Genomic DNA, 121,896 nt, shown 5'->3' on the forward strand with positions numbered 1-121,896 from the left:
GAAGCGCCAGAGAACGCAGTTCATCCACCAGGTACGAATGTGCCCCAGCAGATTCCATGTTCACGTGTAGTTATGGTGCATGATTTTAAAATAATAATAATGATAATAAAACAGCAGGGAGACCTGTACAGTACAGCAAGTGGGGCAAGGAGGGAGCGGGGGGAATGAAACTGCTCACTTCATGCTATGGGCGTATACGAACACGGCATTATGAAACCCACCGTTAAGCATGATTATAATACCCCAGTAAAAAAAAATCAAGTATTCAGAGAAAAGAGATTCCAGGAAAGCTTTCTTCTGTCATGAAGAACTGGGAAAGAACCATTAACACGTGAACTGCAAGTGGTGCAATTGAAAATGAGGCAAAGAATAACTCCAGGAAAACCAAAATGTGGTCTTGGAGAAATGCACTTCCTGTCCCTGATGGTCCCACAGCTAGCAATGCGTGCACAGCCGCAGCTCAAACACTATTAACCCCAGGAGGGATCTAACACGCGCTGGGGTCAGGGACCCCACGGGGTCAAACCTTCATGTACTGCAGGCTTCTTGACACCGGCACTTGGACCTTTGGGGCCAGGTGATTCCTGCGGGGGGGCCCTCCTGTGTATTATCCGATGTTTACCAGCATCCCTGCTAGTTGCAACCAGACGCCACAGACTCCCCAAAATGTCTCCCACCATGGCGAGTCCTTCCCTGGAAGACAGAACCACCCCTGGTTTTTCATCTAACAGGAAGTGCTGTTTGACTTGTGAAAAGTTGGTAGAATGAAGGTTTCTTCAAGAGGAAACCTCCACAGCATCGCACATGCATCAGTGGAAAGAGAAGGCAAAGCATGGCCGGGTTTTATTAGACACTTTTAACACTATTGATTTTTTTAATTAAGTGCATGCACTTTCAAATTTTAAAATAGTGTTGGGGCAGAAGAGAAGATGTATTTCCGTCTAGTGTGGGAACTCACTGAAGTCTTCTTACGTGTCTCTCTTCTCAAGGGAAACCCCGTGCTGCTCTCTCACCCACTCGAGACACACGTGTGTGTTCTCCAGGTTAGAAAAGACAAATGGCTGCTGGGCAGCAACACTTTTAAAATCCTACGTGTCACCTAAGATCACTGACTGCAGCCCGGTGGCCCGCCAGCTACCTCGTGAGAGCAACCGTGGTCAAGGAGGAAGGGCGCAAGGAGGCCTCTGAACGTGGTACAGGACTGTGCATGGACCAGAGACCCCAGCCTCAGGCAGGGCAGGCAGAGCTGTGCAGGGACTTCCTCCCTGGCCACGACCCCTGCCCTTCCCCAGCCTCACACGTTCCGCTTCACTCCTTTAAGGAATCCTGCCTTCTCAGGAAAATAGTTAAGGAGGACATAATACACAAGATTAAAGGAAGTCATGATAATCTGCAAGTGACATGAAGGTTTCCTGATTCTATCAAAGAAAAACATCCAAGTGGGACAGTAATTCCTAGGTGCCCAGTGTGGTCTCTGCACAGGACGGGTAACCTCCTCTCCCCTCCCTCCCTCCCTTTTGCACACCATCCACCCTTGCCGGCCAGCCATGGCAGAGGGGCCTCGGGTTCCGGTGTCTCACCAGGCTTACGGGAGTCTGGCTGACATTGACAAGCCCGAGTTCCTGCGGGGTCAGCTTTGGGCAGTACGATTGTCAGTGCTGCAGAAGTGGCCGGCAAGGTGGTGCCCTGGGGGGCGCACGCCACGCCTGAGGACCCCAGGGTAAGATGGACCACGGAGCTCGACTGTCACTTCACGCAGAGCTTAATTAACCGAGCTGACAGGTGGGCAGGGAACAAAGCGATGATTGATGTGCATCCTGTGGCCCCGCCCCTTAGACACGTTGCCCCAGAGGAGCCGCTGCTGCACAGGGCACGCCCAGCTCCTAGTGCCAGCACCGCCTCGGTCCCCTGCACACAGAAGCTCCAGGAAGGAGCGCGCTGGCCACCCGCCAGCAGGAGCGCCCTGTGCCGCACACGCCCGACCTGAACTCACGCTGCCACGGGGCTGAGTGTCACCGTCGTCTAATTGCATCCATTTTCTAAAGCCTTCCTGAGGTCAAGCCTGGTCTCACGGCTGGGCTGCAAAAGGGGAGGACGCTGCCCTGAGGTCAGATGGGAAGCCGAGTGAAACTTCCCGCTCGAGACATCATAATTTGATGCCTTTTTTACACCAATTACGGGAAGTTCAAATAAGCAAGACCAAAGTCCACTCAAACAGAACCAGGACCTCTGAGGGAGTGAGCTGGATGGACGGAGGAGACGCGTGCAGCCTCCGCAGGGCCAAGCCCGCGTTGTTCCTGGGAGACGGCACGGCGGTGCCCGGCCACAGCGCACCCGGGACCCACCCTGGTCCACAGGACGCTGCCGGCCCAGCTCTGGCTGGGGAACCAAGGCCTGGGGTGGGAACGGTGATTCAAAAGACACGGTTAGCGCCCAAAGGCTTTGAAAGCAAGGTCTGCCATGATGCCGGAGCCGGAGAACAGCTCCCCACCTCCCGTCCAGAGGGGCTTCTCCTGAGGCTGCCGCACACAGGGAGCTGTCTCCCGTCTGCAGAACCAGATCTCATCAGGCCGCCGGGCTCTTCCTCACCCCCAAAAGCAGGTACTCACCAGGAGCAGGGGTTCCAGTTCCGTGGACCCGCAGGCCAGCCTCCCGCCCGCTGCCAGCCTCCCGCCCGCTGCTTCTCAGCATCGAGCTGGAGGGCTGCTTACTTATTCATGGGCCGCCAAGCAGCCAGGGACCGCCCGCGTCAGCTGAACAGCATGGTAATTCAATCCGCGAGTGTTCAGCACACGGCATATCTGTCACTGTGAGTCACGCAGACAGAAAGCACACGGCTCCCAGGGCCACCAGGGAAACTGGCGTGGTGGCAGTGAGCAGGTCACAGGCCAACACCTTCCTCCCTCCGTCCCTCTCCCCCCGAGGACTGCCCCACGCCACGTGGACCTGCCCTGGGTGCCTGACGGGGACGGGATGGCGTGGGGGCCTATCCTCGGGGACAAGCTGCATGCGGGAACGCCCCTTCTCCCTTGAGAGTGTGCGTCTGGAGAGAGGGTGGGCATCTGGGGACTCGGGGACATGGGCTGCAGGGACGTCCCTTGCAGCCAAGAGATCCTTGGGATTCCAGACTTCCCGTGCGTTACCAAGACATCCCTGAAGGACTTCGGGGTGAGCACTCGGGAGGGCTGACGACCTGGCCAGAAGCCTCGTGGGTGCCAGACGCTGGCGCAGGCTCCCTGCTGCCCCAGGTTTGGCGACTCGAGCGGCCGCCACGCTCACCCCGAAGCGGTGTCCGTCAGAAGGCAGGGCCTCGCTATTCTCTGTACCTCCCCTTGTCCACTTCAGCGGGACCACTAGCACCTGCAGACCATGCCGTTGAACAAGCCCTGGACCCCAGAGGCCAGCCCGGCCTGCGCTCTCCTGCTGAGGCAACACACCAGGTGGCTGAGCCCGGCTGCGCTGAGCCATAAGAAATGGAGGCGGGTGGAGGCCGGGCCTCCGGGTGGAAACCAGCCACCCACCCAGGAGGTCAGAGAGAATGGATGCGAGCTGACCTAAGAGCAGGCTTTGCGGCATGTCTGCCTGGAGAACAAGGGGAAGGAACCAGGACATTTTGGCAAAAAGGCATGTTTTTTAAAACTGAGGCGACTACGGCATCGCTGCCAGTCTCCTGGAGAGCAGCCGTGAGGACCCGCTGCAGCCCTTGCCCAGACGGGCGTGGAGCTCAGCCTCAGCGGGCCTGGCGTTTGTCTCAGCCGGGAGGGGGCGTGTGCCGCGGTAACAAGCGAGCTGCGGCTGCGGTGGCTGGGAAGGGCAGCGGTGGCCTCCCGCTCTGGCCCTGCACCGCGGATGGCTGGGAGCTCGCGCGGCCTTCCTCCTCGCTCCGGACCGGCGCTGGGTCGCTGCCAGGTGGCCAGCCTCTGCCCGTGCCCTTCGCAGGGCTGCCACCTCTGCCTGCGAAGAGGCCGGTCCTGGTGACCAGAGCCCTGGAACTCGCGCTGCTCTGGTGCCCGCGGCCTAGGGCAGGGCCAGAGCACTCCAGACGCTGCGTGTGCAGGGCCAGCGTGTGGACTCGCTCCGGAGAGACCCGTGCTCCAGGGTGGGCGCTACGCCATGCGTGAGTTCAAGATGCTGCCCCATTAAGGTGAAAGCAACGCAAATCCACACGGGAGAGAACAGTGAGGACGCCAAACGGAAGCCTCAGCCTCGCTGCCCAGAGAAGGTGCCAACAGGAGCATCAACCTCACTGTCCAGGGGAGGCGGCTCCTCAGCCTCGGCCTCGCTGCCCAGGGGAGGCCACTCCACAGCCCCAGGCCTCACTGCCCAGAGGATGCGACTCCTCAGCCTTGGCCTCGCTGCCCAGAGCAGGTGACATCAGGAGCCTCAGCCTCGCTGCCCAGGGGAGGCCACTCCACAGCCTTGGGCCTCGTTACCCAGAGCTGGCAGCTCCAGAGCAGCAGCTCCTGGCTCTGCTGGAGGAGGTGTCCTGGGACCCAACAGCGGTGATCCCGCATCTGACGGAACCTGGAGCCACCGCAGCCTGCAGGGCGCCCTGTCCCCCTGTGACCCACCCACTGCAGACCTGAGCACAGAGCCCGAGGAGGAAGGGGCACCCGACCTGCTCGGCACAGAGACAGCGTCCCTGGGGTGAATCATCATCACGGGGTCTGGCTTTGGTAAGGGGTTGAGAAGCCAGGTTTCTTGGCAGGAGATCGGAGTGACCGCGGGCTGTGAGGGCCTGACAGCACCACGCCCCTGGCGTGACGACACGGGCATCCACCTGCTACGCCCAGGCACATTTGGTGAGCGAGTCACCAGCTCACACAGAAACTCCTGCTGTCCTGCCTTCCTGGGCTCCCAGGGCCCCGAGACCAGCACAGGGAGAGCGCCCTGCTGGGCAGGCACCAGCTGGGCTGCGCGTCAGTCCCCAGGCGACCAGGGTTCCCTGCAGGGCGAGAGGGCAGATGGCGGGGCGTGTGCAACATGCAGCGATTCAGCACAAGCTCACACACATGAAAACACACACCTGACTACACACCCATACACATGATTACACGCAAGTGACTGCACATGTGTGACTGCACATGTGTGACTACACACCCATACACATGATTACACACACGTGACAATACACACCCATACACATGATTACACACACATGACAATACACACCCGACTACACACCCATACACATGATTACACACACGTGACAACACACACCTGACTACACACCCATACACATGATTACACACACGTGACAATACACACCTGACTACACACCCATACACATGATTACACGCAAGTGACTGCACATGTGTGACTGCACATGTGTGACTACACACCCATACACATGATTACACACACGTGACAATACACACCCATACACATGATTACACACACGTGACAATACACACCCGACTACACACCCATACACATGATTACACACACGTGACAACACACACCTGACTACACACCCATACACATGATTACACACACGTGACAATACACACCTGACTACACACCCATACACATGATTACACACACGTGACTGCACATGTGTGACTACACACACCCATACACACATGACTACGCTCACATGACAACACACACAACTACACACACCCATACACACAATTACACGTGTGACTACACACGTGTGACTACATGAACCCCCCCACACACATGACTACACACACCCATACACACAATTACACATGTGTGACTACACACGTGACTACATGAACCCACACACACACATGACTACACATACATGACTACACACACCCATACACATGACTACGCTCACATAACACACACAACTACACACACCCATACACACGATTACACATGCGTGACTACACACGTGTGACTACATGAACCCACACACATGACTACACATACATGACTACACACACCCACACACAATTGCACACGTATGCCTAAACACACGTGGCTACACACCATACACAGGTGATCACACACTAACCACTGCACCACAGGGCCTCCTCCCTGGGCCGCAGGAGCTCTGCGCTGGTGCAGGGGGCTTAGGAACAGGGGCGGGAATGTGGGGAGGCTAAGAGGAGGCGCTAAGCTCCAGGGAGGCCTTTCCTAAGCAGGCCCCGGGTTCGGGCTCAGAAGCCGGCGGGAGTGGCGAGAGCAGCCTCGCACCCTGGCCACGAACGTGGACTAACACTGAGCGGCCGTCCTCAGAGCGCCAGGCAGTGTGCAGTGCTCCACTCTCCCCACCCAGCCGGACGCAGCGCCCAGGGTCGAGCTGGCTCGGCACTGCGGATCCGAAGGCGGCTGTGGTCCGAGCCCCCGCCAGGCGCACACGCAGAGCCAGCCCCGTCCCCCAAGCGGCCTCCCCCTGGGAGCGAGGCCCCGGGCCGTCAGTGCGTCCGCCCGCTTTCCTCCGAGCTGGTCTGACCTGTGTTCCCACCTGGCCCTGCTCTCGGGCTTGAGGGCTTGGACTGGATTCTAAAATCCCACGTCTCCAGGGGTCTGCAGGTCCTGCCCGTGGTGGACGGCCCTGGGTGAGACACCCCCTCAGTGGCCGCCAGCCGCCCTGGGCCACCTCATGTTCTGGGGGACGGTGAGCCGGGGACGAGCAGCCGCGCGGAGCAGGTGGCAGAGTCCTGCCACCCTGGCTGGCCCCACGGGCCGGGCAGCACAGTCCTGCCGTCCAGCACCTCCAGGGCATCCACAGCGGGCATCGCAGGCAGGGACGGGCCGGCGGGAACGCCAGCAGGGCAGCCGCTGAGGCCACAGACCAGCAGCCCTCCAGGGAGCAGAGTCGTCCACCCGGAAGAGGAAGCCTGGACTCCACAGCAACCGCCTCCGTAAGCAGAGGCCCCACCTCACAGATGAGGAAACTGAGTCTTATCCACAGGGAGGGAGGAAAGTCGCTCGGCAACACTTCCTGGAGTAGAGGGCCCTGCTCCTCCTCCCTCGAACCTCAGATCTCCTGAACCCCATGGGAGACACAGGAGCGAGTCCAGGGGCACACAGCCCACAGGAGAGACTGAGGCAGCGAGTGCACACGCCAAGACCGGCCCCCCTCCGCTCGCGACAGACACTAACGAGGGGGGAGAAAGCAGGGAGCCGGGCGTGGGTTCTGGGTCGGGGACAGCTGTTAGGTGGCAAGGCCAGGGACGGCCTCGCTGAGGACATGTCCTAGAGCAGACCAGAGTGCAGAGGGGCTGGCCAAGCTGAGACAGACAAGGGAAGGAGAGAGTGCCCAGCAGCTGGCCCAGCAGGTGCAAAGGCCCTGAGACAGGGTCTTGAGTCCAAATGGCCACCTTCCCAAAGAGCCCCAGCAGACACGAGGACCCCACCTCTCACAGGCAGAAGCCAGACCCTGTTCAGCAGAATAAGGGGAAGGATGTGGCGGCTCAGATCAGGTAAGGAGGACCCCACCCTCGCACTACGACTCGGCAGGAGCCTGGAAGACAGGTGGTGGAGGACCCACCTTCCCCCTCAGACAGGTGAGGCTTCGGGGCTCGGCTTCAGTCCATCAGAGCAGCTGGGTGCCCGCGGTCAGGAGCACGCGGGGTCACCTGAGCTGCATGTGGACCGCGACTCCAGGGGGCCTGGCGCACCAGCCAGCCTGGGAAGATGGACCATTAAACGAATCGACACGAGCGGGTGGAAGAGTAACGGTGCCGCACCTCGAGGAGCTTCGGCGTAAGTGCAAGTTAATCTGCGTGTGGCACAGGCGTGGTCAGGCCCGGCCCCGGGTGTGCAGGGGTCTGGGAGGACCGATCTCCAGGGGGACCACCCATGACCTGGACCTGGCACCTGGTCATCACGCAGGGACTGACTAGTCACACACAGAGTCGGCCAAGTCCCAACGAGTCAGAAAGCCCAGCAGAGCCTGCAGCTGGAGAACACATGGCCAGGCCCTCAGGACGGAAGTCCTGTGCCAGCACTCTGCACAGGGGTGGCTCTTCTCCAGCACTGACAACCCGATGCTGGGCAGCCGATTGGCTCCATCCTAGCTGTGGTCGCAGCTCCATCCACAGGGTGGATGCAGGACCAGTGCACTGTGGATTTAGACTGGGCACAGCCAGAACTTTCCTATTGGAATTGCATGAGCACATTCATAGACCAGGGAGACTGAGGCTGCTGTGGCCACAAGAGGAGTCAGCTTTAGCCCAAAGAGAGAACAGGAGGATCAGAAGCAGAGTCCTGCTTCATGACATTAAGTTGCTGGATCAAACCATGCCTGATGCTTTCCTTATCACTGCACTCTCAAGTTAGGTGTACACACCCTTTCCATAGGTAAGTCACTTGGTGATGCATTTTCTTAGTTGAAAGTCTCATAACCAATAGAAACCTAAAACTGAGCCTGCGTGTCTTGGTCTTCCTTGCCTAATTCAATGGATTCATTAAAATTCTTTCCAATTACTAAATCACTTAGTAGTATTTTTGCCCTCCCAAGCTTTTAAAGAGAAGAAAAAGGGAAAGAAAGGGGAGGGAGAAAGCACTCAGGGTTTCACCCGAGCCCTGGAACTGAGAAGTGAGGCGACGGGGGTTTCACTTGCTCCCTCTCTGGATACTTCTGCTCCCATCCCGCCCTCGGGTTTTGCTCTCAGAGGTGCTTCCCTGGCACTGCCTGGAGCCACACCCACGCACATCTGCCGGCCAGAGTGACAGCAGGCCCTGGAGGGAGCAGGATCTTCACCCTGGGAGCTGAGCAGAGACCCTGCGTGGGCATCTCGGCCCTGACAGCCTCTCTCCCACGAGGGTCAGCACAGGGTCTCCCTGCGCCTACTCAGCACATCAAGCAGCGGCGTCCCCACGAGGGAGCAGGGCCCACCCTTCCCCAGGGTGTAGCGAGGCCAAGGAACGCCCCTCTGGCTCCTGCCACAGCAGGGCTGGGTGGCACGGAGGACCATGCCCCCTGCCCAGGCCACTGCTCCCTCCAGGCCAGAGAGCAATCGGAGCCGGCATCGTGGGACATCAGAGGAGAGAAGGAGGCAGCAGGCCTGTGGAAGCCAGAAACTGAACACAAAGGTGAGCTCAGCGGTTGGGGTGAGCCATGGGAGCCCTGTGGGGCCTGCAGGGGAGGAGGGGGCAGTGAGCCGAACAGGCCAGAGCCAGGGGCAGCTGGGTGTCCGGGGCCTGCTTCTGCCCTCGTGTGCACTGTTCTGGGGGCCAGCCTGTGCCCCCCCGCAGCAGCCGCTTCCAGCTCCAGTATTAACCTGGTCCAGGATGCACTGGACCAGCCCCCGACCCCCGGCCCCGGCTCCAGCCTGAGCCCTAAAATCCTGCAGCTCTACCTGCAACAGCCCCAGCTTGGTGCCTCATGTCCTTAGACGGGAACATCGCACAACACGTCACCGCCTGCATCCGTGGCTGCAAAAACCCCAGTGGCCAATATGGGACTCTGAGTCCCACCACCAAGCTCCTTCTCACTAGGAGCATCCTCCTGCCACAGCATTTGAACCGTATGGAATCATCTGGAAGTCCTGTGTCCAGATACCAATGCCGGCCTCCTCTGCCCGGGAAAGTGGCTCTGCCCTTCACCAACTCAGGGAACCAGAGAGGGCTTGACTTGTTTCCTCACTGATCATCGCTTTCGGAGGGCAAAGGGGAATGACAGGGGAGAGAATGTTCCCCCTCAAACAAGCAGTTGCTTCCATAATTTAAATTAGCCTGTGCCCTAGAAGATTGCTGGTGAGACGTGAGCCAGCAGAGCCTGGAGGGAAATATCAAAGAGATTTCAAGCAGCATTTTCCTGAACAAAAATTCATACGGCCTTGTTTTTTTTTTTTTTTTTTTTTTTTTTTTTTTTTTAAATAAACTGCTTTGTAAATGTCACAGGCGGGAGGCTGAGAGGAGACTGAGAAACTCTCCAGAGCCCTGAGTTCCGCAGGAGGGGCAGCCTCTGCCCAGGACCCGGGGGTCCTCTGCTGGTCCACTTTCTGCTCCCAAGGGAGGCTTTTCGGGGAGGGGGCACCGTGTGTCCCACTGAGCTGGGCAGGTTTCATTTTTGCTCTCATGGAAAGAGGCTTCTGAATGGCACCTGGGCACTGGGTCCTACCTGCAGGCCACATGCCACAGGAGGCATAGAGGGGAGACCGCGGCTAGGGGAGACGGTTGCCTAGGGCCCTGGGTGCTCAGAAGGACAGGCGGAAGGATGTCGGCATGAAAGGCAGGCTCTGGTCCGAGGAGGCTGATCCGCCACGGTCAGACTCTTCCGAGCGACAGGAAGAGGTGAGCAGCATGGGGCCCTGTGCCCCACCGCTGCCCGATCAGCCACCAACGCCATCGCCTGCTCTGCAGATGAGAAAGCCACTAGCCTCGCTGAGGTTGAGTCACCCTCACAGTCAGGGGGAGCAAGGAGAGTGGCCGGCACTCAGGCCTAGAGCTGCCCTGTCCTCCCTGTCCCAGCACCAAGTCCCCAGACAGGGAGAAAGGCACCACAGTGGACCAAGACATCCACCCGATGGAACCTGGAAGCAGTCTTGGGGCCCAGTCTTCCTTTGCATTACTCTTTCCAAAGATCAGGCCCTCTGTGACCGCCTTAACCAAGGGCTCTTGAATGACTCGTGCTTATGAATTTAACACTATGGATCTCACTCTGGACTTATCTGGAACTTAAATGCTTGCAGGATTACCACACTCTGCAGCTGCCTCACAGGGTTTAACCCAGGGGTGCTCCACCACTGAGCAACACCCCAGAGCCTTAATTTTTAATTTTGAGACAGGGCCTTGCTAAGTTGCTGGGACTGGCCTCTAACTTGTGATCCTCCTGCCTCCGCCTCCTGAATAGCTAGGATCCCAGTCATGGCCTCCGTGCCCAGATTGGATGATTGCACTTTTAAAGAAATTAGAAGCACCTGCTATTCTCCTCTCTGAGCAAAGGAAGCAAGTTCTCGCCTTCACAGTTACTAGAACTTTTGCAGATATTTTAAATGTGAATAGCATGTCTAGGAATTAAGAACAATTTATTTATAAAGTGAAACAAAGGGCTGGCCCCGAAGTAGTGTGCCGATTCTACTGTTGTTGGCTAATCCATTATTTTCTGCTTTTCCCTTCATTTATTTTTTTCCTGTGCTTCTGCTTTATTTTATTGGTCTTCTGCTTTCCAGTGTTGAATGTCTACATCAATATGTTTTTTAAATGATTCTTTTTAAAAGCAGAGAGCCTACAGCTGTGTTCCTCTGAGTATAGCTTTGACCCCATCTTAAGTATCGTTATACAGCATGAAACTCTGGCCCACCTGTTTCTGTCAATAAAGTTTTATTGGCACACGGCCATGCCCACTTGTTATCCACACTGCCTTTGTGTGCTGCCCAAGTCCAGCAGTTGCCAGGGAGACCTCATAGTCAGCAAAGCTGAACGCACTCATGTCGGCCCTTCCAGAAGGTGGCCTCCCTTGGCAGACAGGGTCCTGTTATCCTTGATTTCTAAATTGTCCCTTGGTCTTGTTTCCTCTGCCTTTCATTTTTAATAAGCTGCACCCTCTTCTTTTAAGATGCCCACTGACCAGATGGGCTGCTCTATCATCATCTTCTCGCTGGCCCGCCTTGGTCCCTGGCTCCTGGATGGCGTGACACTTCCATGGTGCAGCTGGACCCTGGTGCCCCATGGTGGGCTGGGGATGCAGGCACTGCCCTCCAGGAGCACATCCAGATGGGGAGACCTCAGGTGACAATCACACCCTAACAACCCCGGGGCTCTCAGGAAGACGGGGTGCTGGAGAGAAGAGGAAGGACAGGCTCTGGTGGGCCGGCAGAAAGGCCCTCCGTAATGCCACTTCCCTCTGCACAGGACCAGGTCCCCTAGCAAAGAAGGACCCTGGCAAGAGGTACGGGGCCAAGTGGCGAGGCCCATCCTATCTCCAGGAGGAGGTGGGCTCTGCAGGAGCCCACAATTATCAGGGGCCAGCTGTGTGCCTACCCTGCTGGGGCCAGTCCCAGCTCCTGTGGCACCAGAGGAACGGGCTGTTCCAGTCAGCTGCTTCACTGCTGTGACTAAGTGACCCGATCAGCACAATTATGGAGGAGGAAAGGTTCATACGAGGGCTCAGGGTTTCAGAGGTCTTAGTCCACAGCAGGCTGGCTCCATTCCTCAGGGCTCGAGGTGAGGCAGAACATCATGGCAGACGAGTGTGGCAGAGGGAAGCAGCTCACATCATCAGAAAGCAGAGAGAGACTCCACTCTCCAGATACAAATACCCCACAGCCACACCCAATTCCCACCTCCTCCAGCCACACCCACCTCTTCGGTTAATCCCATCAGGGGTTACTTCTCTCGCAACCAGATCGTCTCTCCTCTGAACCCTCCTGCCCTGTCTCACACATGAGCTTCTGGGGACGCCTCACATCCAAGCCACAACAGGGGCCATTTGCCCCTTTCTCCTCTCTGGGACAAAGCCAGCACATTGGTGTCCTGGTCACCATAACAAAGTGCCACAGACTAGTGACTTCAGTGGCAGAAAAGGGTTGCTCTCACGTCTAGAGACTGGAGGCCAAGGTCAGAGCACAGGCAGGGTTGTTTCTTCCAAGGCTGAGAGTCTGCCCCAAGCCTCTGCAGCATCCCTGGCATGGAGTGGACTTTCTCTTGTTTTCAAACCATCATCTCTCCATATGTGGCTGTGTCCAGGCTTCCCCTTCTACAAGGATATGGTCACCCTGGATCAGGGCCACCCTGTGACCTCATCTTAGCTTGACATCTGCAAAGACCCAATTTCCATGAGGGCCCAATTCTGCCGTGGGAACTTTAGTGTCTGTTGTGGGGACATAACAGCCAGGAAATGAAGAAGAGGTGAGCCCTGTGCACACACGGCAGCGGAGCCAGAGAGAAGGAAACTGCGTCAGGTGAGCTGGGAGTTCCGACACCTAAGCCGACGGTGTTGGGCTGAGGACAGAGAGGAAGCAGCAGTGTCGGGGACTGAGGACAGAGAGGAGCACTCCTCGTTTCATCAAAGCCAGTAACGCACACCTGTGACTTCCCAAGAGGAGGGCAGAGACCTGGCCTACAGAGAGGGACTTGCAGGGCAAGGAGAGTGACTCTAAAACTGTGTTTTTGCCCTGATGGCACCAGCTGGCTTTCTCAAAGCACACGATTTCCCGCCCCTGCGTTGCAGAAGCAGCTACCCAGTATGTTTTTTTTTTTGGAAATGTTCCTTTGAAGGCAACTGATTTCCATGGCTTTAGACACACCTGTGCCGAGAATATGTGCACTCTGAGAACAGCAGGCCCCTGGTGAGGCCACTGTTGCTTGTGCGTCTCTTCAGGAGCCAAGGGTCTGTCAGCAATGTGATGCTGAATGTCCCAAGGTGCCGAATGTCTTCCTGTCTTCTCTCTGGTCCACTTGGCCTTCCCCAAGCTTGACAAGCCTGCACTAGCTGACGGCAGATTTCCTAGCCCGAGAGATCGTCTCTGCAGCAAAAGTTAACAGGCCTCTGTGGCCAGAGCCAGCGGCAGCAGCCGGGGGAGGTCAGCCTGGGCCCTGGGGCTGGTCTTCTGATGTCCAGGGTTGGCCCGCTGGGCCCGGAGCTGTCCACCACCCCAGTGCTGACGTACTGCAGCAGGCGTCTCTGCGGCCAGGGCCTGACTGCTGTGGGCAAGGCCCAGACTTTACCATCTGCATCTGTGTACTTGCAATCAGTGCAGATGCCCCCACCCAGTTTTCCACATTTGGAGAAAAAGCTGCCGTTCCAACTATGGAGAAAGGGAACCTGCCGAACACATTTTGATAGAAGGAGACCAGAGGAATCATATTTCACTGAGTCAATTGACAAAAGGTCAAATGGCTTGATCCCGGCCATTGATGTGCTTGCTCTGAAAGCTGAGCTGCCACTTAAATATTTATGAGCGGCGCTCTGGGTACGCTTCAGGAGGACAGGGCCAGTTAAGCAGCGATAACTAAGCCGCGCTCCCAGCGAGGCCCAGCTGGGAGAGGGCTCCGGCAGGATGCAGGAGGATTCTGCTCCTGCAAGCAGCCAGCAGCTGCAGAGGCTGGCATCCAGAAAGCAGAGGAGCCGGCCTTGTCCTCAGGCGTCCCGGGTCAGGCAGAGGCACCAACAGGGGCAGGAGGGAACTGCCTGTCCAGGCCCTTGCCCTGTGGCTCTATCCCACCAACACCCAGCACAAGTGCTGCCCATGAACACTTCAGCCTCCCTCAGGGGAAGACCGCAGACCTGCACACAGCAAGGCAGGGGGAAGGAGCGGGACTGGTCCACCCAGTGCAGCCCAGAGAAGTGCAAGGCCAGCAGCATGCATGACCTCAAACTGTCTAGTGGCCACTCGAAGGGAAGTTGACAGTAACACAAAATCAACCTCATCCATGTGCGAGATTCACTCAATGCATCCAAAATATTATCATTTCGACACATAACCCAGATGAATCGTTAATGCCGTCTCCCCTCCTTCCTTCTCCAAGTCTTCAAAAGCCAGCACTCACCTCACGACCGTGCAACTCTGTCTGGAGCAGCCAGGTCTCCGTGCTCAGTGCCAGGGGAGCACTGTGCTGGGCAGGCAGGGATGAGAGGAAGAAGAGGAGGAGGACTGAGGTGGGACAGGAAGAGACTTGCCGACGGAAAGCCCGGGGGACACCGCAGCGCACCAAGGGGCCAGTCCCTGCTGGCTGGGGGTGGGAGACAAGTATGCCCCGAGAGGTTGCCTCAGACCGGCTCTAGCCTGCTCAGAGCTCACCCCCCGGAGCCCAGGGCAGCCTCCACACAGGACAGAAGGCCGCAGGAGGGTACCGGATTTGGGGTGACCACAGGACAGGGAATGGGCAGGCAGTGCTGGCCGAGGAGGAGGGGGCATGAGGAGGTCTGCCCACACCCAGGGCTCCGGGAGGCCCCTGTGGCTCTGCACCAAGGGACTTGTGGTCTCTGTGACGGTGGACGTAAGTGTGGCCACCTTGCCTCCAGGCCCACAGGTAGAAGCTGCAGTCCCACCAGGGGCTGAGGGCAGGGAGGACAGCCCTGCTGTGCCCACCACGCCCGAGTCGGCCTCTCCAGCAGGGAGGGCCTTTCCCCACCCGGTTTCCCGACTCAGCATGGAAGGCGGAGGTGCCAGGAGCAGGTGTGAGATCACATGCACCTTCAGGGTCAGTTCCACCACGTCCAGGTACGTGCCCACCACCCGCTTAGGAGACTCACAATTTTGGAAATCCCATAGTAGTTCAGACTCTGGATTTTCCTGTCTCAGAGTGGAGGACAGGAGACTGCCATTCAGTCCGTATCCAGCTGCCTCACTTCCGCTCCTGGTAAGGACTCCTGACCCTCCCTGGGGACTAAGCCATGGCTCCCCTTAGTGAGTGGCCCTGGCACTAGGGGTCAGTCAGGTGACCAGTCCTTTGCCGTTGGTGCCTCTGGTTCTCTAGGCACAGCAATGGTGCAGGGCTGGGCAGGAGAGCTAAGCTGACCAGAGCTGCCCCCAGGAGCCACAGCAGGAGGATGTGAGCATCTCACTGAGAAGCACAGAGACCAGGGATCTGTGCTCAGTACCCAAACCCAGGGCTCTCCATGTGACCCCTTTGAACAAACTGGACAATGGTGCCAACTGCAGGAAAAGCCCACCGCCTCCGTGGTCTCATGGCAGGCTCAGAGTCAGATACGGGAGGAAGCGCACTCAGCTGCACACACAACCTTCTCCGTGCTTAGCTCCAGAAAGATCAGTACCTGCCAGTCGATTCCCCTTGACGCACAAGCCCAGGCGGGGCTGGCTGCCTTTGATCATCAACAACTGGCTGAGTCATGCTGGCCAATGGAGAAGGATGGCCAACACCTGAGGCCCACATGTGGCACAGGAACCCTGATCCACGTGCACTCTTGCCCCTGTCACCGGCATGGAACGGAAAAGTCTGGAAGGCTGAGCCTGGGCTGGGCCCTCCCTCCTCCATGCTTTTTCGGTGAGCAGGTACCACGTGGAAGAGGGTCATCAGTGCTGGTTGGCAGGGCGGGACCTCAGTAGCACAGTCCACCAGCTCGGAGGGCCAGGCAGCTCCGCAGGCTCCCGCCCCACCTCACCACATGGGCGCTCCTTGCTGTGTGCCCACACTCATTCACTCCGAGGTCTGGATTCTTTCCTGGGCCACCTCCACGGAATCCCCCAAGCTCTACCTCAAAACCAGCCAGTAGGTGACCTGGCCAGATGAATCCTGGGGAGAGCCAGGCTAGAGCGTCCCCCTCCCATGAAGGGCATGCGGGGCTCACTCACCTCTGAACCTCACCTCTCCTGCTTGACCAGGCTCCCTACTGACACCTCCCAGAGCAGAGAATGGCCACACCAGACGAATGTGAGTCACCCGGGAAGTGCTTAAAAATATGGACACGCAAGCTCTTCTGCAGACTGATCGATGAGAATTCCAGGGTAAGAAAAAGCACAGGTATTTTTAAACCATACCAGGTGGCTCCAATTTGCGACCAAGTTTGGAATAGCAGCTTAAGCCAGAGGGTTCTGGGACTAGGAGGGAACTGGAGGGTTATTTCACCAGGTGTCGAGGAGGAAGGAGGGAGGGCAGGTCTGGCCAAGCCCTCCTGCTGGCCAGGCTGAGGACAGAGAGAAGCCCGCCACACTGAGGCCCTCTTGGCAGCAGACGGGCCTGTGGTGGCTGCAGATCTCCAAGCCTGGGAAACTGAACAGCAGAGCGCTGTCGGGGGAAGCGCCGCAGACAGAAAAGTCACTATCCTTCAGTAGCCTCTTCCCGCTGAGAACACGGGACCAGAGCCAAGAGCCCGGGGGCCCCGCTTATGCAGGAAGCCGAGGGTCAGGTACACGAAGGGACAACTCACAAGAAGGAATAATTCACAAAAAGAGACGATTCATAAAAAAGATATAAAAACGCCTCTGAAGACATGAAACGATGTTCGACTTCACCTATAATAAGATAAATGCAAATCAGAACAAACTGAGACGCTCTCAAATTGGCAAGAATCACCAAGTGCGGCGCACACTCTGTGGCAGGCCCTCCCACTGGGGAGAGTTTTCTGCAGTCTCGGCCAACGAACCACCCCGGCAACCCCACTGCTAGGAACTCACCCTCGAGACAACATAAGGATCATCAATGAGGTCAAAACGCACATGCATAAGGCTATTGCACTCAGACTTGTCAATAATTGCAAGATACCAGCAGCAGCCTGAATGCCCAGAGAGTAGGTGAATGACCACGGAGCCAGCAGCACCGTGGGCAGCGGGTGACTGTGATGGGGTGTGGGCTGGGGGTTCTTTCATCTATTTTTAATTGACAAAATATATTTATTGTGCACCACACATTTGAAATTTGTGCACACTGTGCAATGGCAAAGTAGAGCCAATTAACACACACATTACCTCACAGACTTCTGTGCTGAGAACACTTGAAAGCTGCTCTTTGCAATTTTCAAGGATACAATATATAGAGGGCTATAGCCACCATGTTGCACAATCCATCTCTCAACCTTCTTCCTCCCGTCTTACCAAATGGGATATTGTTAAACAAACAAAAATGAAGCACAAAATGCTATTTACAGCGTGTTACTTTATTGTCAAAAAAATAATGGAGCCGGGTGTGCTGGTGCATGCCTATAATCCCGCGGCTCGGGAGGCTGAGACAGGAGGATCACGAGTTCAAAGCCAGCCTCAGCAAAATCGAGGTGCTAAGCAACTCAGTGAGACCCTGTCTCTAAATAAAACACAAAATAGGGCTGGGGATGTGGCTCAGTGGTTGAGTGCCCCCGAGTTCAATCCTTGGTACCCAAAGTAAATAAATAAATAAGGGAAAGTAAAGGGCATGCTTTTTGCACATAAAGAACACAGAATGGGTAAACCAGAGTGAACAAGATGGGTTAGCTGCAGACGGCCAAGCGGGATGGGGTGGGAAGGACAGCAGGTGGAAAGGGCAGGAAGACAGAAGCAGGGAGAAAGGTGATATTTCTCTAGAATCATGTCCAAATTGCATGAGTTATCTCTTCCTTTTAAAAAAATTTAAAAAGGCCCCAAACCTTAGCAGCATAAAGCCATAGACATCTATCTCAGATGGTTTCTGGGGGTCAGGAGCAGCTCAGCGGAGGCCCTGGCCTGGCTCTCTCTTGAGGCTGCCGGCCCTGCGGGGGCTAAGGGTCACATTGGTGGGCTCTCTGTACCTCTGCTCCGGACGTGGCTTTCCCTGGAGAAGTGCTCAGAACATGAGCAGACCCCCAGAGGAGCCGGCCTCTTATGACCTGACCCAAGAAAAACCAGATCTTTCCTTTCCTGCGTGCTGCAGTCACACGGACCAACCTGGCAGAGTGGGAAACGGGGCTCAGAGGTGACCCTGCTTGAGGTCCAGGGTCTGAGCCTTGGAGGTCCTCTAGGGGCTGGTTCCACACTCTCAGTCAGGAGGAAAATCAACAGCGGGGGCAGAGACCTGCCTGGGCCAAGCTTCACCCAGACACATGACCACACTCAGGGGAGCCAGGGCTTCCAAGGGGCTCAGGAGAGCATCAGGGGATGATGTGCCCTGAGGCCAAAGACAAGATGGACAGATACACAGCCCCGTGAACGTGGCTTTGATCTGGGATCAGGCAGAGACAGGCAGGGGCTGCAGGAAGTGGACCAGTATCTCACTGCTAGAGAGGGAGTCAGGAATATAGCCAGGGCAGGGCTGAGGTGAGAGCTGCGGGGAAGACTGGATCTGAGGGTCCCCCACAGAGACCAGCAGATCCACAGGTCAACAGGGAAACGGAAATGGACAGGGACACACACCCCATCCTGGCTCATCAGCTGAGAGGTCCTAGAAGTAGAGACCCTGGCATAGACCCTAGAAGTAGCACACCTTGCACTCAGGGCTTGGTCTCTAAATACCATGATCACCAGAAGCAGCAGCATCAGACTCCAGGGAAGAGGCAGGAAGTACAAGGACCTCAGAAACAACCCCACCTGTCAGGGACACGGAGGAACCAGCTTTCAGGAGCCCCTCTGCTGTTGGAGCGAAGCATTGGAATAAATAATGACAGCATATTTTCCCCCAAATGAGAATCCTCTAGTCCACACCTGATCATGGAGATAAATTCATAGGTGGGGAGACCAGTTAACAGCTGTTGAAGGAAGGAAAAAGCCACTGGTCTATAGCTCTTGTAACAATCCTCGGTTCAGGCAAGCATCACCGTGGACCCCACAGCTGGAGCTAGAGGAGGACAGGTGTCTACGGTCTCCATGACACGTTTCTTAATAATTTCAGAGGGACCTGATGGTCTTAGAGTGGAGGAACTATGAACAACTCCCCAATCAGCTGATCAGTCAGCAGCCTGGGCAACCTGTCTGGTGACCACCTGGAGGTGACTGGTCTCTCAGCTGAACCGTCCTGGGGTGCAATCAAGGTGTGGAAGACGCAATTTCAGGGCAGGAGAGCGCCATGTGCCCCAAGTCCCCACCTCGCCCCAGAGCTCAAGATGCAGACATCAGTGAGGGCCAGGCCACCAGAAGTTTCCTCCAAGTGTCAGGCAGCACTGCAGGGTGCTGAGAGGACCCCAGCCCCAGCCCTCAGCCCCTCGCTACAAATGCACTGCTCCAAAGCTACGGAAATTTCCACAGATGGAGACGGAAATAAATATGTGCTCTCGGCCAGATCCAATCCTCACTACGACTCATTAAATCAATTAAGTCACTCCTTGGCAGGATTATTTATGGAAATAAGAAATCGCTTCCCATCAGCAAGTCTGAGGGTGGCTAAACGTCTGCAGCCTGGTGGGGCGAGTGGAGCTCATGCCCACGTGGCTGAGACCAGACTCACCCACCCACGGGCACCTTTAGCGTTCCAAGCCCTTTTAACCCCTGCAGCTCCAGACTGACCCAGAGCGCCTCCCACAGGCAGCCGGAGGCACTGGAGATGCTGGCTGGCCCACGGTGCCAGCTAAACAAGAGCCAGAACTTGAGGTCTTAACAGTGCAACAGTCACCGTGGCTCAGGAGCACAGCGGCCAGCGCTGGCAGGCGGCAGGCGAGGACGCTGACACCCCGGTGCCGTGGAAAACCAAAGCACAGGCTCCCCGTGAGGGTGGAAACCATGGGCACTGCCAAAGCAGTGACTTCTTTTTTCCCAAGAATTCTGGCATGGCGCTGGACATCCCTGGGCTCCTGGTTCCTATCCCTGAGAACCAACCCAGAACTGAAAGCACAACACATTCACACGCCCACCAGGGCACTGGGGCCACGCCGCCACTCCCGGGATCAGAGGCCACTTCTAGTCCTTTCTCTCTGCACACTGGGGATTGTGCTGCTCTCAGGAAACAAAGGAAGCCCCCAAGAAATAGGACAGTCTATCAGGAAGGGATGCGAGGCTCAAGGAAACAGCTCCCACCGGGCATTGAAGGTCAAGGCCCCTGCCCCTGACCTCGGTCATGGAACCTATTTTAGCTAAGTTGTTAGAACGTCCATGGAACTGCCCCCACCTGGGCTCCACAAACCACAGGACCTGCTGAGGTGGAGGACAAGGCCCTTGACTGCCCCTGCCCAGGGCCTAGGCTCCACCTGCCTCCCTGCTCCCGCATCCAGGGCTAGCTTCAGACCCCACCCCGTGCCACCCGTCAGCCAAGACCCACTTGGTAGAACCCCGAATGATTGACTAGCACCCGAGACCAGACTACCAGCCGGAGCCAGGGCGGTGCTGCTGAGCACCTTGAACGAGGCGGTGGGAGGTTTGCAAACCTGAGTCTGCTAAAAGCCACCACATTGGACCTGGGTGCCACCAGGACAGCAGGTTGCTGCCCGTGAGTTTGTGTCTGGAGAACCTTCCACCAAAGGACAGGATAACCCGCAGCTTGTCACTGGGCCTCCCTCCTGCTGGGGAAGTCACCTTTCGAAATCCATGTTGTCACCTCTCACTTTTAAATCCTCGTTTTCACGGGAGAACTCACCTGCAGCATGGGAGGTCAGGTGGTGGTGGCCCCTGGTGGGAGGAGGCTCCCAGGTCTCAAGACGTCCTGCCTCTGACGGGAACAGTGCTGAGGGCACAGGCGGGTGAGGCCTCCTCGTGCCACAGGCTGCAACATGCACGCCCCGCCTGTGGATGCTGAATCTTAAACATGGATGCCCAACACGGAAAGTCGCCTCCCCCATCCACGTCTCCTGGAAAGGCTCCCTGAATGGCTTTTAAGACAAGCCACGTGAAGCGACTTCTCTCTGGCCAACACTGCGGCTGGGCCATGCAGCCTGGTGGGAGAGGAGGCAGGTCCACACCTCCAGCACTAATGGCCCCGTGGCCCCAGACTCTGCTGGGATCCAGAAGGGTTTCTCCCCAGCAGCAGCTGGGAAGCCCTGGGCCAGCAGCTCTGCTCCACCTCCAGGTTTTACCAATATGTTTCTGGGTTCTTCGCACCACGATCTCACTTCGCATTACCCAGCCAAGTTTAAGCAACGCTTTCGGGTTGACTGGAGGTCACGTGAGTTAATTACCACTCTAGTAATTAACTCACACATCCCCTGCGCTGTGTCCCACAGACGCACACATGGCAGAGACAGGTCTCCACGTCCCCCGTCAGCGCAGGTCCCGCGACGTCCTGTACAGCTGCCGCCGGCGGGGGCTGCTCGCGAGGAAGAGCAGAGCCAACCACGTTCAAAGGCAGCGCCTTTCCCAGGAACGGGAAGCACGAGATGATTTGTCGATTCCCCGACTTTTGTCCAGATGAAAGCTAAAGCAAAGTACTTGTCCCCAAAAGATTCATAAGTAAATCATTTCCTTTGGAGGAACTAAGGGCCCTGTTGATTTGCATGGTCAATGCATTAGGCTTCTTAATTCATCTTTAAGATGTGGTCATAGTGTGTTGAATCGTGTCCCACCTCCAAAAACACACTCACATGACATTATCTGGAGATGGGGTCTATGCAGGTGTGATGTGGCAAGGTTGGAGAAGAGGAGACCCTGGACTTGGGTGGGCCCTGAATCTGGAGGGGTTCCTTGTAGGAGGCAGAGAAGGAAGCCCCGAGGCAGCAGGAAAGGCACAGGAGGCCGGAGGCAGACTGGAGAGGCCACCGCCAGTAGCCCAAGGACTACAGAGCATGGAGGGCAGGAGGGAGACCCAGGGTCCTCCCGGCTCTGGAGGAGCTCGCCCTTCTGCTCCTGGACTTCACAACCGGCCTCCAGAACCGTAGGGGACGAGCTTCTGATACTTCGGCCCTGGGGGAACTTGCTCTGGCAGCCCCAGGGAAGCCTGGGTGGGGAGCTCGCCTGTGGTCTCCGCACCCTTCCTGCCTGGACGCCATGGGCTAGCCCTGGCCTCCGTCCACACACCGGCCTCCTGCCAGGGAGGTTTCTGGATGTGGCTCAGGGACCAGGAGGATCCTTCAGAGGGAGCCACTGTCCACCTGAGCTGCAGACAGCCCATCCCAGGCCAGAGAGACCCCGGGGAGGGCCCTGGGCTCTGGGCTCATCCAGCTGCAAATGCAGCCACCTCACACATGGGTCTCTCAGCTCACAAGTCCTCCTAGGAGGGAGACCCACCTGGCCTGGCCCTTGACTGCCCGGTGTAATGGTCAGAGCATCCGCGGGCTGCCGTGGGCCCTGCACCTTGTGAGAACACTTTCCACACCAGGTAAACCAGGTTTCAAGATGAGGGGCGAGAACACCTGCAGCTCTGGCCCTCGTCCTCACCCAGTGACAGTGCCTGAATCCCAGGAAGGGCCACCTGGCAGAGCCACGGGGCCATGGCCTCTTCCTACTGCCAAGACAGAAATCCAGACCTGGACCGAGGGCAGAGCCCATGCCCTGGGGGCCTGAGGGCTGGGGGTGTGGACGTGAGGCTGAGGACCAACATGAATCTGAGTCACTGCTGAGATCGGCGGCCATCACTGTGCCAGAGAGCACGTCTGCCAAGACCCAGACTCGGTGATGAGGCGAACAGCCTCCCCGCACTGGCCCTGGGCGGTGCACGCCACAGGGCGTTTAGCACCCAGCACGTGGTCAGCAGGGGTGGCCAGGGCCGTGGGGCAGGGCCATGGCTCCCAGAGGCACCGAGAAGCCTGCCTCACCACGGCTCAAACTGAGAAAGGCAGGGAGCAGAGGGGGACGGGCGGCCCGGCCACAGGCGCAGGCTGCAGGGGGCCGGGGGTGGGCGGGCGCACGCTGGGCTGTGCCTGCAGCTCCGAGTGGCGCGGGCCAAGACCAGCGCCAGGCCCGGGAGGAGACTCACCAAGCCTGTGGGTTTAAATGGAAACGTCGTGACAGCCTTTTGCAGGTACAGCAGGATGCCAGCCCACACGGCCCACAGCTCTGCACGTGGGCCAGTCTGTTCGTGAACAGAAGACTGTGGGCGTTGGAGGCGCTGGGCGCAACTCCGTCCTGCATGTTTATGAAGCTCCCGGGTGACTGGACGCGGAACAAAGTGGACATGTCAGTAAGAAATGCTTTCAAAATGGAAAACAAGGACACAGTTTTTGAGTGAGAGGCTCCTCACCAGAATGCACCATGGTGACATTCCTCCACCGCGCAGAAAGCGAGAGCCCCTCCCAGGAGGGCACCGGTACTGCCCTGCCAGTTCCTTGGTCCACACGGTCACTGAGCATCTGGCTTCAGCCTGCCCTCCAGGAAGAGCGTCCATGGTCGGCCAGTGCCGGCAACAAGGTCCCCAACTCACACTCACAACCCAATGAGGGTCGCAGGTCTCGGCGTGAGACGTCTCTGCCAGGAGCCCCGAGGGACGGAGCCCAAAGGCCAGACTCCTTGGTGGACAGGCCAGGTGGGTTACCTGAGCCCCTGCACCCTGCAGGAAGGAGGGGGCGTTGCCTGGGGAACTCGCCGTCCTGTGGGTCACACACTTGGCGCAGGTTTCCCTGCTGTCCCCAAGGTGGCTCTCCAGCTCCTGGCGGGACCACGGTCATCACGTCGGGGCTCTGCGCTAGCACTGCAGGACCTTCCACCTGGACCACAACCCAACCTCCTGTCCTTCCAAACTGGCTCCAGCCCCAGGGAGCAGCTAGAACATTCTGGAATGCTCTGGAACGCTCCCTTTCTCTGCTTGGCTACTCCTTCCCACCACCCCGCTTTGCTCAGAGCTGAGGCCACCCTCCCACCAGGGGCACCCCGCCACCTCTGCTGGAGGAGGCCACAGCATCTCGGGCACTTCCCAGAGGGAAGCACCTGGCTCAGGAGGCACTCGGGGACAGTGGTGGGCACCTGTGGGGGCTCCCACCTCCCAGCCTGTGTTCTGGAGACCCTCCCTGGGCTTTGCCTCCTCCAGGAGCAGCTTCCCCTCAGCTTCGCCCGGGACCAAACTGGCTTGAAATTCTTGCAATTGGCCAACATGACTGCTCAGGGCTTCCTGTGGAGCGCGAGGACGGGGACCAGGCTGAGCTCTGACGTGCAGCCGCGTGTGACAGACACACAGAGCCTGGGCACCTCCCCCGTGCCTCCTCCCCTCCTCCCTGAATGGCAGCAGAGGGAGAAGCCCCTTCAGCAGGGACGCCCGCCGCAGGACAAGCTGGTGTGGGTGTGCCCACCTCTCCTGAGGGAATGCGCGTAGAGGACCTGTGGGGACCACACAGGGCAGGCCCAGCAGCGCCTGGGGCCAGGCATGGCGCACAATTATTTCTTAGAAAACAAAGTGGTGCGGACTCTGCTTTGCTCCTGGAGACCCCCCGGGTGGCCCAGCAGCATCTGCAGTGGGCAGCAGCTGGGAGGCATCTCCTGAGCAGACCCGACAGTGCCCTGCCTGTGGGTGGCACAGGGGTCTAGGGAAGGCCAGCTGGACACCCGCAGGGAGAGAGGGCTCTGTGCCCCGCGAAGCAGATGAACGTCTGAATTTGCAGAGAAGAGCAGGGCAGGAACCTGCAGATGGGACCCAGGGGCCAACTCGATCCTGCCCGGGATCAGAGGAGAAGACACCTGGCCACACAGGACTGTCCCACGTGGATCTGCTGCCCGCAGGGCCCTCGAGCTCTGCTGCGCGCCCATGTCCCTACCCCGTCCCATGGCCTCTCTTCCCTCGGCTCCTTCACCACGGAGCCTTGTACCCACCTCACGTCAGGCCAAGCAACGGAGAGTGGAGGGTGCCCTGCGGGGTCCTAGGCTCCTTGTTATCACAGGGCACCTGCCCCGACTCCCAGATCCAAGTCTCGCGCCCAAGACCCACGGACGGCGTCCTGGGAGGTCTCCACATGGTCCTTCCAACAAAACAGAGTGAGCCCAACGCACACGCGTGTGCTGGGGACACCACCTCCTCACGGCACAGACCAGGACGCGGCGCGAGGGCCACTTACTGACCGGGTACCTAAGGGCTGACACAGGACGTCCCTCCCCTGCCCTCAGCTCACCCTGTGACCTCCTGCACTTCTCAGAAGACCCTGTAGCAAAAATGTCCCCACTAGGCAGCTACAACTCCCAGCCCCTGGCGCAGATGGGAGTGACTCATGACCAGTGAAATGTCAGGTCACCAAACGGCATCCCCAAGATAATGGTCACTCACTTTGTCCTGCCCTTCACCCAGTACCTTTTCCCCCACTCCCTGCCTGGAATGCAGACATGTTGGCCGGTGCTTCAGCAGCTACTTGAGAGCATTAAGACTAAAAATTATCAGTTGCAGAGCAGCAGTTCAGGAGCCTGACTGCCTAAAGATTCAGAGAAGCCAGCACTCGAGGAAGCTTGCAATGTCTGCGTCTGAGGTTGTTATGCCACAAAAGCACAAAACCTTATCTTGCTTGAGGACAATCCTAAATGATCCATGTAGGACACTCCCCTTGCGCTTATGAGCCAGGAGAGAGTGGTAGACACCCAACCGTGCCCACAGAGGCCGTGGTGCCGAACAGCCAGGACTAGAACTGCAGCGCCCCCAGAGAGCACCCACAGGAGCAGCCTGCTGGCAGCAGGGCCTAGACTAGGACGCCAGCCCAGTGCCGGCTCACCATGTGCTCCTGGGGCCTCCCGGCCCTCACCTACACCCACCCCACTTCCCAGCCGCCAGCCCCAGCCTCTCCCCAGCAGTGCACCCCTCGCTCAGCTCCACCCAGAAGGCAGGGAAGTCACCTGCAAAGGGAAGTCTGACCAGAGGCTCTCCTGCTTGGACAACATCAGAGGCTGCTCCAGGCTGGGGGTGGAGCCTGGGGCTGGGGGTGGAGCCTGGGGCTGGGGTTGGAGCCTGGGACTGGGGGAGGAGCCTGGGGCCAGGGGAGGAGGAGGCAGTCAGCCTGCAGCCCCCAGGGGTCACTCTGTGCTTGTCCTTGACCCAAGAACACTCGTCCCACAGAGCGTCCTGGTTGGCCGCAGGGGCATGACTGTGGTTCTGGGGACTCACCAGACAGGGGCTGAGGCCAGCATCCCTGGGAAGGAGGCTCATGATATGAGGCTCAGAGCCGGGCGAGGAGAGAGCTCCCAGGACAGGTGACGCCCGAGCGCGTCGAGGCAGTGAGGGTGGAACATTCCAGCAGAGGGAACCCAGCCCCACAGCGAGCTGCAGCGAGGAGCAGGGTCAGCCTGGGCTGTCCAACCTGGATCTCACTTGGCCAAGAGCCCGCACGGTGGACTTAATTGGGCGACTCCTGGGTCTCGTCACAGCGGCAGAACCCGTCTCCATACTGACAGAGTGCCCTCCTGCCCACATGACAGGCCGCACGCCCCTCCAGCCCCCTGAAAGGTCAGGCACCACCCCATCAGCGTGGCTCGGAGCCACAAAGTCCAGTGTGTGCGATTTCCAAAAGATGCTGGGCAGGCAGGTTCTGCACCAAAACACCCCCATGCGCTTGGCGGCTGAGCTACCCATCCTTGTCTTAGTTCTGCGTGGGTCAGAAAAAGGGGAACGGGGCGTAAGTCAGTCTGGACAGGCCCATCCCCTGGGGACATGGGAGGGCCCCACCCCGGCCACCCGGCCACAGGAGTCCAGATGGGACCCTCCTGGGTTAGGGTGGGTCTGAAATCCACAGGAGAAAGGACGCGAAGCACGCGGCAGCCTGGTGACGCGGAGGCAGAGCTCAAAGGCACTCCAAGGTGAGGGCCAAGGGCAGCCCGGACTCCGCCAGGCGCGACCCCGCGGCCGCCGTGCCCAGGCCGCGGCCCCCACTGCGCCCCTACCCAGCAGCAGGCGGCCACAGAGGTTTGTTGTTTTCCTCAAGCTCCTTGGGCCAGACACCAGCTGGACTCTCAGGATGGGTCCTCGAGCTCCGCGGCCAAGCAGGCCACACCTGACCGGTCCTTGACTTCAGAGCCACACAGGTGCTGCCCATGCCCGCCCACGCCTGCCAGGACCCACGTGCAGCCACTCACGGGCTCTGGGAAACAGTGGGGAGGGTGTGGCAGACCCAGCACCCCCAGGAACCAGGCAGGGGTCCCCCCACAGTCCCTGAACAGCCTGGTCTCCTGAGGAGAGGGGGGCTGGTGTCCGCCCCCCAGGATGTGGCCCTGGGGAGACCCCGCGCTGCCCCCTCCACCGCCAGTGAAGCAGCTGAAGGCAGGACGGAGCAGGGCGGGCACCTGGCCCTCAGTTGCCCGGCCGCCACCAGAGCCACTGTGGGACTTCCGGGCAGGTTGGCCCTCCCTCTCAGTTGCACCCACGGGCCTCGGGCAGGTGGGCAACTTCCTCCCCCACAACCCTGGCATGAGGGACAGGACCCACCTGGCCGTCAGGAAGCCAGCCCTGGAGGAGCCGGCCAGGCCCTGCCCACTGGGCAGCCCTTCTGCGTCCCTGGGGCCCGTCGCTGAGTGTGGCCTCGGCAGTTCATTCATTCCATCAGACGCCGACACGCCCCCAAAATCCAGTCATTAGCAGCGGGACTTCCCAGCAAGGCCTCCAGGTCACTGGGTCACCTCCGTGGGCCACGGCGCTCACCACTGGTCCATCTAGCACCACAGGGCAGCGATTAACCAAGAAAGGCGCGCTCCTCATCCCGCCGGCTCCTCCGCGGCTCTGGACCTGCCGCCCACTTCCCGGCGCTGCAACCCGCCCAGGAGCAGCCTTACTCACTGACTCAAGGTCCCAGCCGCGCTGACGCTGGAGCAGCAGCGAGCTCTGGAATTAGGTGGAAAGGCATTGCTAAAACCCGTCGGCCTCTAGCAGCTCGCAGTGGACACCCGGCTCGCCGTCCAGCATGCTCTGCCCAACCCCCGCCCAGGTGGCCCTGCCGTCCCCACTGGGCTCCCCGGCGCTGAGGGCCTGGCTCTGGCAGTGCGGCCAGGTCCTCCTAATCGGATCAGACGGGAGCCTGTCCCTCATGTGACTCTGCCTGGCCCAACCCTGATTAGCAGCGCACACACAGCCCAGCAGCCTCCGACCTCCAACCTCCGACCTCCCACCTCCGGGTTGGGGGCCTTCTCCTCTAAGGAAGAAGCCTGACTGGGATGCGTGGAGTCCTGGGGACTGTGTCAGAATGGGGGAGAAGAAAAATAGGGCCCGGGGCTGAGCCCTAGGAGTTGCAGAGAGAGGAGCGGCTCAGCCCGGCCCCTCGGCAGTGCCGGGCACCAGGCCGGCCTGCGAGCCTTCTGGAGCCTGGCCTCCCAGGCCCCGGTTGTGCCCCGTCTAACTGAGCATACCCCGAAGCCTGGGTTTCCTCTGGAAGCAGGTGGACGCCCCGAACTCTCGCTCGCACGGTTTCCAAGTCTGGGAGTGATCCTGTTTTATGGGCACTTTGCAGAGTTCCCCTCCTCCCACCATCGACGCTGGGGAGGAGTTTCGCATAGGCCTGGGGACGCAGTGCACTGGGATGTCGAGGAGCCGTAAACTCGGGCTCGACCAGCCGGGTTCCAAGCCCAGTTTTGCTGTTTTCTAGCTGTGTGGTCTTTGGCTGTTTACTTCACCTCTCTGTGCCTGCTTGCACAGTGTGGGCAACAGCTGCAGCCTCTCGGGTTAATGTTCTAAGCTGCTGGAACAACCTAGAACAGCTTGTGTGGTCTCCACAACAGATCATATTCTCGCACAGCTCGGGAGCCAGGTTTGAAATCAAGCTGTGGCAGGACCAGGCCTCCTTCCAGGCTCCAGGGGAGGACCCTCCTGCCTCCTCCTGCCTCGGGGGCTTCAGGTGTCCTGGCTAGTAGCCACATCCCCCACCTCTGCCTCTGTGGTCACTTGGCCATCTTCTCGGGCTTTGCCTGTGTGCCCGTCTCAAAGATCCCTCTGCCTCCCTCCACACTAAGGGGCCCGAGCAGCACCCCAGGGGCCTGAGGCCAGCCAGGCTGTGCCCTGTAGGGCATGGGACCCTCCAGGGGTTATGAGGCCAGCCAGGCTGTGGCCCCGCGGGGCATGGGGCCCTCCAGGGGTTATGAGGCCAGCCAGGCTGTGGCCCCGCGGGGCATGGAGGCCCTCCAGGGGCCTGAGGCCAGCCAGGCTGTGGCCCTGCAGGGCATGGTGGCCCTCCAGGGGTTAGGCGGGACCCCCACTGAGGCCCCCCCACCTGCCTGGTGAGGCAACCCGGAGGCCAGGGGCTGCCCGGCCTGTGGCGGGCATGGGCTGGGAGGCCTCGGGTGCTGAATGCAGGCCTGGCAGCAGTGCCAGCTGCCTCCTCTGTCACTGTTTGGCCGCCTGAGGGACCTTGACTCAGTGCAGTTGCTGGCCCTCCCTCTCCTCCAGGAGGTGCCGCATGGCTCGGGGGCCCCGGTGTCCCATCTACCCCTTGACCACACAGGCGTCTGGGCAGGGCCAGCAGTGACCGAGCTTCTCGTGGCCACCTTGTCTGTGAGGACGTGCAGTCTGCGTGTGGCGATCACGTGCGCTTTGTTTAGTCTTGACCTGCACGATTGTCTTTGAAAAGGACCACGGTGGCCAAAGAGACCCGGGTCAGCAGGGCACGGGCAGGGACCATGCCACTGGCCCCACAGGAGGACAGGCATGCACCAGGAGCAGCCAGGTTGGGAGAACTGACCTGAGGGCAGCATCCTCCCATTAGACTCAAGATCAAACCCAGACAGGTGGACAGAGCCACCCATCACAGCTCGAAGACCAGAGAGGCCACAGGACGCTGACCTGGGTGACCCCCAGGTTCTCACCTCTGGAGGAGAGAGGCTCACCTCCAGCTGGTCAATTCTGTGACTGAGCTGCAGAGCCATGCTGGGCCAGGCAGGACAGCTGTCCCTGGGACAGACGCCCCACTGCCCAGGCCCTGCCTGTCCCCCGGCTCCCTGTGAAGCCCTGCTGCCGACACCTCTGCCTCCAGGGATGCCGGACACGTCTCGGCTGCCTGCCTCCCATGCTCCAGTCCCTTCCTGCTGCCACCAGCACCCAGAGCCAGGAGGAGGCACCAGGCTGCAGAAGGTGCCAGGCGGGGCTGCCAAGGAGGGGCCTCAAGGCCGGGCGGAGACCAGACGTGGAGCTGGGCTCCCTCCAGCCTGCCTGCCTCAGGGACACACAAACACGGTGGTCTCTGTGCCCACGTCTCTCCTCCACTCCCGCCAGCTCGCTGCGCACACCCGTCAGACAGCTCGACTCGCAAGAAAGGGGAAAAATAAACTGCAGAGGCGTCTTCAAAGAATCTGGGGCACGCAGCCTGGGAAACAAACCCCAAACAGGCCGAGCAACCCGTGCAGAGCCCTCAGACTTGGCCAGAACTAAACCAGAGCGCCCGGGCCTCCAGGGCTGCGCGGCCTGTGAACAGGGCCCAGTCCACCGCCAGGTGACCCCTGCAGACCATCTGCTGCAAAGACCTACTGCAAGTGACCAGAAGGTCCAAGGCAGCCAGAGGCAGAGGCCAGCTGCACACTGCAGGACCAAGGGGCAGGCTGGCGGCTCTGCACCAGAAGGGACACTGACCCCTGAAGGGACACTGAGCCCTGCAGGGCCGAGGGCAGTCGCCTCCCAGGACCAGGCAGTCTGGGAGAAGGTCCTTGTGGACCTGCCCCAGACCGACCTGGGACACCTGTGGTGGCTCCGTTACCCTCGGCCGGCCAGCTTGGAGGCCAGCAGAGTGGCAGGGGCTACAGCAGCTGCATGGGCCCCAGACACCCCAGGCCCTGCCACACAGCCAACTTGCTCATTTCCATGGGAACTGCTGCTGCTCTCCTCGACCCAGGGCGGGGAGTTCACTTGCCCAAACCCATATGCATGTCTCTGGGCTGCCAGCATGAACTGTGGCACTCTCTCCATGTTGCCACCCTGCCACTGGGGCCCTGTGGTGGCTGCAGAAGGGCCCCCATGCAAGAGACTGTCCAGAGGGGCGGTCAGCAGGTGGCACCTGCCAGGCGTGGAGAGCCAGACTGGCCTGTTCTGATCTCAGCTCTGCGACTTCTAGCTGTGTGACCTCAGGCTTCTCTTAACCTCTCTGGGCTTCTGTTTCTCATCTATTAAATGGAAGAAAGCAGCCCCTGTGACTTGTAAAGGAATGCGTGGTATGCTGCAAGCACTCAGTAAATGGCAGCTACTGCTCCATCCTCCTTCAGACGGGCCACGTCGAATGAGGCCACGGGCATGGCCGTCTAGGACGGCTCCTGGCATACAGGATGGGGTGTCGTGGGGCATCTTGATGAAGCATCTCCATGAGCTCACTGGCGCCTGGCTTCCCTCTGACGGCAGAGCCACCAGTGCAGCCTCCCCGCCATGTGCCCTCCCCGTGCAGAGAAGCCCCAGGACCCGACTCCGCCCACGTGGGCGAGGTTGGCTTTCCTGCTCTTGGGCAGAGCCTGCCAGGCGCTCGTACGCAGAGCTGCTGGAGGCTCGGGGCCTGGGGGCCCACACCCGGGTGCAGCTGCCAGGCGGGGGCACTGTGCCCACTGCCCAGTGCCTGCAAGGTCCACGTGGGGCAGGAGAGCAGAGGGCAGGCCGGGGCCACCTCCAAGCAGAGCCTGGAGCAGCTTGGCCAGTGAGTGCCTGGAGCAGTGGCCACAGCAAGAGGTTGGGACAGCGGGGGGGGGGGGGGGGGGGGGCAGGCGCAGACAGAGTCTTAGACAGAAGCATGGCTCTGCCAGAGAGGCGGGATGCAGAGGCAGAGAGGAGAGAGGAGAGGAGGAGGAAGAGGGCGGCAGGGCGGCAGGGAGGCTGTGGCAGCTCACAGGACTCTTTCCAGCCAGGCTCTGACCTTTAAAGAGCACTGGTGCCTGCAGGAGGGAATCGTGGCGGATCCCTTCAGTGGGCAGATGGCGTCTGCTTCCTCCTACAGGGAGGACGAGCCTGCAGACCCCGGGGTGAGGCGCTGGCGCACACTCTGGGTACCCCAAGGCCCCTGAACGGCACGCTTGCAGCGGGTGGACCGGGCAGCAGTGAACCACACCGGCACGCGGAGCCGTGGGAGAGAGGGTCACCCGCGCCCTGAGCACCTTCTCCTCCAGAGCCCGGGGGTGGCAGCCAGCAGCCGGGCCCAGGACAGCTCCAGCCTGCGTGCCCAGGATGGCGGAGACCGCCCGGGAACACTGTTCCTGCAGGTTCCCTCAGTGAACCCTCCCGCTGGAACAAAGGCACAGTGGTGGGCACGGGGGCCACACCTGAGATCCAGTAATCGGAGGCTAGAGCAGGAGGACCAAAAGCTCGAGGCCTCTGGGAGACGCAGCAAGACCCTGACTCAAAACACAACAGGAGGTGCCAGGGACGCAGCTCCGTGGGGAGCGCCGGCCCAGAGTTGGGGAGAAGGGCTGTGCTGGGTGGGGACAGGGGAAAGAGAGGGAGGACACACAGGGCCAGGCAAGTCCAGCCTGAGGTGGTGAGGCCCCCAGCAGCCTGCAGCAGCTGCAAGCCACCAAGTACCACAATCCTCATTTTCAAGAGACAGTTTTTGAGCCCCAGAATGTCAGCCACTGGCAGCCAGGAACAGATGCTGACAGACACAACGCAGACCTGGCGGGCACAGCCAGAACCTTCCCTGTCACTCCGGCGGTGACAGAATCATGTCAAGCCGGACCCTTCTGCCCGTCACAGGCTCGGAGTTCACGGGCACCGGCAGCCCCAGGGCAGCCACAGCGACCCTCAGGCCCCTAGGCTGGCACTCTCCAAAGACCTCTTCCACAGCCCACGTCACTCCCAGTGCAGGCGACAGGGACCAGAGACCAACCAACTACCTGTGGCTGCACAGAGTTCAACCTGTCTCCACAGGACAGCAGAGATCCCAGCCTTGGAAACCCTGGTCAGTAACAATCATTCATCACACCTGACGGACACCCACTCCGTCCACCAACAGCAGTGGCCAATCATCTCCCTGGGGACACACTGCAGTAGGCACCAAGAGCATGTAATCAGAGGGAGTCTCACCAGGTCCCAAGGCCAGACCTGCTCGCTGCCCAGGCCAGCTCTGCAAAGGCTCGACCCAGGGCCTTCTCCCTGGTGGTATTGGGCAGGGGAGGGGCAGAGAAAGGGGAGGCGGGCCTCCGAGCCCAGCCAGCCCTGTGCATGCTGCTTCCTGATGCCGGAGCTCATGGTGGACACCCCAGCCCGTGGGCCTCCAGCTCCAAAACCACGTGAGCTCTTCCTGCAGCCCACCATGAGGAGTCCACCACCATCTCCCTGCCCGCTGCCCGCAGGCAGCTCCTGTCCCCAGGGCTGGCTGACCCCTCCTCTGGCCCCTGGGTGCCCAGCCACCGGGTGAGCCCTCCAGCCTGGCCTCGGGTCTACAGTCCCCACCTGGCATATTCACACACACTGCCACCCACGGACAGGGGCTGTGGTCCTTCCGCCGCTCTGTGCCCAGTGCCCACCAAGTGCCCAGTCGTTGACAATGCTGCAGGCATGGCCTTCCCAGAAAGGCCTCCACACTGCCCTGCACGGTGCGGCTCCGGGGCAGGTCCCGCAGACCTCGCCCTCTCCCCACACCCTGGGCTTTGCACACCACGCCTGCCAGCTCCTGGGCAGCCCAAGGCGTGGAGGCCACACATCCACTTGTCCCACAGATATGTTAGGTACGCCGGCCTCCCCGAGCCAGGGAAGCCCTGGCTGCCTCTGTTTGATGAGGGTCCTGGTCCAGGGGAAATTAAGAAATGTCAAAACGGGTTTAAATTAAGCATCCCTCCCGGTTTCCACTTAATACACTAGTATTTTAACCCTGCCACCCCCATGCCCCGTGGGGCCTGCTCAGAGCTGAACACAGACTTGGGCCAGGAGAGCAGCTTCCCCAATGCGGCCCAGTTACAGCTCAACCCCTCGCAGCCAACGCTTCTTCTCAGAGACTCTGGGCGACCCAAACTAGCTTCGAAACTACCATGTGGCCCCTGACCACCAGAGGCTGGCCACACGTGCCCCAGACACCCTAGGACCACACCACGTTGTGAGCAGCTCAAAGTCGGAGACCCAGGAACGAGCAAGACCAGGCACTGTCCTGACACGGGTGAGCGGGCCCCCGGGAGCCACCTCCTTCTGCCCACCCCACACCTGAGTCCCCAGTCAGCTCCCTCAGCACGGGGGTCTGGAATGCAGAGCTGGCCGACCCCCCAGCCTCAGTTCTGCGGGGGAAGGAACCACAGGGCAGTGGAGCTGCGGCATTCACAGCCACACCGGGCTGAGCCAGAACGGGTGCCCAGGAAGCCGCCCGCACGGCCTGCACCACCATACCAGGGGTGCATGGGAGGAACCCACTGGCAGGTAGGGCCGGCCAGCCGCTCTGAGGGGTACCTGCGGGACTTCCCCTGCAGCTGCTGTGTGCGGGGGCTCCGGCCGCCCCCGGGCATGCTTCCCTAGGAAGAGGTGCCTGTGACACAGGTGAGTGGCACTGGACTGGCCACAGAGAGCCGGCCTGGGAGGCCTGGAGCGCAGCTTCCCTCACCAGAACCGGGGTCCGCCGCCCAGGCACTTCACACTCTCGCCCTTGTCCAGGGTTGCCCGTGGGGAGGAGGTAAGAGGGGCAGGGAGCGGGTGCGGGGGTGAAAGAGAAGGAGAGGTGGAGGGGAGAGGGGAGAGAGCCTCACCCTCTGCCCCAGCAGAAGCAGGGGAAAGAGAAGCGGCGGGGACCCTGCGGCCGGCACGCTGGGTGAGGCGTGGGATGGTCCAGCCTTGCCCCTGGACGGCTCCAGCGACCACAGCAGGGACAGGGCTCCTGGCCACAAAGCAGACCGGCCCAGAGCTAACGTGGGTGGAAACGAGAGGAGCGGTCGAGGAGAGGAGCATGGAACGCCCCATCTTGGTCAGACGCGGCCGGCGGGTACGGGATGGCTTCTGGATCTGCTCTGGTGGAGCCGGCCGGAGTGACGATTCCAAGCCTTCTCACAGCCAGGGAACCCGGTACCAAGCCCACCATCGCCTGACCGGGGCTCGCCGGCACCCCAGGCTGTGACACAAAGCCAGCCTGCGGGATTCTTACAGGTCCAGACAACCTGTGCGGCCCGCCGTTCAGCCCAGGCAAAGGCTAAGGGCGGCTCTGCGGAGACGCTCAGGAGCTGTAGGGCCGTGCGCCAGTCCTGGGCTTCTGCAGCATGTGCCCCGGGAATCCGCCTACGGCAGGTGCCAGCCCTCCCTGGGCCTCTGGGTGCCAGGCCACTGGGCAGGCCGGGAGTCACTGCTCTAGCGAGACAAGATGTGCTGGAGGAAATGAGGTGGGCAGCAGCGCCCGCTCTGGCCACTGGCCTGCCCCGCCTGCCCCACTTGCCCTGCCTGCCCGATCCAGGCCTCTCCTCTTCCTCTTCAGCACCTCTGACCAGCCACCGTGCACGGAGCAAAATAAACGAGACCGCAGCCTGTGAGCTGCGTCGCTACTCTTTTTAAATGGCTCTCAGCTCTGCACATCAGCCTCACCTGGGAAGCTTTCTCAAATCTCCACAGCCCTGGTCTCTGCCGTGCTTGGGCCTCCCACGGGGCCAGCATGCCTGGCTCCAGCCCACAGGCTGGGCTGCGAGGCACAGCCCCCACCAGCTGGGAAGCAGCTCTCTGGCTTCCTGTTTCTAGGTGTTGACAATACCCACCCCTCCTGACCCGGATCCTCGCCCCTCTGGAGGGGCAGAGGGGGACTCGGCTGCAGCTCCGCCTGGGAGCAGCCTGGAGGGCTCTGCTCTGTGTCCCGGGAGCTGTCCGCAGCCTGGGGCCATCCCAGCCGCTCCACTGCAGTCGGGAGTCTGCCTGCTCTCACACCACACCCACAGAGCCGCCACCCAGAGCCCCCGACCGTCCCGGAAACCACTCAATCGGGTCCAGCAGCCAGCAGAGGCAGAAGCAAGGTCTAGGGGCTCCAGCAAGGCAGGGCTGGGAGGGACGCCCACCCCAGGCTGACCTGTTACACACAGGGTCAGTGTGAGACGCTCCCTCCCCTCAGCACCCAGCCACCCCAGCTCAGAACTGACTAGGAAGGAGGAAGTTGCTCCAGATCTGGCCACAGAGGCCAGGGACGGGACTCCAGCCTCCATTAGGGGTCTTCCGTGTTCAGACTGAGCTCCCTCCTCCGTGACCTCCTCCGTCTGTGAAGAATAAATCTTCACTTGAGGGTGGGTGGGGGGCTCTAGTGAACAGTTCCTCCACAGGAGGCCATGGTGAGGCTGGACCCCAAGACCTTCACTCCCTCTCCCCCAATCCCCTTCCCCGTCCCTGACATCCTCAGAACCCACAGACCATCAGGGGCTGGGGAAACCCTGTGCTCCATCCTCACGAACCTGCGATGGACCCCGTCTGCCCTCGGTCCAGTGTCCAGGTGACCTGGTGAAGCAGGCCCTCATCCTCCCTCCCCCCCGGCCCTCCCAGGAGCCCGCCAACTCCAGGGACATGTGGCACCATCCCTGGGGATAGGGCTGAGCCTGCTTCTGGAGGCCCCAGCCACTGGCCACCCAGCCGGGCTCTGCCCAAGCCTAACTTCCCAGGCAGGTCGTGCTGTGGTCTGCATTGCCAGGTGGGAACGCAGATTGCAAGGGAACAGCCCACAGCACACGGGCACACGCCACACACACCTCTGCCTGCAGGGGAACCCCGGTGTGACAGTCATGGGACCTGAACTGGCAAATTCGCAGCACACGTTGCGACCTGGGCAGAGCCGCGGACGCGCCGCCAGCCCCGTGGACGCTGCCCTGCATCCCCTCCCCACTCCAGCCCCAGGAGACTGGATCCTGCCCACCCGAGATGTCTCTGTCTGCAGCAGCCGACAGCCTGAAGGCCCTCTGCCCAGGGCAGCATCAAACTTTGCCTGGAGGAGCTTCTATGCAAAGCTGCGGACGGAGGGGACGCCTGAGCCACAGCGCCACCTCGGCCAACACCCTGTGCTGCGCCAGAACCTGTCAGCCCTTCCCTTCCGAAATGGATCCATCCTTTCCAGACAGCGGGGAGAGACCACACGCAGCCCGGCCGGAGCCAGCACCAGGCACCCAGCAGCCCGCCGGCCCCCTGCAGCCGGCTCCCGGAGCTGAAGGGCATCCTCCAACCGCTGGAAAATAAACTTCGTCTGGGCAGAGTTTACGGCTATGCCCCTGTCATCAGCTCAGACGCAGAAAGGCGAGGGGGAACGGGAAGCTATTTTTAGGAGAAAAAAAATAAATCTCGACCTACCTTAGATGCGAGCAGGGCCAAGCCTCGAGGTCCACCGCGGAGCGACTGCAGTGCACTGTGTCAGATTACAAACTGGGGGAGGGGGAGGGGGGACGGGAGGCCGGCCAGGCAGCACCCAGGCAGCGTCACGGCAGCCGAGAGTCCACGCCGCTGGGATTCAGCTGGAATGATTCATTAGCTTTCTGCAGACAGGTCGAGAGAGAGAGGGAGAGAGAGGGGCGGGGAGAGAGAGGGAGGGACAGAGAGAGAGAGGGAGGGACAGAGAGAGAGGGAGACAGAGAGGGAGAGGGGGGAGAGGGGGGGAGAGAGGGGGAGAGAGGGGGAGAGAGGGGGAGGATGTCATCCGCCATGCACACAACAGTAGCCAGAGCTATGGGACATGTCTTCACACACACTCACACACGCGTGCGCGCACGCCCCAAGATGGCTCTGTCCCTTCGCTGCCTGCCAGTGTCTTTTTCACAGAGCTGTGGTCACAGGCTGCTTCAGACATGGAGGCTCACCAGCACCAGGCCCGGCAGGCCTTGGGGCTGGAGCATCTGCCTGGCCTGCGCAGCGCAAGGTCCCCCCCTGCAGGTCGCCAGGGGCCCCTGCGGCTGGGCGCAGGCCCTGCTGCCTCTGTCCTGCCGGCCCAGGAGCTCACATGCTGCCAGAGGGAAGCGGCGGTGCGCACCCAAGCTGCTGGGCCGGCTGGCCTCCCCGCCCTAGGCCACCCATCTCCTGTGCAGCCTGAACTCAGCGGCCCAGATCCAGATGTACCACTACCTAGCAACAGAGGTGTGAGGAGAATGGCGTGCCCTGCGCACGCACAGTCACACACACACGCACACACACACATGCATGCCCTGCACACACGCTCACTCCCAGGTGGGCCCCCCCTGGCTGGTCATTTAAAGATGCTGAGTGACCGGGCTCCTCTGGTGGAGTCGCACCCTGGTCCAGCCCCATGGGAACCTGTCAGTGGCAACAGAGAACACCAGGAAAATGACCACCAATTGCAAGGGGAGGCCTGCGGGTGTCACCTGCTGGTCCTTCACACAGAAGGCAGGACTTCTGAGGTGCCCTCTGTGCTCCTCTGACCACTAGGCCCACTCAATGGGCTAGAAACCCAGTGGCCACACTGGTGAGACCCAGCACCCTCTCCAGTCACTGTGGCTTTGCTACTGGTCTTGCGTGGACCAGGGACCTAAAGCTAAAAGACCAGAGGGACACCCCTTCCCGGGATGACATCCCCTCCCATGGCCAGTGGGTGCCCCAGGGTCTCCCCAGCTGGGACTCGTCTGTTCCTGAAGAGGGTCCTGAATGACGTGCTCTGAAGTTGCCTGCCAGATGGGAGCCTCTCCCGGTGCCTGGTGTGCTGGGTGCGCAGAGCAGAGCTCCGGGCTGGCGTCCAGCCGGGGCAGACTCCCACAGGTCCCCGCTCACCCCACTGTGGAGCACGCGGGCAGCTGAGGCCAGGCCTGTGGGCAGACAGTGGGTGCCCACCACACTCACCCCCTGAGGACCCCCGGGAGGCAGCCCAGGCGCCCACGACCAAGGAGGTGCTCAGCACGGGAGGTGAGTCCACAGGCTGGAGCTGTACGGAGCCAGGCCAGCTAAGAAGCCTGGCCCACCTGTGCCAGATGACCCCTGAAACCACTGCTGAGTGACAGCAGCCAGACCCAGGAGGCCATGCCACATGATATGTCCACAAAGGTCCCAGAACAGCACATGGGGGTTGGAGTGTTGCTGCTGACCGGTAGGGGATCGTTCTGGGTGATCCAAGGACTTGGATCCAGGCAGGATGCAGCTGCACAGCATTCCATGTGACGAATGCCCCCGGGCGCTCCCTGCAAGTGGCCAGTCAGGGGAAGTGGAGCTACACTGGCCCGGCCTGACCCGACCCCGTCTGTGTGACCTTGATGGGGCCAGCCTGTCCCTCACTACAAACATGTCCTATTCACAGTGTTACGTTGCCTCCTCGGGTTTCTGGAGGGGAACAAGCAAAACCCCGACAGGAAGTGAAGCCTGCCCTGTAGGAGAGACTCCTCCTTTCAAACAGCCATCCAGTGACGTGCGATTGGCTTTCTACTCCAACATTCTCAGCAGAAAGGAAACACTTCTGAGGCATCATGGAGATCGCAGAGACCTCGAGTCCAAAGTTCTGAAACAACCAACCGCAGAGGTGTCCCCCTTATCTCAGTCAGGGGTGCCTGCCCACCACCCCGTTGAGCTGACCCCGTTGTGTGGACTGGACAACCGAGGCTCAGGGTGGGCTGTGGCAGCCGGAACCACACAGGAGGTTCCATTTTCACAACCAGCAGACCTGCGTATGAAGCTGGGACTAACAGCAGAGGCTTCCCTGGGCTCCGCGAAGGGGGAAGGCGGGTTCTGCGCCTGCTGTTCCCAGTCCTGAAACCAGAGCCGTGTGGCAGCGACCAGCTCCCCTGGAGAACCAGAGGGCCCAGGCCCCCGGGCGCAGATCTCGGGCAGCCCACAGCCCAACCCCACAGGCATTGCTGCCACGACCCGCAGGCTGCCAGAGCGCTGGTGAGCTACGCGCCCTCTGCTGGTCCCCGCCAGTGCCACAAGCCCTGGCCCCGCGGCAGGCAAGCAGGGGACACGGCCTTTCAGGTTTCCCGCCCTCCGTGTGGCTGAGGCACAGCGGGCATTGTCCACTTGGAACTGCTGCCCAGCAAAGCACCGATCATTCTGGTCGCCATGCAGTTCTGAGGGCTCAGCACTAACGGGAATCCGCCCGCGCAGGCGGCCAAGACCAGGTCTGTGCTGACACAACACCAGCGCCTCTGCCGCCATGGCTGGCAGCTGCAGGGAGCCGAGGCCAGCGTCTACCTGTGGCCACCCATGTCTCGTCGAGCAGCGCCTTGAAGGCAGGGTCCACCTAGGCCGGCACTGTGCTGCAGCTGTCTCTCAGAAAAATCCAAGCAACCATCTGTGTGTGTGGTGGGCGGCAGAAGGCACGCGGCTGGGGAGACGAGACGGCCGTCACCCAAGTCCAGGGAAGAGAGGGAAGAGCGATCACTGACAGAACTGGAGAGGATGGATGGGGACATGGCGGGAAGGGAGGGACGGGGGGACAAGATGGGTGGAGTGAGTGGAGTCAGATGGGATGGGACTGGTGGGTGTAATGGGTGGTGTGGGTGGAATAGGGTGGGATGGATAGTGGAAATGGCTGGAGTGGATGGGATGGGATAGGATAGGATTGGATGAAATGGGCGGGATGGAGTGGGATGGATGGGGTGGGTGGGGTGGGACAGATGGGTTAGCATGGGGATGGGATGGATGGATGGGATGGGATGGGATGGGATGGAATGGGTGGGGTGGAGTAGAATGGGATGGGGTGGAATGGGGTGGTGTGGGTGGAATAGGGTGGGATGGATAGTGGAAATGGCTGGAGTGGATGGGATGGAGCAGGTGGAAGGGATGGGGTGGGGTAGAATGGGTGGGATGGAGTGGGATGGGGTGGGATGGATGGGGTAAGGTGGGATGGGATGGGTGGCATGGGATGGATGGGGTGGGTGGGGTGGATGGGGGAGAGTTGGGTGGGATAGATGGGATGGGGTAAAGTAGGATGGATGGGGTGGGAAAGGATGTGATAGATGGGTTAGCATGGGGATGGGATGGATGGATGGGGTGGAAGGGAGGGATGGTTGGGGTGGATGGATAGGGTGGAAGGGAGGGATGGATGGGAGGGATGTATGGGAGGGATGAATGAGGTGGATGGGATGGATGAATGAGAGGGATGAATGGGAGGGATGGGTGGGAGGGATGGATGGGAGGGACAGATGGGGTGGATGGGAGGGGTGGATGGGAGGGATGGATGGGAGGGATGGATGGGAGGGATGGATGGGAGGGATGGGAGGGATGGATGGGAGGGATGGATGGGAGGGGCGGATGGGAGGGATGGATGGGAGGGATGGATGGGAGGGATGGATGGGGTGGATGGGAGGGATGGATGGGGTGGGCAGGTGTGATGGGGTGGGGTGGGACTGGTCAGGTGGATGGGATGGGTGGGATGGGTGGGGTGGGGGAATTCTGGTGAGCCCACCTGGTTCAAGTACCACCAGGAAATCCAGGTGACACTGTGTGACTGGTGCTATGCCTGCTGCGCCGTGGAGGCTTCTGCGGAGGAGTCGCCTCCCCCTCAGAGCTCACAAGGGCGACTGGAGCAGCTCTGTCTCCACACGTCAGGCTCCTCGCTCCCTGCACTCACGCTCCTGGTGCCAGCACTGTAGGAGGAACCACCATGGCGGTGTGTCTCCTGGTCACAGGGTCACAAGAGCAACTCAGTGCACAGAGCAGAGGGAGTGTAGAGGAAGCCACCCATGCCATGATGGCCAGTGACAGCTTACACACAGAAGTGACGAGGAATCAACCAAACATACCCCCTAAATCCAACTGTAACCCCAACTCCACTTCCTCTTTGCCAGGTCCAAAAAAATGCCCACAGCTTCTCAGACACCACCAGCACCAGGGAAAGTCTCGGTGGAAAAACACAACCATCTTAAGTGATTTAGTTAAAGTAACTTCTGTGAGTAAATTTTGTGAACATAACACCAGGGTCCTTTCCAGGACTTGTGAGGGCTTATACAAGTGAGGGTCTGATACTGACACTTCACTGGTTTTGTGATAAATCTGCCTCTTGACCAAGGTAAGGACCACATTGCTTAATATATAAAGAGCTCTTACAAATCACTAAGAAAAGACCAGAAATCCATTATAAAACCTGAGAAAGATGTGGTCACAAAGGTTAGCACTCTGATAAAAAAAAAGGCCTCTTGCTACATTACAAATGATGTATTAAGTAAAAGAAAAGCAAAGACTATGTCTTGCTTTTTTGATGCAACCAACCTGGGGAGACTCACCAGAATTCCCACCCAGCCCAGAGGGCCATGTGTTTGTGGAGAAAGGGGCTGCCTGAGGCCGTCTCAGGGAGTTCACCACAGCAGGAGCAGTGACTGCCTCTCCAGAGAGAGATGCAGGCTGACGTGTGAGCGTGGAAGATCCTGCTACTTCTCTTTTACCCAAAGCACTGTTCATTATACTCATTTAAAATAAAGCCTGGGACTGGGGAGATGGCTCAGTTGGTAGAGTGCTTGCCTCATGTCACAAGGTCCTGGGTTCAATCCACAGCACCGCAAAAAAATGAATAAATAAATAAAATAAAAACTTACAGATATTAAAACGCCCTTGCTGGATGTGTACTACGTGTTAAATACCACATCCAACAAACTTCGCCCCTGCAGAACGTAAGCAGCCTGCCGTAGTCAGTTTTCCATCTCTGTAACCAAAATACTCATCAAAAACAACTTAGAGGAGGAGAAGTTTATTTGGGGCCCACAGTTTCTGAGGTCTCAGTCCATAGATAGCCAACCCAACTACAACGCTCTGGGCCCAGGTAAGGCAGAACATCATGGCGGAAGGGCCACTCAGAGGGAAGCTGCTCTGCTCATGGTGGGGTCAGGGAGCAGGAGACAAAGACAAAGGGGGCTGCAGGGAAGATACACCCCTCCAGGGCAGCTCGGGTGACCGACCTCCTCCAGCCAGGCCCCACCTGCCCACATCACTGCCCAGTCAGCCCATTTACACCTGAAGAGGCTGCAGCTCTCACCACCCAGTCACCTCCCCTGCATTGACAGGGACCCGTCTCCAAACCATAACATGGCCTAAGACAAAAAGGACCCTGGTAATCCACCAAACGGCACTTCCCACATGAGTGGCGAAGGCAGATGTCCAGCCTAGACACAGAGCTGCGGATATCCAGCCAGACGCATAGCTGCAGGGGCTTCTGGGAGTGGGCTGTGCTCGACCCTCCAGCTGTCTCTGCACTGCCTGAGCACTGAGCATCAGAAGGGGACACTCAGACACAGGTGGGATGTGTCCTGAGCCAGGGGACTTCCCACTGAGTGACCACAGTGGTCACAGCAGCCCCTTCTGAGACTGAGCAACCGCTGCACAGCAGGGCTTCTGGCCCAGCCGCCCATCCCGTTAGGAAAGGTACAGGAAGGGTGTCTCAGCCCAGCACGGCAGCACAGATGAGCCCTGCGGGGGACCGGTCCTCACGGCCGCCACACTGCATGGTTCCTCCGCCTCCCTCCATCACATGGAGAAGAGAAGGTTCACCTGGGAGCGGAGAAAACACATGGTCACGGACAAGGAGGAAGCAACTGCGGCATTTTTCTTTCATTCAATGGGAAATTTCTACCAGGAATTTGAAAACTGTGTGTCTTTCCAAATACAGAGCAGATGAGACCAGCCCCCGGTGAGCAGCCCGGTAGGAACCAAGAAGCTCAAGTGGGACGTGCGGAAGCAGGAGGAAGAGATCAAAGCTCAGATCAGAGTCTGGAAAGTCAGAGGTCCCAGCAGGCCACGAACAGCCGAGCTCGGGAGCGTGAGACACGGTTGTGGCGGCCTCTCGCCTTCCCTTAGGAGGGACACGGGAATCAAGGATCGTTCACTCTCCACCCAAGTCCACTGTTAGGACAGTGAGAGAGGAGAGCGCCGGCCCCTGGCCAGAAGGGGGCCCTGCTGCTGCAGCCTGGCGGGCTGGCCGCAGGTGGTAACCAGCGCTGCGCAGGGGCTCCAGGATCCAGGGCCGCAGTCTGCTCCTCCTGAGGCTGCTTGCATTCTGTGGCTCTGGTTGGTACAGGATGTGCAGACGAACCGTCCATTTCTACTTTTAAAAATAAAGCTCCAGTCCTCCGTGGAAAGGCAAAAAGTCGGAACACGTGTAGACGGGACATGGTCTCCACCCACCAGCATCTCCTTGTCAGAGCCAGGGAGCCCCCAGGGGTGTGGCCCTGAGATGGCAGTGCCAAAACCCTGCATCCCCACTGGGGTCCAGGGACAAAACGCCACCCCTGGTGGCACCTGTCCAACAGCATCACAAACAGATGATAGTCTCTAGTCCTGTGGCGAAATCTTCCACCAACCTCCCTCCTGGGAAAACAGACCAACAGATTGTCCCCAACCAACACGCACGCCCACCGTCCCAGATGGAGCCCACAGGCACTCTCTGGGCCGTGGGCTTTCTGGGGCCATCCCCAAGAGTGTGGGACTGGACACCTGGGGTTCTTGTGTCACCAAGAGCCAGTTTCTGTAAAACACTCTGGTCCAGAGCTGCCTGCCCAATCCAGGTCACGCCGCCCACTCTGCAGAACCACAGGGTCCTGAGCAAATGAGTGAATGACCACATGTTCCCAGCAGCAAGTCTCTGGAGTGTGCCTCTCGGTGACGAAGATTCTCCTCCTGAAACATGGCTAATTGGGACACTAAATATAAACATCCTGATTCACTTAATTTTCCTCCTGGGACATGATATCCTGTGCCTACAAGAGACGGGAATTCTGGAAAGTGGCCCCCTGATGTCAACACCACACTGGGGGGATGTCATCTGGCTTTTGGGGCCAAGCAGACCACGGGAGCAGAGGGGAGAGGCGGAGGGAGGCTGTGGCGATGGGGCAGCTCAGTTCCAGGCAAACCCAGCAAACCAACGAGACGGGGGCGCCAGGCAGGCTTTCTTCCTCACAGTCCACCCTGGGGCTCTGAGATTGCACAGCAGGCCACGGCGGACTTTGCGTCCTCCTTGAAATCCCTGTGCCAACAAAGCTCAGAGTCATGTCCCTGAAAAATTGCCATCAGGGGAAACTCTGGGTTTTCAGGGATAGTCAGGGGACAGTGGTGAACATGTGGGTCAACGAGGGACCACCCGGGCCGCCACCTGTTGTATAAACAAAGTTTTATTGGGCTGTGGCCACGCCTGCCTGCCGTGCAGGTCCGGCAGCCGAGATGCTCACGGAGGGAGGCTGCGGCCGGAGCCCTGGTCAGAGGCCCTGTGCCCTTTTCATCTGCGTGTGTGCTTCTCATCAAAAGATCTCCAAATACAAATCGTCAAACTGCCACGGGGCATGAACCAGCCCCCCACAAGATGCCGGATTCACACAGGGCTTCAGGGTCCACCTGGGGAGCACGGGAGCACCACAAAGGCAGACAGCAGCCAGAGCAGGGGTCCCCGAGGGACGCGCCTCCCCCAGCCCACGCCACACAGCAGGGATGCCAGGGCCATTCTGAGAGAAGCGCACAGGGCACCCACAGGCAAGGCCAGGCCAGGGCAGACAGGCCTGGCAAGCAGGGCGGGAACGGTCCCAGACTCAGGAGACTGACCAAGCATGTGCCATGCCATCCTGGAGTAGACTTGGGGAAGCAACAGCTCTACGGGACACTGTGGGGCGAAGGACAGGTGCTACCGGGGTGACTTAAGGCTGTAAACTGTGTTGTAGTTGAGCAGACCGCGTCTGCATCCTCAGAACCAGGGGATGCTTGGGGAGAGGGCAGGGATCTGCAGTGCCTTGCAAATAGGTCTGGAAGCACACAGCCCCCTGTCCTCTCCCTCACCCTCTGCGTGCATAGATAGGTGACCGGAGTGACAGACAACAGGTAAGCAGCTAGGAAGATTGATAGACAGAGGGATGACAGATGTAGACAGACAAAACCTAGAAAGACAGAGAGATAGGCAGAGGATAGATATGGATAGAAAGGTCACAGATACAGACATGATTGATTGATAGATGACAGAGGTAGACAATAGATATGTATAGATGATAGGTGGATAGATAGGTTATAGGTATATGATTGATAGTTGATAGATATAAATGATTGATAGATGGTAGATAGATGATAGAGACAGATGGTAAAGATAGGTAGATAGATTAGTGATAGATAAATGATAGACAATAGATAGATGATAAATGAGAGATGATAGATGACTGATGGATGAGAGATGTATGATGGATGATGGATGATGGATGATGGATGATGGATGATAGATAGGCAGACAATGGATAATAGATGACAGAGATAGACGGCAGGGTGTCCAGCACAGCCATATTCTAAAGGAGGTCCCTCTCCTGGAGGCCTCTCTGGCCCTCTGGCACTGTCCTCCTCACTGTCTCAGGCTTGCTGAGATTGTCCAGTTGTACGGGCAGCTCTTGGTTCAGGCTGCATTCTGCAGAGCCCACGGTGCGCTTGGGGCCCTTGCTGGTGGTGACCCATCTTTCTCTCATGTGGCATGTCCCCCTGCTCCGTGGAGGCCCCAGTGTCCAGGGGCCACCACTGCACTATCGCCTTTTGCTCACCTCTGTCCCAGCCTCACCTGGAGGCCCAATCAGTCCCGCCAGCACCTCACACAGCTGAGGAAAGCACCAGCCCTGGCGCCACCTGCTGACCTCCTCCCAGAGCCTCTGCATCTAAGATGAGAGAAAAGCAGACTGCAGTCTCCGACAGTGCGGCTGTGCAGGCTCGGCCTTGCTTCCCAGGTGATACACCAACTGCACCACGTGGAAAACACAGAAGAAGCCAGCGCAACCCAGCAATCCCACAGGAGCCCCTGGAAACGCCGCGGCTCCTGCTCGGTGCCTGCCTTTGCATGCTGGCCTTTCTGCACACTATTGTACATGCTGTCGCACATTCTGTGCACATGCTGCACCCTTTACACATGTTTCGGTGCGTGCATGACATTACAGGAAGGTCGTTGCTCTTTGATTTTGCCTTCTTAAAGTCTGTCTTGCAACAGACTTGCTCTACTGAATGAACACGGTCCCCCAGCATAAACTCTTACCTTTCAGAGAGAAGCAGTGGGAACATCCCCAGCTCCTGCAAGGTTCGACTTCCACTGTTTGACATTTCCCGAGACTCTGGGTGACACTTTGAGTGTGAAGTGGCTCCTCAGCAACTCACTCTGGGAGACAGCCTGGGTCAGTTGATGTGGCCACCTGTGTGGGTCCCCTTCCGGCTCAGGAGCAGTGGCTCTCTCCCCACCTCCTTACACCACAGGAGGAGCGCTCACAAAGCCTGCTCACAAGTTAGATGGGGCATCTCCTGGCTGGCACTCAGCTGCCTGGAGGCAGCGCGGGGAGCTCTTGCTCCTGGACTGTGGAGCCAGGGACTGGGCTCCAGCAAAATCCCAAAATGGCCACAGACCAGCTGAGGGATGTTGGGCAAGTTGCCTAAACCTGATGTGCCTCCATTTCTTCATCTCTACGTAGGGAATAGAGTACAGATGCCTGAATGAGCACTCAGGAGAGGCTGAGACCAGGTCCCAGTTCCTGGTAGTACTGTGGGAGGACCCACTATAACGCAGTAGCACTGTGCAAGCCCTCACCATTACTCAGCAGCACTGTGTGGCAGCACTGAGTGTGTTCACTATCATAGCCGTACTGTGTGAGCAACACTATCACTCAGTGGCATTGTTTGCCATCACTAAGTATCGGTGTGCAAGCACTATCACTTAGCAGCACTGTGCAAGCACTATCACTGAGCAGCACTGTGCAAGCACTATCACTGAGCAGCACTGTGCAAGCACTATCACTTAGCAGCACTGTGCAAGCACTATCACTTAGCAGCACTGTGCAAGCACTATCACTGAGCAGCACTGTGCAAGCAATATCACTGAGCAGCACTGTGCAAGCACTCACTATCACTCAGCAGCACCATGAGAGTTCACCAGTACTGTCATTCCTCAGCTAATTAATACGGTGCGCACTTTCCCAATCTTCTGCCCAGCTGGCATCACCCCAAGCTCGTGGTGGTTCTCTTAACATGATCTTATTGATAGTAATCAATGCTGGTTTCCATGGCATTGCCATTAGGATGATGTGGTCCCAGTGCACCTGACAGAGTGGAAAAGAGGTCAGGATGCTCACATGAGTTGGCAACTTTCCATTGTGCAGTTTGGGGGCAATGCTTTTGGTTCCAAAGGAAAAAATAAGACGGGTTCCTGGGCGGGAACAGCTGGGTCGAAGCCAAGACAGCAGGTCACTCATCACTGCCTCTGGGGCAGAACAGGCCAGTACTCACTGCACAAGTCTTTCACCTTTTTTAAGAAATCCCATTAAAAATTGCCAAGGGGCATGGAACTGCAGAGCAGGGTGCTGGGTGACATAAGCCAGGCACAGAGCCAAGCCCGGCATGCTGTCCTGAGGGTGGACCCTAACGATGCAGCCCACTGAGGGCAGCATTGTGGTCAGGAGAGGCTGGACGGCAGCAGGAGGGGCGACCCCGTGCTGCAGCACAGGAGGGACCCGAGTTCCCGGCAATGTGCTACATGGTTTATAAAGAACTACAAGAGGGGAGTTCCGAGTTTCCCAAAACAAGTGACTCCCGGTTAAGGAAATGAAGTGCCAATCACCCTGACTTACATTTATACATGCATCAAGTCATCACACCCACCAAGAACAATCATTGTGCTCATTAAAAACAAAAATAAAGGAAAACACCCCATTGGAGGGGACTGTCTTACAGTGTCTTCCGTCTCCACGCTGGACGCACCACTTCCCAGGGTCCGGGACTAGTCTTCCTCCACCAACGTGAGCCTTTCCACGGGCTCTTGTCTACAGCTTTGCTTCCAGCAGGAAACTGTAACTGCTGTGGGGCCCTCAGCCACCACTTCTGCACGAGACCCCCTCTGCCTCCGGCTCTCTGCCAGGGGTACACGCCCACGTGGAGCACTCCCCAAAGCCCCACCCTACACTCAACAGGTCAAAGCTGGGGGCGTCATCCTCCTCCTGGTTTCCCCACCCAGCCCCTGTCCAGCCATAGCAGCAGCCTGGACCTTCCTCCCGTCTGTACTGAGGCCACAGTAGCCACCTCATGAACCACCCTGGCACAAGGCAGCTGCACTACCAAGAATCAAGCCTGGCCTCGCATCACCTGGCCTGTGTCCTGCCCTGCAGCTTCACCAGCAAGACGGTGAGGGGCAGGGAGGAGGCACAGCTCCCAAGAAGCTTGGGAATTCAAAAGGGGCAGCCTCCAGACAAGCCCTTGTTTTGTGTGGCCACCTACCATTCCACAACAGCTCCCTCCACGCCACCTCCAACAGGATTGCTCCAGTCACTGAGGATGGAGGGAAACTCCCCAGGCCCTTCCCAGGAGGCCCTGCCCAGGCCAGCTCAGGCCAGCACAGCCGGCTCTCCCTACCCTGTTGACAGCAAGAATGCCCCGGCTGTCCTGGGATCCCTTGCAGGGCTCCAATGCCGCCACTGGACAAAAGCATTCCTGACAGGGATCCTCGAGGGAGTGGGTCCCGCTGGGGACCACTGATGCTGTTACTCCTGTACGCTGGCTCTGGAAGCCCTGCGTGCCAAGGGGCCCCACCCTCAGAAGCAAAATGGGTCTTGACAGGCGACACAACTCAATGAGAAAATGGAATGTGATTGACAGGCTCCACTGATTCAAGGTTTTTAAGAAAACAGTTGCCAAGGAGAAAAAGAAGCCACATTCCACAGCTGGGCAAAAGGCCTGGACTCGGGCTCTGACAGGGCGCCCTCCGCTGTCCATCAGTGCCCTGATGCCACCAGAGAGACCGAAAAGACAGAAACCCTGTGGGGAGCAGAGGGCAGGGTCCAGTCCTCGGTCCTCAAGAGGGGACAGTGGCCATTTTGAGGTAGATTCGTGGGGGTGACCATAGCTTACCACAACCTATGGCACAACTGTGAGCAAGCAGGAGTGAGAAACTGCCAACCCAGCACGGATGGTGGCAGCCATCTGCTGGCTCGCCACGCAGACACGCCACCAGACATCATACCACGCCCACACATCAAACCACACCCCACATCAGACCACGCCCCACATCTCACCACGCCCACACATCTCACCACACCCCCACATCACACCACGCTCCACATCACACCAGGTCCCACACATCTCACCACGACGCCCCACAGCACACCACGCCGCACATCAGACCACGCCCCATATCTCACCACGCCCCACAGCACACCACGCCCCACACATCACAAAATGTCCCACACGTCACACCACACCTCACACGTCACGCCACACCCCACACATCAGACCACGCCCCACATCACACCACGCCCCACATCAGACCACGCCCCACATCACACCACGCCCCATATCACACCACGTCCCACATCACACCAGGTCCCACACATCTCACCACGCCCCACAGCACACCACGCCCCACACATCACAAAATGTCCCACACGTCACACCACACCTCACACGTCACGCCACACCCCACACATCAGACCACGCCCCACATCACACCACGCCACACATCACACCATGCCCCACACATCACACCACGCCTCACACATCACACCACACCCCTCATCAGACCATGCCCCATATCACACCACGCCCACGCATCACACCACACCCACACATCACACCACGCCCCACATCAGACCATGCTCCACATCACACCACACCCACACATCACACCACGCCCCACATCATACCATGCCCCACACATCACACCACATCGCATACATCACACCACGATCCACATCTACCACGCCCCACATCACACCACACTCCACACATCAGACCACGCCCCACACATAACACCATGCCCCACACAACACACCATACCCCACACACCTCACCACACACCCCCGCATCTCACCACACACCCCCGCATCTCATCACGTGCCACATATCTCACCACACACACAAATCACCACACCCACACATCTCACCACGCAGATCACACCACGCCCACACATCTCACCATGCCCCACTTCTCACCACGCCCCACTTCTCACCACACCTGCACATCACACCATGCCCCACTTCTCACCACGCCCCACTTTTCACCACAGCCCTACTTCTCACCACACCCCCACAACTCACCACACCCCACTTCTCACCACACCCCCACATCTCACCACAGCCCCACTTCTCACCACGCCCACACATCTCACCACGCCCACACATCACACCACGCCCACACATCACACCACGCCCACACATCTCACCACGCCCCCACATCACACCACGCCCCCACATCGCACCACGCCCCCACATCTCACCACGCCCCACTTCTCACCACACCCCCACATCTCACCACGCCCCACTTCTCACCATGCCCCCACATCTCACCACACCCCCACATCACACCACGCCCCCACTTCTCACCACACCCCATCTCACCACGCCCCACTTCTCACCACGCCCCCACATCTCACCACGCCCACACATCTCACCACACCCCATCTCACCACGCCCCACATCACACCACGCCCACACATCTCACCATGCCCCACATCTCACCACGCCCACACATCACACCACGCCCACACATCACACCACGCCCCACTTCTCACCACACCCCATCTCACCACGCCCCACTTCTCACCACGCCCCCACATCTCACCACGCCCACACATCTCACCACACCCCATCTCACCACGCCCCACATCACACCACGCCCACACATCTCACCATGCCCCACTTCTCACCACGCCCACACATCTCACCACGCCCACACATCACACCACGCCCACACATATCACCACGCCCACACATATCACCACGCCCACACATCACACCACGCCCCACACACCACACTGCACCCTACATGACCGTGGCAGGTGAGTGGCCACTTGTTCGAGGAGGTGGGTGCCACCCGCCTGCTCTGATCGGAGCGCACTGCCTGGTTCTAGCGGGCACACTGCTTCCAGTGAATTCAGACGATCAACTTCTGAAAAGCAGTTTTGCGGGATTTACTACGCGCCAGGAAACAGACCCGCCTTGAGGCCTGGATGAACACCGCCATCAGAACGCAGCTCTGACTCGCCTGCACTGCCCCAGACGCTTTCCTCCTCCCCTGGGGCCAGACCGCCCTGCGCCGCCCGCACCGCCGCCTTCCCCGGGCACTCACAGGCTGGCATCAGCAGGGCGGCTTTCGCGTCTGGAGCTTCTGCTTCTGCAGGTCTGTCCCTGCGGGCACGGGTCAGTCGGGAGTCCCTTCCTTGGACTCGAGTGCTGGGCGCTGCTTCTGTGGGTGCTAACCCACACTTGCTGGCTGCCACCTGCTGGTGGACATTGGGTTATTTCCTGTCTTCCGCTGTTTTGATTAACGCGCTGAAGAACATTTGTGCAGGGTCACGTGTGTGTTTCCACTGCTCCTGGGGAACCCGAGGGACCATGCCCTCTGGCCAGCAGAGGCAGGGCTTCCAGCATCTCCACATGGGCCCACAGAGCTGTGGCCTTCTTGCCTCCACCGCCTCTGGGCAGACCCCTTTTCTCTGGCCTCTTCCTCATCCTGGACACTGAAGTCCCCATTAAGAGGTTGCTCCTCTGTCTGCCCCACAGTTGTATAAAGCATTTTCCTTAAATTACTAAGTTAGCTGCAACATTTAAATGCAAAGAGGGCTCATGTGAAGACCCAGATGCTCAGTTTTCCTCAACACCAGGTGGTGCTGGAAACTGGAGGCACCAGCCTCTCCTGGGCAGGCCTCACCTCCAGTCAGTCGGCCTCCCTCCCGCAGCCTCTGCCCTTCTCCGGTTGGCATTAATTACCACTTGCCCACAGTGTGATTATCACCAAGTGGAAACAAATGAAATTTTTCTTAAACCCACATGTCCATCAAAATTGGGGAGCACAATAATCCTAGTCACATAGAAGCCAAGATGGGAGAAAAGGAAGCTCCCTTGGGAAAGCAGAGGTGGCCCCTGTGCCTGAAGACCTACTCAGCTCCCACCTGGGCGGCTACCATGCGGCTGGCCCCAGGCCTTGCTCCATTCACTCAGGAATGGGCAGTGAGTGCAGAGCGCACCGCAGTCTGCCAGACACCCCAGGGCTGCAGGCAGCAGAAACGTGTGTGAGCCAGGTGGGCTTCAGAGCTAGGAAGGCAGAGCAGGTGAGGAGACAGTGGGGCTTCCAGGCCAGAGGGCCAGGGACAGCCTGTGCAGGAGGTGGCCGAAGTCGAGCCCTGCCCAAGTGAAGGAGTGAGCCACATGGCACCTGGGGAAGAAGCTCCCAGAGGGGAGGCGAAGGGGGGAGGGCTTTTACCTGACTCTAAGCAGGCAGGAGAACACTCAGAACGACTTCTATTCTGCAACCCCGGCCTGCCCGGGAAGCGCGGGTCGGCAGCAGCTCAAAAGCCAGCTGCCAACCAACAACTCTCACATCTGACCCCCAACAGTAATGCCCTGAGAGTACACCGCACCATCCCCATTACGCAGATGGGAAAACAGACTCCCTGGCCTCTCGGCTGCTGGCCGACACCAGCAGTGTGGTGCTGCTTCGTCCCCCGGCCTCCTCCCCCAGGCCCTCCTTTTCATCTCTTCCCTCTTTGAACCTTGCTCCTTACTTTACTGGGGTTCTGTTTTTAGATGTGGGGTGATAGGAAACGGAGATCACCCATTTTCCTAATTAAGAAAGTTGCAGGTAAGGAACCATGAACCACTACTGCAGAACTGCAGTGTGACTTCAGGGAGCAGTTGGCACACTGTGCAAGGCGAGGGCTGAGGCTGGGAGGAGCCTCGGGGACGGCCTGCTGCGGGTGGCAGGGATGCTGCCATGCGATTCTGGGAAGGCTGGAGCTAAACGGCTGCAAGGCCAGCACACGGACAGTGAGGAAGGATCCTGGGGTGTGGACAGGAACTGAAGGAGAACCTAACCTAGAAGGAAGGAGAAAGCAGGGGCAAAGCCAGAAGGAGAAGCAAAGCAGGAACAGGAAGTGAAGCAGGACTGGAGGGGAAGCAGGAACAGGAAGTGAAGCAGGACTGGAGGGGAAGCAGGAACAGGAAGTAAAGTAGGACTGGAGGGGAAGCAGGAACAGGAAGTAAAGTAGGACTGGAGGGAAAGCTGGAACAGGAAATGAAGCAGGAACAGGAAGTAAAGTAGGAACAAAACCCACAGGAAGGAGCCACTGCCTCCTCCTCCTCCACCCTCCTGCCTGCTGCGTCCTCAGGCAGCAGCTGACTGGTCAGGAGTGTGGTTCCCACGTCCCAGTCCAGCACCCCAAAGCTGAGGACAGCAGGAGGGCTCTCACCTGACCACCAGACAGAAGAGCTTGCGGGCAGTCTAAAGAACCGTGCCAGTCCACACAACGCCCACCTTCCTGTTGCGGGCACATGTCCAAAGTGCGGTGGGCAGCAGCCGAGGCTTGCTGGGCACTTCGTGGGTGCCAGGTGCTGTTCTCAATGCTGGGCGTGTCTTAACTCCTTTAGTCCCTAACGGCCCACGGGCGAGGTGCTACTATCACCCCACCTTACAGAAGAAGCAGGGCTGGGGCTTAGCAAGGCCCCAGGTCACGCCAGGGTTGGGGCCGGGGTAAGGCGAGACAGTCCTGGGCACAGAACCCAGGCAGGCACTCTCTCAGGGGCCAGCCTACACTGACCACTGAGAGTGCGCCTCCTGAGTCCAACCCCTAGGCAGCTCACCCCTCAGCCCAGTCCAGACCCTGCACCGTGACCAGTATCTGTTAGATGCAGCACTCGAGTCAGGCCTTGTGACTCCAGACTCCCTGCTCATGACCACTAAGTAAGGTACCAACTACCCTGAGCCCAAGAAAGTCCAGCATGTAGAACAAAAGATGCACACAGAAGAGCTCATTTGACACAGCCATGTCCCTGGTTTGCATGTGGACTCTGCACATCAGTGAGAGCCCGGCCTACTTGTCGTCCCAGCCACGCTTCCTTCCACACCCAGCCTGCTGCAGGGGTCCACCCAGCCTGCCACCCACTCTCACTAGGGAGACCACACTGTCATTTTGCTTAGGTGTTGGGGATGTGACTTGGTGGCAGCGTGCATGCCGTGCCTGAGGCCCTGGGTGTGATCCTCCGCACTACAAAAAAATTTAAAATGTCATTTAAAAATCAGAGTGCATCTTCAAAGATGCGTTCAGTTATGCTCAGTTCCCACAACAACCCTCATCTTCATGGACAAAAGTAGGTTCCAAACTACTGACGTGTGATTGAGCAGGACCAGGAAGTGTGGGGCCTGCGGTCCCCACAGCCAGGTCCACGGTGCAGCAGCCCTGGCTGTCCACCGAAGCCCAGTTCGGAAGCGACTAATGGAGACTGGACCGTGCTGGGGGCTTCCAAACAGGCCCCGGAATTGACCTCCAGCAATCATGACTTGTTATTCACAAAAAGAGGCAATTTCCCTCTCCCTGCAAAAGTCGAATCCAGCTAAGGTGTGTTTCATCTGCTGGAACATTCAGCAGATGAGAGCCCGGAAGCAGCCTGGCTTCCAGGAAGGGGTGCCGCTGCACCCCAGGGCCCCGAAGACCCTGCGCACACGGACTCCTCCAACCAGGGGGTCTGTCGGGGTGTAAGGACCGCCCGCTGAGGTCGTTTACCACCCAGAAGGGCAGTGCTTCTTGTTCCTTCCCAGGACAGCAAATGACCTGCTGGGGCACTGCTGGCTTGGAAATAGCGGGAGGGACCTTCAGAAGGGACGAGGTCACCAGCACAGCCCACACGTCTTGAAGTCCAAGCACATGCCACACCTGAGGCAGACACAGCAAGGTCGCAGGCCTGGCACGTCCCACTCAGGAGGCCTTCCTCCAAGGTCACAATCACAGCATCTCAGAGTGTCACCCGAGGAGGGCCGCCAGGGACATTCTGCTCACACATGGGGGCTGAGGCCCAAAGAAGACAGTCAAGCGAGGATGCCAGGCAAGATGCCCACAGAGGCACCAGGCTTCAGTGTGCCAATGGGACACAAGACACAAAATACCGCACCATGCCTCTGATTGTAAACTCAAAAACAGGGGTGGTCTATGAATCTAGTCATTTGAATACTCTGTCAATTTTCTTCTTCTTTCTCTTTGCTCTAATTGTACATGATAGTAGAATGCATTTTGTCACATGGTACACAAATGGAGCTCAACTTCTCCTTCCTCTGGCTGAAGGGTACTGAGTCACACCAGTAGTGTGATCATACATGTCCATAGGGTAATAATGTGAGTCTCATTCCACCCTCCTTCCCATCACCACTGCCCCACCCACCCCTCACTCCCCTCCGCACAATCCAAAGTTCCTTCATTCTTCCCCCCACCCCACTATGGATCAGCATTTGCTTTCAGAGAAAACATTCAGCCTTTGGTGTTTTGAACTTGGCCTATTTCACTTAGCATGATATTTTCCAACTTCATCCATTTACCAGCAAATGTCATAATTTTATTCTTCTTTATGGTTGAGTAATATTCCATCGTGTATATATATACCATAGTTTCTTTATCCATTCGTCAACTGAAGGACATTCTAGGTTGGTTCCACAATCTAGCTATTGTGAATTGAGCTGCTATGAACATTGATGTGGCTGCATCACTGTAGTATGCTGATTTTAAGTCCTTTGGGTATAAACCGAGGAGTGGGATAGCTGGATCAAATGGTGGGTCCATTCCAAGTTTTCTGAGGAATCTCCATACTGCTTTCCAGAGTGGCTGCACCAATTTGCAACTCCACCAGCAATGTGTGAGTGTGCCTTTTCCCCACATCCACGCCAACACTTATTATTGCTTGTGTTCTTGATAATAGCCATTATAATTGGAGTTAGATGAAATTTTAGGGTAGTTTTAATTTGCATTTCTCTAATTACAAGCGATGATGAGCACTTTTTCATATATTTGTTGATCACCTGTATATCTTCTTCTGTGAAGTGTCTGCCCATTTCCTTAGCCCATTTATTGATTGGGTTCTTTGTATTTTGGATGTAAAGTTTTTTAAGTTCTTTATAAACTTTGGAGATGAGTGCTCTGTCTGAAATGTGTGTGGAAAAGATTATCTCCCACTCTGAAGGCTCTCTTTTCACATTATTGATTGTTTCCTGTGCTGGGAAAAACGTTTTAGTTTGAATCTATCCCATTTATTGATCCTTGCTTTTATTCTTGCACTATGGGGGTCTTGTTAAGGAAGTCTGGTCCTAAGCCAACATGATGGAGATTCGAGCCTACTTTTTCTTCTATTTTGTGAAGGGTCTCAGGTTTAATTCCTAGATCCTTGATCCATTTTGAGTTGAGTTTTGTACATGGTGAGAGATAGTGGTTTAGTTTCATTTTACTGCATATGGATTTCCAGTTTTCCCAGCACCAGTTGTTGAACAGTCTATCTTTTCTCCATTGTAAGTTTTTGGCACCTTTGTCTAGTATGAGATTACTGTACTTATGTGGGTATGACTCTGTGTCTTCTGTACTATTGATCTACCTGTCTATTTTGGTGCCAGTACCATGACGTTTTTGTTATTATTGCCCTATAGTAGAGCTTAAAGTCTGGTATTGTGATACCTCCTGCGTCACTCTTCCTGCCCAGGATTGCTTTGGCTATTCTGGGTCTCTTATTTTTCCAAATGAATTTCATGATTGATTTTTCTAGTCTATGAAGAATGCCATTGGGATTTTAATAGGAATTGCATTAAATCTGTATAATACTTTTGGTAGTATGGCCATTTTGGCAATATGAATTCTGCTATCCAAGAGCATGAGAGATTTCTCGATCTTCTAAGGCCTTCTTCAATTTCTTTTAGTGTTCTGTAGTCTTCATTGTAGAACTCTTTCACCTCTTTGGTTAGATTGATTCCCAAGTATTTTGTTTTTGTTGAGGTGATTGTGAATGGGGTAGTTTTCCTAATTTATCTTGCAGTGGATTCATTGCTTAGGTACAGAAATACATTTGATTTATGGGTATTGATTTTATATCCTGCTACTTTGCTAAATTCATTTATGAGTTCTAGAAATTTTCTGGTGGATCTTCTAAATATGTCATCAGCAAATAGTGATAGTTTGAGTCCTTCTTTTCCTATTTGTATCCCTTTTATTTCTTTCGTCTGTCTGATTGCTCTGGCTAGAGTTTCAAGGACTATATTGAATAGAAGTGGTGAAAGAGGGCGTCCTTGTCTTGTTCCAGATCTTAGAGGAAATGCTTTCAATTTTTCTCCATTTAGAATGATGTTGGTCTTGGACTTAGCATAAATAACTTTTACAATGTTGAGGTATGTTCCTAGTACCAGTAGTTTTTCTAGTGTTTTAAACATGAAGAGGTGCCATATTTTGTCAAATGCTTTCTCTGCACCTATTGAGATAATCATGATTCTTGTCTTTAAGTCTCTTGATGTGATGTATTACATTTATTGATTTCTGTATGTTGAACCAAACTTTCATTCCAGGGATGAACCCCACTTGATTGTGGTGCACTATCTCTCTAATATTTTTTTGTATCCAATTTGCCAGAATTTTATGGAGAATTTTTATGTCTATGTTCATGAGGGATATTGGTCTGAATATTCTTTCCTTGATATGTCTTTGTCTGGTTTTGGTATCAGGGTGATACTAACCTCATAGAATGAGTTTGGAAGGGTTCCTTCCTTTTCTATTTCATGGAATAATTTGAGGAGTATTCGTGTTAATTCTTCTTCAAAGGTCTTGTAGAACTCAGCTGAGAATCTGTCTGGTCCTGGATTTTTTTTGGTTGGTAGGCTTTTAATGGCGTCTTCTATTTCTTTTGGTTGAAATTGATCTGTTTAAATCGTGTATGCCCTCCTGCATCAGTTTGGATACATCATATGTCTCTAGAAATTTGTCAATGTCTTTGAGATTTCCTATATTATTTGAGTATAAATTTTCAAAATAGTTTCTAATTATCTTCTGTATTTCAGTACTGTCTGTCATGATATTTCCTTTTTCATCACAAATTTTAGTAATTTGAGTTTTTCTCTCTCTTTCTCTTCATTAGCATAGCTAAGGATTTATCAATTTTATTTATTTTTTTTCCAAAGAACCAACTTTTTGCTCTGTCAATTTTTTCAATTGTTTTTGTTTCAACTTCATTGATTTCAGCTCTGATTTTAATTATTTCCTGTTTTCTGCTGCTTTGGGTGTTGATATGTTCTTCTTTTGTAGGATTTTGAGATGTAATGTTAGATCATTTACTTGTTGACTTTTTATTCTTTTAACGAATGAGCTTGATGTAATGAACTTCTTCTTAGCACTACCTTCATGTTGTCCCAGAGATTATGATATGTTGTATTTGTGTTCTCATTGATCTCTAAGTATTTTTTTAATTCCTCCCTGATTTCTTTTGCTATCCATTCATCATTCAATAGTATGCTATTTAAGTCTCCAGGTGTTGGAGTAACTTCTATTTTTTATTTTTATCATTGATTTCTAGTTTTATTCCATTATGATTTGATAGAACGTATGGTAGTATTTCTATTTTTTTGTATTTGTTGAGAGTTGCTTTGTGGCATAACCTATGGTCTATTTGAAAGAAGGATCCATGTGTTGCTGAGAAGAAAGTATATTTGCTCAATGATGAATGAAATACTCTATACATGTCCGTTAAGTCTAAACCATTGATTGTATTATTCAGTTCTATAGTTTCTTTGTTTAGTTTTTGTTTGAAAGATCTATCCAGCAGTGAGAGAGGTGTGTTAAAGTCACCCAGTATTATTGTGTTGTGGTTGATTTGATTCTTGAAATTGAGAAGGGTTTGTTTGATGTACGTAGATGCTCCATTGTTTGTGGCATGTATATTTATGTCTTTTTGGTGTATGATTCCCTTAAGCAGTATGAGATGTCCTTCTTTGTCCCTCTGACTAACTTTGGTTTAAAGTCCACTTTGTCTGATATGAGGATGGAAACCCCTGCTCGTTTACACAGTCCTTGTGATATGTTTTTTCCCAACCTTTCACTTTCAGTCTGTGGATGTCTATTCCTAGAAGATGAGTCTCTTGAATACAGCATATTGTTTAGGTCATTAATATTTAGGGTTATTATTGAGATATGATTTGTATTCCTGGTCATTTTGAATTTATTTTTGTTTTTTTAACTTGATTTGGTTTCTCCTTTGATTGACTTTTCCTTTAGTGTATACCTCCCTTTGCTGGTTTTCATTGTTTTTTTCATTTCCTCCTTATGGAATATTTTACTGAGAATGTTCTATAGAGCCGGCTTTCCTAGTTGTGATTTATTTTAACTTTTGTTTATCATGGAAGGTTTTTATTTAATCTTCAAATCTGAAGCTTACTTTTGCTGGATATAAATTTCGTGATTGGCATCTGTTTTCTTTCAGAGCTTGATATACATTCCAGGACCTCCTGGCATTGAGGGTCTTCATTGAGAAATCTGCTGAAATACAAATTGGTTTCGCCATGTGTAATTTGATTTTTTTCTCTAGCAGTCTTTAAAATTCTATCTTTATTCTGTATGTTAGTCATGCTCATTATGATGTGCCTTGGTGTGGGTCTGCTGTAATTTTGTACATTTGAGGTCCTGTAAGCCTCTTGTAGTTGATTTTCCATTTTATTCTTTAGATTTGGGAAATTTTCTGATATTACACCATTGAAAAGACTGTACTTTCCTTTGTTTTGTATCTTCGTGCCTTCGTCTATTCCAATAAACCTTAAATTTGGTCTTTTTATGTTATCCCATGTTTCTTGGAAGTTCTCTTCATGGTTTCTTACTATCTTCTCTGTGTGATCAACTTTATTTTCAAGAGTATATATTTATCTTCATTGTCTGAGGTTCAGTACTCCACGTGGTCCAGTCTGTTGGTGATACTTTCCATTGCACTTTTAATTTGGTTTATTGTTCCCTTCATTTTGAGGATTTTTGCTTGATCCTTTTTATAATCTCTGCCTCTTTATTGAAGTGAACTCTCCTGTATTTTCTCTCCCATACCGTCCTTTATTTCGAAGATCACTCTATCTATCTACCTTCTAAACTCCTCCTCTGACATTTCTTCTCCTGTGTTGTCTGTGGATTCTATTGTTGGAACATCTTGGTTTGTTTGAGGCACTTTGTTCCCTTATTTTTTCAGGTTGTTTGGGTGTCTTCTTGTCTAGTGGTAGGATCTGAGGTAGTACAGATTCTACCCTGTGGTCTTAGAGTTCCCTGAAAGCTTCAAGTACCTCACCATTAAGGGGGAAACCGGTATTAACAATGCAAACAATAAACGGCCTTAAACCAGATGGTTCCCATTAAGGCATCTTCAGTTGTGTCACAAAAGACAGAAATGAAGTATTCAATTATAAAGAGTAAGTTTGCTAAAAGGGTTTCCATTTCAAGTGATGGACAATGAGGGAACAGAAGTAGTGTAAGATGTGATGTTTATGAGGGAGGGGAAAGAAGATAGAGGTAAAAATTTATAGTACAAGTGAGGGAGGAATTAACAGAGGTTGGCCGTTAGCATTTGAAAAGTGAGAAAGAGAATCCAGGGAGAGAGTTGAGAGAAAAAATATGTACAGATATTTTCAAAAAGAAAAACTATAAGAATACACAACGAAACTGTCATATACTATTCAGACATCCCATTCCTCAGTAAATTGATGCATGAAAAATATTTGGATTCAAAGATGGTAGAGGTGGGAGAGAGAGGGCGACAAATGAAAAAAATAATGAAGAAAGTCTCAATGGAAAATTAAATGATTGCTTCCGTTGGTTTCCAAAAATTTTCTCAGCTTCCCTTCTCCACTGATAGGTGGGGTTGTCTGAAGTTTGATGTTAGCTCTGGTCCAGCGGGTACTGGACCAGGTGGGTAGGTGAGCCGATAGCAAGATGCCTTCACACCCTCTTATGGTCTTCCCACCCATCATAGCCGGCCCCTTCCATCCCTGCACACCTCAGGACTCACTGAGCTGCAGAGAGCCCAGTTTGCTCCAGTTTCTCCAACCTCTGCTCCCCCCAGGGAACTGCCCTACTCTCTGGCTTTCCACAGCCTTACCAGACCCGGACTGGCCCACACAAACCCAGTTGCCATCTGATGGACCTGGGCTTCAGCTTCCCCAGGCCCTATCTTGTTGCAGTTCTAAGATCTCAATGCCCTTTCAACACAGAGAGACCACCAGGGATGCACTCACACGAAGGAGAACCCTGCAGAGGCAGCCAGATGGCAGCCACTGCCACGCCCAGCAGAAAGACCTCAGGTGTAACCAGACCTGCAGGCACCCCAATATATCTCCAGGCCCTGGCCAATGTCCCCAGACTGAGGCAGCTGCATCCCGAGATGGCGGGCGGCAGGGGTGGCAAACCTGCAGGCCCTGGCCAGTATCTCAAGATGGTGGCAGCCACATGTAACCAAACCTGTGGCTACTATGACAATGGAATCCAGGCAGCAGAAGGCAGCCGGCAATTCACTGGCAATCTGCAAGCAGTCTGCAGACTAACAGGGGACAGTTGGTGGGTGGACAATGGCTGATGGGTGATGGATAGGTGAAAGGCAGGTGATGGGCAGGCAAGAAGTGGGCAAACCAGCAGAGAGATCTATAGATATAGATACATAGAATGAGATAGGGAGATAGATAGATAGATAGATAGAGTATACAAGTAATAAAAAGCATAAACCAGTATCAGTGACCTACTAGAAAAATTTACCTTAGCAATTAAGTTAATGCTAATTTTTGACATCTCTTAAGATTATCCAAATGGTGGATGATAGGCAGCAGTCAGCAAGTGATCTGTGTTCAAAAGGTGGGCAATATGCTGGCAGATGGTGGGCAATCACAGTGGACAAAGAGGGGTAAACAGCAGGGGACGGGTGGGTAGTGGTGCCTGTCTCGTAGAGAAACAGTATTTCCTCTGCTTGAACCTGGAGCCACAGAGCCACAGGAATGCAGCCTCCCTCTAGTCTGCCATCTTGGATCCTGTCAATTTTACATGTGGAGCAGGCAGTGAAAGGAGAGACATAGCGTCTGCTGTTCACTGTTCAGGTGGAGCCTGGCATCTCCCTCCGCCCCTGCACTGTCCCCAGCCCACCCCTTGTACTGGAGCCATGGGGCGCCAGTGTCCAGGGTTCAGGAATCTACATTTCTAATGAGCTCCTAGGTGATGCCAACCCAGAAACCCCACTTCAAGCACCACCAACAGAAAAGAAGCAGAGCCAAGAGATTGACCTGGACACAACCCACTCTAGGCTCCCAGCAGCAGGAACCAGCAAGCCCTCCTTCTCCCACTCCCGAGTGGGCTCTGTCCCCAGCACAGACCCCTTCCCAAGGACACTTTCCTCGTCATCTCACGTCACCCACTCCCCACTTCATTTCCCATCTTCCCCACACTGCTCGGGACTGGTATCCTTCCCTCCTGGCTGAAAAAGCCCACCCTGTGTTCATTTGCAAGACCTCTGGCACCACCAGCTGCAGAGCTCCAGGAACATGAAGCCTCTCTGACCACAGAGTCAAATTCCAGAATCATGAAAAGTCCAGCTCAAGTGACCTCGCCCAGAATTTACTGGTGAGGCTGCAAGCTACCCTGGTTCCCCAGCAGAGCCCAGAAGCACAGGGGCACAGCCCCTCCCACCAATGCCTCCCGACCACAGCCACGCCTCATTGCTGCGGGTCTTTATCACTCTCCTGAAGAGTGCTGCGTGGGGTTTGCTGACCTGGTCACTTGTATCCCACGCTGGACTTGAAGTCCAGTTAGGCAGGATAGCTGTTTGACTTGGGCAGACCTCCAGCCCAGCACAGCCCAGAGCAGCTGTTGATACAAATACACGTGTGCTGAGTGAGTGTGGCCTTCACCTGGGGCCCTGTCCCTGCTGAGGACGTCCTCCTGAGGCACTCTGCCATCCAGGAATACACAGACGAGGTGATGCTGCCGATGCTACTCACACCCAGGGACCGCAGGAGTGCAAAGGTGCAGCCCAGCTGGCCCTGCCTGCACCCTGCCTGGCGTCCCCAGGATCTGCTGCCCGGACACGCCTGGACCCCGCCCAAGCAGTGCTCTGCTGGGTGCTCTCTATGCCAAGCGGTGCTCTCTATGCTGGGTGCTCTCTATGCCGAGCGGTGCTCTCTATGCTGGGTGCTCTCTATGCTGGGTGCTTTCTATGCCAAGCAGCGCTCTCTATGCCGAGCAGTGCTCTCTATGCTGAGCAGTGCTCTCTATGCTTGCCCCCTCCAAGGGCAAGCGGGTGAGCCAAGTGGCAGGCTGGGCCCCTCCAGCCCGGCGGCAGAGTCAGAGGCTGCACCTCCCAGGGCTCCCCACGCTCAGTTCTCAGGAGTGCTAGAGGGAGCACTCCCGGTGCTGTTCAGACAGACCCCCTATTAACACAGCGCCACAGGTCATCGTCACTGCCAGGAGGACCAACAAGTCCCTCGCCATCTGCCGCCATGCGGCCTGTCACGGTGTGTGCTGTCACTGACACAGACTGAACACGCCTCTCTCCAGTGTCAGAATTCACTGAGTGACATGCATCCACGAGCTACACCACTTTCAGGAGCGGCAGTCCACTCAACACCCGGGGTCACCTGGCAGTCGAGAATGGCAACCACAAGCTTTCAATCCTGTCTTAATTTCTAGTATCTCCAACACTCAAGTCACACCTCGCACTTTACCCAACGAGGTAGACAGACAGATGGTGTGTTCTGTAAATACGTATGACAGAAAGGCTAAGAGGACTTAGGGCAGTCACCGGGTTCAGAAGGCTGAACCGAGAGTGGAGGCAGACAGAACCAGAACTGGCCGGGACGTGCTCGGGACATGGAGCTGTCGAAGCACAGAACTCACAGCAGGCCAGGGTCCCAACAGACAGCAGCCACACACGGCCAGCTTGAGGTGAGACTTGCAGGGTGGTCACAAGCATGAACACTGCTCTGCTAGAGCCTGGGGACAGATACTCAGGGGTCTAGGCAAGGCTCGTGACAAGTGACCAGGTGATAGGACCAGGGTGCTCTTGTGTCCAGGTTGAGGTGCTCCTCCCTTTACGGGTCCCGAGTGAGAGGGCTGATTCATTTGGTTATCTGCCATGTTTGACGTTCTCATGGGCCTAGTTTTGCTGATGCATTCTATGCACACATATCCATGTGCTTCTGATTAATTCAAAAAGTTCACAGGTGGTCATTTACATTGATATAATTAAATTATCAGCGTATAACTTCTGGTGCTGCCGGGCAGATGGTGGTTGTTTACTTGTACAAAGAAAGTATAAAGTCATTCCACCTTGGTACTTAAAACTTGAACTGGAGTAGTTCATGGCAAAATACTACTTTATACCATGGAGTCACTAGGGCAGGCACAGCCTGAGAACTGCTGTCCTACACACCATGGAGTCACTCAGGGCTGGCACAGCCTGAGAGTTGCTGTTCTGCACACCATGGAGTCACTCAGGGCAGGCACAGCCTGAGAGCTGCTGTCCTACATACCATGGAGTCACTCAGGGCAGGCACAGCCTGAGAGCTGCTGTCCTGCACACCATGGAGTCACTCAGGGCAGCCACAGCCTGAGAGCTGCTGTTCTGCACACCATGGAGTCACTAGGGCAGGCACAGCCTGAGAGCTGCTGTCCTGCACACCATGGAGTCACTCAGGGCAGCCACAGCTTGAGAGCTGCTGTTCTGTACACCATGGAGTCACTAGGGCAGGCACAGCCTGAGAGCTGCTGTCCTACATACCATGGAGTCACTCAGGGCAGGCACAGCCTGAGAGCTGCTGTTCTACACCATGGAGTCACTCAGGGCAGGTGAGCCTGAGAGCTGCTGTTCTGCACACCATGCAGTCACTAGGGCAGGCAAGCCTGCTGTCTACTCAGTTGGTATGCGTACCTACCTGACTACCTCACCAAAGTTTACAGTTGTTTTGTTCAGGTCAGCATCTCAGCAGGGCTCACAGTCTGACTGCTCTCTCTTTAGTCTCCTTTCTTTCCTGCAGATGGTAACTTCCATCAGGAATGTGCAGAAAGGGAAGCAAGCGGGATTTCAAGGGCGCCATCTGGTGGGGGACTTGAGGGCACTGCTGTTCCTCCTCTGCTGACAGGTCCCAGAGACCCTGGAACCCTGCTTAGATTAGCAAAGACCCTGATGCCATCTATAGCCAGGATGTGTGAAAACTGTCTTGCAATGTGCCAATGGGTTCAGGGCATTTTCACAAGGCTCCCCAGTGGAAGGCAGATACCACCCCAGGAGGCAGAGATGAACACCGTGTGTCCCCAGGAGGAGGCCTGGCACTGCCCAGTGGCCCTGGCTTGGCTGGTGGCCTAGGTCATGCTGGTGTTGCTAGGAGTTGCTCACTTTCTTCACAGACCCACAGTGGGACGCAGTCGTGTCGACAGAAAGTGAAGGCGTTCTGGGTAAGAGGACACAACCCGCGCAGAGCCAGAGCCTGAGAGGCAGGCTGAGTGTGGCCACGTGCAGGAAGCACGGTCCACAAACAGGTGCAGGAGGAGCTGGCCCAGCTGCGCCTCCTGGAGAACCTCTGGTGTCGCTCACCACCTACAGCAATGCTCGGTTTAGACCTGTTTCTATTTAGGAGTAACCAGATGTCCAGAGAAGGGGCAGCATGACTTCTCCACCTCTGCCGCCACCCTTGGTCACCCCACACTTGGCCGCCGCTTCCCCACCTCTTGCTCCTCAGCTGCACTCCCTTGCCTTGGCCTCGGCCAGCTTCAGCTATCATCTGACACCCCGAGTCCTCCAACAACCCTCAGAAGGCCCGCCTCCTTGCCTCCCAGCTCTGCGGAGCCCCCTTACTCTGGCCTTCACCCGGCACCCGCTGGCCCACACCTTCCGAGGCTGCAGCACTGCCTAGCTGGCCAGGCCAGCCCCGTCTCCAGGCTTCCCAGCACGCTCCAGGTGACGGACCTTTCCTCTTCAATCACCATCCACCGGGGCGCGAGGACCAGTCCTCTGTTCACCTCCCCAGTCATGCGCCCCAGACCTTTGGCTTGGGAGCAGCTGCATTCTCCACGTGCTCTGACTGAGAGTGCATCTGAGGCCCCCTCTCCCATGGTCCCATCTGGCACTCTGAGAGACAGGGTCAATTGAGGAGCAAAGGTGGATCGTGGGGTCCCCGCTGGCAACAGTGGGAAGGGCTCGCCATCCCTGGGCCTGAAGGGGCAAGAGAAGCAGGATTCTCAGAGGTCAGAGAAGCCGGTCCCTCGTGGTGGGAACTGCAAGTGAAAAACCACACGAGACCCAGTTGTGACACAGCCCACCGCCCCACCATGATACCTGCAGCAGAGGGCGCAAAAAGACCAAGGTGGACCTGGACGCAGCCTGTCCCACCCTTGGAAGAGCCATCAGTAGAGGACAGAGCCCCTGGCCGAAAGAGGCAAGCACCACCTGTCACGTCACCGGCCAGCACATGTCTGTGCAGGCACAGGGGCAGCCCCAGGGAGGCAGACTTGAAATCTACAACTGCTGCTCAGCTGGGAAAGCTTGCGCCATCCAGTCACAACACTCCTTGGTAAAGGAATCCAAGTCGGTGTGCTGCGGTGACACCTGGGCACATCCACAGCAGCCCAGTTATGGAACCAGCCCTGCATCCACCAACAAAGAACGGGCGAAGGAAAAGTAGTGTGGACACAGGAGAGTCTTCCTCAAAATCCTGTATCTGCAGGAAAATGGATGGACTGGAGGGTGATCGCATTAAGCAAAATTAGCCAGACTCATCAAGACAAGTACCACATGTTTTCTCTCCTGTGTGGAATCTAAACAAAGACCACCTGAAGGCAGAAAGGACCGCTGGGAGGGAAGGGCCGGGAGTGGGCTAAGAGAGGGAGGGCAGGTCTGAGCGACACTACAGCATCTAGAAGGCCCAGCTTTAAGCAGAGAAGTCATGAGACACACAAAGGAGCATGAGAGCAGGACCAGGTCGGGACAGAAGCCGTGCAGATGCCCGACGTGAACAAAAGCTTGTGATAACAATGAAGGGTTTTTACCGATAACACTTAAAGTGATCAGTTCACATTGTTCTGCACAATAATAACCACAGGTAACAGTGTTAGTAGAACAATTTATTAATGGCCATACAACAAAATACCTCCCCAAATCTTTCCAGAAATGATACAACAGAAGGTTGAGTATTTCTTTTTGCTTCTGGGAACTTTTAAAATGTAAACACAAGGTATTCAAAAAAATGATTAAAAAGTGAATCTGCGAATGTATTTTTAAAACTCTGATTCCAGTTAGGGACAGGAGGCTTAGGCATGTGAATGTGTCCTCTGATTGAAGACTTGAACATCCAAAGTACAGATCAGAGAGCAGGTACACAATCCCCGGAACCACCTCTGAGCCTCCCCCTGGAGACACCACCACAGCAGGAGGAGGGAGGTTGAGGCTGCCCAAGGGGCGTGGTGCACGAGGGGAGAGGGGCCACGCAGGCTCAGGACGCCCACACGCCGCAGGCAGAAGCACCTCCCGGCCAGGCACATCTCCAGCCTCCTCGCAGTGGAGTGTCTGCCGCAGCAGCCACCCCGAGACCAGCACACGCAGCAGAGTCAGAACCCCAAGGCACTCGAGCCCGGGCTGGACCGCCGTCCAGCGTGTGCGTGTGAGTAGGTGAGACCGGATGCTCCGACCACCGGGCATTCCCACTCGCTGTTCAGAATCAGTTCATCTGCCTCAGCTCAGAACAGCACCACGGGACAGTCGCGGGCTCATCTGTCACAGGAGCAGGGAGCTGCCCACACGCTGGGCATCCTTCACCTGCTCAGGACTGGCTCCTACCTCAATTGCTGTCCATTCACCAGCTAGGACATCTCACTAAAAACATTAATAAGAAAAATGTTTAAGCATCATAGGTTCTTATCAACTTTGGAAATTAACTTGGAGAGGTCCACAGACTGTTAGGTACTTAAGAGCACTTAAGGCCAGGCAAAGTGATGCACACCTGCAACCCCAGCGACTCAGGAGGCTGAGGCAGGAGGACTGCAAGTTCAAGACCTGCCTCAGCAACTTAGCAACACCCTGTCTCAAAATAAAAAGGGCTGGGGATGTTGCTCAGTGGTAAAGTGCCCCTGGTGCTTTGCAGTAGGGGGAATAAAAAAACTTTAAGTGATTTGTACAACAGCTTACATTTATAAGAATTTCTCAACGTCTAGGAATGATCTCTTTGAGTTTGGAGAGTGGCTAAATCTTAGTCACGTCTCTATCTTACATTCAGACACTATCGATGCAGACAGGGAAGCACAAACCTTTCTTTTAATGAACAAAGAAGAGACCACTGTCTTTACAATGCAGTTAACTAGCAATTTATTACCTAGAGTATTGGAACAGGTAGAAATGAGTTAACTACAACAATCCAGACTTTTCTGGAGGGTAGCAGGCACATTCACTCCCTAAGTCAAGATCAAAGAAGGCACCTGAAAGGCAGGAGGGCCATGCAGCCAGCATTTGCTGTGGTGACAGCAACTCAGTGCTCAGCTGTGTAAAGATGGCCCCAAATCATGACGCTTCCTATTTCCTTCACATGGGAATATTTAGTATATAAAAATGGGGTAAATGAAGATGTTAATATATTAAGCATTTAAAATTACAGATATCTTACAAAACAACTCTGTGATGATAAAAATTATTTCTGTAAACAGGACATAAACACACACGGTACAAAAAGCCTCTTAGTTAATACACGTTAGCTGGGAGAAGCGGGGGAAGGCAGTCTCAGACCTGCACCTAACGCTTCGTGACAGAGTGATCCTAATCAGCCTGACGTGCGTGCTCCTTACTGAGCACCGTAAGAACTGGAATAATTTTCCACCATCCCTGTTTCGAGGCCACTGAAGCAGCCTCGCACTGTGGGCTGTGCGGTGTGCTGTCTGGGCTGCATCATGCCCCGGGCGCGGGTGTCAGCACGCGACGTCCCACTGTGCCTGTCCCCTGGCTTCACCAGGAAAAGGCCAGTACCCAGCGCGACACAGGGTCTGGGAATCACTCAGCAGAGAGGAGGCGGACTTGCTGCGGACACGCTCAGTCTCCAAGGGTGAAGAGCTCCTGGGCTGTGGTTGCTATGACAGTGCTGTTGCTAGGATAATTCCCAGGATCACAAGCAAGACAATTACACAAATAAGAATAAACATCATTTTCTGCAAGATAAAGAAAAACATTAATTTGCAATGTATCACAGAAATCAACAGTGTCATCTCCTAACAAAATCCTGATATTTGGAATAGTTTAAAATGAAAGACCATTTAAGAATCCCTACAGATCAGAGAAAAGCGGGGAATGAGGAAAACTCCACAGCCAAAGCATGAAGTTGGGCATGCGGGCATACTGGACTAGATCAACCGTGAATTTAAAGTGTGCTATTAAAGCGCCTGCCTGCCTGCCTCAGGAGGGGCTGCACCACGCGGCTGTCTGCGGGTTAATGAACACTTTCCTTTGATGATTATGAAATTCCAGAACTGCTGTTAACTGGATGTATTATGAATCTTTTTTAAAAGGATAGATCAATTTCTTCCTCAATTACTAAAAAAATCCTGTTTACCCTTTTTTCCATCTAAGCACTGTGTGTGTAAGAAATCAACAAGACACTGACTCAGTCTTCTACACCAACGCCTGGACGCAGGGCTGGCAGGGCAAGAGGCACTCTCCTGGGAGCAGGCACCCTCACACAGGCCAAGCTAAACCACGTTGGGGGCACGTCTGGTCTCTGCAGAAACCCACCTGAGGGCGAAGGGAAGAGAGGGAGGCTCTGGGTTCCAGCCCCACTGCAGGAAAGGAAGGAGGCAAGGAAATAACTGAATAGATAAATCCGTCTGCTGAGCATGGGCAGCTCCAAATCAGCAGCATGCTGAGAGATGCCCACCGTGGCAAGACTTATGTAGATGCCCAAGGCCTGACCCTCAGGCACCTGCAGGTGGACTGAGAAGAGCCTGTGTGTGTCTGATGCCTTCAGCGTCTACGTACCCTGCCCGCAGGGCGGGGGTTTCCTGGAAGCGCTGGTGCCTTGTCATCTCCACGAGTCTACTGTGAGCTCCTTCTGGCACCTTGAGGCCTCTCTTGCCTTCGCCTCTCCTCCTCCCCCTCACGTCTGTCCTGCTTCAAGACAAGGAGGGCTGCCTCTGCCTGGATTCTCCTGGGAGCCGGGCGTTCTGGACCAGACTGACCCTCCCTGCAGTTCTGCTGGCTTCCCAGCCGCATCTGGCTTTCAGAAGGGGCACTTTCAGGGAGCAGGGACTCAGGACAGCCCACGTATCTAACGGCCATCTATCTAGGCTGCTGATGGGCTGGCCTAATGCTGGAGCTTATACAGAACTGCACAAAACTATACGCATGCACTTCACTCTGGCTTTATGAATGCTCATTCTTATTCATAGGCACAGGGCAAAATGGCCAGCTGGCCTAAGCACGGGTTCAAGCTCCAGGGGGTCAGGCCAAGAAGGCCAAGAACCTTCTTTTAATCAATAACAATACCCAGAAGCACCCACGAAAAGCAGCGCATTTCAATGGGCCCAAACAAAAAACTGCAACTTTAACACAACCACATTAAACTACCAAGGTGCTAAAAAATATGTACAGCTCATATTTTAGAATTATGAAGATACTGAAAATGCCATTATTTTTCTTTTATAATTTTTTATTTGTTCTAATTTGCTGTCCAGGACAGTAGAATGCATTTATCATTTCAACAGAAGAAAATCATATAAGTCGTTTCCAACCCAGCTAAGAGAAAGCATCAGGAAAGACCCACGAACACCCGCCTAACAGAAGCAGGCTGCGTCCGCCCACCCCCAAAGAACAGAACGCAGAGGAGCAGCAGCCGTGATGCTCCTGCCTGCGGCCCAGTGCCTGCTGGGGCTGCACGCCTGGCAGAGCCACTCTCACTGCAGCACAGCCTGCTGTCCATGAAGAAAGAAATCTCAGGTGGGGGTGCAGCTTGCCGGGCAGCACTCGCCTGGCAAGAGCGCCCTGGACTCAGGCCCCAGCACCACTGAGAGAAAAACGAAAAGGGAAAGAGACTGAAGGGCAGCAATGAAACTGGAGCAGACAGAGTGCCCGACAACAAAGGCACCTGCCCTGCGTCTAGCCACCGCCCCTGCCAGCCCCGCGCCCAGCTGCCCTGGCACCTGCATGCCCAGTCATAGCAGGGCCTGAGCTCTTGCAGAGAGAGACTCACAGGCAGGCCCAGATGAAGGTGCCAGCCAGGGAGGGCGACTCCAAGTACAGAAGAGAGCCCAAGGGAATGGAGCCCATGGGCGCGGGGAAGGAACCGCAACTGACGGAATGGCGCCACTTCTGGGAACCAACTCTGACCCTCAGAACCCTTGAGGACTGACGCATGCTAACTCAGTGCCTGCAGTTCACATGAAGATGCAGCCAAACGCAGGGTGAGTGAGGGATTTTCCCTGACTTCAGGCCCACCCTCTCATCCCACAGTGAAATGATGAGTTCATGCATCTTACAGAGTCATTTCCAGTTGTTGACATCATTCTAAAAGTTGTAACTTAGGAGCTAAATTACAACATTGATGTTAGTGTTGAAAGAAGGATCGCCTTCATTGCACAGCTGAGGCCTTGAGAGGAGCCCCAGTGGAGTGGGGTGGTTCCAGCACCACGTGAGGTGGGTGTGGGGTGGGCCTGAGCAGCCGCCCATGCACACAGTGCTGGCAGTGCTCAGTGGACAGACAGCTGCGATCCCTGACACTCAGCAAGGGGTACATGCCACTACTGGCTAATGGAGGAAGCGAGTTGGTCATTAGTCGATTAGTTACTTACTGCTGCCCTGTCAGGGAGGCAAGCACCCAGCATCATCCACACCATCATTTGCCAACTGATAAGCCAATAATTAGAGCGAGTACGGCGAGCAGAGCCACTGCCACGGCAGCGATTATCCACTTTTTCTGTCAAAGAAAAGTGAGTTGATTATACCATGGTTGACTGCACAGCGCCACATTAAAAGACGTCCTTCACTGGAGATGGAATGGTCCCCCAAACTAAGGTCAGACTCTAAGTTGCAAGACAATTGCTGAATCCTGTCAGGCAATTTTTAGTTCTCAGAGAGTGACTTGACTTTCAAGACCAGGCTGCTCAGAGACTAGCTGCTCTGTCACTCGAGAACACTGGGTTCCTTGATGGGGTGCAGCATGACCACATCACTTCAATACATTTCTGATGGACTGAAACAGGTAACTGTGTGTGTGCAAGCTGCACAGTGGCCCGCGAGCTGCCATCAGCGCCTGCCTGGGAAGCCCCACCCGGTCTTGTCTGTATGGTAGGTAGTAACATCCTCCGCTGCTCCCACACACCACAGGGCAATAACCATCCACGGACGCCGTGCAGCCCCAGGGTAGCCTGGATGCCAGCAGAAGGCACGCCCAGCGGGGCAGGCAGGACACAGAGCACCAAGCAGCTGGGATGAAGAAGCAAGCTGGGTGGCGTCAGTCACCAGGCAAGACCAAATGGGCAGTGGGGACGCCCGAGCCAAGCTCACACTCAGGCCACTCCCCGCGCCCAGGCCTCTGGGAAGGCCCAGCTCTCTGCAGCAAGGAAGGCAGAGCGGCACCCATCACCTGCCTCTCCGTGAGCCACGCTGGCCACTAACACCACTCTGAACTGGCACATGCAGGTCATGAAGACTGGGAGGACAATCAAAGTCAACTGTGGGCCCAGAACTAAGCCAGGCACTTCATCTATATACCTCCCCGCCTCGATTTCTGTTGAGTCAGTATCCTAAAGAACAATAGCATAGAATAACGTGAGCAGCCACGTCTCATCCTGCCGTGGCGGCAGGCAGGGGTGGGTGGTGCCCTCTGCGGACCAGCACCCAGCCCCACTGCAGTCCACCCACACTGAAAAGAGCCTCTGTGGACAGCCCCCGGCAATGCCCCGACCCGCACTGAGCATACGGTCTCCGAGAAGGCGTGGGTGACGGACAGCCCAGCGGAGACTGGTGCCCGAGTGGGTCTCTCTCCATGCTGGACACGGGAACAAGCAGCCGGGCAAGCACGCACCAGGGCGCGGTTCCCAGACCCGAATGGGAGGTCGATTTTGTAGTGTCATTGTCTTCTTGGAAGAGCTGCTCACTCATACATGAGGTGACATTCCTGAGACCCAGGTGAGGTGTCACTCATACGTGAGGTGACACTCCTGAGACTCAGGTGGAGGTGTCACTCATACGTGAGGTGACACTCCTATGACCCAGGTGGAGGTGTCACTCATACGTGAGGTGACACTCCTGAGACTCAGGTGGAGGCATCACTCATGTGAGGTGACACTCCTGAGACTCAAGCAAAGACGTCACCACTCACTGACAAGCTCACATGCTCCTCAGCTGCTCTCTGGACGGAGCAGAACGTGGAGCTCACTCCCTGGAGGGCAGTACGCGAGCCCTGGGTTTGAGGAGCAGCTCTGAACTCTGCTCTAGGAGCACGAGTCCACACAAGGCCCGTGACCCTCGCGGGCGCAAGGACACAAATCCCAGGCAAAGGGCACCGATCTTTGAGGTCCCTTAAGTGGACATATAAGATGGCAAGCCCACAATCTCAGATCATTTTCTTCTTTCCTCCAAGCCAATTAGCAAATAATCTAAATAAAGAATAAATGTCCACTGCATAAAACGTGAAACCAGGGACTTTTAGAATTCCCCGTCCCATCAGTTTGGGACTCCCTCGACATAATACCCCAGAAACAGACCTAAAGACCGAAGCCTGTCCAGCCTGGGAAGGGGACAGTGGTGGCTCAAGCTGTGAAGAGCTTCGAGCACCTAGAACACACAAGGCCGCACTCCTCTTACCTGGTATGCTCTAAGACGTCCCCCACAGAATCGCCAGGGAATCTGTGCTTCTTGGGCTACCTTCCCAGAAGACCTAGATTACTGTATTACAACGTGCCGCCACACCACGAGGAAGTCACGCTTGATTGTTAGAAACCACACTCACCCTTCTTGCTTTGCTGTGATATTTAATAGCTTTTTTAGTTTCTTCTTTAGCGTGCTCTACATAGTCGGCAGCATTCATAACGTTCTTCTCTATGTTGTTGATCATTTCACCCTTAAAACAAAAAGTTTCAACCTTAGAAGGCATTTTCAAATGACTTAGCCGGGTCTTCAGACAGCCACACGACACGTCTTCACACAGGCACAACGCGCACGTGACGGTGTCACGTCCTCACACAGGAGGACGGAGAATGATGAGAACACTGTACAAGTGCACTACGAAGCCACCCGACTCAAATCACACTGCAGCCAACCAAGGGCGCACTGTGCTGGGACAAGGGCACGCGGTGCTGGGACAAGGGCGCAGGGCAGGGTCTGGGCATGCCTTGCAGGTGAGCCTCCCACAGGTGAGCGAAATGGAAGAGGGCACTGAGCTCTGGGTCACACTGATGTTTTACCACTAGCATGACACTCTACACAAAGGACAGCAGCTTTTCCATAGCTGGGAAACCACTGCTAGTTCTTTGAAACATCAGGAGCTAACCACAGCTGTCTGACGCTCTTGACTGAGTCCATGAACGCACATACAAACGGACCCCTCAGGGTCGGACGAGCCAGGGGACACATTACCTGGGTTCTGTCCACCAGGAGACAACCTGCAGCAGTGAAGAGCAAAGCACTGAAGGAGGAGGGAAGCCACCACCGTCCCACACTCGGGAGGGAAGCCACCACCGTCCCACACTCGGGAGGGAAGCCACCACCGTCCCACACTCGGGAGGGAAGCCACCACCGTCCCACACTCAGGCTCACTAGAATCAAGAGCCAACACAGAACAGCCTGACAGACATCACAGAGGTGGGGAAGCAAAGCCACCAACAAGCAGCCCTCCTAACGCTGTTGGGGTGACGCACATGTACGGGACAGTCACAATGACAGCCCAAGGTGTGGTGGACTTTTATAGCTGTAAGATTAAACTACTAGTCTTACTGTATTATTCCTCTCCCCTGAAAATGAGATCCCAACAGTCACCATACCCCGACCCTCCAATTCTTGAACTCTGAGTGGCAAGAGGTCCACCCAAAATCAAAAGGAAATACATTTGCCCCACCGGCCCCAGGCTGTGCATTTCTTCAAGCAAATGCATGGTACTTAAGTTTTGCACACAGATTTTTATAGTAAAATTCCTCAAAGTAAGTAGTGCTCTTTTTTTTTTTTTTTTTGCAGTGCTGGAGATTTGAACCCAGGGTTGTGTGTTTATATCCCCAGCCCCAAGTAGCATTCTTTAAAAGGCTGGTGAAGCATGTGGGAATGGATTCTGTGTGTGAATGGGTTTCCTACCCTGCCTTAGGTAATCCAGGTGGTCACAGGAAATAATCACGTGTCAGCTTTCTTGGATGCATACTTCCTCCAAAACACTTTCAGGAGGGTGGCTTGCTCAGGAGGGCTGGGCAAGAATGCCTCCACCTCACCTGGGTCAGCTGTGCCCAGGCAGCCGCTGGCCCCCCAGGGCTCTGGACTGCAGTGGCCCTGGCCCGGGCTCAGGAGCACACTGAGTGCAAACTCCTCCCAGGTGCACACCACCGTGCACTCACACGGAGGGTCAGTGTTATAATGGCACAACTCGCATGTGCCCCCGGGGCCCTCCCACTCGCCTTCCACTCTCAGCCTGTGTGCTGGGCAGACTGAACACTGCCTAGGCACCAGCTTCTGTCTGCGCCACGGCCCGTATCCCGGTGAGGCTTCCTCCTCTGGACATGCTCCCAATTATTACTGGGATGTACGCTCCTTATAGGAAACCTGAAAGTGTACATGTTCAGCAGAATTAACATCCCGAAGCTTGAGGCTTTATCAGTCTGACGTGCTTCTTTCCTTCGGGAACACGTTTCTGTGTAGCTGTGTCCATGTCCCATGTGTGTGTGTTTACAGGAAGGTCATGATTTATACATGTAAGGATGTGTACACAAGACTTTGTATCTCCCTTTATCTTAACTTGAAATTTTTAACTATTAAAAACATTTGCATATTTCATTAAAAATTCTCCACGAACTGGAAGTTCAAGCTGTCTCTGGCTGCCTAAAGGCTGGCTGGCACACCAACACTGTGTTCACTTGACCAGGCCAGTGCCCTGCTGTGGAAGCTTCAAGCTGTCCCCAGCATTCCAGGATCACATTTAACACGGCCACTGACTTTTGAATTTTGAGATTAGCTCCAAAATAACGTCTGTTCTGCGTAAGCGTGGGCTCACAGGTAAGACCTGGCATGAGGCGCCTGTTCAGAGAAGGCGCGGCGATTACCTGGGTCTCAACAAACATGGCCATGTCCATGAACATCTCGTGCAGCTCTCGGATGCTCGTCTCCAGCTTCATGATGTCTTTGTGACGCGACTCAATTTCATTCAGAGCTTGTCTAGTAATTTGTGAATCTGATATAATCTTTAAAAACAAAATTAAGAGTGTGAATGAACTCTCTACTGGCTGGAAGTCACCAATAGGAACACCCACCTAGGTAGGACGTGGCAGCTGCCAGACTCACATCCGAGGTGAAGATGGATGGCTTCCCACTCTCCAACATCTCTTCCAGCTCGTCATCTGTGGTGGTCCTTCCGGCTGAGGCGACAGTTGAAACCATGCTCAAGATACGGTGTTACTCAAAACAAGGCTTTCAACCTGGAGTCAGGGCCTAGACTAACTGAGGTGCGGACGCTCTGAGTGGCTCAACCTGGAGTCAGGGCCTAGACTAACTGAGGTGCGGACGCTCTGAGCAGCTCTCCTTCCCTTCCAAGGGCGTCCTCCTAGGCAGGGGCTAATGAGAACTGGGGCGGCTTCGTTGGGCAGGAGTCACATAGCTGCCCGGGCACTGCCAATATGCAGCACCAAGCACTGTGCAAAGGATATCAGGGACTCCTGCTTTGTATGTGGGCTTTGCGAGCAAGGGGCTGAGCTGGTGCAGCACAGTAAGTGGGAGGCAGAACCTTGAGGGGTTATCTCCCAACCAGGGCGGAGGGGCTGCAGGACACAGGGGTACTTAAAAAAAAATGAGTGAGTGTTCTGAATTTGATTAAAATTCTCAGAAAATAAAGTACACTGGCTTGGAATTTTTTTGGATGAACATAAATGACAGCTTTGATGGATTCGAGGAACAGGAAGCTAGGCGAGGTCTTTAGTTCTTACAGTACTGGTGACAACAGAGATGAAATTAGTTGTGTGGGTGAAAGCACTTTGCAGGGAGGCCATGAGGAAGGAATGTTTTTAACAGTCTTCTTTTACTCACTTATTTCCAACTGGCGCTGTATGCGTCCTTTGCTTCGCTCCCGAAACAAAGTCTGCGCTTCATTGTATTCTGTCATGACTTCCACAAATTTTCGAGAAAGTACTGAATGCTAACACCATGGAAAATTAACAAACACATAATGAATACTTAAAATTAACATATGTAATAAAAGCATTCTTCTACTCAAATGGTGGGTGAAAACCTCACAGTTCAGAAACTCGTACTATTTATGCTGCTCCGTCAAATGGAAAGTCAGAATAACCAAGCCGCGACTGCAAGAGAGCTACGCGGGGCACCATGTGCATCGCCCTAACTTCACAGTACCCACTGCCTCCTCAGGTCCATCACCTGAGGTCGAGCTAACCACGCTTTCCGGAGGTCACAAGCTCCCGGGCACAGGCCTTATCAGTGCAGACCGGTCAGGCCGCGGGCAGGCAGGCTGGCCCAGAGGCCAGGCTGCAGCGGCACTGCCAGGGCCGACTCAGAACTCGGGACTGCTCTGCTGCAGCGTGAAGCCCTGAAGGAGAAGACATGCCACCACAGGAATCCCACTGACGGGCGGAAGCACCTTCCCCACGGGAAAAGATGTCATCGACGAAGGATATGCACTTTCACACAAAAATGGCATGAGGATAAACCTGACAGTAACAATAAAACTGTTTTGAATTTGAAAGTAAAATGACTTATTCTAGGGCTGGTGTGACTCAGTGTAGAGCTTCCCTGGCACATGCAGGGCCTGGGTTCAGTCCCCAGTGTCACACACAGAAAAGTCTTTTTCTGCATTTATTTAATCTAAACGAGGCAAAAATCACACCTGGGTTTTTCGTATCCGAAGATCCACAGATGTTCGGTTCCCATTCTCATCCTGATCAAAACTCTGCTCAATGGCTAGGAAGAGACAGGACAGAGTTACTTTTTAAATTTAAAAATTGAAGTATTTTGAGCCAAATCTCAGCTGTTTTTTCTTACCTTTGATGTATATCTTCTTTTAAAACTAAAGAACAGGTAGTCTTTTAAAATAATCCACTGGAAAGATTGTCCATCTAGAAGGATTGTTTTACTACTCTTAACAAGTACATATGTACACACACACACACACGCACACACGCACACCTGTATCTATGGATATATGTGTGCATGGAAAGATAACCCAAACATTTCAAAGATAGTTACCATGAAGTGGAAAGGAGAAATAAGGCTGGGACAGGCATGGGGGAAGCCAAATTCTTTGAATACATTTTGTTTTATAGATTTTACTTTAGAATGACATAAATAATACTTCACATAATTATTAAGAAAAATTAAGTTTTAAGAGGCAATCTCTAGCTGGGTGGTGCTGTACACCTGTAACTCAGGAGGCTGAGGCAGGAGAATTACAATTTTGAGGTCAGCCTCAGCAACTTAGTGAGACCCTAAGCAACTTATCAGGACCCTATCTCAAAATAAAAGACAAAAAGGCTGGGGATATAGTTCAGGGGTGAAGTGCCTAGGGATTCAATCCCCAGGGCCAAATTAAAAAAAAAAAAGCAATCTCCAAAATTAAAAAAAAATGAAACTAACCCATATAGATCATGTTATTTAGTGACATCATCACACAAACAAGAACTATTCAAAGTGACTTCAAACCCAGGAATTTGACTGTACAGCTCAGTAGGATATATATAAGGATAAATAAATAACAAAAAAATTAAACCATTGCCAGGCATGGTGGTATACAACAGTGATCCCAGCTGCTCTGGAGGCTGAGGCAGGAGGATTGCAAACTCAAGACAGGCTCAGCAACTTAGTGAGATCTCTCTCAAAATAAAAATAAATAAATAAATAAGATAAAAGAATTTAAAAACTCAAACAGGGTTGGGGGCAGAACTCAGTGGTAAAGCGCCCCAGGGTTCAATCCCCAGCACTACCAAAAAAACAAACAAACAAAAAACCCACATAAAATGAAGTGCAGGGGCTGGAGCTCCTTGGTGGGCACTAGCCCGCCGCGCACGGCCCCGGGGTTTCACCCACAGCACCACAACACGTCAACACTGACCGTCTTAGGTACTCACTCCTGATGGTGAGAGTGGTCAGTGCGCCCTCTGAGTTGTTCTGTGTGCACCACAGGACAGAGGAAATGGGTCATTACGGGAGGGTCAGCGAGAGCCACGACTTGGGCACAGATGAAAAGAGAAAAGGTGTACTATCTCCCAGATGAAGTGGAAACCCTTCCAGATTCTTAATTAGAACTTTCAGTAAGACATCATGATGTAGTTTGTCAAAAAGAAGAAAAAGAAAGCAAGCAAGCTAGCTCTGTTCACTGCAAAGGCCTAAGTGACCCACCCACCAGCCAACCTCGGTTTCTACACGTCACTCTCTACTGAAAGACAGAGTGCCTTGGAGCAGTGGCTGGTGCCAGTGGGCACACCATGGGCATACATCTAACACAGTGTATCTTTCTCCAGTCAGGAACAGGAGCCTTGCTTAAACCTGCCCGAGCCAGAGGCTTGCAGCACCCACGGCTATAACACTGAGTGGCACGTGGCTGCTGTCCTCAGAACCTGAGTGTGGCCCAAAGGCCATTGTGTGACGGCACGACGCTAAGGGCTTCAGCTCACAGCTATGAGTCAGCGCATCCAAGACACAAATGCTTTAAAGAGGTCACCATTTTAATTTTTTAAAGAAGCAAAAGAATAAATATCTATAAGGAAGAGAAGAGCAATCATCCATAATCAGACACAAGACTTCATTTAAACTTACACTTTAACTTGGCTCGAATTCTGTTAGCAGTTTTCTTGATTTCTTTGTTCAGGTCTTCAAGTTCTTCTTTTATTTCTTTAAAAATTTAAAAGAAGGCATCTGAGCTATAACATTCAATGAAACCAATGTCCAGTAAATTTACACAAAACAACCTCCTTGGAAATACCAGAACTCCTTTCTCCTTGAGAAAACCTACGGCATCGCTGGTGGTCCTCCGAGGGTAGCCCACGGGCCAGCCGCCTTCCCATCAGAGGCAAGCGTGGCTCCCGGAGCTTCAGGACCAGGACAGGGGCCTGGTTCTCCTCCAGGTGAAAGGTCACATGCCAGCAGCCAGCTGACAATCACACAATTCCCTGACAATGACTGAGTGCGTCAGGCATGGAGGCTGTGAGGCTCGCCACATGGGGCCAATCTTTGTACAGCCTGACAAAAGGGCGAGCAGAACTGAACCGACAGCAAGGGAGCAAGGGAGGTAGCGGAAAGAGCAGGCCACCTGCAGGAGGAGGATCCTACAGGAGGGAACCTTCTGTTCCTCCAGGAACAGCAGGTTCTGCGGGCTTCCAACCACAGCAAGGAGACCCTCCCAGGCGAGCAGAGCCCTGAGGCGTGGGAGCCCTATCCTGGGAGGAAGTGACTAGACAGGTGGGAAGGACTGTAGGCCGTTCCTTGGAGTTTCCAGTTTCTTCTGTAAGCAATAGCCAACACTGAAATTCTCCAAGCAATGAAGAGTTTGGCAAAGCTACACTGCAGAAAGTGAAGGATGAAACCAGAAGGACCCAAAGACTAAAGCACAGAGACTGTCTTGCCAATTGCCCTCCTCTGTGGACACCTTTTCCACAGAGACTCTAGGGTGCTCCTCCACACCACCCAACACACATCTGAAATTCATGGGGTGTTCTGGTCCTCACAAAGACTGGGGGAAGCTGCTGGCCTCCAGAAGCTAGGAACCAGGAATGGCCCTAGATGGTGCACTCAACAAAGAACGGACCGCACACCTTTCAGAGGGACACAGCATTCACACCTGAATCCACTGAACAAATCGAAGGTACTTTCACTTGTAAAATTTCACTCCCAACAGATTTTCAGGAGAGCGACTACCGTGTGACCCGAGGGAAGGCTGTCCTGTTGAGACTGTAGCAAGAGCTACTGTGACTACTTTTGAGGAACCACTCAAGATGACTGCTGGTGTTTGCACAGCAGCAGCCAGAAACCTGCATGTCCCCTGGGTCTGTGGATGGCTGGAGATCCAACTCTCCCAATTCCTCTCTCCTCCTGCTCCACCTACAGGAACCAGGGCCACCCGTTTCTTTGGGAACAAAGGACCAGAAAGGGACAGGAGTCCTTCGCTGAGGCACCATCCTGAACTCCTCCCTAGGACTCGTGACTGGGGTAAAGGAGTAACTGTACTTCTCTTCTTGGAGACCAAACAAGCCTCTGGACATTGCTTCTAATACTGTGGTTCACACTTGGTCAGAGAGCAGACAAAAGACAAAAAGCAGCAGTTTTACCGAGAGCCCAAAAGGAACTGTTGTAAAACATTAATAGATCTGAATTTATTTTTTCAGTTATACCTGCTCTTAACAGCAAAAAATGCTTTGGAGGCAAAATTACTCAAAAGGATATTTGGTATTTATTCACATGAAATTCCCCTAAGAATTCAGCAGGATGGTACCAGACACTACATAAAAAGTGCCATGAGCAGAAGTGCCAGAATAAGCAAAGTCAAGCAGGCATCCAGTGGCGGGACTCCCCAGACGCTGCAACTGTGAGGACACTGGACTTCCCAAGAGGGGACGTGCTACAAAGAAGCCCACAGGTGCGCAGGCCACAAAGAGGTGTGTCACAGACACCTAAGTCCTTACTCCGGCTCCAGGAGCACATTTTGGGAAACACCCTTTTAAGTCAGAGACTTAGGTCATCTACTGAGGTCCACAACATCATTTTATTAGACATGCAAAATTTTAAAATTAAAAAATGTATTCTCAGGCTGGGGTTATGGCTCAGCGGTGGAGTGCTTGCCTAGCATATGTGAGGCACTGGATTCAACCCCCAGAACCACATAAAAAAACTAAATAAACAAAATAAAGGTATTGCATCAGTGTACAACTAAAAATATTTTTAAAAAATGTATTCGCTTTCATTTTAAAACCAAGTTCTTATTTTTCCAATGTACAGCTGCTAAATAATCTAACAAAACACATATCTGCTTTTAATTAATTTTTTAAAAATTTTACCCCAAAACGGCAGAGGAATTGCAGCTTGTGGCCATGGCTTGCTCAGATCTGAGTCACCTCAGAGGTGCCAACACACGGCTGTCCAGATCCAGGGACGTTTCACTGCCACTGACCTCAGCTACCTCAGACTCGCTTTCCTACACGCACTCTGCAGCAGACACTGCAGAGGCATGCCTCAAAAGCTTTCCCGAAAGACTGAGTCCCCTCGCAATCTGTCTTCATCTTCCAACAGGCTCTGACAAGGACGTACAATTTTCCAAATCCATCTCATACTAATTGCCCTCCAAACACAAGATTCGGTCATTCTTGTTCAAAAGTGGACATGGCATGGACTTCAGGTTGAATCACTGTTCTGCAAAGTCATTTCACATTTCCTTTGGCTCTCACATCAGTGGTCCTCCCCCAGGTGGACACTGGGCTGTTCAGGGTCTTGGGGACACCATTTGGAGGCCCTGGCACCTGAGCTCATGCAAGTGCCTCATTCCATCTAGCGTGAAGCTAGAGCTGAGGCCTGCGCTGTGGGCAGCGGGAGGGAGGGCACGGACAGACAGACAGACAGGCTTCCTTACAGCCAACGACTCACTTCCTTCTGGGTTTGGAGCAGAGAGAATGATACTGTGGTCCTTCTTGACGTCTTCCACACACTGCGCTATTTTTGCTATAGCGTTTCTGATCTCCTCCACCTAGGACAGATACAAAGAGGATCACAGAGCGGCAAACTCAAATTTTCAATCACTTTTCATTACCTAAAGAGGGATGAGTAGAGGGGAAAGAGTTGAAAAATTACCACATAAAGAAATAAGAAACTTTCCTATTCTCACGATGATATCATTAAACACACACACACACACACACACACACACACACACACACACAGAAATGTACCATATCCCTGCTTTCTAAGACAAGCATTAGTCAACTCTCACCAGCAAACTCAGCGGGTTGTAAAACCCCACGTTCAAGTCCCAAGCATTATCATGGATGGTGCCACCTGGAAGCAAGCTCTTGCTCTTGCCAACAGCAGCCCAGCACATGGTCAGGAAGTGGATGCACCCAGCGGTGTGCCCACGGTGTGCCCACAGTGATGTTCGCCCAAGGGTGGCTGCACCTCACGTGGCCAGCACTCCCTGTTCATTACCTTTGAACTCTACATGGACTGAGCCAATCAACATTTATTTCAAAACATACTGCCCTCACTGTAAGACCTTTCCAGGTGACATATTTGAAACCTCTGGGAGGCTCAACAATGGCCCCCCAAATCAGTCCCCAGACACTGTGAATGTTACTTTACATGGCAAAACAAACTACGCATGTGACTGAATGGGGAGTTATCCAGGCTGGCCCTTGACAGAATCACAAGTGTCCTCAGGAGAGAGAGGAGGCAGCCTGCTGGCTACGGCTACAGAAGGAGCCACTGACCACTGAGGAGGCACACTGCAGGTTCCTCCTCCTGCAGTCACTGGAACACCATCCTCACAGCCCATTACACATGGTGGCCCATGTCCACAGGCCACTCCTGGCACCTGGGAATATGTCACTTTACATGGCAAAAGGACTCTGCAGAAGAAATTAAGACTCTCGAGATGGGAGATTATCCCGGATCATCTGGGTGGTCCTGTGTAACCACAAGAGGTCTTACAAAACAATGTTAGGAAAACATGATAATGCATCAGGCTCAAGTGATATGCTCTGAGGGCAGAAGGGGCCACTAGCCAAGAATGAGGCACCTCCAGAGCAGGAAAAGGCAGGCAGCACTCTCCTGGCAACCTCTGAAGGGTGCAGCCCTGTCCACACTTTCATTAGCCTACATGAGTTACTGCAGAATTCTGGACTCTGGAACTGTAAAATAATAAATCTGTGCCATTTGAAGCCCTCAGGTTTATGGTACTTTGTTATAGCAGCAACACAAAACTACTATGCACTAGTTTAACATATTTTTATGTGCAAAAAGTATTTTCCCAAAAAAATCAGTGAAAGTAGCAGCAGTGACTGACTTTTTTGGGTAGATCTACTTCTAGTCTGGCGGAACGCAGTTTGACCCTCTCCAAGCCTCCAGTGTTTTCTGTGTGCTCTGAAACACGACCACTGCTCCTCTGCAGGACAGCAGGAGGGAGGAAGAACACGACATTGCAGTGTGACTACGAAGGTAGTTCTGACCACAGGGCCTCTTGAGAGGCCGTGCACTGGGAAGGACAGAGTACTAACAGCAGTTCAGCACACAATTCTGCATTTATAAAAGCAGGTGTTGCACCAGCACAACAGCATGCACTTCGGACACTTATTACTTAATCATGCAAAAAATGCTACGATAAAACCCTTTAAAATGTTTCCTATGTCATTATGAAGGCTATCACATTTCAGGGTGCATTTGCAAGTACCCTTTCTAAAGTAGCTTCACACACATGGGGAAGCAAAGGGAAGGTTCCAGCTCCTGGGGAGTTCTGTCACACACCCTGACATCTCTGCAGCAGAAGCCCCAAGTGGCTCCAGAGGAAAGGGCACCGAGGGCTGTGAGCTCCACCTTGGGAGGAAGGCACCATGGTGGCAGTTCCAGCTCTGACTGGCATCTATTAGTTGCTCTGCACAGCGTCTCTTTCTGTTATAATCGTCTTCTCAAAAAGGAGCTCCCTGGCCACTCCTGAGAGCATGTTTCAGCCTTCACCCACACGCTGGTCACAAGCAAAATCCTTGTCTTCTGCAGCATTCTAAATGTTTTCCTTGAGATCTGGATGATATTTTGAGTAAGTTTATGTTGGTAAATATCATTTGTTCCTCCATTTGTCTAATAAGTAATTTCACAGAAATAATCTGGAAAACAAAGCTATTATTTAACGAAGGGAAGCTTAGGCTTAAGTTGGAACCTGAAGGAGCTCACTCAACGGTCCCAAAGCATGAGTGACCTGCTTTTCCCATGTCCCTGAGGGCAATGGCCAAAAAATGGATTCTGACCAGATCAGCAAAACCTACAGCCTGATGGCATCCAGTGACTGCTGTGTCACCTTCCCACTGTGCACAGCAATACCGAATGCCAGGGGAGTCTCTGAGCAAGACACACTCACAAAGAGCTGAGCACCCAGGAAAGGGGCACATCTGGAAACATCGTGACTGACTGAGCGGGCAGGGAGGCCTAGGGCGATCAAGAGTCATTTCCAATAAGTCAGGTCAGAATCCAGCGTCTTAATTCCTTCCTATTGTTCTTGTATCTGACAATTTAATCTTATGCTTTTCCCACTAGGTAAAATTTGGAACTAGTAAATACTTGAAAACCAGTGACCAGACTTACATTAGACAGTCAAGAATTCTGGCTGAATCTGAAAAACTGTTAACTTTTTGTATATTTCTGTTTTGGCAATGCTGGGGACTGAATCCAACTTTCCTTATGTTTTTGTTAACACATTACATATTTTCAAACCCATGCACCAACTGACAGTTTGCTTTAGGAGTTGACTGCAAGTACTTGACCAGAGCCTGCCTAATCAACATGAATCCTGGAAATGAAGTTGCCACCCTGAAAAAAACAAATGGACATGCTTCTTTTATTCATATTAACTAAGTTAAATCATTTGTACTGTGAGTCAGTTTCAAACATTTGGAATTATGCAACACTAGATCAAATATTAAACCTGGCGTATCCCTCAAAGCAGCCGTGGGAGCTGGAGGGACGAGGTTCCCAGGGGTCTGTGCACTCAGACCAGAGGCGCCCCAAGCTGCACTGGCAGAGCAGAGCTTCCACAATGGTACTTCTGCTTGGAAAGAGGCCCGCTGCTCACTATAGCAGACTCCCCCGCCACGCATGCCCGTCCTCACTCCAGCTGTGAGCACAACCACGACTTGCGTCTTTCTCAACATCAGCTAATATCTTGACAGTAGTAAAAGACCCAAAGATCTTACAAGTGCAAACAGCACCTTTAAAAAATATAGTCATGCACCACTCAATGACAGGAACAAACTAAGGTCCGTCACTAGGCAATTTCCTTGCAGAAGCAAACCTGCCAAACCAGCATGGCCATATGGCACCAGGCAACACCATTCATGGGACCTCCCTTGTCCAGGACGGTCACGTGGTGCATGACTGTATTTGTTTTAACATCATCTCAAACATGGCAAATGTGTTATTACATTAGTGTAACTATGTTTAAAGAAAAAGGCGATGGCCAAGTTTTACCAAATGCTTTTACCTGATGGAAGAAATCATCCATAAAATGGTCCCTTTCAACAACAACAGTCGTGTCTCCGTCATCATCTTTCCTACACTACAATGGGAAACATAAAATGTGAAAATCAGATTTTTTAAGTTCTTACATTAGGCACACATAGTGAATTGAAATACAAAGCAATTCAGGACCTGTAAAAGTTTAACTTACCATGCGGCCAAAATAACAAACTAGCAAGGTATTGCTATCCAGGACAATTTAATTTTGCAGCTCTTTCAACATAACAGATTACAGTGAAAGTCAAGAGGGAAAACATAGAAGCTCTTGAGAAAAACAAAGACTACCTTCCTCAAAATTGAGCAATTTACTCAATGTAACTCAAACTAGTTTTAGATTCAATAAGTCAAACTATGTGTACTGCGTATTTATATTTTCAATAAAGAGTAAAAATACTGACATCACTGGTCAACTTTCCTAGAGTACATAATAGTCTTCCGAGAACCTACAACATAAGCTTTCCTAGTCACTCTCTCCTAGTCATGCAGCGTGTTTAATGATAGGAAACTTTAATGTGACAGACAAAGTAAAGAGGACTATAGCAAGAAACACGGGAAGAAGAAAGTGAGCACCGGCAGGAACCAGAACAGCGTGCTTACTGGAGGTCAGTTTCAGATGCCCCCCAAGCACAAAGCAGGAGACGCCTTAGGTCCACTGGGATCTCAAGGCAAGGCTGGCTGGTCACAGCATGCATGCTCTCCCACACCAGCAGCTCCCTCTGCCAGCTTGGCCAGAACTGCATCTGAACAAGTGGCTGGGGATGCTGGTGCTGCCATGGCAAGAAGCCATCATGGCAAGGACCTGCCCAGAAGCCATCATGGCAAGAACCTTCCCAGAAGCCATCATGGCAAGGACCTGCCCAGAAGTCATGATTGACAAGAACCTTCCCAGAAGCCACCATTCCCAGAAGTCAACAGCAAGAAGGCCAAGTGAGCAAGAAAGCTTGTGACCACAAGACAGGAGAGGAGACAACAAAACGAGCCCAGGAGTTGGTGTCTAAATCAGCTCAAGACTTGCTATGCAGCACCTCCAATGGAGTCTGACCTGCCAAAAGACACCGGGGAGGGGACAGGCCCCATGAGTCAGCCCAGTTCCAACGTCATAGATACTGAGCTGGCAATGAATCTCCAGGATCTTCATAAACTGAAGACTACCCACTGAGACAGGCGTGGGACCCCTCAGGGCAGCTGCATGCCGTTCACCTGGCCTGTGAGCGCTCTTTCTGAGGCACCTTCCTGGAAGTGCCCTGGGTCACAGTGGGCCACCACTCTGCTCTCCCCAACACAGCTGTGAGGAAGAATGCCTGGACTAAGGATAACTGCTGCCGAGCGTTCTATTTGTGCTGTTAACAGGCCAAGTGCCAGCACACCAGTGTGTGGACCCTATTTGGGACAGGATTATTGCTGATATCATCAGTTAAGATGGAGTCATTCTGGAGCAGCATGGGACAGAGACATGAGAACTTCAGAGGTTTCAAGCCGCCCACTTGTAGCGGCTGGTTGCAGCAGTCTCAGGACTCGAGTGCCCCATGAGGCCTGGGGAGTATCCCCACCAGTCTCTTCTACAAACCCAACATTCCCCCTTAAACTCTGCGTTAAAAGTGCACATCCAAAAGGAGGCCCGCTGCTCCTGGAGCGCCAGACCCTGAGCCCGGCACTCAGGGCATGCTGAGGCTGAGCTGCTGCCGGCCCACCTCCTTCAGAGACAGGGTGCAGAATGAGAAACCCATCGGTGGCCAACAGAGGCGCTAAAGCCTGCTCCCGATGCAAGCGCTCAGTCCTAAGCAAAGCAGCACTCAAAGACAAAAGAGGTGGCCCATGGCGGGGGACAGGAAGGCGCCACAGCACCAAGAGCCCTCCCCAGGGCCTGCACCACCATGGAAGCAGAGAAGAGCTGCCGAGGGGCTGTGCTGTGCCTGGGTGGGAGCATGGTGCTCCCTCTCAGGGGCCCTCACCACCACCAACAGAGGCCAAGGACGGGCTGGAAGAGTCAGAGCCAGGAGGCAGCAGGTCAGTGGGAAGCCAGGTCTGGGTGGCAGGGCAAGGCCTCCCTCTGCACGCTCCTCCTACCTTGGCTCAGCGTCCTCCACCTCCTCTCACCTGGCAAGCCATCTAACACTGACCACACGTCCCCAGTAACTTCTAGAGTCCCTTCCGCAGTAAGGGGCTGAAACGCTGGGGGCAGCGCTGCTCAGGACCACTCTGCAGGCACAGCAGAGGTGGCCTGTCCATCTGACTTCCATGCCACACTCTGAATAAGGCCTGAGCCTGTGGGAGGGAGGAGCTGCACTGCAGACCCCTCTGCCGGGCCCCTGCAGACGGCCTGGCTCCTGTGGGACCCCTGCTGCCCTGAACCTGCACAGCCCCCTCTCCAGCCACCAGCACCCCCAGCTTGCTCCCTCCCAGTGTCTGAAGGTCCAGCTGGACACACGGAGCCCACCACGTGCCTGTGGTTACTAGGCTGTCTTTTTAGCGTCAGGAGCCACAGAGTGACACTCCACCCTGAGTGAGTTCAACCAAACCAGTAAGGGACAGAGTGAACATGACATGACTAGAATCACACTGGAGACTGACCTGGGGCCAGCCCCTCCCTGGCCACCATACCTCTCGTTCACCCTGGGGCTCTGAAAGCCAGTTACATCCTAAGACACCTCAGTTCTGCCCTTGGGTTAAGGAAAACTGCAGACGTACAAGATTAAGAGGGGATACTGTTAGGAGCCCTTAATGTCACCCTCACCAGGGATCAACCACCACCAACCCATGACCTCTCCTGTCCTGGGCCCACTTCCCCACCCAAGCCATGCTGCCACCTAGAGACAAATCCCACATGAGCCACAGCAATAGCCCAGCTCCCTCACCCGCCACCCAGGAACAAGCCACACCTGCATCAGTGCTTGGGAGTAGTCTCCAGTGTCACACTGTTCCAGAAGAAAGGTGGTTTTCCTACCCTAACTATCCCATTCTGCATGGCTGCAGTCCATACGTGGCACAGCATAACAGCCCAGAATCCCAATCCCCAATCAACTCACTGAAGTCCACGTCACGCACCATCTTTGTTCACAAATTCAATCACTTGTCAGCAAATAATGTGTTACACTACCTGTAGACCAAGAAAGAGTCATACGACTAGGAATATACTTTCCCTAGGATCTCGCTTCTACCTGGAATTCTCAGGAAGTAACTGTGACCTCTGGCTTTATGCCTAAACTGCATTATTCTTGTCTCCAACAAATGCCCAGGTTCGACCTTTCATTCTGAGACAGTGTTGATACCTGTACAATAGTCACATTTATGATAGTACATGTATTATTTTTGGATAATTGGTAGGAATAGCCCATTTAAATCTTGATAGTACAAAACTGTTTGTGGCAAATATTTACTAAGAAGCACTGGCAACACTCTCCACTTGGACATACTGGATTTCCAAAGTGTCCAAGTGAGGGTTAAGCCTTCAAATACTGGGCTAGGGCTGCGGCTCTGCGAGGAGCACTGGCCTAACATGAGTAAGGCCTTAAGGCCCGGGGTTCAAACCCCAGCATCACAGAAAGGAAAAAACATTCAAGTGACAACATTCTAATCCTACTAAATATGAAGAATTTTCCTTCAAACCAGCGTTACAGTAAGAACACTATTCTCCCCACATGCACACAGTGGCCAGTATGGGCAGCCCGTCTTTGCAGGCTGAGAGGCTACTTAGCAGATGTGGTTTGCCATCAGAGTATTCATGCCCTAGAAACCGGAGCTGCACTGTCACAGGAGTGCAGCTCAAGGCAGGAAGAGGCCTGCCTTCCCTGCAGTTCTCTCCACGTGCACACCAAGAGCCCTCCAGACAAGCCACAGCTGTGGACAGGAGCCACACCTGGAAAGGTGCACAAGGCACCTTTTTCAAAATCAAACATCTGAGCACAAAAAGAAAAGATGCTCATGATTAAAAACAGGTAAAGGGTCACCAGTCAGCTTACGATCACGACCCTTGTGTGACTTTCCTTGCTCAGTTTGGTGTCCCTGTTATTCATCCACACCAAAACATTACACTTTTAACGTCTTTGTATTCTGCTACCTGTTTGTTTCCATCATGATGGTGCATAAATACTATTTGTCAGGCACATAATACTTCATACAGATGGTGTAAGACTGGACCGGCAATGCTGGTCCCTGTCCTCAAGTCCTCTGCATTGACACACACGGCTCTCTATGGGCAGCCCGGCCCAGTGCACTCCCCTCCACCACACGGCGTTCCATGGAGTGACTATGCCGAGGTCCTCATCCAGGCTCCCTTGTGCCGACACAGCAAAGCACATTCTTGTCCATCTCCCCATGCTACCCTAGGCTGCGCTCTGGGTAAACTCACCTGTACCTACCCAGGAGGAGAATCTCCAAGCCGTGGGCATGAGCAACCCTTAACTTCACGAAGGCCAAACTGCTCAGCAAGGCTAAGGTAAAGCCACAGCATGTTGTGTGCAAAGGAGACACTGCCTGTCTGACCATGGGCTTCTGGGCCAGAGCAGCCCCCTGCCTCTCCACCACAGGGCCAGCATGTTCCCTCCCCAGGATGGGGACCAGAACAGAACCAAGAGGATGGATGAGGAGCTGAACTGGGAGGGCATTTAAACTTGAGGGTTGGGTACAGCCCCCTTCCACAAGGTCAGAGGATGAAAGAAACACACACGAGGTGATTCCTGCTGACATTTCCAACCTCATTCGTCTCTACCCACTACACCACTGGCAACCAAATCAGTCATTATTCTGTCATCTACACCAGTTCCCTCGCAGTCCAAGGCCTCTGGACTTGCTATACCTTCTGCCAAGAGTATAGCATTACTCGCCCCAACCTGTCCACAGCTGGCCCCCTCCTATTCAGATCTCATCTTTAAGAGACCATCCCCACTGGCTGGTCCAAAGTAGCCCACACCCACATCAGCTCACTGTGTTCTATTTCCCTAATAGCTGTGCCACAAAAGATATTTTATTATTCATTCACTTCATTGTTTACAAGTCTCAGGAGGGCAAGGAGCCTCATCTTCTTCGTCCTGACTCATGCCTGCCTGAAACAGCATCTGGCACCTGACAGCCACTCAGTGAGAGTCAGGTGAAGGAATGAATGAGGAGCTGAGGCAGAGCTGAGGGTGCCGAGTAAAGAAAGCACACAAAAGACAGAAACCAAGAAGCAAAGACCAGAGATGAGCACCAAGCGAGCCACGCACTGAGGGGACACCTCAGTTGCTCACGTAGCTCCATCTCTGGTGGGGCTGCCCTCAGAGTCTGGGAGGCACCTTTCCTCCTTTTAATAAGTCTCTCTTCCCAGCATCACCTCTGGGTTTCTGTTCTGGCAATGGGAAGGACCTTGAGAACAAGGGATTCCACTGCGTCTACATGTTCTGTACCCATGGGCATTTTCACATGGGAACACAATGATTCCCGAAGTACCCAGCAGGCACTCTGCACCAGGCACCGGTGAAATCAGATGCCTCTGAGCAACAAGTGTGCTCTGAAGAGGTCAAAGCTTTCCAAGCATCCTGGGAGAAAAGCTGACTGCATCTGCAGCCAGAATGCTCAAAGACAAGAGGGTGGGCCAGCTCTGGGACACAGGAAGGGAAAAGAAGAGACTTCCAGGTGGTGGTGTCTGAGCTGAGACCAGGAGGTATGGGACAGGCCCAAAGCAGGAAGCAGCTGGGCAGCAGGGAGAGGCATGTGCCAGGACCACAGCAACCCACCATGGCCTGTGCTGAGGAGAAGCCTCTCGGGGACCAGGAATCTCCTAGATGTCCTACTCCTTAAGTTCAGAACATATCTGAAGTTAATTAGTCTGTGGGAAAGTACAGGTTCTGCTATCTTAAAGAAAGTCTGCATTTATATATGGAAATATGTAAATTTATCATAGCCAAGAACAGAGAAACTAGAGTTACACTGTGGAGAATGTCTGAATGAAAATAAACAAAATGTAAACATCTGGCAGGATTGAATGAATTATGAGCTTTTACACTTACCAAATACAGATATAAAATCATATATATCTTCATATATGAGATTATAAATGTTACACTATTTCTAGTAGTTTAAGTTCCAGTGAAGAGTTCTAAATGTTCCTACTTTACTTATTTGTTCTTTTTTGTTATGCATGACAGCAGAGTATATTTTGACATATTTATACAAACATGGAGTATATCTTATTCTAATTAGGATCCCAGTCTTGGGTTGTATATGATGTAGAGATTCACTGTGGCGTATTCATATATGTACACAGGAAAGTCATGTCAGCTCCATCCCACTGTCTTTCCTATTCCTACTTTATTAACTGGGATCTCAGTCTTAACTGTACACCACTCTATACATGTGCAAATCTGAGCTCTCACAAAATAACAAACTGTCTGGGCAGTTTCCTGCCCTCTAAAAGATTGTATTTGCAATTCATCACCTTGACTCCAAGGTGAAAAATAGCTTGCTCACGTCTCTTGGATCTATTAAGGAATACCACACGGCTATTGTTTGTCATCAAGCAAACAAGTCCCACAGTTTAAATGTGTAGTTTCCCTAGCTTCACTATGAGATACAACTGTTTGCACTGACTTCTTATAAAAAGGTAGTCAACATATGTTGGGGCCATTATCTTACAGACAAGCCGTTCTGTTCTTATTTACTCACATCCGGAAGTGTGTTCCACCTCGTGTTCTTCACTCTTCCTCCCAGGGCCTGTTTCTCCACAGTATGCACTCTGTTCAGCTCTGCACCTCTGCACTTAGCCCACTACCTGGAAGAAATCTGGCACTCAAAGCTATCTGCTAGACTGGCTTACTTTTATGTACTGCAAATCAGAAATAGTTTTGCTCTAGATTTAGAGTCCAGATCTTAGACATCAGCTTTCTGTTTCCAAATGATTGACTGCTCAATGCCTGAATCACTCCTTGGAAGGAACTAAATCTGTCAATACAAAACATGTCAATAAACGTACTTTGGACGAATTAACTTTTAAGTCCTTTCCAAGTAGTTGTCAGTGGTACCTTCCGAGAAGGAAGAAGTAACATTAAGCTAATAAAGTTTTTGGAGGCATTTCAAATATTTTTTCTTGGAGGCTTTGTAGATGAGCCATTTTAACTATCAAAATTAAATATAAGGCTTTATCTGTGAAGAGAAACATAGCTGTGGTCACACATGCAGCTACCACCCAATTTTTTTTTTTTTTTTGGTACTGGGAATTGAACCTAGAGATACCTTACCATTGAGCTACATCCCCAGCCCTTTTTTATTTTTTAAATTTTGAAGCAGGGTCTCATTAAGTTGCTTAGGGCCTTGCTAATTTGCTGAGGCTGCCTTCAAGCCTGCAAACCTCCTGCCTCAGTCTCCTGGGTTGCTAAGATTACATGCATGCACCACCACACCCAGCTCAGCTACCCCAAAAATACTTGGAAAGAGCGTATCATCTGAAAAAATACATACATATTTGGTAGCTCTAAGGTATATTTTTAACATTATTAATATCTAAGCATGTCAAGTTCAATTTTGGTTATTTTATGCTAGGGAGAAGATTGCTTTTTATAACTGCCCGAAAACAAAAAAACCTAGTAAATATTAGTAGCACTTAACTACATAGCACTTCTACCTTCCCACCTTCTTCTGAGCTTCATGTGTTAGATAATTTTGTGAAAACTTCCTCTACAAGGTAATAAGAAAAGTCACTACTATCCCTATTTGACATACAGGAAAGCTTAAGCAATGAGAGGCTTATAAATTATTTGCCCAAGATCAGCCAATTTCAAAGCAGAAGCTTCCACTAAGCTGCTGATTGCTGCACCCCTTCACCTACAGTGGAAGGGCCCTGGACCACATATGAGGTCCTTATCTAGGTCCACAATTCTAGAGCAACGCTGACTGACATGTTCTTCCTCCCACCGTTACAGCTGGGGTAGGAAGAGGGTGGCAATCAGTCAAGGGAAGCTGTACAGAGCCTCCTTGCAGACTTTCTTACTACCCTACATCACACAAACAGCGCTGTCTTTGGCTAAGATGGTGGCAGCCTCTATTCTATGACCTTCCGCATTTCTCCATCTAGTAAGTACTTGAGCTTCTACTGTCACTGAAGATACTGATTTGCTAGGGTTAATGTGATGCTAATCCTCAGACTGCAGGACAATCTAGATAGCTGACCATTAACAGAGAGAAAGAACAAAAGTCATCATGAAGAAGCCTCTGGGGAGGAGTGTGAGGCTCAGTCCCCACAACCCTGAGGACAAGCTGCTCTCCTCAGAGTCCTCGGAGGACTCACGGAACGAACAATGACCCCATGCCTGTCCCCTCTCCTCCCAACTACAACACTAACCTAGCCCCATTCGGGAAGCAAGCCAATTCACCACAGGCAACGGATGCTTCAGAGCAGTGGGCCTCAGACCCTGTTCTAGAGCCATTTGGACAACACATGTTCTATCTGTGTACAAGAAAAGCAAGACAATGAACACTCAGCATGAATTAGTACTTGCATTTTTAAGAGGGAAAAACATCATAACTATTTAAGTTGGCTAAAATGCTTGAACTTGCACATCCTATAACATCCACCATGATTTTGCTGTCCCCATCTCACTCACAGTGCTGTCACCCATACATACACGAATACATCAAAAATAGCTCTACTTTTAATATAATTCAGTCATTAAAAGGAATAAAATTCTGTCATTTGCAGAAACATGGATGAAACAGGGGGTCATTCTGGTAAGTGAAACAAGTCAGGCACAGAATGACAAACACTGTGTATCCTCACTCATATTGGAAGCTAAAAGATTGGTTTCAAGGTAGCAGAGAAGAGAACAGTGGTTTTAAGAGCCTGGGATGGGTGTGGGTAAGGAACATATGGAGAAAAACTGTTAATGGGCCCAGGGGTGCAGCTGGATAGGAGGAACAACTTCTAAGGCTCTAGAGCAGGACAACTAGAGTTAACAAGTAACTGCATGTCTCTAAACAGCTACTACAGAGAATTCTGAATGTTCCCAGAACAAAGAAATGGTAAGGCCTGAGGTGACTGATACACCAATTACCCTGACCTAATTCTGAAACACTGCACATAAGTATTGAATTGTCACACAGGATCCCATAAATAGGTACAAAACCATGTGTCACTTAAAAATGTATTTTTTAAAATCTTGTTCCATTTTTAAATGTGCTACTTTCCTCTGGCTAGAGTAGATGGTCATTTAGTCATCCATCAGTGCCTACACACTCTACCAAGGTGTGTTAAGAAAGCGGCGACACCCACAGCCTCCTTCCCCAACTGCACTATTTACTGGGGAAACACAAAATACAAGATGCAGCTGCAAGTTGGGCCTAGCCCAGCACACATCCAGTCCAGAGGGTGTCCAGTTTCCCATGGAGTTCAAACCCTAGTGCAGCAACTGTGTCAGACCTGGGGACCCTCCAGGGCCGACAGTGAGTTGGTCAAACCTTTCTGGTTGTGGTAAGTATGGAAGAACCAGGCAAGCTGGGTAATGGTTGAGCTTCAAGCAGTCATTCTTTCCAGGCAGTATAGCCCTGGCCGCTCAGGGGGTCAAGTTCGGTCCCAGCCTCTTCCCTGAGATTCTGGGTCAACCCACCCTGAATCCCACCTGTTGAGGAGTCACCAAGACATTGGTCCATGCACAGTAACATCAGCCCACAATAGCCGGCAGGAGTGCGACAAGACCAGCAAAGATAACTCCCTGCCTGATCCACCGCCTGGAACTGCTGCCCCAGAAGCCCCTTCCCAGAGGACCCCACCCCGCACCCTGGTCCCACCTTCCCTGAGCAACAGGATGCTGTGAGACCTTCACCAGTAGCCCAGCCCAGAGTCCCTGCTGGAAACTCCAGCAAGCCTTGACCCCAGTCCCAGCAGCACCCCGGCAACTCTAAAATCCCAGATCTTGGGACCCCCTGCCTGGAGCCCCAGGATGCCCAGAGCCCCCCGCTGAGCCCCAGCATGTCCAGAGCCCCCAAATCAGCTGCCCCCGACCTCAGGACCTGCGGGGAGCCCTGGAACGCCTGGAGCCCCCGCCCGAGCCCCAGCTGTCCCCGACCTCAGGACTCTCTGGGAGCCCTGGAACGCCCGGAGCCCCGCCCGAGCCTGAGCTGCCTCCGACCTCAGGACCTGCAGGGAGCCCTGGAACGCCCGGAGTCCCCGCTCCCAGCCCCAGCATGCCCGGAGCCCCCGTCCCAGCTGCCCCCGACCTCAGGACCTGCAGGGAGCCCTGGAACGCCCGGAGCCCCCGCCCCAGCTGCCCCCGACCTCAGGACCTGCAGGGAGCCCTGGAACGCCCGGAGTCCCCCCTCCCAGCCCCAGCATGCCCGGAGCCCCCGCCCCAGCTGCCCCCGACCTCAGGACCTGCAGGGAGCCCTGGAACGCCCGGAGCCCCCGCCCCCAGCCCCAGCATGCCCGGAGCCCCCGCCCCAGCTGCCCCCGACCTCAGGACCTGCGGGGAGCCCTGGAACGGCCTCGCCAGCCCGGGACCCCGCCCGGAGCCCCGCCCCGCCAGCCGGGACCGCTACCCCGCTCGGCGCTCACCGCCGTCAGGTCCGGCAGCCGGTCCCGCATCCCCGCCGGCCGGGTGGAGCACCCCGCCACTCAGGCCTGCCCGGTGCCGCCTCAGGCCGGGGCGCGGGCTCTCGGGTGGCAGCGTAGCCGCCTCAGCCCGCCGTGGTCCCGGCCCAGAGCCGCCGCCCTCCCTGGGGCCGGCGCTGCCACGGCAACCGCGCCCGCGCGCTCTGCGCATGCGCGCCGCGCCCCCCCCCGTAGAGCGTCCCTGCGGGAATCCGTGGGCGGGGCCGAGAGGGGCGGGTCAGAGCGGAGGGGCGGGGCTAGTCAGTGCTCTCCTGGCGGATCAATGCGCCTTTCGTTCCCTCCTGATTTTTGCCCTTGCTTGTGTCTGATATTTATTTTAAAATTCGCCTTTCCCTGAGTATTGACAAGCTTACCGCAGCTGTCAGAATAAGCTGGGCGCAGCTTTGGCTAATGTGAACTTATTCTGAAGCACCCATACCCAGTCTGGTGTGAATAAAGGCCAACAGAAAATAATGCATATGCACCTAAAGAACCTGAGTACAGAGACTGGGGTCGTCATACGTAAAGCACCTCAGACTCCGCCCGCGTGCACACCCGGTGGAAGAAACAGGAACACTGACGAATAGGTGAAAAAAGAAAACGGGTTTGGCCTGGAGATCTGGGAGGCGCCTGAATTACCTTGGTCATGAAGGTGCGGAGTTCAGGTCAGCCACGCAGTGGGAATGGCCCCCAAGACCACCCTCACTTCAGACACCAACTTCAAGTTCTGGGTGTTCGCAAAACCACCCTCGGGTTTGATAATTCTCTACGAAGACTCCGAATTCAAGGAAAACTGCCATATTCACAATTAACCGTCGCTTACAGGGAAGGGATTCAGATTAACACCATCCAAGAGAAGTGAATGGGGAGGAGAGTGAGGTCGAGGGTAGAAGGGTGGATGGGCATGATGACGCACCACGAATGCATGTGCAGAAATATCCCAGTGCATCCCATTAATTTGTACAATTAATGTGTTAATTTTAGTTAAAATATTGGTTTTTAAAAAGTGCGTAGGTTGGAGGCAGGGGAAGTCCATGCCTGGGCTTCTACTGTGCCCTCCTTGTATAGAATCAGGACCATGTACTTTCACTGCTTGATGTGTGGCAAGCAATACACAAAAGGTAGTGCCAACCAGGGAAGCTTAACAGAGCCAGTGTTGAGAGTTTTTACTGAATATTCAGTGCGCATGCAGTGATTGGCCAGTGTCCTTTGGTAAACCAAAGATCCCACCCTAAATCACATTGTTATCTAGTTGGCCCAATGCCCCCAAGCAAAAATCACCTTCCAAGAGAAAGGACCAAACCTGGTGCAAAGGTTCACACCTGTAATCCCAGGTACTCCTGAGACGGAGGAAGAGGATAGAAAGTTTGAGCCCAGCCTGGGCACCTTGGGGAGACCCTGTCTCAAAAGGCAGGGGGTGTAGTTCAGTGGTAGAGAATTTGCCAAGCATGTGCAGGGTCTTGGGTTCAATCCCCAGTACCACCAAAAATAAATAAATAAAAATCTATTTGAGAAGAATAATCTATACACATAACACATGGAAGTTTGGAATTTGGTGCTAGGTTGACTTTGTTCTTGGGTTTTACTAGTGGATTGTATTAATAAACTTGGGCTACCATAACAAAATATCATAGTCGGGGTGGCCTAAGCAACAGACATTTATTTTCTCAAGTTCTGTAAGCTAGAAGTCCATGGTAAGAGTGTCAACAAATTGGATTTCTGGTGACTGTAGGAGATGAAAGGTCCTCACATGACCTTTCCTCCATGCTCAGAAAGGGGACAAGGTCTAGTGTGTCTTCCTCTTCTTCTAAGGATGCCAATTATAGCAGATTAGGGCCTCTCTCTCATGATTTCATTTAATCTTAATGACCTCCCTAAAGGCCTTATCACATATTTGGCTTCAACATATGACTTGGAGAGAAAGACAAGAGTCCATAACAGGGAGAAAAGGAAGCAGAGAGACGAAATAAACTGGGATAGCAGGGCATGGAGGTGCAGACGTGTAATCCCAGTGATTTGGGAGGCTAAGGCAAGAGGATCTTGAATTCAAAGACAGCCTCAGCAATTTAATGAGGTCCAAAGTAACTTAGCAGAGACCCTGTCTCAAAATAAAATATAAAAAGGGCTGAGGATGTGGCTTAGTCCTGGGTTCAATCCCTGATTTAAAAAAAAAAAAAAAGAACTGGGAGACAAAATAATAGTGACTTGGACTTGGGTGCACTAGAGGCAAACTTGTCTCTTTATTATTTTGAGTTTTTTTTTTATAATTTAAATCAAAACCAATAATTTGATGGATGTGAGCTGACCAAAAATTCTCTATTTTGACTAAGCTACAAAAATGAGATGGAAAATAACTGCACAGAACTTGTCTGAGAATTTAAGTTTATATTAAAGAAAAAAAGTGCAAGCTAGAAGCCAGTTTGGACAACTTAGCAAGACCCTGTCTCAAAAATTTTAGAAGGTCTGGAAGTGTAGCCTAATCCAAGCACTTTGGGCCCTCCAGGTGTCAGTACCCTGGAAACGCAAATTTTAAAAAGAAAGTAAAATTGAGAGAGGATTTTGAAAGCACTTTTCCCGGGACACTTCATTTAAACTTGTGGTTTAACCAGTACATTCCAGGGCTTGTATAAGCCGGTAAATTTCGTTTTTAGATTTGGCACTTGCTCTAAAACATGACGAAAGAATCAAATCTTGACAAACATTGGATGTTCGGAGGCCTGGTGAAACTGCGCTGGGTAAGAACAACGCACACACATCCACCTGCACACAGCCAAACCCCTCCGCGGGCAGAAGGCACCGGAACCCGCTGGCATCGATGAACCCTCACTGAAGAAAACCTTGGGTGCAAAACGTACACGGGAAAGAACTGAGTCCCCTGGTATCGTGCTTGACCCAGGGACCCGACAGCATCCCGCCGTCACCAGCTCGGTGTGCCTTGGCGCTGAAACCCAGGGCAGGGACATTCTGGAAAAGAGCCTCGCTTCGCCGCAGGCTCAGCCCCAACTTCACTCTGATTGGATCAACTCCGATCATTTGCCTACGGCCGAACCAATCACTGGTCAGGGGCCGGTGGGCTGTGATAGGCCAGACCTGGGTCACATGACCGCCTGCGGCCGGAAGTGGCTGAGGAGCTGGTATTGAAAACTTGTGCGCGGGCCAAGCGGGTCCTGCGCTTAAGAGGAGCCCCCGACACCTGGTGGTGCAAACGCAACCACCGTGCCACCTCCACCCCACTGAAGGTAAGTTCCTGTGCCAGGAGATGAGAAAGGAGGACCCAGGATCGTTTTATTGCGTCGTGTAGAAAACCAGTGTAGGCATTAAGCTGCCCTGCAGGCATTAAAGGGTCTTCTGGAACTACTTTCTTAATGAGACCTCGTTGATGCCAGCATGAACTTGATTAGACACATTCAGCCAGAAAGGGTCCCCGGAGTCTGCATGGGGCGTCTGAGTGCCCAGGATTCGTGATTCTCGTTCAAAAATACAGCGCCCCTTGTCAAAAGCAATTTAAAATGACGTCAGTCTTTACTAAGGTGTCCCAAAGAATATCAGAAGAGATTACGTTATAACCCACAGACTCACACTTGGATTCCTCTTTCTGTTATTTTCGGGATTCCCATATCTTGCGCCCTGCAGTCCCCACAATACCCACAATACCCTTTTCCCCTCCACCATCCCCTGGAGTTCCCCACCAGAAGACCTCCTCCAGTGGACCAGGCTCTTCCCTTCAGACCTTTCTCCTTGCCTCAGCCACTTGGACTTGTAATCTCCAATAAATATTGACCCCTGCCTGGTTCCCTCCACCCGTTCCCCAGCTGATTATTCCAAATTGTAGAATAACAGGGTCAGCAGTTGGATAGTAATTGAATAGACAACCAAGTATGTCTCTTTCCTGCCAGAAAAGGAATGGAGCTGTAAATGGGAGAGAGGGAGGTAAGAAGACTGTGTATGTGTGTTTTGGGCAATTCTGAGAATCTGACCCAGGGTCTCCTGTATGCTAGGCAAGTGCTGTACCTCTGAGTCACAAGTCTTGGCCATACTTTTTTATTTTTAAAAGCATATAAACTCTAAGGACATAAGTCTTTATGGCTTTAGTTGTAAGAAATGAGCTTGCCTTCTTAAAAGGGGATGGCAAATTTGCTTCATAAAATGCACCAACATTTACAAATACTCTTGGCTCCTCCCTCCAGGAGACAGAAGGTTAAAGAGCACAGATCACAGGACTCCAGGAAAGGCAGCTGTGCCCCAAAAGGACTCTCACCCTTAAGGCAATGGCCTGCCATACAAAATTCCACCAATCCAAGGGCCAGCTCAGTGTCCCGAGTCAGCAGGAATCAAGGGGCTCAGCACCTGGGCTCCGGGCTCCTGGCTCCTTCCAGGAACTGGGTGGCTGCAGCCATTCACTCTTTGAACTTCAGCTCCCATTTCTGCATCCTGGCAGTGACACTAATGTATGTGGAGCTCACTCTAGGCCAGGCAGGGTGTTACGAGCTTTAGGTGTCTTCATTTCTTTATGTCTTACATGCCCTATGAGCCAGGTCCCCATTTAAGACACTAGGCAGAACACAAAGTTTGCACAGCTAGAATGTGCCAGAAATCCAGGACCGCAGTTCTGTCAAACAGGATTCCCACAAGAAATAGAACCTCCAGGATGTGTGTGTGTGTGTGTGTGTGTGTGTGTGTGTGTTATATGTTATAATAACATGTCTTAAAGTGTAGGTTTTAGAATGTAGACTGTTTAATTTATATAGACATTGATAGTTCCTGACCAACAGTGAGGTAATCTCCAACTTCTCACTGCCACTTTGTAAGACCTTGGAGAACATCTCAAGACTGTTTGAATTCATGTTTTCCCAGGTTGCAATCTTAAATAACCCCAATAAATGCAGTTTTCTTTGTCCTTGGGAATGTAAGGACAGGGATTTTTGTCACAAATTATCTTCAACACCTAGAACAGCCTGTCATCCCAGTGACTTGGGAGGCCAAGACAGGAGGATCGTGAGTTCCAGGCCAGCCTCAGCAACTAGCAAGGCTCTGTCTCAAAATACATAAATAAAAAGGGTTGGGGATGTGGCTTAGTGGTAAAGCACTCCTGGGTACAATCCCCAGTATCTCTGCCCCGTGCCCCGCAAAATGAGCTATGGAAAATCACCCCACAGCCTCATGTCCTTTGTTTTCAGGGTGCATCTATCCAGATGTGTTAATGGCTTGATTTTGGTGAGTACTCACCCTGTAGTACTTGGTGATCCCCCTGGGAAGGTCCTGCTGACATCACCAGTGGGAAAACACAAGCCAGTGATGTCCAGTAGCTTGTCCAGGATGACACCTCTGGTCAGCAGCAGGGTCCAGATTTGAACCCAGCAAGTTCCTACTTATTTGACAATTCTGTGATCGAGGTGCCGGGGATGTAAGCAGCTCAGTGACTGAGCACATGCTTAGCATGCTCAAGGCCCGGGGTTCAGTCACCAATAAAAAGAAAGATTCTAAATTATTTTTATAGAACTAAATGAAATAACAGGGAGATAATTTAAATCCATTCAGATGCACAGCCATAATGAATGAGAAGTTTTGCCTGCTGATTGTTTATTCTGCCCATTAGTCAAAAGCTGGGTTAATCTGCCTCCTTCTGCTCCTGGACGTGATGTAGATTTAAGTGAGCATCTTGCTTTTATGGTATCTGAGAATGTGATAACCTTGTTTAATTTACCATTACTCCAAGTGTAGAAATGGTCTGCCCTTTTAAAGATGGGGCTGAACATATCATCTGGCAGTAGCTTTCAGAATATGATGTAGATCACTGTATCAGCTTTATATGGCTGCTGTCACAGATTGCCACAAGCCCAGTGACAGGCAACACAGATTTACTATCTTTGGGCTGTGGAGGTCAGGCATTCAGACCAGGCTCACTGGCCTGGAATCAGGGCTGCCCCTTTGGGCTCCAGGGAAGACTGTTCCCTCGTCTCCAGCCTCTCAAGTCCGCCCCTCCGCCAAGGTCAGTGCAGCAGCCCAGCCTCCATCACCCTCTTCTCCGGCCTCACATCCCTCTCCCTGACCACAGCTAGAAATGGCCTCTGTGCTTGAGAACCCGGCCGATCAGATGGAGTCTGTTCAGATAATCCAGAATATTCCCTCTGGCCCTGTGAGTGGCAGGCTCACAGGTTCCAGGAGCCTGGACGTCGCTGGAACCACTTTTCTGCCAGTTACACTCCCCTGTCCCATCTTCAGAGATTTAGTTAGTGCATCACTGTGTGAATGAAAAGGAGACAGGGTACCGCTCACACACCAAGACTTTCGGGTTAGCGTTGTTACAAAAAATTAGCTGCAGGTCCTCATGCCACCTGGGCTCCTCTGTAAGCAAGCCAAAGCCCAGCTCCAAGTGCAGAGCAGGAAGCTGAGACCGAGCCCTCGGACCGCCAGCTCTGACGAGGCCGCCAGGGAATCCCACTTCCCCCGCAGATACCTCCTGTGCCTTGCTTCCTCCAGAGCCTTGTGAAAGCGCCCCAGCACTCCTTGGCAGAGTCCAGCTGCTCCTGCGCCAGTGCTGTCCGATTTGTGAACCACTGCTCAAATAGACTCTTTAAGAAGGTGATGCGTCCAATCTGTCTTTCGCTGTCGAGGAGAAGGACGCTAGAAACGCTAAAATTAGATCACTTTCAAGGAGCTGCCTTTTGGCCCAGAATGACTGTTGGGAGGAAAAGATCTATACATCCCTGATTATCAGGGAAAAAAGCCAAACCACAGTGTGACAACATTTTCCCACCTTTCAGGGAAAAGAGAAACAGGAAATGCACTCCCCTCTGACCCAGCAGTTCTGCCCCAGGAACCTGAAGTGCTATAAAGTAAAAGCCCTGTTGGGCAGCCTTGAACTTGTGCCCCAGCTCTGCACCAGGATACCAAAGTGAACTATAAATCAGTGATTTTTAATAGACCTGTGTTACAGGTTGAATTGTATCCCCAGACCCCCTCCACTGACCTTGGGAACATGCCCTCTTTTGGAAAAGGGTCTTTGCAGGCGATTGAGGTAAATGAGATCTTTGGGGTGGGCTCTGCTGCTGTAAGGGGGCGTCCTCAGGAGAGGAGACAGACACACGGAGGGAGAAGGCGCAGGACATACAGGAGCGGAAACCGACCAAAGCCATATGCCTGCGTGCTCAGGGCCACTGAAGATGGCCAGCAAGGCCAGAAGCTGTGAGCAGCAGGGGACATGCTCCCAGGGGCTGTCAGGGAGGGCACAGTCCTACCTACGCCTTGATTCTGAACTTCTAGCTCCCAGTACTGTGAAAAAATAAATCTCTGTCATTTTCAGGCACCCAGCTTGTGGTATTTTCTTATGGTAGTCCTAGGCAGCCAAGTATACCCTGCCATTATCTTATAAATAGAATAGTAATGTTACATTCATTGGCTGTTGGCAAGTCTCATAAGAGTCCATTTGTTAAAAGCAAGCATTTAAAATGTATCTCAAGCTAGGCACAGCAGCACACACCTATAATCCCAGCATTTTGGGAGACTGAGGCAGGAGGATTTCAGGTTCAAGGTCAGCCTGGGCAATTTGGTGAGGCCCTAAGCAACTTAACATGACTGTCTCAAAATAAAATCTTAAAAAGGCTGGTAAATAGCTCAGTGGTGAAGCGACCCTGGGTTCAATCCCTAGTAAGAAAAAATAAAAATGAAATGTACCACAAGCCAGGCACTATGTTGTACACCTTGTAATCCAGTTACTTGGGAGGCTGAGGCAGGAGGATCATAAGTTTAAGGCCAGCCTGGGCAACTTAGTGAGACCTTGTCTCTAAATTTAAAATTAAAAGGGCTAGGAATATAGCTCAGTGGTAAGTGCCCCCGAGTTCACTCCCCAGTATCACTAGATAGGTAGAGAAAAATGTACCACACATTTTGAAACTGAAGAGATATGAATGCTGACTGCATAGTGCTGGGAGCCGAGCCCAGGAGAGCTCTACCACTGAGCTGCAGCCCTAGTCCTTTTCATTGAGACAGGTCGCTAAGGTCGACCTCAAACCTGCCATTCTCCTGCCTCTGCCTCCTGGAGTTCTTAGTGTTTTCTATCCGCCTTTCTTAGACCAGGGTGGCATGGGACACAGAATGAAGGTCTCTTCTGTAGAAACTGACTGTCCTGTAGTGACCTGCCAACAACCAGTGGCTCAGGTTCCTCTTGCCGGACAGCAGCGGTGCTCCCAATTTGGAGACAGTGTCAGTCAATTCAGGCTGAGACGGCTATCACAGTAGACAGGGTGGCTTGCAGACAGCAGAGACGGTCTCACAGCTCTTGGGGAGTCTAGGACCAAGGGACCTGCAGATCTGGAATCAGGTACAGGCTGCCACCTGGTTCATAGACGGTATTTCTGAGTCCTCACATGGTGGAAGGGGCACAGCTCTCTTGGGACTTATAAAGGACCTGGTCCCAGACAAGAGGCTTCACACGTGACCTAGTGGCCTCTGGAAGCTTACCTCCTGATGCATTACCTCTGGGTGAGATTTCAGAGTAGGACCTGGGACACACAGGCAGACCACAGCAGGGGATTATACTGCTGAGCTCACACACACAAAACCAAAAGCGAGCAGCTCCTAACCTCTGAGCTCACCTTCTTTGCTCTACTTGGCTCCTCTGCTCAGCCCTCCCAGCGGCTCAACACTCCTGACAACCCCAGTCCCTCCCTGGAGTCCTCCCCCGACAGGCTGCCTGGCTCCTTCCCTCCTGCTGCAGCCCTGCTCCCCATTACCTCCCCAGGGAGGACTGCTGGTCACCCAACACTCACACCACCTTCTTTCTCTGACACTCTGTATCTTCTTCCACTGCTGTTTCGTCCACCTTAGCAGTCACCACTGGCTCATGCAGTTGTCCCTCTGTCCCTAGAATGAGATCCAGTAAATCTGCAGGTGTTTGGGTCCCTTATATAAAATGAGCACTTGCGTAATCGTTTCTACATCACTTGTAATGCCTAACACAATGTACGTGCTATGTAAGTAGTTCTATGCTGTATTGTTTAGAGAAGAAAGACAAGAAAAGGGCTGAACATGTTCAATAAAGATGCACTGTTTTTCCCTGATACTTTCGATCTACGCTTTGTGGAATCAACAGCTGCACATAACCAGGGACACAGGAGGCCAGCTCCATACCGCTGACTCATCGAGTTTCATCTGGCCATTCACTGCCCTAGTCCCTGGAGAGTGCTTAGTACACAGCGGGTGCCCTGTGGATGCTCTGTGAACCCCAGGTGGTGCGCGGAGGAGTCCGAGTATTCCTGCATCACTGGCAAGGTGAGTAAGGAGCAGAGCAGCTGCCTGTCAGTGGTGAGGGCAAGTGGCGGGAAGGCCCCAGGGCCTGAGGCTCCTGCAGCGCTGGGTTCATCCTGGAGAGACAATGGCTTTCCACTGCCCAATGGCAGAGCCACACAAGAAATGGGGGCCAAGGTCTCCCGATCTCTGGGTGAACCAGATGCCTAGATCTTTATGTGAGATCATCTGTATTTTTTGTTGTTGTTAGTAAGTTAGTAAATATCACTGTATAACAAATTGCAGAAGTTAATGGTTTGAAGAATTGGGCACTAGCTTAGTGATAGAGCACTTGTCTGGCACTGCAAAATAGAAAAAAAAAAAGGTTACAGCAGGAAACAGTGATCAACACTTCACTTCAAGCTCAGACAGTTCCTGGGCTAGAAAAGCATGAGTCCAGGGTCGTGGAATGGCAGGGAAGCGTCTGCTGGGGCCAGAAGCTCTACTGGGAAGGCACTCACCTGGCTGGCAGGTAGGTTCAGTTCTTGCAACTTGCAGGGAACTTCAGCTTCTGTTTTTAGGGACTGATCTCAGAGGCACTCTACCCCCAAGCTACATCCCCAGTCCTTTTTATTTTTTAATTTGAGACAAGTTGCACAGGCTGGTCTTGAACTTGCCATTTCCCTGCCTCAGCCTCTGAGTAGCTGGGATCACAGGAATACACCAGTGCTTCCATTTTCCTATTAGGAAAATATGTTTGTGTTAATGCTAAGAAGTCACGTGTATTCTGTTCAGCCATGTGCTGCCTTTGTAGAAAATTGAGTGATAAGCAAATATCTAATTTGATGAGTTGCATACACTTAGCAGCTGCACTGATGGATGAATCAGATAATGGCATCTTTAAGCACAGCTTCCTCAGGGCTGGGGTGTAGCTCAGTGGCAGAGCACCTGCCTAGCACACCCAAGACAGTACTTGCAGAGGAATTCGGCTTCTTTATTTGGGGGGGGTGGGTACCAGGGATTGATCCTAGGAGCACTCTACCATTGAGCTACATCATGTACCCTTTTTATTTTGAGACAGGGTCTTGTTAATTCTCAGCACTACCAGAAATAAAGAAATAAGGGGAGAGGGAGAGGCAGGGAGGATCGTCTTAGAGATGGAAAACAAAATAACCCCAAAACAGGTCTGAGAAAAGGGAGTGGGAAGAAAGCCACACACCGATGGCTTTCTCAGTGCCCCTTCCCCATGATGGCACAGTCTCTAGGAAGGAAACAAAGCACGGATCCTTCCCAGTGACAGACAGTGGGACCCTGAAGGGAAGGAGACCAACACTGACCCTGACCCCAGGCCCTCCATTCTTCTCCAAGTAAAAACATTGCCCGTAAAAGCAGATCTTTAAGTTCTCACAAACCTGTTTCCTGAGTACCCAGACTGATGTGCTTACTAGACCACCCCTCAAAATAACCTGTGGAAACCCAGCCCCCTTCTTTGTTCATTGGCTCCTTTTCCACAGGAGAGTGGGGCCACGGGCACCATTTCATCCCCGAGTAAGGAGCTGAGATGACGCGTGAGGTTTGCGTCCTGCCGGGTCCTTTGGTGCTAACATTTTGGTTCCCCGACGGGCCTCTGACAGCGAGGTAATGTTCCCCACTTCCTGGCCCCTTCCCTCCCCCACAGTTACGCAGCTGATGAGGCCTGGAGACTGTGATCGGCACCTCCAAGGCTCTCCGAAAGCTGGCAGGACCCCCAGCCACTGCTCACAGGAGCTTCGGCTGAACCTCCAAATTGACTCTCCCTACCCTGCTGGACGTAGGCCTCTCACGCCCTTTGCTGTCCACTTTCTGCGGGAGACATTTGGTACAAGAGCTTAACAGAGGCCGGAGACAACAGTCCAGCCGACCAGGGCAGCTCTGGTGCTGTGCGCAGGTGCTGGGTCTGAGCTCTAACTCCGACAGCCCTCGGGTACCAGATATCAACTGCCGAGTGGGAGGAGTTTGGTGCATGACCAGGAAGGCTGGAACTCAGCCCCAGGCCTCTGGCTGGGCGGCTCCCTGGTGTCGCAGGAAGGCTTTGAGTCTGAGACCTGACTCCAGCAGCCCTCAGGGGTACCAGACACCAGCCACCTACTGAACTGTTGTGGCTTCATGTCACCTGAACAGCAAAGGGACTTACATCACACCCTTTGTTGGTGCTAAGGAAGCCACTCCCTCGCCAGTCTTCCCTTCCCCTGCACACCCAGCAAACCTCACAGTCGCCCTACCTACTTGCCATTTCACTTCTAATCATTCCTTCAGAGAGGTAAGACCCCATTTATTAACGGGGACTCAGTCCCTCACTCATGTCTTCTCTGCTGTTAGGCATCGGACCCAGTCCCTTACCGCTGGGATCGAGGGAAAGACGTTTCCCCAGTCCCTCGTGGGCAAGTCCCGTCTAGGACGGGCACACAGGTTGACATAAAGAATGCAGGGGACACTTTGCTCTCCATTGTCACCTTTTCTGTCCAGTCTCTCCAAAGATGGGAACTACCCAATCCATTCCCAGAGATACCCCCTTGGGCTGTCTCTCCACCAATTTTAAAACCCTTTATTCCCATACTGTTCTCGAAATTAAATGCCTCATTAGGCTCAGTACTCAAATCTGGCCACAGTACAAATTTGATAACCACCATACGTGGCCCAAGTATGGAACTCTCAATGAGGAGGTTCTACAAGCTTTACAAAAATGCTTAACCCCAAAGGGCAAGTGCTTGGAATTCCCATACCTCTAGACCTTTTCCTCCCCCACTCAGACCCCTCCCGTGTCGGCCTTGTACTATGCAGTTACTAGATACCAATTTACAATCCCCTTCTTCATTCACAGCCCCCGAGATAGCAGATGAGCCCCTCCTTGCAGAGCCTGGCACCCCACAGCCTCCCCTGAGGGCTCTCCTCCCCAAAGCCCCATGCTGCCCGTCAGGTCCTCCTCCCCATAGTCCTGCAGCTCCCCAGCACTCACCTTCACACACTCCACGCTGTTCCCTCCCTTTGCCATCACCTCCCCCATACGGGGTAAAAAAAACCCGCTCCCAGCAAGGTCTGTGTTCCCTCTCCCCAGGGAAGTAGTAGGCGCTGAAGGAAACGTCCAAGTTCATATGCCTTCTTCATGACAGATATGTCCCAAACAAGACAAATTAGGCACTTTTTCTGAAAATTCTGCCAAATACAGAAAGGAATTTGCCCATCTGACAGGTATATCATCTTACTTGGGCAGATGTATTTTATATGTTAACTTCCACCCTGACCAATGGTGAGCATGCCTACGTCTGACAGACTGCTAGAGATCATACAGGTCTCTTGCATGATGCCAACACTGAAATCCACCCAGAAATAAATGCTGCTGTTCCCTCAGTGGAACCTGATTGGACATACCAACCTCAAGACCCCAGAGTTATCAGTTTACAGCATAAGGTCACTTGCCTCCTTGAGGGATGTCAAAAATCTCTCACACCCAAGTAAACCTGGAAAAGATAAAGGAAATCACCAAGGGACCTGATGAAAATCCCACCATGTTTTTGGCTGAACTTACTGAGGCGGTCACTAAATAGACTAATTTGGATGTCAACAGCCCTGGTGGCTGTCTCTCTTTACACTTTAACTATCACCAGGTCTTACCTGACATCCACAAGAACCTCAGACACTTAGAGAGGGGCACCAAAGCCTTCCAGAAGCAATTCCTAAACGCTGCTTTCAAGACCTTTAGCAATAGGGAAGATAATGCCAAACAGGAGACAGAAGAGCATTGGTCCTAGCCTCAGCCATCCATCGACCCAGGAAAGCCGCTGCTGCGCATGGCCCCACCGCCCTCGAACCCATCTCCTGGGCCTATTTCCAATGTGGACAAACTGGACATTGGACAAAAGCTTGCCAAAATCCAGAGCTCCCACCAAGCCCTTTCCCAGTTGTGGGCAATGGGGACACTGGAAGGTGGACTGTCCCCACTGATAAATGCCTCTTCCCTCAGTGTAGCCAGCTCCCCAGGTCCCCTAATACATCAGAGGAGCCCCAGGTTACAGGGATGGTGAACAGCCAAGCAGCAGGCAAATGATCCCCTTCTGAAGAGATTTTTAAGGGCACATCTGGTGAATATCCTCCCTTAACTCTGACCAACCCAACAGCCGGTGGCAGTCTCAGTAAGGAGCACACCAGTGTTTCATTACTGTCTGCATCCTAACCTGACCTAATTGTCAACTGGGGAGAAGAAAATTAAAAAGCCCTAGGCAGCAATTTCCCTGGCCAGGCCATGCTGAAGCAGGCACTGGAATGGCAAAAGCCAGCAGGCCCAAAGGGGGACCAACCTGAGACTGAAGAGAAAAAAAAGTGTCCCTTTTAACTTCTCCTGAGCTCCAACACAGAAAAATGGTTTTAAGTCTCTCTCTTTCTCTCTGTCCCTCCCTCCCTCCCTCTCTCATGCTGCTTTAGTGAAATAATTAATAGCCATGTCCTTTTTTCTAGGACTCTTGTTTTTTCCTACATTCCGTATTTTTGATCTCATAATCTTGATCCTACATACCTAGGTTAATGTTTTTCTGATCAGTCCTATTTTTATTCAACTCTAGAGTTTTTTAAACATCTACAACATTGCAATGGAGATTCACCTACACAAAGCTATAGGCCTTTGCTTTTCTATTATGTGTATCGTGTTGTCTATGTCTGTACACATGTCCATGTACATGATATCAAAATTGCATATAGATAATGAGCACTTGTGAATTAAAATTCAAAAATATGGATCCAAATACCTTTAATCCATGTGATTTAAAAGGTTCAACTTAAATTGGGTAAATAAAGATAAAGACAGTTTTAAAAATTACTTAACTCACAGCACAAGCTTCTGTAGGTGATCAAACTAATATGTTTATTATAAAATGTCTAATATCCATTGGTTCTAGGACTTTTCTTCAACAAGGGAAAGATGGCAAATACTGTTCAATACACTTATCTGATATCTTCATTCTTACAGTAAAATAAACAAACTGGATTTGACATATATGGGATTAATCATGAATGTGTTTGCTGGAGACATTTGATTAACTTACAAAATTAAAATGCTAATGGTAACATCAAGTACTCCTAGCTTCTTGAGTTCCATGGGATGATATACTTGCATTGTTTGTGTTTTCATAAATCGATAAACAAATGGACATAATTCTACATACAAAGGGTCCAAAAATTTCAACTGTTTCAATTAGTGTACTTTAAATAACATAAAGTATTTCCTTCTATTAAAATGGAATAATTTATCTAAATTTGGAAATTTCTTAAGAGTTGTTTCAGAATATAATTTTTTTTTTTTTTTTGTGGTACTGGGGATCGAACTCAGGGCCTTGTGCTTGTGAGGCAAGCACTCTACCAGCTGAGCTATCTCCCCAGCCCCAGAATATAAATTTTAAAAGGGGGTCAGCAACTAAAGAAATTTGAAGGTTCTAGGTATAAAAACTATGTTTAATGGAAGAGGAAAAACATTTCTGGGTAAGAAAGTCTTTGAGGAAATGAACAACATGAGGTTCTATGTAAGTAAAGGGCAACTTTCAACCAGTTTATGTGTAACTAAGTTGGTTATATGTATGTGAAACAAGCAGGTAAATCTATTCAAGGTTTTTCCCTAGGGTCAAATATTAATGTACTATTATATACTAAAGTTTAATGTATGTGTTGAAATGGCAAAAATTCCTTAAAAATGAATTCACTCTTAACATTGCATCTGTTAGATTTTATCCCCTATGGGAATTCAGCTGACTCTTAACAGCAGATAGGAACAAGGTCAGTTTGATCAGCTTGATCTTAAACACCTAGCAAAACAGTCATGACCAAAGCACAGCCATGTCTCCTGGATGTCTGGGCATCCAGGAGAAAACAAGGGTTCTTTTAGATGACACTTGAGATGTGCCCTTGTGTCAGCCCCACTGCCCTGAAGCCCCACACTGCTCTGAGTTCCTTTCTTTGGGAGGCTCTTATTTATCCCTGCCTGCCAAAATCAAACTCGCCTCTGCCTTAGTTTTCCTCACTTCTCAAACTGGCGTCTAACCCCGCGACCAAAGCCTGCCCATTCCAATAACAGCTTACACCAGACTAGGAAAGCCCTCAACTTACTCCTTTACTAATAGGCTAAAAACATCCACTAGGATTAAGGAGCTCTTCCTCACATCATGTGTATTAAGTCCCTGTTTTACTGTCTGAACCTATTCAAACACAATACAATGCCTCGCAGAACATGTATTATTTTAAATATGAGAAATATATATTGAACAGTGTGTCGGTCAGATTATATGGCAGAGTCCAGGCAAATTGTTATAAATGCCAATAGCCACCTGGCTCCCTGTAAAAGTACTAAACATTTCACCTGGTGGCTAATGGCCGGCACCATTATCTTGGCTGGGATAACCACCTCTGAATTTTACTGAAACCCGGCAAACTCAAGTACACACTGATCAGGAAATTCTAAGTGAGGTCCAGCAACTGAAGGATTCTGTTAGATGGCCAGGAGAGCAAATTTGCGATGGACTCAGAGACTTCAATGGCATTACAGTATTACTCACTTTTACGTTACCAGAGTTCCATACAATGATGCCGAGGTTCACTGGCAGAGTGTACACAGTCATTTAATGGGACCTGATCCTTTTCATAATGCTTCTTTGGATGTATTAAAATTACAGCCTCAGGTTCTGACTATGGTTAATGCCCAAACACCTACTTTTGAAAATGAAGAAATCTGAAGCAGTTTAGCTAAAGGGATATCTTCTCTTAACCCTTTTAAGTACTTTTTTTTTACACATGTAGGGGGGTTGCTAGCCTTTACTATACTGTTAATTGTGTCTCTGGCCTTATTTTATGCAATTTGTTGAGCAGGATGGAAACTAAACCACCAGGAAAATATGATTCCAAGATTAATCATGCTTGCTATGCGCCAAAGGAACTGAGCCCATGAACACCCCAAACCTGATTGGATCTTGACTAGAAATAATAGAGCCCTCAATTGTGTTATGCATTAAAATCATTTTTCTTAACACTGATACAACAGTTAGCCTTCCACACTAGAATCATACCTTTAACATCAGTAAGCTAATTGGTCTTCATTCTATATGCTACAGTTGTTTCCCTAACCCAACAAACTAGTTAATCTTCCCATATGACTATAATGTTTTTCTTCTCCTATTTTTAGTTTTACAGTTTTTTAAGTGGTCAGCTCAGCCTCGGCTGCCAGGAAACACCCCAGAACACCCTGCTTCCACTGCTCACTGCCTGCTCTCCTGGAGCAGCATGAAGAGAGCTGAGTCGCTCACGACGGCCTCAGGACTTACCCACACTCTGTTCTGCTCCCCATATTCACTTCCAGGACTCTGAAAGGAAGCTCCTTCCCTCACTTCGCCCCCTCTCAGCTCAAAAAGGTTAGAGACACTGAACGCTGACCCCAGACCCTCCTTTCTTCTCCAAGTAAAAATATTGCCCACTAAGAACAAATTTTTTAATTCTCACAAGCCTGTTTCCTGAGTGCCCAAACTGATATGCTCACTAGACTACCCCTCAAAAATGACCTACATAAACCCAGTCCCTTTCTTTGATCAGTGGCTCATTTTCCACCAGGACAGTGGGTTCGCCAGCACCATTCCACCCCCGTTCCTGAATAAACAGCTGAGATGACTCGTGAGGTTTGCGTCCTGCCTAGTCTTTTTGTGCTAACAGGTAGCTTTCTCATTGGTTTGCAGAGTCAACAAGGCTTATGGGAACTACATAAGAAAAGCCTGGGCCTATATTTGGTAGATGTTTGTTTAACGATTAGACTTAGACATGAAGTAGCATTATTAAAATTCTAACAAGCTTATATAGTTAAATCACCGTTGTTTTTATTAGAATACAAATAGTGCTGTTCCGATTACTCTTTCTGAATTCAGAAAGGGTTAATAGCAGTGTACTCGATAATTCAGCAGATATTTGTGCCAGGTGCTGTGCCAGGTACTTTGAGTATCATGGTAGACAAGGCCTTCACTTATTCTAGTGAGGGAAAATAAATGACAAGCGTGTAAATAATTAAAATATTTTCAGATGGATGCTATGGGGAAAATAAAACAGGCGGTGACATGGGGAAGGCCTGGGGGTGAGGCAGACTGGGAGCTGTCCAGGGATCGAGAGGGCAAGAAGGGGTTGGTCAGGCAGAGGTGGGGGCAGGAGCTTTTAGACAGGCACCAGCAGGTGCAAAGGCCCAGCAGCAGTAGCTGACTTGGCGGGGGTGAGATTCAGAAGGGCTGTGGGCTTTGAGGGATTCCAGGCAGTGGATCAGCATAGCCCAGCACAAGCCAGGTCACTCAGAGCAAGATAACCTAAACTATGACGCCCTCACGGGAGGCACATAGGGTGGCCCGTAGATTTTAAAGGACTTCCATGCCTGCTGAGGTGCGCCAAGAAGGGCCCATATCACGTGGTGCCCCACCAAGATGCACGAGCTAAATCTAACCACGCGGATGTCAGAAAATCCAAATGGAGGCTCTGCGTTGGCACACTTCCCGCTGCGACCACGAGCCCCAGAGGGCCGCTCCGAAAGGGAGAGTTTATTTGGGCTCCCGTTTGGGGGCTTCCAGCGTATGATCAGCTGGGCCCCCTGCTCGGCCTGTAGACAGGTCGCACACCACGGTGAGAGGAAATACGAAGTCCAGGGACCCACTCTCAGAACAGAGCCTACTGGATCCATTCCCTTGCCCGCCCCAGTTTTGAAATTAGCTGATGGCATGGAGTGCACCTCTGCGCTCTCCGGTCAGGACGCAGGGCAGAGCTGCCCTTGGGGATGTAGGCGCGGACTGCCCGCCCGGCCTGCTGACTGGTCGGGTTCCTCTAGTGCACCCCCTGGCAGGAGTAAATGCCTTGCCCGCCCACTTTTGAGCACGTGATTGATTTCTTATGGCACCCCAGTATTTTGGTGAGGAGTGGGGGTGCTGGGGATTGAACTCAGGGGCACTCGACCACTGAGCCACATCCCCAGCCCAGGTTTCTATTTTTAGAGACAGGGTCTCACTGAGTTGCTTAACGGCCTCGACTTTTGCTGAGGCTGGCTTTGAACCCCGGATCCTCCTGCCTCAGCCTCCCTAGTGACTGGGATTACAGGCATGTGCCCCACGCCCCTGGCCAAAGTATTTTTAACAAGTCACTAACGTCATGGCTAGGAAGCTAAACTGAAAAAGAAGAAAGGGCTGGGGGTCCCACTAATCTCTTCAAGGGCACCCCCCCATGACCTAACACCCACTTAGTTTGCACTATCTCAAGTAACACCAAGGACCACGCCTCTAACACCAAGGACCATGACCTTTGGGGACACTCCAGGTCCATGGTGTAGTGGAGACATTCCAGAAAAGAATGGGCCCACCCAATACTCTGACAAAGTGTCAAGGTCATGAAAGCAAAGAAACTCAGGGGACCTGACAAAAGAAACAGGTAGCCTGGGTTGGATCCCAAACCAGATAAAAGTGAGACAATTGGCAAGTAAGGTCTATCCATTAGATAAGTTACAATGTTCATCTTCTGATTTCTTAAAAAAAAAAAATCTTGATCTGTGCACAGTGGCTATGTAGCAGAATGTTCTTGGTTTTAAGAAATACAGAGGGGCATTCTGTACTGCAAAATATTTCAGAGGAAAAATCATACATATGCATACACAATCATGATTTTTAAAAATCATATACATGTACACATATACATATATTTCCAGAGGCGAGGGAATGGTGAAGATAAATGAAAACGTCAAGTCATGCTGACGTCTGGGGAAATCAGAAGGGTGAGCTAAAATTCCTTCTATTACTTTTGCACCTCTTTTCAAGTCTGCACTAATTTCTCTGGCTTGGAGGGGTTTGCTTTTGTTTTGGTGCTGGGGATTGGACTAAGGGTCCTGCACAAACTAAGTGGCTGCAATTCTTTTAAACTCCAGGTTAAACACAGATTTGCAATCCACTTTGGATGGCGAAGGCGAGGATCTTTGTAAACTGCAAAGTCGTGAATGTCCAAGCTCATAGGCGCCTGGATGGTGCTGGCAAGGAAAACATTCCCTCTGCCTGTTTCATTATGCTTTCCCATTTCTCTGTACCTCTTAAATGACGACCTTTAGGAATTCTGCTTGGCCAGTAAGGGAACACGCACAGCTGACAAAGCAGCCACCTGGGAGCAGATGTAGCAGGATGGGTACTAGAGCTCCTGGCTTGACCTATTTTCCATGACTTGTGTGGCAGGATGCCACTGGTATTCTCCCACCCAGAAGTACACAGTGGCAAATGTTATTTTTGCTCCAACTATCTTTTAAAAACAAAAAATATAACTGCAGGTAAACTTGAGTGTTTTTTTAACCCCTCCCCATCCCATCCCATTTCTTTCCATTCTCTTGGATAAGGTCTATATTCTGGCAGTCAATTGGAAAAGATTACACACATATAACTCAAGAGCTAATTATAGTTGTTTGCAAAAACACTATATACGTAAACGTCATCATAAGCCTCTCTGTAAGATGACCTAGTAGTGTTCAAGTACACAAGGCCAGCACCGCACCCTATCTTCGGCTGACCGCTTTTCCCTGCCCTTTCGGGATCTACCTGGCCCTGCTGAAACCTGCGGCCTGCCTGCCTTTTAAACGTCTGGGCATTGGATGCGCGTGAGTTCAACGTCCGGGCCTCCCGGAGCCACGGACACCCGCAGCATCCTGTCGCGGGCGCTGCCTGCGGCCCTGGGTTCCGTCCGCGGCCAGCGAGAGCTCCAGGCCCTGCCGGGCAGCGGAACGATCGTGGCCCGACCGCGGGGCGCAGCAGGCCGCCTCCGCCCAGGGCGCGGGCACCGCCCGGGAGGCCGCGAGCAAGGTCTAAGCATTCACTCTACCACCCCGGTCCCGCCTGCACATCCCGCGCGTCCGGGAACGCGGCACGGCGCAGCCCGCACAGGGAAGGCCCGGGCTCTGCGGCACCCGCCCACCCGCCTTTCCCGCGCAGCCCGGCCGCCGCCCGCGTGACCGGCGGAAGCAGGGCGCGCCACCCGCCGTCAGCGCATGCGTGCCGGGAGCCCGCCCTCCAAGCCGGCGCGCGCGGCCTCGCGTGCGCGTGCGCGCCTGCTCAGCCCCTCCACGTGACCCACAGCCGCCTGGGCGCAAGCGGGCGGAGGCGACCACTGTAGCCCGGCGACACGAGCGTGCGTGCGTGCGTGCGCGCGCGCGGGCCGCGTGATTGGGCGCGGCGCCGTTGCCCCGCCCCGCGAGGCCCCGCCCCCCGCTCGGCGTCGGCTGCGTCTCCGGCATTTGAATCGCGCTTCCGCCATCTTTCCAGCCTCAGTCGGACGGGCGCGGAGACGCTTCTGGAAGGTAGCGGCGGGACCGGGCGCGGGGCGGCGGGCTGCGGGCCGGGCGGGCCGGGCCGCGGCGGCGGCGGGCGGGGGGCGCGGCGGGGCGGCGGGCCGGGCCTGCGCGGGGCCCGGGCCCGCCGCGGCCGCCGCCGCCTTTGTAAGGCCACGTGCCGCTGTCCGCAGGATCGCCGCGATGGCCGCGCAGGGGGAGCCGCAGGTGCAGTTCAAGGTGCGTACCGGCCGGCCGAGCCCCGCGGCGCCCGGGCTCGGGGGGCGGGGCGGGGCTCACGCGCGTGTCTCCGCAGCTCGTGCTGGTGGGCGACGGCGGCACCGGGAAGACGACGTTCGTGAAGCGCCACCTGACCGGCGAGTTCGAGAAGAAGTACGTAGGTAGGTGCCGCGCGCGGGGAGCGGGGCGGCGGGCCCGGAGCGCGCGCTGACCGCCCTGCCTTGCAGCCACCCTGGGCGTGGAGGTCCACCCGCTCGTGTTCCACACCAACAGAGGGCCCATCAAGTTCAACGTCTGGGACACGGCGGGCCAGGAGAAGTTCGGCGGCCTGCGGGACGGCTACTACATCCAAGGTGGGCCGCGCCGCGTGCGGGGCGCGCACTGCGCCGGCGCGTGCTGTGTCATGCTCGCGCGGGGCGGCGGGCGGCGTGCGGGGCAGGCGGCGGCCCTGCGCCCGCGCGGCGCGCGTGCCGCTCGGGTGGCTCCCGTTATCGGAGGCTCCCTCCCTGACCCCAGAGCGGAGGAGCCGGCCCCCGCCTTACCCGAGTGTGCAAGGCCGGCTGGTGGCTGTGGTCGCTCCAAGTTTTGCATGTGATTTTGAGGTGGTCGGTTTAAAAATGGGAAAGGCGATGGACCTTTACCGTTAACATCCGGTAAAACGTGCGGTCCTGGTGGAGAGTTGTTAGGCGTCCTTCCCTGTCGGCTTTCCTTGAGCACGTACCAGTGAACACGAGGACGTCTCCCCTTGGAACCAAACTGTCTGACTGTAGAGACCCTGCAGTTTCTTGTCGTGTTAAGTGTAATAGCCATTCCTGCGAGTCAGTATGCAGACCTGACCTGAGATTTTTAAAACAAAGTCATAATATTCTTCAATTCATCTGGCCCTTTAAGGACCTTTTGAGAGCATATTTCTAGGGCTTATTTTCAGCATAAGTGAGGCAGATTCTCTGGGTGCTGATGGGGCACTAGTTGCTTTTGATATGTTTTGGGGATGAGGCAGCATTTGTGATGGAGTACTGGGGGGGAAATGGGAGAGTGATTTCTTAGAATAAGCTGGTCTTCCACCCTTATGTAGTATTTGATCCGTATTGTGTCTTAACGATTAACATTATTAGCATTGGAAGGGGTCTTTAAATCGAGTGTACAGGGACAACCCAGCGCTGATGGAAACTACTTGAAGGACCCTAGTCCTGTGGTCCTTAGCATCCTTTACTCGTGTTGTTTACTAGGACTGCATTAATTGCTGCCAATGTTTTTTCAGCCCAGTGTGCCATTATAATGTTTGACGTGACATCAAGAGTCACTTACAAGAACGTGCCTAACTGGCACAGAGATCTGGTACGAGTGTGTGAAAACATCCCCATCGTGCTCTGTGGCAACAAAGTGGACATTAAGGACAGGAAAGTGAAGGCAAAATCTATTGTCTTCCACCGAAAGAAGAATCTCCAGGTATACTAAAACCAAATTACAGGACTACAACTTGGGAAGGTTGTGCCAATGGACTTGATATCTGTATTACTATGGATTGAAAGAATGAATGAGCCTTGTTGAGTAGCGAATTTCTTAAAAATGAATTTCACCTTTGTTTTAAACAGTACTATGACATCTCGGCCAAAAGTAACTACAACTTTGAGAAGCCCTTCCTCTGGCTCGCTAGAAAGCTCATTGGAGACCCTAACTTGGAGTTTGTTGCCATGCCTGCTCTTGCCCCACCAGAGGTTGTCATGGACCCTGCTTTGGCAGCCCAGTATGAGCATGATTTAGAGGTATCACGTTCTTATTGTGGCTCATGGTTAGATTTGGCATTGGCTCCTGCTGCTTTTGATCTAGAATATTTTGATTTCTCCATCTCTTCTCTAGGTTGCTCAGACAACTGCTCTACCAGACGAGGATGATGACCTGTGAGAAGATGAAGCTGGAGCCCGGCGTCAGAAGTCTAGTTTTATAGGCAACTGTCCTGTGACGTCAGCGGTGCCGCGTGTGTGCCACTTTACTAAAATCTAGCTAAGCAGACATGTGCTTCATTTGTGGAATGCTGAAGGAGATGAATGGGCTTCGGAGCGAATGTGGCAGTTAAAAAAAATACCTTCATTTTTTGGACCTGCATATTTAGCTGTTTGGAACGCAGTTGTTTCCTTTTTGAGTTTCAAATATGACTGCTACAGTCACATCACAATATTGAGTGGTGAACTTGTTACTGTCATTCCTTTAGCACCAGAATAAACTTGTATTTCAAATATCTAAGCAAGTGAACTCCTCCCTTGTTTATAAGCACTCAAAACCAATAGAGTAGGGCAGCTTGTGCCATCTTAGTTCTTAAACTGTCATTGCTGTGTGACTTCACCTGAGAATCCTTGTGTCTGCTTTTATGCATATTTGAGTCATGTCACACAAACTGGATGTGACTGGTTAGGAGTTGAGAGGTGTAAATATAGATGGTACAGTTGGGCTTGAATAATGTCTGCCACACCTTCATCCTGGCTAGGTGATGTCACCTGAGGAAGAACTCAGGAGACTGTCAGCATAAAGATGATGGACATTTTAAAAGGTGGTGGTTACTTTTACATTATGGCAAAGGTGATGGACCCCCTTTTAGTATGGGCATTCAGAAGTTGAAGGAAGCTGCAGTCAACGAGCCACTTGAGGTTCTGTAGGAAACGTGTGAGTTTCACATTGCCTTTTTTCAGTGTTAAATGTCTTGAATTAGTACTCCAGGAAGATGTTCCATGTTTACCTGCTACTTTCCCATACTCCCAAACTTTTAAAGAAGGGTTAAAGAGAAGGACACTAGAGCTTTTGGTGTCCATCACCCCAGAGTGTGTGCAGGTAGTGTAAATAAAACAGTAGCCTAGAACACTACCACAAAGCACATATGATGTGAAGCCTTACCAGATAAAGCCTTTACCCTGCTTGCATGGATCCCATGTTTAAAAACGAATTGGGGAAGAAATGAATTAGGTCTGTCTTACCTAAGGCGTTTGATCCATCAAAACTGCTATATAGCATTTAGGACTCTCATTAAGAGCTGTTGATTCTAGTCCAATTTGCAAAGTTATTAAATGTCTGATTATATTTAGACAATATCCTACCTTGAAAGAAGGTAGAAAAGATCGCTTTTTAATGAACTAGGGTGAGAAGACTTAATTACTATATAAGCTTTCATCAACAGATTGATTTAAAGATCCAGTTTGCTGTGTGTGTGCTGTGTTCAGAACCAGGTATCAGCAGCCTGTGAGATGAAGTTTTTTCCATAATTGGAATGACAGTGTTTGTAACTTATAAAATGCGAGTACCTATGACATTCTGAGTCTTATGATGTAATGGTTACAATTTGGACATGCTTACCTGTTCAATATGTGATGGGAGAGGACTTATGTCATTCATTGGAAGAAAATTGTTGAAAAATATATCACTTTGCCTGGATTTTCTGTCATTTCTAGTATTTGCTGTAGGAATAGTGAGTATAGATCTTGGTTATGTGAAAAGTTAAGTGTGCTGCATA

General features: G+C 53.3%; 2 protein-coding genes and 1 long non-coding RNA gene across 7 annotated transcripts; 2 read left to right on the forward strand and 1 right to left on the reverse strand.

Annotated features, from left to right (window-relative positions):
* Positions 1–37,338: 37,338 nt before the first annotated feature.
* On the reverse strand, positions 37,339–97,749 carry Stx2 (syntaxin 2). Of its 4 annotated transcripts, none has more exons than XM_047560691.1 (11): positions 97,565–97,749; positions 87,014–87,088; positions 83,419–83,518; positions 80,602–80,676; positions 78,677–78,750; positions 77,863–77,971; positions 77,125–77,198; positions 76,887–77,024; positions 74,597–74,707; positions 72,435–72,559; positions 67,638–69,803 (listed from the first exon to the last, which is right to left on the reverse strand). In XM_047560691.1, exons 1-10 carry the CDS (start codon positions 97,592–97,594, stop codon positions 72,479–72,481), a joined length of 867 nt encoding a protein of 288 aa, XP_047416647.1. In that variant the 5' UTR covers positions 97,595–97,749; the 3' UTR covers positions 67,638–69,803; positions 72,435–72,478. The 4 variants fall into 4 exon arrangements, with proteins under 4 accessions (XP_047416650.1, XP_047416647.1, XP_047416649.1 ...); XM_047560692.1 differs by lacking the exon at positions 67,638–69,803 and adding an exon at positions 69,812–71,650; XM_047560694.1 differs by lacking the exons at positions 67,638–69,803; positions 72,435–72,559 and adding an exon at positions 37,339–37,445.
* A 2,955-nt stretch (positions 97,750–100,704) lies between these two features.
* On the forward strand, positions 100,705–114,509 carry LOC124991888 (uncharacterized). 2 transcript variants are annotated; one of them, XR_007109973.1, is made up of 5 exons: positions 100,713–100,839; positions 102,778–102,814; positions 106,692–106,870; positions 108,340–108,463; positions 114,024–114,509. It is a non-coding gene; the product is annotated as an uncharacterized LOC124991888 (long non-coding RNA). The 2 variants fall into 2 exon arrangements; XR_007109974.1 differs by lacking the exon at positions 102,778–102,814 and having other exon boundaries at positions 100,705–100,839.
* Positions 114,510–118,081: 3,572 nt separating this feature from the next.
* On the forward strand, positions 118,082–120,635 carry Ran (RAN, member RAS oncogene family). The gene is made up of 7 exons (XM_047562748.1): positions 118,082–118,184; positions 118,349–118,394; positions 118,471–118,555; positions 118,622–118,747; positions 119,656–119,843; positions 119,990–120,160; positions 120,255–120,635. Exons 2-7 carry the CDS (start codon positions 118,359–118,361, stop codon positions 120,297–120,299), a joined length of 651 nt encoding a protein of 216 aa, XP_047418704.1. The 5' UTR covers positions 118,082–118,184; positions 118,349–118,358; the 3' UTR covers positions 120,300–120,635.
* Positions 120,636–121,896: the final 1,261 nt, after the last annotated feature.

Source organism: Sciurus carolinensis, chromosome 8 (assembly GCF_902686445.1).
Source record: "Sciurus carolinensis chromosome 8, mSciCar1.2, whole genome shotgun sequence".
NCBI classification, from domain to species: domain Eukaryota; kingdom Metazoa; phylum Chordata; class Mammalia; order Rodentia; family Sciuridae; genus Sciurus; species Sciurus carolinensis.

Excerpts from the sequence above, each read along its gene's own strand:
- Stx2 (XM_047560691.1), bottom strand. The coding sequence starts at position 97,594 with ATGCGGGACCGGCTGCCGGACCTGACGGCG. Across the intron at positions 83,519-87,013 it reads TGGATGATTTCTTCCATCAG|GTGGAGGAGATCAGAAACGC; the intron begins GTAAAAGCATTT and ends TATCTGTCCTAG. Across the intron at positions 77,199-77,862 it reads ACAGCGCCAGTTGGAAATAA|CCGGAAGGACCACCACAGAT; the intron begins GTGAGTAAAAGA and ends CTGTCGCCTCAG.
- Ran (XM_047562748.1), top strand. The coding sequence starts at position 118,359 with ATGGCCGCGCAGGGGGAGCCGCAGGTGCAGTTCAAG. Across the intron at positions 118,395-118,470 it reads AGCCGCAGGTGCAGTTCAAG|CTCGTGCTGGTGGGCGACGG; the intron begins GTGCGTACCGGC and ends GTGTCTCCGCAG. Across the intron at positions 118,748-119,655 it reads GGACGGCTACTACATCCAAG|CCCAGTGTGCCATTATAATG; the intron begins GTGGGCCGCGCC and ends ATGTTTTTTCAG.